Source organism: Medicago sativa, chromosome 2, assembly GCF_051527215.1.
Source record: "Medicago sativa cultivar Bolivia chromosome 2, Bolivia_mono, whole genome shotgun sequence".
NCBI classification, from domain to species: Eukaryota; Viridiplantae; Streptophyta; class Magnoliopsida; order Fabales; family Fabaceae; genus Medicago; species Medicago sativa.
Window position 1 is genome coordinate 82193015 of NC_140750.1, and position 131365 is coordinate 82324379.

General features: G+C 34.2%; 15 protein-coding genes, 1 long non-coding RNA gene, 1 other non-coding gene and 2 pseudogenes across 38 annotated transcripts; 9 read left to right on the forward strand and 10 right to left on the reverse strand.

The window, feature by feature from the left end:
- Positions 1–222: 222 nt before the first annotated feature.
- On the reverse strand, positions 223–5856 carry LOC146951494 (Phox (PX) domain-containing protein). The gene is made up of 9 exons (XM_085747475.1): positions 5469–5856; positions 5296–5394; positions 4617–4703; positions 4360–4468; positions 3583–4241; positions 2055–2219; positions 1732–1974; positions 1232–1447; positions 223–717 (listed from the first exon to the last, which is right to left on the reverse strand). The coding sequence occupies exons 1-9, from the start codon at positions 5772–5774 to the stop codon at positions 475–477; spliced, it is 2127 nt and encodes a 708-aa protein (XP_085603601.1). The 5' UTR covers positions 5775–5856; the 3' UTR covers positions 223–474.
- Positions 5857–9391: 3535 nt separating this feature from the next.
- On the forward strand, positions 9392–12796 carry LOC146951495 (zinc finger BED domain-containing protein DAYSLEEPER-like). Its single transcript, XM_085747465.1, has 2 exons — positions 9392–9584; positions 10561–12796. Exons 1-2 carry the CDS (start codon positions 9516–9518, stop codon positions 12589–12591), a joined length of 2100 nt encoding a protein of 699 aa, XP_085603591.1. The 5' UTR covers positions 9392–9515; the 3' UTR covers positions 12592–12796.
- A 1203-nt stretch (positions 12797–13999) lies between these two features.
- Positions 14000–20179, reverse strand: MMH-1 (MUTM homolog-1). Of its 2 annotated transcripts, none has more exons than XM_085747466.1 (10): positions 19899–20179; positions 19765–19816; positions 19055–19112; positions 17546–17614; positions 17344–17469; positions 17042–17092; positions 15837–15914; positions 15498–15600; positions 14698–14732; positions 14000–14614 (listed from the first exon to the last, which is right to left on the reverse strand). In XM_085747466.1, exons 1-10 carry the CDS (start codon positions 20125–20127, stop codon positions 14225–14227), a joined length of 1191 nt encoding a protein of 396 aa, XP_085603592.1. In that variant the 5' UTR covers positions 20128–20179; the 3' UTR covers positions 14000–14224. The 2 variants fall into 2 exon arrangements, with proteins under 2 accessions (XP_085603592.1, XP_085603593.1); XM_085747467.1 differs by lacking the exon at positions 15498–15600 and adding an exon at positions 15654–15753.
- Positions 20180–23261: 3082 nt separating this feature from the next.
- Positions 23262–27242, reverse strand: LOC146951497 (uncharacterized). 2 transcript variants are annotated; one of them, XM_085747478.1, is made up of 5 exons: positions 26913–27242; positions 26602–26717; positions 25844–26172; positions 24438–24462; positions 23262–23696 (listed from the first exon to the last, which is right to left on the reverse strand). In XM_085747478.1, the coding sequence occupies exons 1-5, from the start codon at positions 27043–27045 to the stop codon at positions 23544–23546; spliced, it is 756 nt and encodes a 251-aa protein (XP_085603604.1). In that variant the 5' UTR covers positions 27046–27242; the 3' UTR covers positions 23262–23543. The 2 variants fall into 2 exon arrangements, with proteins under 2 accessions (XP_085603604.1, XP_085603603.1); XM_085747477.1 differs by having other exon boundaries at positions 24429–24462.
- A 1842-nt stretch (positions 27243–29084) lies between these two features.
- LOC146951498 (NADH-ubiquinone oxidoreductase 24 kDa subunit) lies at positions 29085–33684 on the forward strand. Its single transcript, XM_085747484.1, has 10 exons — positions 29085–29177; positions 29269–29301; positions 29396–29461; positions 29830–29946; positions 31758–31835; positions 31941–32046; positions 32161–32207; positions 32873–32950; positions 33054–33119; positions 33324–33684. The coding sequence occupies exons 1-10, from the start codon at positions 29121–29123 to the stop codon at positions 33429–33431; spliced, it is 756 nt and encodes a 251-aa protein (XP_085603610.1). The 5' UTR covers positions 29085–29120; the 3' UTR covers positions 33432–33684.
- Positions 33685–33838: 154 nt separating this feature from the next.
- LOC146951499 (PWWP domain-containing protein 5-like) lies at positions 33839–38204 on the forward strand. 4 transcript variants are annotated; one of them, XM_085747483.1, is made up of 5 exons: positions 34113–34251; positions 34716–34788; positions 34909–35534; positions 35673–37458; positions 37902–38204. In XM_085747483.1, the coding sequence occupies exons 3-4, from the start codon at positions 34925–34927 to the stop codon at positions 37454–37456; spliced, it is 2394 nt and encodes a 797-aa protein (XP_085603609.1). In that variant the 5' UTR covers positions 34113–34251; positions 34716–34788; positions 34909–34924; the 3' UTR covers positions 37457–37458; positions 37902–38204. The 4 variants fall into 4 exon arrangements, with proteins under 4 accessions (XP_085603606.1, XP_085603605.1, XP_085603609.1 ...); XM_085747480.1 differs by having other exon boundaries at positions 33839–34251; positions 34909–37458; XM_085747482.1 differs by lacking the exon at positions 37902–38204 and having other exon boundaries at positions 35673–37710.
- A 749-nt stretch (positions 38205–38953) lies between these two features.
- Positions 38954–41611, forward strand: LOC146951500 (uncharacterized). The gene is made up of 7 exons (XM_085747502.1): positions 38954–39425; positions 39542–39623; positions 39731–39855; positions 40253–40349; positions 40593–40702; positions 41053–41127; positions 41312–41611. Exons 2-7 carry the CDS (start codon positions 39554–39556, stop codon positions 41360–41362), a joined length of 528 nt encoding a protein of 175 aa, XP_085603628.1. The 5' UTR covers positions 38954–39425; positions 39542–39553; the 3' UTR covers positions 41363–41611.
- Positions 41612–42025: 414 nt separating this feature from the next.
- Positions 42026–49487, reverse strand: LOC146951501 (topless-related protein 1-like). 16 transcript variants are annotated; one of them, XM_085747490.1, is made up of 26 exons: positions 49357–49487; positions 48878–48971; positions 48569–48748; positions 48337–48450; positions 48089–48247; positions 47526–47703; positions 47295–47427; positions 47042–47085; positions 46766–46931; positions 46542–46651; positions 46360–46429; positions 46176–46249; positions 45984–46079; positions 45806–45901; positions 45487–45614; positions 45134–45368; positions 44891–45052; positions 44731–44817; positions 44353–44499; positions 44003–44113; positions 43716–43895; positions 43499–43627; positions 43320–43415; positions 42957–43145; positions 42708–42874; positions 42026–42578 (listed from the first exon to the last, which is right to left on the reverse strand). In XM_085747490.1, exons 1-26 carry the CDS (start codon positions 49385–49387, stop codon positions 42374–42376), a joined length of 3381 nt encoding a protein of 1126 aa, XP_085603616.1. In that variant the 5' UTR covers positions 49388–49487; the 3' UTR covers positions 42026–42373. The 16 variants fall into 16 exon arrangements, with proteins under 16 accessions (XP_085603616.1, XP_085603615.1, XP_085603612.1 ...); XM_085747489.1 differs by having other exon boundaries at positions 42026–42581; XM_085747486.1 differs by having other exon boundaries at positions 47042–47145.
- A 2587-nt stretch (positions 49488–52074) lies between these two features.
- LOC146951502 (uncharacterized) lies at positions 52075–53322 on the reverse strand. The gene is made up of 2 exons (XR_015025509.1): positions 53100–53322; positions 52075–52296 (listed from the first exon to the last, which is right to left on the reverse strand). It is a non-coding gene; the product is annotated as an uncharacterized LOC146951502 (long non-coding RNA).
- Positions 53323–63322: 10000 nt separating this feature from the next.
- LOC146951503 (Transmembrane amino acid transporter family protein) lies at positions 63323–65605 on the forward strand. Its single transcript, XM_085747468.1, has one exon. The coding sequence runs from the start codon at positions 63590–63592 to the stop codon at positions 65051–65053; it is 1464 nt and encodes a 487-aa protein (XP_085603594.1). The 5' UTR covers positions 63323–63589; the 3' UTR covers positions 65054–65605.
- Positions 65606–66311: 706 nt separating this feature from the next.
- On the reverse strand, positions 66312–68811 carry LOC146951504 (uncharacterized; annotated as a pseudogene). Its single transcript, XR_015027922.1, has 3 exons — positions 67294–68811; positions 66649–67200; positions 66312–66532 (listed from the first exon to the last, which is right to left on the reverse strand). The product of XR_015027922.1 is annotated as an uncharacterized LOC146951504 (transcript).
- Positions 68812–77096: 8285 nt separating this feature from the next.
- Positions 77097–78448, forward strand: LOC146951505 (uncharacterized). The gene has a single exon (XM_085747503.1). The coding sequence runs from the start codon at positions 77168–77170 to the stop codon at positions 77798–77800; it is 633 nt and encodes a 210-aa protein (XP_085603629.1). The 5' UTR covers positions 77097–77167; the 3' UTR covers positions 77801–78448.
- A 2161-nt stretch (positions 78449–80609) lies between these two features.
- Positions 80610–80681, forward strand: TRNAM-CAU (transfer RNA methionine (anticodon CAU)). The gene has a single exon. It is a non-coding gene; the product is annotated as a tRNA-Met (tRNA).
- A 1105-nt stretch (positions 80682–81786) lies between these two features.
- LOC146951507 (protein NUCLEAR FUSION DEFECTIVE 4-like) lies at positions 81787–83735 on the reverse strand. Its single transcript, XM_085748744.1, has 4 exons — positions 83654–83735; positions 83445–83609; positions 83189–83339; positions 81787–82464 (listed from the first exon to the last, which is right to left on the reverse strand). The coding sequence occupies exons 1-4, from the start codon at positions 83733–83735 to the stop codon at positions 81999–82001; spliced, it is 864 nt and encodes a 287-aa protein (XP_085604870.1). The 3' UTR covers positions 81787–81998.
- Positions 83736–85321: 1586 nt separating this feature from the next.
- LOC146951508 (putative F-box protein At3g17490) lies at positions 85322–86651 on the reverse strand. The gene has a single exon (XM_085741604.1). The coding sequence runs from the start codon at positions 86649–86651 to the stop codon at positions 85899–85901; it is 753 nt and encodes a 250-aa protein (XP_085597730.1). The 3' UTR covers positions 85322–85898.
- Positions 86652–89135: 2484 nt separating this feature from the next.
- Positions 89136–90492, forward strand: LOC146951509 (uncharacterized). Its single transcript, XM_085748745.1, has 4 exons — positions 89136–89148; positions 89249–89346; positions 89513–89827; positions 89940–90492. The coding sequence occupies exons 1-4, from the start codon at positions 89136–89138 to the stop codon at positions 90192–90194; spliced, it is 681 nt and encodes a 226-aa protein (XP_085604871.1). The 3' UTR covers positions 90195–90492.
- Positions 90493–109109: 18617 nt separating this feature from the next.
- LOC146951510 (uncharacterized) lies at positions 109110–110424 on the reverse strand (annotated as a pseudogene).
- Positions 110425–114447: 4023 nt separating this feature from the next.
- LOC146951511 (putative F-box protein At3g21120) lies at positions 114448–115830 on the reverse strand. Its single transcript, XM_085741606.1, has one exon. The coding sequence runs from the start codon at positions 115814–115816 to the stop codon at positions 114563–114565; it is 1254 nt and encodes a 417-aa protein (XP_085597732.1). The 5' UTR covers positions 115817–115830; the 3' UTR covers positions 114448–114562.
- A 12038-nt stretch (positions 115831–127868) lies between these two features.
- On the forward strand, positions 127869–130977 carry LOC146951512 (protein FAR1-RELATED SEQUENCE 5-like). Its single transcript, XM_085747469.1, has 2 exons — positions 127869–128097; positions 129881–130977. The coding sequence occupies exon 2, from the start codon at positions 129888–129890 to the stop codon at positions 130833–130835; it is 948 nt and encodes a 315-aa protein (XP_085603595.1). The 5' UTR covers positions 127869–128097; positions 129881–129887; the 3' UTR covers positions 130836–130977.
- The last annotated feature ends 388 nt before the right edge of the window (positions 130978–131365 follow it).

The window sequence follows — 131365 nt, forward strand, 5'->3', positions numbered from 1 at the left end:
GTATAGTATGTACTATGCAGCAATCACACTAAGCACAGATGATTTCTCCTCTCCCCCAAGATTTCTCAAAACATGTGATTTGTCTTGATTACACATTCCGGACGTGCAAAATACACTATTTTACATGTCCAAATTGTATAGTCTGGATAAATCACTAGTTTTTTTAATAAATGTTTGGGGGAGAAGAGAAACTATCTAAATCACAATGTTTGCAACACTCAGTTGGTACAGTACGTAGCAATCATATTAATCACAATAATCAGTTTGAAGAAACAAACATCATGGTTGGCTTGCTTGCTAAATGTGATTATTGGCTTTATGATTGAGACATTATGATTCGCACAGAATTCTATTCCGGCAATTTAACTATACCCGATCATAAATATAATATTAACAGAAGCAACCTAGTAGCTCTAAAAAAAAAAAAGTAACCTAGTAACATACGGGTACATACAGTACATAGTATTGAATATGTTATCTCTCTAAGAACTTGCTTAGAAAAGTTTTTTGCAAATGGATTTCATCTTCCTCATTCTCCTCGGATTTGAGAGCACGGCGGATAACAGAATTGACTTGTTTCCTTAAACTGGCATTGTCTACAAAAATATTAGCCAGCATTTTCCTTAATTCTTCATTAGTTGTCCCAGTATCATCTGTAGTTGTATATCCTTCCGCAGCATCCACAACATTTTCTACATCTTGTGCCAAGAGCTGTGCCTGATCCCATATATTTGCAGATATAAAAAACTGTGAGTAAAGAGGACACCATATAGAAGGCTAAGGGGCAGCAAGCAGTAAAACATGGTACAACCCAAATGATAATTGCTAGGTGAAATTTCAGAATCTTGTCATAGGAAAATTGGAGTGTGTCTGGCTTTTTAATGAAAAAACTCAAATTTGACAGGACTAATGAAACACACAAATTATCATAGATTCATGCGGACAACAAAATTGAATCTAAGCCCTACATCAATTGTGTTACTCTGGAAAATCTGTCCTTTTGCATGGTTCTAGTGAAAACAGATGCCAATGAAAATAATAAATTGTTAAAAGAACAGAGTGTAATATCCAAAATAGGAGTTCTAAAATAAGTAGAATAGGGGCCGTTATAGATTGTAAAGGCAGCTTGTAAATTTGCGGACATTTAAAGTGTCCCGAGAAAGTAAAGATTAAAACTAATTCTGACGCCAAGTGCCCCGAAAAATATTTTTCGCACAAAAAAGTTTCATACCTCTGCAAGCAAGAGACCAATCCGATTATCTGATGTTGCTAACAAATCCAAAGCATCAGATGGTGAAGTATCAACATTTAGTTTATCTTCCTCTTCAACAAGAAAATTTACACTGCACTCTTGAAGCCTCTTCTGAAGGATTGCACACTCATGCAACAACTTTGCATTAGCATCATGTGAAAGCTGAATTCTTTCCTTTTCCTTCTGAAGAGTTCTCTGAATAATTTACAGTGAAACAAAAACATGAAGTTAATCGGATTTTCAAATTTTTAGGACACCTAAAAACAGAAAATCTAAACCATTTTTTCCTTTAGTAGAAGGATCAAGAATAAGAAGAAATATCAATTTGTGTGAAAAAATACATGTAAATAAGATTCTAGAAATAACTTAAACACGTAGTCAGATGGAACCAGTCAAATTACTTTCCCAGTCTAGTTTAGATAAATGTCTAAAATTATTAGTTCATAGTTGTAACATATAAGAACCAGAAAGGACCATACCTCCACATCTACTTTTTCCTCCATCAATTCGCTGAGCTGTTGCTTTAGTTCTAACTGAGAGCTTCTGAGGGATTTCACTTCCTTTATTAGCAACTTCATATCTGTCTTTGATTTCATCTCAAACTCATCATGATGTTTCTGCAAATGCTTAAGTTGTTCTCTAGCCACATCTAGCTCTTGCTGCAACATTTGCTTCTCCTGAACAACGGATGCTTTTGTAGATTCCGCTAGCAACCTTTCATCCTAAATCATTATAATTTTTCACTATAGGCCACCAAAATGTGAAAAGAGATGTTAATTGAACTTATTAAGCACAAACAGACCTCTTCAAACTTCAATTTCATTTCCGTCTCGAGGCACTTCCTCCGAAGTTCCTCCATATCCCACTGCATTTGTGTAAACCTTTCCTTTTCGGTTAAAACAGCCTGCTGCATGTTTTCTCTGCAGTTCAGTTGAGTTGTTTCAAGTTCAACTTCCAAATCTTTGACCTACAAGTAAAACATAATATTTGAACATGTGAACATATAAATTTCAATAAGATTTCATTACTTCTTTTACTTTTCCATCATTGAGATTAAACTTGTTTTGACATAATGAACATATCTGTGAACAGTAACTAGTAACATCTACAAATGAATTAGAAGAAGCGGATAACTATACTTTTATTAATGAACACCCTCCTCTCTTGCAAAAACAGATACAATCAATTATTGGAAGGTGAAAGATCTACACAGAAACTCAATTCAGTGCTGAAAATGATAAGTTTCAGCACGCAAGAGGACTTGATAGTAATTATCTAACAATTGCAGAAAAACATTTTAATGAGTAACCATTTCATATTCATAATGTGGGGCATCCTTGAACACATTCATCAGTTACCCTTTCCTCCTCGAACTTGAACATATGACAATATTATGGTTTGTACAATCTCATTTTTTTTACTAAATGCATATATTTACCTATAATACCATATTTAGCCCTTAAAATGAAAATATTTTGAACATTACAGATTCAGTTCTTAATCTTTCAGAACTAAATTTTTTCATTTTTGTCAAATGCAGAGAAAACAGGATAAGAAGCCTTATGTATAGCTGAATCCCGCATGTGATACTGTGAACTTCTTGTATGGAAAAACAGCTAAGTAGCTAACAACAACCATTTTGAAACACCTAATATACCTATGGACAATAACAAAATTTTCAACTGATCTACTCATAACATGCATAATCCTCCAAAAGCCTGAGCTAGTTCTGTACACAACAAACTTATTCAATGAACTTCAAATATAAGAACAGCAGAGCAACCTAAGAACTTCACAAGTTCGCACTATTCACTTGTTTACCATTAACTGAGCACTGACTTAGAAATTTGATCCATAATGAACCATGAAAGTCTGATCCAAAATGAACCAATACCATGAATGATACTGTGACCACTAAATGACAGTTTCATGAATTTATGTACAGTCCTGCTACAAATGAGTATCTGTATGATACATCATACAGACTACAGGGTATTAACAATTATTAAATTTGGCTTCCTGATGGTAATTTATTGAATGCGAACATCAGGTACATAATTAAATCTATGGCATTAATTTGATGTATAAAGAACTGAAAAATCATACTTTGCCAAGGAAAAACACCATACAGCTTATGCAGATTTAACTTAACTTCATTTACTGAAGCCAATAAAAGTTAGAGGCAAATGAAAATTAACAACTAACATTGGCCATTTAAAAAAAAACAGAGAGAGAGAGAGAGAGAGAGAGAGAGAGAGAGAGAGAGGCAAATGAAAACTTGTATTTCAGAATTTAGAAATAACTAAAAATCTTAAACACATATTTGATACCTTTGTCACAAGATATTGTCTTGCAGCCATTTCTTGATTCAATCTTGCTACAAGATCTTCAACATCCGTTTTTGCCGTGGCTAGTCTCTGCTTCTGGGTATTAATAATTCTGTTCAACTTGTGTCGCTCATCCAATGGAAAAGTCAATAACAAATCTGAGTTTCCAGAGGATACATGGCTCCCAGGAAGGTCATGCAAAACATCCTGAAGCAAAGTTGACACAGCTGAGCTCGACGTTAAGTCACTTCCAATGTTTTCTGTTGACGGTCTTTTGACATGAGCATTAGCTGGTGTGAAGTCGGCTCCATCTAGGCGAAGAGCTATAGTATCACCAGAATTCTCAGCGACCTTGTCTGTACTATTATCCTCATTAGTAAAGTCTTGGCTGGATGCAGCATGATCAACACTTGTTTCAGTTGGATGAATTAAGTCACGCCCCGATGTTAAGCTGTCCGCAATATGATCAGAACTTTCATATTTTTCATGCCTCGGTGTTCCCAGCTCAGAAACCTCAGAAGGGGTATCATCACCAGAAACAGATGCAGCAGATGAACCTCGAGCTTTAACATAACCATGTGAATCATCTTGGATCCTATGTGATGGTGTAGTACCACCAGACGTCTGTTCATCTGAAATAGGCTGATTCGTATCGTGAAATGCTGAAAATAACAGAAACAGAAAGACATTAAACGTATGTTGAATATCATAAAGGACTGTTGTTAGTCCTTTCTTCAGACGCAAAATGAAGAAACGTTGTTGTTCATGTAGAAAGCATACATGCTCTGGCAGCAGCTTCTAACTCAAGAAAAATTGCTGCTGGTGCACTTCTCGATACAGAAATATCGGATAACAATTTTTTCATCCAATCCTCTAATAAACGCCGTCGCTGAAGGGAAAAAAACAATTTGTCAGTTTCAAGCTTCTCATTAGTCCTTTGAAAAAATGAAAAGAAAAAAAGAAGTTACTGATGAAGCTAAAAAAATAAGCACAAAACAATCACTACAAGAAGCAAAAGATGAAAAGAGGTAATGTACCTCTTCCAAAAGAGCTTCACTTTTAATTCTCAATATCTTTTTCGGTGGTGGCGAAGGCAGGTATTTCATGGGAAATTCCTTTTTCAGCTGAAAAAAAAATACAAAAACAAGGTGAATAAACTCCTAAATAAAAAAATAAAAAACTTATACAAAACAAGAAATATGAAAGAAAAAAAAATGACTATCTAAAAATAACAGTTTAATTTTATCAAAAAAAAATAAAAAATAACAGTTTAATATTGTATCATAAAAGACATGTTTGGATAAACAACTAAACTTGTAACATATAGCATAAGCCCTTATCAACATACGTGCGTATAAGCTATTTTTATAACAAAATATAAAATAAAGTTAATCTTTTTCTATATAAGCTGTTTTGATAAGTTATCTTGGAGAGGTTATAGAAATAAGCAACAAACAGCTTATGAACGTGTCATAAACTGTTTTCATAAGTTCTCCCAAATAGTCTCACAAGTAATAATGACCCTGTTTGGATCAGCTTATAGCACAAGCACTTACCATGATAAGCGCTTATATATAAGTGTTTGTAGAAATTATGAAAATAAGGTGAAAAAGCATATGAATTCTATGTTTTTTATATAAATAAAATGTCCTAAACAGTCTTACAAAACACTTATGCAAGTGAATTGATAGTAGATTTGAATTGAAACTGACTGACTTGAGAAAACAAGTGGAGAAAATCGCTGAATCTGCGCAATATGATTCTAGTAGTGGTAATAGCTTGAGGGGATCGAACACCAACTTGAATCCTGTAAAACTATAATGATAATAACAAATTAATTGTAATGAAAAAAAAAAAGGAAAAATGAAAAAATTAGTTTAGTTTAGTACCACGACGGGATCAGAAGAAGAAGAAGAAGGAGAGGATTGAGGAACAAGAAGCCAAGAAGGAATGGTGGAAGAGAAAGTCCAAGAAGAAGAAGAGGTGTGGGGCCAGAGAGTGGCGGGACCGTTCCAATTAGGTGGTGGTGGACTCCAATCCATACCAAGAGGAAGAGGAGAAGGTGTTTGAGAAACGGCGTCGTTTCCGAGTGGACTGAGATAGTTATAATCATCATCTTCTTGTTCAGGATATGGGTAAGTAGTGTAGCTGATATCGTTCATCAAAGGTGATAAATCATATGCGTATGGATGCATTTTCCAACACTCACATCGCCGTTTTTCTTTTCTTTTCTTTTCTTATGTTTTCTTTTTCACCTTTTATATCATCATCAATCATAAATTGGCTGTGCACGGGTAGGTAATATAGGTTGAATTTTAATCATTTCTTTTATCTTGGAATGTGTGCCAGTTGAATTGCTTATTGCTAAAAAATATTTTGTAAATTAAATTAAAAAACAAAAAACAATAACGTCCTTACTAGTAAATAAAATAGGCCACATTATTTGTTTGTTGTCTCATAAAACTTATCTTAAAGTTTGGTAATCTCGAAAGTGAAGATTTACAATAATTTAGAATAGCTTCTAATTTAAAATTGATTGGAGATGTCCTAAACCACTTGCTTACAATCAACTTATACGAACACCATTGTTAAAACTCGTTTTCTATGCCAAATTATCACCTCTTTTAGACAACACACTTATGCTTTTTGTGGTTCTGAAATTCCTTGGAATAACCAAGTTGTTTTGGATGTTATGTACTCGTGGTTTTCTCCCCTCAAACACATTCATATGTTGCAACACCTTTGTTACTTGAAAATGGTCGTGTTAGTCTCACCCAAGGCTAATTTTCTCCATCGAATAATGTTGTTGTTGTGTCACATTGTTCCTATGTCAGTGACTGAGCCTAAGCCAAACTCCATATGATTTTGTTTTGCATCTACATGTTGTCATTGCTATAAGGATTCACACACCAACCAAATTGAGATTGTAGGTCGCGTCTCCACGTCATCTCATAGCTTCTTGTTCCTGCTCTTTCGGACACATCACATAGTCATAACAAACATATGTAGATTATCATGAGATAACAAATCTAGTCATTGGAAAAAAAATCGTATGTGTAAGTATGCATTTTCTCTCAAGATCAGACACTGAACTCTCACAAACAACAAACATTGAACGTTGATGTTTTCTTTCTTCACTTCTTTTCACAAATGGTGTTAGTTGGAATTTCATTTTATTTTTTTTATCCTCGATGTAAGTAGGAATTTTATTATCCAAAATATTATTCATCTTTTTTTTTTTATAATTTTAATAAATATATCAAATCAAATATTAAATAAATCAAATAACAATATATTAATAAGTACTGCTTTAATTTATTACGGAAAAAAAGTATTTTATTTAAAAAAATAAATAAAATTGGTTACAAGGCTAACATAAGAGAAAACAAAACAAAAATAAAAAAGAAAGACTATAATCTACGAAATCAAGTTTTTGCAAAGTTGGCACTTACGAGGCCTGGTAAGCTTGACGGGGAGAAGAGTGAACCATGAACTCCATGGTAGAATAAACATCAAACTTAACTAGAAAGTTAGCACACATTTTTTTCTTCATGAAGGATGTGGGCAATGGGGCAATCCATTCAAAATTGAGAAGATTTTTTATGTCTTGAATTTAGAGTAACATATTTATGAATGACATGAAGCTCACCAACAAGGATGTCAGATGTGTCTCTAATGTAACCTAAAAAACCAAAGATCCAAGACCCATAAGGTTGGCAAAAAAGGCCTCTAAGTCCAGCTATGGTGGGGTAGCCTAAACATCTACGATCAACAATAATAATGGTGTCAGTGTCACTATGGTTAGAAGGATTTCATTGAACCCAGACATCCTCAATAATAGTGGTTGGAGCACTAGAGAAGCAAGAATTGAAAGTGGATGACAGATTACGAGCTTTCATGGCAAGTCGATAAACGAAGATTGTAATATTGGAAAGACAACTATATTTATGGTTTCTCCAAGACCACCACATCCCAGCGGCGAATAAGTTGGCATTATTGAAGTGAGCTCATGCTTGAGCCAGGTAAGAGCATCTGAATTGGAGAAAAACTCAACAGAGGTGAATCATAAAGTGCACTAGAGATGAGTTTAGGATCACTTATACGTGGAAGAAGGATGTCGCATACAGGGCCGGCCTTGAGGGGGTGCAAACAGCTCAACCTAGCTGGGCCTCCCTCAAGGATGGGCCTCCAAAAAAAAAATTTGTACCCGGTAGTATACTATCCAGTAGTATACTATCCTGCAATAAAGGGGATGCAAACAGCGCATGGCTTTTGATTGTTTTGTGCAGGTTTAATTTTCCTCTTGCTTTTGGTGTTAGGTGGGGATTCCTCATGTATACGGTAATTATTTTCACCTATGGGTGTACCGCATATATACGGCACGTTGTATATATCTTTTAAAAAATATAAATAGAGCATTGCTCTTTTAAAAAAAATACGTTTTGATTTTATCACTGGCCTCTTTTCATTCCCAGAGCCGAGCCTCCGAATTCTCAGGGACGGCCCTGGTCGCATACTAGAGCAACTTGGACAAAGGTCAGAGGTAGAAACTCACTCACTTTTTCCCGGGAAGAGACAGAGTAGGGGTATAATTGTTGTAAGTCAGCCACATAAGAAACTTGATTTTTCCTGGGAGATAGAGACGCCAAATCCAAGACCAAATTCATTCACTTTCTTACACGGAGTATGACAGCAAGTGATAGCTAAAAATTTGTTCAGTACACTTTAAGGTATATGTTGTTAAAATACTACTCCCTCCGTCCCGGTTTAATTGACCTATTTTGGTTTTTCACACAGATTAAGAAAAGTGTATAAATAAAGGGGAAATTGGAATATATTGTATTGGGAATGATAAAAGTAGTATTATTTAGTGTTATATTGTATTGGGAATGATGAAAGTTGTATTGAAAATTGAAATGAGTCAGTTATTTTGGGACACTTTTTTTTAGAAAATAGGTCAGTTATTCCGGGACGGAGGGAGTACTTCATAAAAATATATTTTAACATTATATCTATATTATATATAAAGAGAATATATCGGTTTTGGTTAGCTTTTTTCTTACATATTTTACCATTCATTTAAACTATTAATTAAAAAATTAAATCCCATTAAAATAGGACTACTCTACTGCATTAAAAACTATATTATATACTAGCGAATAGACGGGCATGTGAGTGTTCGTCTTTCCGTTCTTTTTATTGCGCTAACGTTTGAAAATTATGAACGATGTTTTTTTATAATATTTTGATTTTGATTAAAAGTAAAAATATAAATGTTTTTCTTTCAAATTATAACAAATCAAACTAACCATAATTATCTATTTTAATAACACCAACAATATAGCAAAAAATCTAATCTAAATTCTTATTTTTTTAATAACACTAACAACAATCTTTATTATAGAAAAAATTGTTTAAGGGTATAACTGGGATAATGAAAAAGTAAGTATAGATATATTCATCTAGTTTGTTATATTTTTTAAAGGATAATGGAAAAAAAAAACTAGACATATATATTGGTTACTCTTAAGCCGGGATTCTTTAGATATGCAAAATGTCAGGATTCGAGCTCTGATTACGGCGTTTGATCGAACATTTAAATTTTTTTTTTTTGTGAAGGAATTTTAAACTTTTTTATTAATTGGGTTAGGCTTTGTGAACTCTTAAGTGGTTTTATTAATAAAAAATATCAAATAATATTAGATTTGATAATTGATTCGGATTGTTTCAGGGAAATATTTGAGGGGAAAATAAAACAAACATTTGAAGGAGGATTTAGTATATATAAATATAAGAACTAGGTTAAAAAAACAACATTGGAGAAAACATATAAATCTTTGAACCCTTCTTAACTGGTTTGTTTATGGGTTTTTGCTTCAGCCGCAAGGAGTGACTATTAACACCACTCACAAACATTCATATTCATACCCTTTCAAATGCAACAACCTGAATCATCTTCTTCTTCTTCTTCCCTTGTTCCTCTTCCAACCACGCCGCAACCAAAGGTTCGTTCTTTTTCTCTTCTTTTTTCGTTACTCACATCTTTGTTTCTCTCTGTTTTTGTTTCATCAATGCAATGCTGCTTTTACTTGTTGATTCATATGTGTCATGAATGAATGAATGGTTGAATTAGGTTAGGTTTTGTTACTATTCCATTCTTATATGTATTAAAAATTAAATTCCATAACATGATATTATTGAGAGAGTTGTTACCATGATTCCAACCCTAAAAAATAATTTTAAGTTTGATTTTTTATTGAAGGGTCCCTATGTACCACGGACACGTCAATGCCGATAATAATTTAAGATAAACACTAATTTCAATGTAAGTAATCACATGACAACTCGGACACCCGAAAGTATCCGTAGGGACACGACTTCGAGGGAAACCCGTGTAAAAAGATCATATCTTTTGTTGCCGACTCGAAGATTAAGGTTGTAGGGTATTCTTGGGGGTGACACACCTTCGATCAAAAGTGTTAGTGGTGAAACCTGTATAAAGAAATCATATCTTTTTTTTCTTTTCTGATGCTCATATGGGGTATAATGAGTCTTTACTCTCTATTTAATAAGGCTAGTTTAGATTAGTTTCTAATTCATGAGAGTTTTTCAATTAAATTAAGTTTATGATTCTTCACTTGTGTGGTTGTTTATAGAAAAGTCCAATGAGCGAGCTTTTGAAAAATGAAAAATTGAATGCAGATTATAATTTTTTATAAAAAAAAACAGTTAGTATGCAAAATCATGACTGTGACAACCTAGATTTGCAAATTAAATGAGAGAAGTGATTGTTTAAACAACTCACAGTATTGTGTTACGGTTATTTTAATATTTGTTTTTCCGTTAATGTCTGTCAATAAGTTTCTTGAAGTAATCAGGGTTCGAGTTCAACCGTTTTTTAAACTATGTTAGTCTACTTTTGAAGGGAAAAATTATGTTAGTCTACTGTTTCACTCTGTTTGTCTTTTTATGTTCATATAGGACTACACCTGTATTAACGCCATGGAGTTGCCTAATTCTGAAATACAACCCCATAAGCATGTGAAAAGGAAATCTTCTGTATGGGAACACTTCACTGTGGAGAACACTGATGAACCAGGATGTGTCAGGGCCCGCTGTAAAGGTTGCCAAAAATTGTTTGCTTATATAAATGGTTCTAAACAATCTGGCACTAGCCATCTCCGTAGGCACGTTTTAATATGTTCGAAAAATCAGGAGGTCAAGCATTCCAAAACTGGTGCTGATCCACATAAGAAGCGAGCTAGAGCAAAATCTTCCAAAACTGGTGTTGATCAACATAAGAGGCGAGATAGAGTAAAACCTTACTTTACTTCTATCTCATTTTCTCAGGAGCATTGCAATGATAAAATTGCCAAAATGATAATTTTACACGATTATCCACTTCATATTGTGGAACACAAAGGTTTCAATGATTTTGCGCGGGCACTTCAACCGCAGTTCAATCCACTGAGCTTAAACACTGTCCAAGGGGATTGTGTTGCCATTTACCTCAGAGAGAAGCAAAACCTTTTGAATCTTGTTGACAGGATTCCTGGACGAGTCAACCTTACCTTGGACTTGTGGACTTCAGATCAGACAACGGGCTATGTTTTTCTTCGTGGGCACTTCATCGATGGTGATTGGAACTTCCATCATCCCATTCTTAATGTTTTTGCAGTACCATTTCCTGATTTGGATGGTTCCTTAAATCAAACTATAGTGACATGCCTAAAGAGTTGGCATTTAAAGGGTCGCCTGTTTTCCGTTCTATTTGATAAACTATTTTCGAATGAGACTTTGATGGGAAATGTGAGGGATCTCCTCTCTCTTAAGAACCCTGTGATCCTCAATGGTCAATTATTAAGACAGAGTTGTTATGCTCGTGTGCTCAGTTGCCTTGCATTAGATACTCTTTGGGCAATGCAAGAAACTATTGCCAAAGTTCGAAAGTGTGTGCAATATGTGAAATCATCAAAATCGGTTGAAGAGAGGTTTTTGAAGCTTAAGCAAGTACTTCAAGTTCCTAGTAAGATGGATCTGTTGATCGATGACAACAATAAATGGGACACAGTCTACAATATGCTTGTTGCTGCCTGTGAACTCAAGGAAGTTTTTACCTGTTTTGATGCCTATGATTCCTATTACACGATGTCCCTTACCATGGATGATTGGAAGCAGATTGAAAATCTCTGTGCATGTTTGAAGTTTTTGTATGATGCTGCTAAATTTTTAACCATCCAACCGTACTCAACTGCAAACTTGTTTTTCCTCGAAGTGTCCAAACTTAAGATGCAGTTGACTGAGGCGAGCCAGGATCCTTTCTGTTGTAGTTTAATTACGTCCTTGCAAGAGAAGTTTGATCAGTATTGGAGAGAAAGCTGCTTCATCTTAGCAATTGCTGTAGCCATGGATCCAAGGTATAAAATGAACCTCGTGGAATCCACTTTTGCTAAGATATTTGGCGAGAATGCTGAGCAATGGATAAGAGCTGTTGAGGATGGTCTTCAGCAACTGTTCCTCGAATACAGTATCATGCAAGTGCTTCCTTTTACCGAAACAAATTTTGATGTAGGGTGTGAGACTATGATGAAGACTGAGGCATTTCAAGAAGTATCACTTGACGAGTCCTTTTTTCCTCCTGAAGATAGTATTTCTGATATTCAATTCTATATATCCGACTTCACTACTAACCAACAATATAAGTCAGAATTGAATGTGTATCTGGAAGAGCCTCTAGAGTCGAGTGCACAAGAATTTGATATTCTGAGCTGGTGGAGAATTAAGGGATCGAAGTGCCCTACATTGTCCAGAATGGCATCTGATATTTTGTCTATGCCGGTATCCACTCTTTCTGCAGATTCTATTTTTGACACAGAAATTAGGAAAATGGATAACTACCGGTGTTCATTAGACTCGGTGACTCTTGAGGCCCTTATTTGTACTAAGGATTGGTTCCATTGTGGATCAACACCTATTGATGTTTCACGTGCACTTGTGAAAATGGAGTATTAGATGATACAGTTTTTCTCATGTTCAGGTCTATAGCTTTTAGGTATTGAAATTTTGAAACTTATGATTAAGGTAAACTAATTTTGTGATCAACTAGTATTTTTTACCTGTTTATAATATACTCTGGTGGTTCTATTTTCATTATTTTGGCTAAAGCCCTTTTGTAATCGACATTAATGTTATACAAAATATCACATAGTTTAGGAAATATTGAATTTTGACTTGGGTTAAAATACCTCATCCAATCTTTACTTTTTGTATGGTCAGTATAAATATTTTACAGTAACCTGGACTGGAGTATCTTTTTCTGGTCACTGATGTATCTTTCAAATGTTTCCTCCTCTCCTGGGTGGAAACACTTCAACTTGCATCAGCATAAGTTGTAGAACAGTTCAAAGAATGTAGCAACATAGGTGCCATTTTTTGTGTGATGATAGCTTCCATCTTTTATCTATATTTGATTTGATTTGAAATAATAAAAATTGTTACTACGTAATGATCACTTTAACACACTATTTCCATTGTGTTGCTTTTATCCATACCAATACTGTATCTTGCTTCATTAAATGTTTGAACTGTAATCTCGTTTGTAACTTGCGTAAGCATGGCTTTAGCTCATTTTAGTGTTTTATTTTATACCCTTCGTTCTATAACTTAATTTAGCAAAATTCTCAAACTCTTTCGGTCTATTTTCTCTGAGTGTGTGTGCCTTTTTTTTTTTTAAAAGGTACAATTCGGATGTGTGAGGTGTCAAAACCGTGAAGAGAGAAAAAACCAATATAGACCGATATAGAAGTGTGAAACTGCATATACATACAATATAAAAGTCTATAATCGTAAACTCTTTGCAAAATTTTCTTTTACTAATAGAAAACTCTTTGCAAAATGAGTTAGATCTGTATATGTTTAGAGATTTAATTTAAGAGTTTTCCAAATGTAAGAGTCTTTAAAATTGTATATACATTTCTAACTTTTTAATCATATTGAGTCGGCTACGTTGACTCATTATCATTATATTCGTCAATTCTCATACTAATCATCAAACCAATTTTATGAGTCTGTTTGTTACGGGTTGTAAAAAGATTAAATAAAAAAAAACTTTTTTAAACAATATAATCACCATTAGAAGTTTTTTTTTTACGAACACTGCTAGATGTTTTCATCCATTTGTTACACATTTAATTTTTTAAAAAATGAGAACATGAAAATAGTCCAATTCTATCAAATTCTAACCAGACTCGCTTCTAGAGTCAATCAAAATAATAAGCTAATTGTCTGTTTGGAACCGCGTTTAGGATATTCTGATCCCACGATTGGAACAGACCTACTAACGGGAGCTTCAATGTAAAAATATTTTTAATTTGTTGGGAACGCCCAAGCAAGCATACACTAAACCAATGAGAATATCACATAGACCAAAGATATTTTTTAAGCCTGAAAATTATCCTGTTCAAAAGACGTTAACATTAGCATTTAGTTGCAAAAAAACTGAAGCAAAACCGACCAACAGATCATAAAACCAAAACGTTATCATGCGAATCTATGCTGCAGGAACATGATAAACCATCCTTCTGTTGTTCTAGAGCAGAGTAGGAACACAGCCATGGCCAAAAAACAATTCTAAGCCCAAAAGTTGCTACTTAGCTTTACTCCTAGTACTTCTACTACTTTGATTGCTTTGAACACGTTTCTTTGATTGCTTCTCTCCCTTAGTCTGTTTCCTATTAGTCCCCGAGCCTGGTTTCTTCTTTTCAACTTGATCGCTATCATCATCATTATCAGTACCAGCATCACCATCATTGTCATCGTCACTTTCCTCGGTCTTTTTTCTTTTTGAAGGTTTCTTAGCTTTAGCTTCTGCCTTCGTCCCCTTCTTTGATTTGAGACTTTCCAAATTCTCGTCAGCGCCGTCATTGTTATCATCATCTACACTTGTTTTCTTTGAGGCTTTCCCTCTGGGCTTGCCAGTTTCTTTTAACACTTGTGATCCACTTAGCTTTTGCAACTCTGGCACGTAAGCAGTTGTCTAAGAGCAATAACAATTGCAGATTAGAAATAAATAAAAGATGATGGCAAAAAACAATAAGAGCAATGTTCAGAATGGCATACCCTGCCACCTGCGGTGATGAAATCAATCGTTTTCCCTGCAATCACATGAAAATTATAAATGTTTGGATTTGGCACTGAAAACATATTTTCATTTGTTATTATTGGACGAAAAAAGCAGAGTGTGTTTCATATAATATGTAGGCATAGCAAAAAAACAGAGTATGTAAAAAAGAGCCAAGAAATTGATTATATTATAGATAAATATATCTTAATTTTATATATTGATCCTATAACACATCTGGTACAGATAAGAAATGAGAACATCAGCCACTTTCGGAAACCCTTTTGAAAGCATTGTGAAGATTGGCATACTTTCTTCTTAGAAATACGCATAAAAAATAGTAACAGAGCTTGACTCAACAGGAGTAACCCGTGAATTTCAAACTGGAATACTCAATTATTATTAATTATTTCATTTAATACCTTCAAAACAATCAAGGTATAATATATTACTACAACGTCACACTCTCCACAAATATTAAAACTTCGTTAGTAATGTAATCATTCCCCAATAATATGAAGGCGCTCTGGATGCTTCAATTTTAACATGAATCCAATAATAGTAAATCACACCAATCAAGAATACAAGTTTAGGGAATTGAATAACTTGTATTATTTATTTTTTACTGTTAAAAAAAAAAAAAAAAAGAATACAAGTCATTCAATTTACTACAATTTTAGGGAAATTGCGCATGAAATTAAAATATAAGCAGCTCAATACCATAGTAAAAGGGTACGATTCATGTTGCACAAAAAAATATATTAGTTTTTTATTTTTAACTCAAAGTAGGGAAGCAAACCATCAACAAAAGCTTTGCCGGGCTTCTTTTCACGGGAATGAAATATCCAATTAGTGGGATATTGACTACTATCTGCCCCAACTTCAACTGCTTTTTCGACAACCTGTAAAATAAATTTATTTGTGGATTAATAAACAGTAGAAAAGTATTCCTCACCACTTATTTTTCCAGGCTTTTTCCCCCATCGAAAATGAAATAACCACTCAAGGGGAAAACGGCTACAGTCAGCATCAACTTCAACCGCAAATTGAATAACCTACAGGTTTTAGCCTCTATACTTTTTATGGAGTCTAGACGTTCCAGAACAATAAGCAATTTAAAGGGAACCAGCATCCCTACCTCTTTAATGCACTTATATAGAGTTGAGCAGCTTTCTCCTGACAGGCTAGAAGCTATCTGCCGTGGATGAATCCTAGCCTGGAAATAAGGGAAATACAATAAGTTATAAGGCATGGAGTAAATTATCTAATTTTATCTTCTCCAACGCTAGAATGATAGTTTATTAGTCACTGACTGCAAAATAGAAGCCCAGAGCAGATACTAAATCCAGTGAAATGCTATTTCCAAAAATTTGAAGCTCCTGCCTCCTTAATTCCTAATAATAAATAATTAATAAATACAGATGCAAAAACAACCACCACCTCTAAAAACCTTTCCCGTTAAGTAGCATTGGCCTCATGAATCAAACAATGTCATAATGTTTTATCATGAATCTTGTCCGGTGACAGACCATTTGATTCCAGAATGTTCCTAATTGTTTGACCAATTGAATTATAAAAATCTAGTAAACAATAATAGTTGCTAACAGCTCATGGATTCATCTAGACCGATTTCAATTCTATATCAAAAAAGGTGGACGATTTCTCTACCCAAATAATAAGTTAAGAACACAAGTCTGAATTCAATATTCATTTTATATTCTTACAGAGCATCATTGTTCCTCAGGAAGGTGACAGCCTAACGATCAAATCTCTTAAAGAAGAAACGTGAACAATTTGGACAGTGGTTTCCCCTTTTATTATATGTATGCCATTGCCCACACACAGACACAAAATAAATCTTCATATATAAGACTAAAAGCAACTAACAAGCATCATATGTTCCAATATATTTCTTCTGAACAAAAATTATGCTTTATTTATTTATTTCCCGTTCCAACTAGATTTCAGACCATTCACAATCCTGATGACGTGAACAAGTATCTATTTGTTCAATCTGGTCAAGGATATAAAAGAAAAGAAACCAATATGGAGGACTAGATAAAACCATCATCTTGCCGATGCAATATTAATACAACCAAGTATATGATATTAGTCTATTAAAACTCAATGAAGTTCATTGATTTTCTTGAGTTCATATGTGTTCACTGTCCATTAGCCATTATATCACCATATAGTTAAATTGCTAAAAAGACCAAGTTTAGATGAGAATTAAAACTTAACAAGTTATATATAATTATAAGCTAAAAAATCTTCCATAGTTAACAAAATACATGGAAAATATCAAGGATTTAAAATCATTGAGGAAATGAAAGATCCACTTACTTGGTACAGCACTTCATCTGCAACCCAATTTCCAATGCCTGAAATATAGCTCTGCAGAGGATGGAAAGTTAGAATATCAAATTCTTACGCATTGTAAAAGTGCAACAAGAGAAAGATGTAAAAGACACAGAAATCAGAAATGTAAAGGGATTTGCTTTAAGAAAAACTACACTTAAGTTAGCGTATCAATATAAAAACAGAGAAAAAGAATGCATATGTGTAGTATCATAAATAAACAAATTAAAAATTTAAAAGACAGAAAATAAAATATTTGGGAAGTGATAAAAGTAAGCAGTTAATACTTGATCTAGTAATAAAGCCTTGATTTCAGTTTTCTTCTTGTGCAAACGCTCAGTAAACTCGTCAAGTGTCATGGGATCAAAAAGTGCATCAGGTCCAAGCTCAGATATGGGAGGCACTGATGTTGGCTATATCAAGAAAAAATACAGTTAATATCAAACTCTTATTAGTATGGATGACAATTTGCAAGTAGGGTCACAATACATCTTTGAGCAGGCGAACTCTAGCAAATCGCCTTTTGTCGGTAAAAGACAGCTCCAAACCATCGTCTAGCTGCAGCAATGTGATTTAGTCTGGTTAATACTCTTTTGAAGCTCACATAAATGACAATACTCACTAGAGAAACATATCATCAAATATCAAAGCTAACTATGCATTCGAAGAAAATTAAAAAACCAAAAGACAAATCCCCTAAGCACAGAGGCACAACTTCATACCGATTATGCTTTTATGTATGAAATGGAAAGATAAAAAAAGTCAAATGTGAGGTAACATGTATAAAGTTCAAACTGCAGGTGTTGAGAAAATCTAATGACTTCAAATTTGGAGAGCTAACTCAACCCCAAAAGTTGGCTCAAGGAATGAGGACAGGCCAAGTCTTATAAGGGGAATATTTTAACAATATCTCCAACGGGTGTGGGATCTCAACGAAATGCTTCACTACATCTACAGACTAGAATTTAGTAAAATTTTAAAACCACAGTATGTAACATGAAAGTAAATATATGTCATTACATGATGACATAACAAAACATCTTCACAAGCACTACCGCCCCAAAATAATATCCAACAAACTGGAAACAAGAATGAAACTCATCACATGACAATACAAAAAAAACTCATGACACAAGCTTTCACCATAGCTATTTTACAGCAAAAACCTAAACTTACAACCTGAATGTAATCAGAATCTTACACCCTTCTGCTTCACAGAAATATCGAAAGTTTTTCTTTCCCGTATACATGTTAAAGTGAAGAACTCCATTCGTCAATTCTAACCAAAAAAAAAAAAAACTATAACATATATTCGTCTATTTGATCTTCAAGGTATTGTATGGTCTTTGTATTCTTGTGAAATTTAATCCATCAGTTGAAGTTGCCAATGTGTTAGGTAGTAGAAGCACTTGGCTTAATCCAACAGGTTAATAACCTAGTTTGTTCTATACCTTCTAAGCAAGGGATATAAACTACATTGTGTGATCAGAGTCCTGGTGTACTATAAATAAAGGTTAGATGTCATGGAACAGTAGACAACCTCTAAAGAGCTTTTAGTGAATACATTGCATTTTCTCGCTCCAAACATGTTCACTCTCCTCATTTTCTCAATAATGTTAAAAAACTTGAACATTCAAAGTTTTGGAAAATATTCATGTTGGTGTCCTACATTTTGGACAATATCTGTGTCCTTGTAATTGACGAGAAAAGTAATGTTTTCTCGCACCATGAAATCACGTATGGATGTAGACAAATGCATATGTATAATATATAGTAGTCACAGATGGAATCTAGCCCAAGTCTAACATACAGGCTACTCGCATCTTACAACTGAATGCAGATCTTATGAGTTATGAGTCCACAGCAAATAGTCCACTTCAGTTTGTCATCATTCATCAAATAAAAAACATAGCATCGGATTCTGAGTTGTTACAAGCCCAAAGACACAAGTGGTAAAGTTCATAGCATTCTGCTCATCAAAGGAGTGACTGTTGTTACCTGAATAAAAAACTTTGAATACTTGGAAGGCCATTCATCCTCGTCATTTACAGCAGACCTGTGAAGAAGTTTATATTTACATTAACCACTGAGAGAACTTATAGGTGTCAAATCATTGCAACAAAATAACACACAGAGCTCATTGAGATTTGAGGTATGGAATATTAGCTCAAAATCAAATTAAAAACTGTACCACCCACTACGCAGAAGGAAATATAAGAAACTACCCTAATGAAAACACTTAAAGTTAATTCGCATTCTGAAGATAATTCCTGCCATAACTTTACATCTGAGTTTGGATCAAATAATTTTTTGTTACACGTGTATGCTTCAAACACAGCAAAATACCATTTGCGTATTTAAATTTACATTTTCATACTACACGGCTCAATCCAACAAAATCTTGACAAAAAAGAAACATGATATTGTAAAACTGGAAAATGCATTATAATCAGAGAGTATGTATCATCGAATTTTTTAAAACTTGAGTATAACGTGTGAAGTAGAGGTTATTAGTTAACGACTACAAAACACGCACACTGACACGTATACCAGACGCAACCCTAAAACGTCAACACTGATAATTATTTAAAAAAATATATATACAATTGAATATAATTCACATTTGGACACCGACACGCGTCAAACATCGGACGCTTTCAATCAGAAGTGTCAGTGCAACAAGCTTAACGATACTCCATTGGCCTCACCTTTTATACTTTGTTACAGCAACGCCCTTGATGTATACAACACCAGCCATACCTAACACAGTTACAAGCATAAATCGTAAGGATTATGAAGCTAGGGTTTCAGAAAGCAAGAGTGAGAGAGAGAGAGAGAGTACCGAATTGGAAAGAGGGAAACGGAGGAGAATCAAGCTGAAGCCACATATTCTTCCCCTTCCGACGAGCTGCAACAATCGTCTTCCCAACAACGGAAGCTTCGAATTCTTCGCGAGAGACACCGTCGATGACTTTGTCATCATCGGCGACGATGCATTTGGTTATCTTCTTCCCGATACAGTTCTCTTCCACCGCTCTTCTTGCCGCCTCTACCTCCGGTAGCTCCGGCATTGTGCTCTGTCGTCACTGTGATGGAATTTTCCCGCGTTTATTCTCTGTTCTTAGTTCTTACAAGCACGATATTCTATGTTGTTATACATTCAGCATGGGTTTAAATCGGGTCCGTTCATAGTGGTGTTGCTGCCGGACAAACAACGGCTGTAATTCCACCCCTATTAATTATTTTCTATTTTTTTTTCCATTGATTATTTTGTAATTTTATGGGACCAATTTAAAATAAATAATTAAGTTAAGGGACCGGATGTTCAATCAAGCCTTTAAACAAGCATAACCTCTATATTTTTTTGGGTCATGTTAACTTGTGCCCTAAGGGCACAAGTTAAGGAGCTTAAAATAGAAATTCAAAATAACTTTTATAATTAAAAGACAATTTTTTAAACTTTTAATGCATTGAATGCACAATTTTCAAGATTTTTTTTCTACATTTAGCCTTTTAACTTATGCCCCAAGGGCATAAGTTAACATTTCCCTATTTTTTTCAGCAACTCTTATACTAACCAGATCTCAAATCGTACGATGCACGAATTTTTTAGAGTTTCATATATAAGTATCAAACATGTGAGTAATCAAAAAGCGTTTAAAACTTATGTCTTATAAAATTTTAAATAAGAGGGAAGTGGATAAGTCCATATATATTAGAAGTATTTGTCCCCGTGAGTTTAGCTCAGTTGGCAGGGACATGCATTGTTATATGCAGGGACCGGGGTTCAAACCCCGGACATCCCACGTATTCAGCTTGAGAAAGGTGAATGAATTCTAGCCACTAGGCTACCTGACCAAAATAGCCACTAGGCTACCTGACCAAAATAGTCACTAGGCTACCTGACCAAAAAAAAAAGAAGTATTTGTCAAAAAAAAAGAAAAAAAAAAATATTAGAAGTACGTGTTTTAGATTGAGTGGAATATTTTTTTTTTTTACCTCTTTATAAGTTTAACCTTTGATTTTCTTGTTTTGCAGTATCTCCGAAACCTTTCTATATTTTTTGGGTTAATTAAATTTTTGGTCCCTATAAATATCTGCAGTTTTGTTATTAGTCCCTATAAAAATAAATCACACTTTTTAGTCCCAATATGTTTTTATGCTTAAACTTCTAAATATTTGAAAGATTTTTTACAAACATGTTCATAACATCATAAGAGACTCTTTTATGAAATCTTTAAGTTTTTTAACATGTAATGAATCAAATATGAATTTTTCTAAAAGCCAAAATTTCAAGATTATATTAATGAAAATTTGGAACTAATAATAAAATTTTGAGTTACTTTTTTACGGAGGAACTTTGTATAATGTTCTAAATAAGTATGTCAAAAATATGTTAAAAATTTTAAATTTTAAGCACAATTAAGAAAATTTAATTTTACAAGGACTAAAAGTATGTGTTGGTCCCTGTTAAATTAAAAATTGTTTAATTATACTTAAACTTTTATATTTTTAAATTATTTTTAACAGACATGTTAAGAACATTATAATAATCTCTTTTATAAAAAAATTAGAATTTTTTAACATGTAATGAATTAAATATAATTTTTTTAAAACGCCAAAAATTCAAGATAAAACTAATGAAAATTTGGACCTAAAAATAAAATTTTGAGCTAACTTATTGTGGCGGAACATTTTATAATATTTTAAACAAGTATGTAAAAAATCATTAAAAAATTTAAAATTTTAAGCATAATTAAACAAATTTTAAATTAACAGGGACTAAAAACACAAATGGAAAATTTTGTAGGGACTAAAAAGTGTGATTTATTTTTATAGGGACTAAAAACAAAATTGCAGATATTTATAGGGACCAAAAACTTAATTAACCCTTTTTTTTGTTTTTTTTTTTTCAAAAAACAAAACCTTTTTTCTATTTAAACGGTAAAAGCCTAGCAAGATAATTATTAATTGAAATAACTAAAATTCAAATTCATAGAGAGTAACATAAACGTGATGACAAGAAAGGATAATGTTGAAGCATGTCCAAATGTGATATCAAAAACTTGTCGTGGAAGGCATTTACACAATTCAACAAAACAATTCAAATTAAGACATTGTGACATGTTAAAAGAAAACATAAGAAGACCTTAGTATAATCTGAACTTTCATATTGGATGCAGCATGATGAACACTTGTTTTAGCTGGATGAATTAAGTCACGCCTCGATGTTAAATTGTCCACAATATGATCGGAACTTTCATATTTTTCATGCCTCGGTGTATCATCACCAGAAACAGATGCAGCAGATGAACCACGAGCTTTAACATAACCATGTGAACCATCTTGGATCCTATATGATGGTGTACCGCTAGAAACAGAAATAGAAAGACATTAAACATATGTGGAATATCACAAAGGATTGTTGTTAGTCCTTTCTTCTGACACAAAATGATGAAACGTTATGTTGTTCATGAAGAAAACATACATGCTCTAGCAGCAGCATCCTAACTCAAGAAATATTGTTGTTGGTGCACTTCTCGATACAGAAATATCGGATAACAATTTTTTAATCATATCCTCTAATAAACGTCCTCACAAAAAAAATGGTTGCAGAGGAGGAAGTTTTTGGCGGACACAAAAGCAAAGGAGGCTACAGAGGGCCACGTTATAGCGATCTGTCTGACATTTTTTTGAGGAAACCTAAGAGAAAGGATGCTAATGAAAAAGAGTAGACGTCAGGAGTACAGTCTAATGCTGAAGAGCTCGCCCCAAACAAGTGTTCGCCTAAAAAGATGAAGATTGTCAAGGATGCGGCGGGCTCGAAGGCCATTAATGATGGGGACGACGAAACATGGGAATCCTTTTGGGGTCAGAGTTTCGACCATGGAGCTTATGTTAAGGAAATTGTGAAGTTTTGCAATGATGAAGTTGACGTTAGCCGTAAAGGCGAGTACTCCTGACTTAAGGTTTTTTGCGACTCACTAGGAAAGACTCCTTTGTGAGAAGTTTTTTGCAACCCACTTAGGGAAGACTCCTGTTTGAGAAGTTTTTTGCGACCCACTTAGGGAAGACTCCTCTGTGAGAAGTTTTTTGCAACCCACTTAGGGAAGACTCTTGTGTGAGAAGTTTTTTGCGACCCACTCTGGGAAGACTATGAGAAAATTACAATGGAGATCATCTGTTGAACATATAAGCACACCAATTTGAACTGAGTCAACCATTCTTTTTAACATTAAATGAATTCTATTTATTAGGCAACAATCCCCAATTAAACGAGCCAAAAAGGTTGATTAAGCCCGAGAAATAATTAAGGGATCTATGCGCCCTCTAAGTCGTAAAACAGTGACTTCAAAACACTTGTCTCAAAATACAATCCTAAGAGTTAACATACAACTCATAACAAAACACCCACGTTTTTAACATAAAACACATAACCAAGACAACCTCTTAACTGATTTCACCACCACTTCCCCCCTAAATATCTTTACTCAGGCAATGCTCCAGCAGCTTCAGCGCCTTCATCTTGTTTTGCCATGACAGATCCCATATTTGGCTTCCTCAACTGTCGAGCGGTATTCATAAGGGCATAAACGTCATTACCATCTTTCACGTCCATGATAACTGGATCATCATCCTCCTGAATTAAAAAAAAAAAATCAACAATTATTTCGTAAGAACAAATTGAGACACAGAACAAAAACATAAATGAATCTAATCTAAGAAACCTAATATTGATGCTCATTTTATAACAATGCCCCTTAGTTGCATTCATCATTGCACCACGAGAATACTATTACTCTCTCCTCCCTCTAAAAATTCCCCTAACAATATCATTACTTTAATAACTTAACACTATTTGTTGTAGATAGATTTGTAAAGATTTAATGAAAATAGTAAAAATTATTAAGTTGATGATATTTTACAGTTTTTCAATGACAAGTCATAAAAAATATCACTTGAAATATGCTATGTGAACTTTTGTGAAAAAGAAACACTAAAATTGGTAACAGAAAATTTAGAGGTACAAAAATTTGAAGAAATTTTTTAGAGACTAAATAAAAGTTGATTCCCTCAAAAAATGAAAAAGTTGATATATTTAGAGAAAGCACAAACAAATATATATATATATATATATATATATATATATATATTTGTTGTCTAGTTGCTAGAATTCATTTTTTAGGTTCATTGAATAAAAAATGTATCTAGTCTATAATGTTGGTTGGATACATCATTTATTGGATGAACCTAAAACGTTGTTTTTTGCTTATAATAGTGACTGTAGGGTGTGTGTGTCTCTGTGTGTGTGTGTGTTTGAACCACGGATTTGGTCATCTAATAATTGTAAGAAAAAGGTTGTATAAAGAACCTCACTTACCAGCTGCATGAGAGTGCCCTTGTACCTGAACAAAACAAAGCGCAATCAAAAGACCCGTAATTATGTGAACAAGACCCAAATGAGTAGATACGCTAAATCATATAAATCTTATAGAAGACTCTTGAAGAATCAAGGTAAAGGTTATATAGACTGAATTTACAAAAAATATGCAACAGAAGAAAAGCAAATAATATTTTTGTTAGGAGTTAGCTAACATCCCCACTAGCCTTGTCCCCCTTTTCGTTGGACAAAAAACTCAATTGATATTCACATGAAATGTAAAGTAGCTGAGGGCAAAATGGTAAACTATATATTATTCCTTCTAAAACAAAGAATTATATATTCACAGCCCAAGCATCAAGCCTGTACTGTTCGTCTTGTTCTTCAATGGGAAAACTCCATGGCTGAGTAGGAGGCAGCCCATCACCCATTGTTGAAAAGATTAATAAGAGACAAAAGTCACCCTATCTGGACAAAGGTTACTCCAGCCCTGTTCACGCAGACCTGCCCCATCATTCATTTCCCAACAACTTACCTACAACAATTAAACGGTCCATTGTTTGCAGATGGGGGGAAGGCCACACAAACAGGCAATTCTACTACCACCAACGAGTGGAATGGAGAGGAAGCTATGAGTTGAAACGGAGAAAGACGGGGTGTTATAAATCGATATAAGATTCCAGCAACTCTAATATTGCCGCCAAACTGTTCAGTGGCCGGTGGGGAAGGTGGAGCGCAAGTTGAAGAAAATGTGGGTGGAATGGTTAAATGCATAAATTGTGTGGTCGTAAAATAATTACTTTGATCAAAACGACTAATAGGTACATATTAAATTTATTTCTTTATATATAGACAAGGATCTAGTTTTTCAAGAGAAAAAAGGGAATATGGCTAAAAGCCCCGTGATAAAGGGGATATTAACTTTTCCGTTTTTAATATATACAAACACATTACAGGTTGATTAAAAAAAAAAACACATTACAGGGGAAATTTGAGAACGAGTTTACAAAAAGAATAAGAAGAACGTGTTGATAATGTTTTTAAATAGGACCCAAATTGCATACGAACAGATGAAAAGATCATAAAATAATGGGAACGAAAGGGAAACAACCAAGAAAAAAGCAAAAGCTAAAATTACAATGTAAGCAAATTAGTGGGAGGGGCATATGCTGTTCTGAAATATCTTAATTACATCCAAAATGTCATGCATGAACATATTCAGGACACTAAACATGGCAAATTAAAAACCCCAATTGACAACCTTCGAGAAAATGAGGCTAAACATATGGTAAAGGGGGGGTGGAAACCATTGCTATGTATGCAAAGAAAAATATTGGGAAAATGACAAACATTCTAGTGATAAGATTAAAATAAATTGCAAAATAAGAAATAAATAAATAACTTACCAAGTACTGCTCTCTTTCATCCTGATTCTCTTAACCTTTCTGAAAATTTTGCTCTTATTAAGCACTGTGGCTTCGAAAGTTGCATGTTCCTTGTCAGCATTCATGGCTTGAAAGGTGATATGGTAAAGGATACCATTAACTAGTTGCCGAGTAACCATCTCGATATGGACGAATTGGTAGTCTGTGAGAGTTTGTGAATTATAATCCTGTATTGCTAAAGTGGCAGATTTGGTTAGGAGAAGAAACTTGGAAGGATCCTTTTTGAAATCCGGAATGGCTATAGCTTCTCCGCCAAATCTAGGCCTGGGCAAATGTTTGGCATCAAAAACCTGTGAAGAAGAAAAAAGGTTTATGATTGTGAACAGGAAAATGATCAAATGCACGACAATATTTGTCATCGAATATGCACAAATGGCTCTATAGTTGTCATTTAGCTTGTTCTCTTAACTTTGATTTGATGCAAAATGATAAATGTTGCATATTTCCTAGATTTTTCTTATGAGAAATCACAACAAGACACTGTTATGCGGTGGTCATTATCCAAATCAGTTCTGCATGTGGATTATCTATGTATTTATTTGGTGACAGTATTTTTTTAATATATATGCATAACATAAGCTATAAGGAAGTCATTAATAAAGCATATAGCCTTTGATTGAACATGTCGTGCAATTTCGTGCTTGAATCTGTCGGGCGGGCTATTTAGCAACGCTCTTGTGAACATGATAATAATTGCAATAGGAAATATGAGTACATACCTGATCATCGAAACCCAGCTTGACTAATCTAGCTGCAGGAGGCGATGGATATGGTATATCGTCAAGATTAACGTTAACAATAAAGTCGCGGTAGGATTTTCTAATTTGATTCGGATCTGATAGAAAAGTAGAGAAACAAACAATGGTTAGTAATAGTAATAATTAAATTTGTACAAGAAGCTAGCTAATTCTCTATAATGGAACACATTATCATCTTCCATTAAATTCATTCAACCATCCATTAACAATAACAAACAATATTGAGAATAGTATTAGTGAATGAATATAAATGTTAAACAAAACTCACTCACCAGGTGGTGACCTTCGAGCATATGGACGATATCTGCTGGCTTTCACCTCCGAGCAGGTAGGAGCAGCAGAAGACGAAGAAGAAGGATGATGTTGCATTTTTTGAAGTAAGTCTGAGGGTTTGTTCAATTCCATTTCGACACTCGATTTCTCAAAATCCCTAAGCCGGCCCCAATTCACAGAAAAATAGTGTATGAAAATAAATACCTTTGCTTTGACGAGAGGAACCAAACCGCAGGACAGGACGGTGAAGAACGAACGAGGGAGCGATAGAAAACGAACAAGGAACAAGAAAAAAATCAACTCGATAAACGCGGTAGATAATGAGGATTATCTAATGACGATGACGATGATGAGTATATATACATGTATCGACGTCCAATAAATGTCCTCGGTGAATTTTTTAGGGCCCGTTTATTACGGATTAAAATAAAAGTGATTTTAACATAAAATAATTTGGAGATTATATTTTAGAGATTTCATACAAAATTAGAATCTATTTTGCGTTTGTTTACCGTAATAAAAATTAATTTTTTTAAACAAATAATCTTAGTTTGTTTAGATACAACTATATAAAAGAGATTTTTTGTTACAAAATTAGTTCAATCTTTTAAACAATATTTTGGGCCCGTTTGTTACTGATTAAAATAAAAGTGATTTTTACATAAAATAATTTAGAGATTATTTTTTAGAGATTTTATGAAAAATCAAAATCTATTTTGCGTTTGTTTACCGTAATAAAAATCACTTTTTTTTAAAAATAATTTAGTTTGTTTGGATCCAGCTATATAAAAGCGATTTTTTTGTTACAAAATTAGTTCAATCTTTAGATCCATATTTTCTCTCTCCTCTAAAAAAATCTATTTTTTGAGAAGCTGCTCTCAACAGCTTCTCATTTGAAGCTGTTTTTAGATTTTTTTTAGATTCTAATTTTTTTAATAATCTGTAACAAACGGTATGCAATATTCTTAAAAGTGATTATTTTCTTAAAAAAAGTGATTTTTTCCTAAAAAAAGCTATAACAAACGGGCTCTTAATGACCTTAATATTACTATTACTAATATATTAAAATCAAAATCTATTAATATGTTTTACCAGAGTAACCTCTGTATTTTGATAAAGTAACCTTTTTTTCTGAACTTTAAGAGGTAACAATCTTTCACCGATCATATCAAATTCATAATGATTCATGGCAAGAAATTCGAAATTTTTTATTCAGCTCCCTATTTATGTAATCAATTTCCCTTCAGTTCCTATGTCGCTGAGCGAGCATTAGCAAAACTTTATATGATGTTGTTTTGCATGTACATGTTGTCATTGACATAAGGATTCCCACACCAACCCAAATGAAATTGCAGGCTGCGTTTCCACGTCATCTTATAGCTTCTTGTTTCTGCACTTTAGGATACACCACATAGTCATAACAGACATGTGTAGATTATCATGAGATAACATATCGAGCTCGAGCCCTTAAAAGAAAATATCCGCAAAGCCATCAACAAACAATAAAGGTGTAAGAGTCTGTTTGTTATATTTTTTTTTAAGAAAAAAATCACCTTTTTTAAAAAAAATAATCACTTTTAAGAGTTTTACATCCGTTTGTTACAGCTTTTAAAAAAAATTAAAATCTAAAAAAAATCTAAAAACGTCTTCAAACGAGAAGTTGTTAAGAGCAGCTTCTCAAAAAATAGATTTTTTTTAGAAGAGAGAGGAGATATGGTTTAAAAGATTAAACTAGTTTTGTAACAAAAAATCCCTTGATGTAACAAGCTTAGACATCGGACACGCTTTCAATCAAAAGTGTCAGTGCAGCAAGCTTAGCGATACTCCATTGGCCTCACCTTTTATACTTTGCTACAGCAACTACAGCAACAGCCATACCTAACACAGTTACAGGCATAAATCGTAAGGATTATGAAGCTAGGGTTTCAAAACGTTAGAGTGAGAAAGAGAGAGTGCCGAATTTGAACCCAAACAAAATGTCCAAGACTATTTTTAACACTAATACAAGTCCAAGACTAAGATTTGAACCCAAACAAAATGTCGCGCAATCTCTTCCATACACGTGTAGACTTATCATCGAACGGTCATCAAGGTGCCACATCTCTACATTCTCTTACACTACCCCCTTCTTCACTACTCTCTCTCTCTCTCTCTCTCTCTCTCTCTCTCTCGGATCCATTGTTTGGTTTCACCTTGTTCCTCCCAAAATGCTAGCACGCCTCGCCGCAAATCGTCTCAACCAGATCCGTCAAACTTTCCGTCAGGTTTTCTCTTCAATCTCTCACTTCTATTCCTTCTTCATTTTTTTCTTCAATTTTTTTGATTGTTTTTCTTCGTGTTTTCCCTTTTTTGCAGCCATCAAGGGTTTTCTCAACCGCTCTCAATTATGTAAGTGTTCTTCATATTGCCCTTTTTGATTTTCTTAGTTTTCAGTTTCAATGTTGTGATTGTTGATTGTATCAATTTTTGAATTGGGTTGCAGCACCTTGATTCTCCTGACAATAATCCCAATCTTCCATGGGAATTCAATGATGCCAACAAAGCAAAGGTAATTTTTTTATTGTTCTCAAATTCAAGAAATTTAAACTTGGAATGTGGGTATACCTCATACTCTTCATATGTGATAATTTATCAATAAGTAGCTGTAATTCAGCTCATTACCCTTTACTTCGATTATCGATTAATTGAGTTTAAGTTTAACATTTAGAGTTAAAAGCTAATTAGAGCAGAAAATATTGCATAAGAGAGTGTAGAATTTATGAATGTATGCTTTACTGATAGGTTTAATCAATAATGTTTCTATGATTTTTGGATTATTAGTTCCGTATTGATATTGTGTATGTGATCCTGTTTAGTTTATAGGATGTGTTTTTAAGATTTTAAAGCTCTAATGATTTTAATCTGTTTTAATTATAGGTTAAGGAGATTATATCTCACTATCCATCCAACTATAAGCAATCTGCAGTGATTCCTCTGCTGGATCTTGCCCAGCAGCAGCATGGAGGTTGGCTTCCTGTTTCTGCAATGGATGCGGTATGTTGAACTCATTCGTGAATATTCTTCTTATTATGTCCAGACAAGATAAGATCAGAATGATAGCTTTGTATAGAGAGCTGGGGGGTAGCATCTGTTGTAGAAAAGATTAAAGATTATTGCCTCTGGTAGTTGGGGCATGTTTGGAGAAGACCCGTGTAAATATAGCAAAGAGGTACAAAGGGTAGATTAGAATTTAGATACTGTATAACAGGTAGAAGTAAAGGAAGATCTCAGCATGTAACTATAGGCTAGACTATTTAAAGGGGTTTATACATTTGTTTTTTGGAATGACAAATGTTAGTGTTATGTTATGTGTGGGGATAGAACTCTTAACCACCTTATCACTCCACTCCTTAACTCCACCACGGTCTCACCCCGCCACCAAGCCTAACCATATATCCACTGAGTTTAGATTTGAATGGTAGATCATGGCAGCCTCATTTAAGATGGTGCCCGTCAGATTAGTCAATAGCGCGCTATAGAGGCGTAGCAACAAGAAACCGCTACGGTGGGTGTCCTAGCGGCACGGTTCCAGATAGCGCCCGCTATAGCTGCTATATTGGTTTGTAGTAGCGGATTCTGACCCGCTATATTGGATTTTAGCAGGAAAATTCCAAATTGACCTTAATTTTAAAACTATGTTATGAGACCCATGGTATTGTCTTCTATCCTATGTTTGAATTATGTTGCTTTCAGTGTATTTTATTTCTTGCAATGTGTTTGTAGTTTATTGTTGTTGGTGTGTTAATTTTTCTTCTTATCATATTATAAAACTTTTGGTATGATGTGCTACTTTTATTACAGCCACCATATTACTGTTATAGACATCAACGCTATCCAATAAACTTAAATTGCATGTGTATGTAGTTTATTGTTGTTGGTGTGTTAATTTTTCATTTTATCATATTATAAAACTTTTGGTATGCTGTGCACGCGTGTAATACTTTTATAACAGCCACCATATTTCTGTTATAGGCATCAACGCTATCCAATTAACTTAAAATGTTATAATAGATTTTTGATTTGCTTTCACAAACCACCATTTATGGCATCCATTGATTTGTGTAGCAGACCTTTCTCAATTGAAAAAGGCTTTGGTTATTATTGACGGTGATATCTAGAAGACTAACCATTCTATGTTTTAAGTCTATGCATGCATCACGGTTTGGTTATTTATGTACCCAACATTCTTTTCTTCTTTAAAAAAAAAATTAATGTACTCAACATTCTTCTATATAAATAATCACTATCATTTATGTTAAGGCCCCAATGTGAATTTAGGCTCAAATGGGCTGATGCCACATCAGCTGCCCAAGCCCACGGTGTAGGGAATTTGATTTAGGAAATATAAGAAGAGCAAGGAAGAAAATGCTGACGTGGTAGAGAGGAGGGGTTGTGGACTAGTTGTGATTAATTCTGTTATATGAATACTAAGGGGAGTGAACAGGTATCTTTGAAATCATTGGTGAGTTAGTTAGGAGCAGAGAGTATTCTTCCATGTAGCATAGCTCCGGGCAGTGTGAATGTGATTCCACTGATAGTATTTTCCATTTCAGAAATAATATTGATACATTCTCCATTATTTCCCTTTATTCAGGGACAGTGTTTTATCCATTAATTGCTTAATTTTCTGTTCTAGTTCCTATCAGATAAATTTAATTGTGGTTTGCTTGTGACTTCCTATTGCTATGGTACACCACCGAAAGTCCTAATTTTACATATTGTTTGTAAACTGAATAATAAATTTCTTAATAATGGTAGAAGCTATTTAAATCCTTTATTAACAAACAGTTTTGTGAATCATTCAGGTTGCTAAGGTTATAGAGGTTGCCCCTATTCGAGTATATGAGGTTGCAACATTTTACTCAATGTTCAATCGATCTAAGGTGAAAATCATTTCTTGCTCCGTTGCTTTTATTTCTGCTGATTCACAGTAGTATAGGGCTATAGGCCAAAACTTACTGGATCAACCGCCTGCTTTGAATTTTCAGGTTGGCAAATATCATTTATTGGTCTGTGGAACAACACCTTGTATGATACGAGGTTCACGGGAAATTGAAGCAGCTTTATTGAAACACTTGGGAGTGAAACGAAATGGTTAGTTCACCTTTACTAATTTCTCCATTTATCAATGAACCTGATTTTATTCTTGATAAATTTGAACCGTATATTTTTCATAAGAATTAGTTTTGTTTTATCTTTGATTTGCAGAAGTAACACAAGATGGTTTCTTTTCTGTTGGAGAAATGGAATGCATGGTGAGTTTTTTATGAACAGTATCTTGTTTTAATTTTGGCATGTTCCTAGTATTCAATGGTGTAGTAATGATTTGCATTGAGGCAATCATTGTATATAGGGATGAAGTCACATGAAGGACAAAATTGGACTTTCTGATGGTCATTATTTCAATAGCTTTGGACATGTTTGATATTTGATACATGGATATCTTTGATGTTTGATAGAGTGTGTAATTTCGAGTATTTTGCCGTTTTCAGTATGTGAAGTTATAATGCAGCGGGCCGAGCTGGTTGGCTTTAGTATTTGCCAGCCAGGAAGTTTAAACTGCTGCTAAAATAAGACAGGGCACAATACCAGCTCTTGACTGCATAAGTTTTCTTGGTGCAAGATAGACTGTGCCATACATTCTTTTTTAATAAAAAAAAGGTCATATGAAGTTATCCAAATAACCCCTTAGAAATTTAGCTGAAGAAAATGACCTTTATGTGACATTTGTATATAACTGAGAAAGACGAGAATCACCTATCAAACCATGGTGGTTGGTAGGTGTTTTCTTGTGACCGGTGTTTGTGTGTCCAGACCTTATTAGAGTCCTTTATGAAGTCCAAAGGAGTGCCAATGTGATGATCTTGACCACAGTTTTATTAGCAGTTGATGCATGATTGATGTTGTTGGTGTTATGCAGGGATGCTGTGTGAATGCTCCTATGATTACAGTGGCTGATTACTCTAATGGATCAGAAGGATACACTTATAATTACTATGTATGCCTCTCCTCTTTTTACTCTTTTTTTTTGGGGAGGGGTTTATTAGTGTGCTTGTACTTCTGAAGCACTCGTAATATGTCATATTGATGCTTGATTCCAGGAAGATGTGACCCCAGAGAAAGTAGTTGAGATAGTGGAAAAGCTGAGAAAGGGTGAGAAGCCACCGGTAAGAGTATTCACCATGATCTATTTCATTACTGTCAATGTTTTAGATACTCAGCAACATTGTTGAGAAAACATTCTGTTTTTATTTTATATTTTAGCTGCAAAACTGTTCCTTTTTTCAGCATATGTTTTCAAAGATCAAAACGTTTTCTGAAATCAAACAGACTCTAACCTTCTCTGAATATGATTTTCTTTTGGTATTTAGCACGGCACACAAAATCCACATCGGATTAGGAGTGCACCTGAAGGAGGGAATACTACATTGTTAAGTGAGCCCAAACCTCCTCCATGCCGTGACCTGGATGCCTGCTGAAGTGTGTATGTGATACCTTTTGCCTTCAATAATGTGAGGCTTGCACATCATCAAGCTTGCCTTAATTTGAACATTGTCAAATTATTAGATGCTCAACCAATTTTTGTATTAACCGGCCTGGATGGCTCTGTTCCATAAAACGCCACAAATCACTTGGCTTGTTTATTACTTCACTTCAATGTTATCTATGTCTTTATGTACTTTGTACATCAATTAATCATCTTAAGTGAAATGAAATTTGAGATTATGACGACATCCAATAATATAGTTAAATTGGTGAATTATGTTGATATTTTCATCCGTTTGAGCGGATCGAATGGAGTTATTTCATTCAACCATGGTTGTGCAATAGTGTACAATGTAACATATCCTGGCAGATTATTATTGAATGAAATGAGTTGTCTAAGGAGTATCAGAATTTGACAATCAAGGAAAAGTCCTCGGCAGGACCGAACACAAACTTAAGAAAACGATGTTTAAAAATTGTCTGCTTATTAGTTAGGATCACAATCAGACTCTATCTATCATCCAGCTGAACTTAGGATTATTAGATCACATTCTCATGAGAATTGCAAAATTTTCTTTCGTTTCTTATTTTTATTTTTATGGTATGATAACCAATTAATAAGGAGTTTCCTTTCAATATATTTGATTTGTCTATTGTTTTCCCAACATAAAATGATATATTGAACAAGAGGTAAAGATAAAAACTTTGAATATCTCTCGTGTTGCTAAATGCTTAACAATTCCACTGCTGTTTTTTCATGTTTGAGTTTGTACACATAAGAAGTCGACTTCATTCACCAGAAATTGTTTAACGGTGAGTATGTAATTATCATCAATCATCTATTTACTTTTTACGGGTCCCACTTAATAATAAATAGTACTGAAAAAAAAGTTTTGAAGAAATGTAATCAAACTTATTTTCTTATCCTATCATATCAGTTTATAACTAAATCTTACTAAAATTTAACGAAATAAGATTTTATTTATGTGACAATAAAAGAGGTAAAATAAGATAAGGTAAACATAATGTAATATCCAAGATTTGGATGGATTATGATATTTTATTCACTTCAATCGGGCCCAATAATTTATTTTGAGATAAAATTAGATGAAACTAATTAATATAATCTTCCACCAAATCTACATATTTACAACATCAATAAAAAGTTATTTAGCTATCAAGATTTTCTCAACAAACTATGGTACGCTTTTTTAACCCTTCTTGAAGATTTTCTCACACAGTTCATGTATTTTACGTTTCACTCTCATCTCTTACAGTTCAACTTCACCACAACAACCTCTTTCCTCTAACTCAAACAAACTAACAACAAAGTCTCTGTTTCGAAAACAGGTTTGAATTTCTCATCCTTCATATGATCTTGTTTTATTATTATAAAGGTTTTATAATTTATACAGTTCAAATATGAATTCATGAATGCATGCACATGTTTGTTTGTGTTTTGTGTTATAGGTGGTTTTCTGTTATAATGGCTATGAATTCAAATGCTGATGCTGTTTTATTTGATCATCATGAGAATGAGGTTTTGGGGTTTAACTCTATAATAAGGTCTAATGTTAAGGTTGGTGACCATTTTTCTGAAACCCTAATCACTGACGTTGGAGGAGGAACCAATGGTTCAATGGACACACTTTCTGTTTCTGAAGGGAAAGTAGGAAAATTTTCATGTGGGTTGGTGAAGAATGAAGATGAGAAAAGTGTGATTCAATGTTCTGATGGAGGTGCAATGTCCGATCAAGCTTTGGTTTTTGAATTGAATGATGGTGTTCAGGTTGAACAGGAGCGCGAGAATGTGGGGAAAGTTGCATTGAGTAATAAGGTTGAAAGAGTTGAAGACGATTTGAGTGAGCGCGAGCAACAGAACGAGGCTGAAAACGTTGCTTTATGCGCGGTTGTGGAGGATGACGGCGTTCTAAAAGCTTCTGATAGTTTTGTTACTAAAGTTGATACCGAAGATTCTCATGTCTCGGATGTTGCAACCTACCAATTACAGGATGGAATTCCATATGTGGAAGGCATGGATGTCAAAGCAGAAGAGTCTTCGAACCAAACCACGCACATCAATATCTCTGGAGCAGGTATACCACTTAATATTCAATACGATTATTGCGGTCTTGATCTTGTTGTAGATCTTAATTCTAACAAAAACACACAAGAGGATAGTGTGCCTAGGGAATCGGTGTTTTCCGATGTTAATTATCGTGTATCTGATTTAGTTTGGGGAAAGGTTTGGGGCCATCCTTGGTGGCCTGGTCAGATCTATGATCCCTCTGTTGCATCAGAGAAGGCAAGGATGCACCGTAAGGAAAATTGTTACCTGATAGCATATTTTGGTGATCAAACATTTGCTTGGAATGATGTGTCAATGATAAAGCCATTTCATAAACATTTCACCGAAATGGAGAAACAGAATGATTTGGAAAATTTCCGTCATGCTGTTGATTGTGCTTTAGAAGAGGCCTCAAGACGCGTTGAGTTTGGCCTTTCTTGTCCTTGTATGACCGGAGAAGCGTTTCCTAAGCTGGAGACACAATTAACGGCTAATGCTGCGCCATCTTTTGAACCTATGCAACTTGTCAATTTTGTCAAATCATTAGCTCAGTCACCACTTACTGAATTTGATAGACTCGAGTTTGTAAGTTCTCGTGCCCAATTGTCGGCTTTCTATCGCTCAAAAGGCTATTCTCAACTGCCTGAGTTTGCAATGCTTGATCGGTTGTTTGAGAGTGATATGGAAATTCTGCCTATAAGGGAGAAACAGCAGTGCGATGATCAAATTAATGAGCAAGATTTGATGAAAACCCATGAAGTATTCTCACAGAAGTCGCAGCACGTCTCTCAGAATATGAAGCAAACTGGCAGAAAGAAGAAACTTTTGTCAGATTTAATGTCTGAGAAGAACTCCTGGAATCTAAAGGGCGAATGTATGCCAGAAAAGAAGGCTGATGATAATTCAATTTCACGGTGTGCGAGGAAACAGAAGGCAGCTCACGGTACTAATGAATATTTCCATCATTCCCAAATTGCTGATGATAAATCAACTTCACTGTGTGGCACGAAACGGAAGGCAGCTTATGATACTTCTGACGATGATTTCCGTAGTTACCAAATTTCTGGTAATAACTCAAATTCATGGCGAGGAAGGAAACGAAAGGTAGCTTACAATGCTTTTGATGATTGTTCCAATAATTCCCAAACTGGAAACCACATCCAGTTACAGAATGTATCGGTAGATGAGATGCAGTCTCAACTATGCTTAGCTGCCAAGGATCCTGCAGGAGAAAGTTTCTCCAGTGACATGATATACTTCTTTTCAGAATTTGAAAAGTTCACCGGCCGTAAAAATTCTGTTTTTCTAGAGCATGGATTGTCTTTAGAACAAGAGCATGGTGGTGAGACTGGAGTAGTAACCTCTATAGAAGCTGCTGCTACATCTTCTATGTCAACACCGACACCAATGGAGCTTTGCAATGATTCTTATTGGACTGATAGAATAATTCAAAGCATTTCTGAAGAGGAGACACTGTTGAAAAACCAGAATGAAAGAGATGAACTTTTGCCAGCTGCTGAAATTAGCCCTGGTTTGGGTTTAATGCATCAAGAAAGCAATGGAAATCTTGGATCAGAACCTTCCAACCATGTGGAACATGTGAAGGATAGTTCTCCGACTTCTCTTACTCTGAAATTTACAAACTTGGATTCAGTTCCTACAACAACGGATCTCAACAAGATCTTTGGCCGCTTTGGGACACTAATTGAATCAAAGACTAAACTTCTCGAGAAGACTAACCGCGCCAGAGTTGTTTTTGAACGATATTGTGATGCAGAAACTGCTTTTAGCAGTGCTGGAAAGTATAGCATATTTGGACCTTCATTACAAAGTTACCGCCTCAAGATTTTACCTCGTACACCAAAGAAAGGCACAGGAAAGCGAGGTAGAAAAAGCAAAAAAGAAAAAAGTTCTGTGGATGCCGCCACAGTTGGATGCCTTGACAATTAGTGGTGAGTATATGTGAATATCGATCGTCACTCTTAGTTTTAGTATTTTGATGAGCTATTGATTTGGCTAGCAAGCTAATACAAAAAATTGAGTGGCTCACTAATTGATGATGTATATAGAAATCTTTTTGGGATAGTATCAATTCCATTTAATTATGATCATGGATATATTTTGGGATTAATATGAACAAAGTTCAAATTTTAACTTAGTATGTGACTTTGTTTGACAAGTTATATTTGTGAATACTTGTTCTGTATTCCAAGCTTTTGATTACTGCATTTTCCTAGTCACATTTTAAAAGTTTTTTTTTGTTTTTTGAAGGAACATTTTAAAAGTTATTTGAAATTGCATGTTCCCATTTCAAGCACAACATACACACAGTGACAGTACTACTAACTTCAAACCGCATTGTTGGACTTATTAAATTTTTTGGTTGTACCTATAGGTCTCCTTTCAAGAATTTGTTGCGAGAGACAATTATGTTCCATGAAGAAAATGCATTGTAATATGCAGGGGTTGGGTTTGACAATTACGTACAATGCAACATATACTAAAAAGTTATTATTACTCTAGAATGAAATATAAGTTTAAGGTGTATAAGTATTTGACAATCAAGGAAAAGTCCTCGGCATGAACGAACATAAACTTGGGAAAAAGACGTTTAAAATTGTTTGCTATTACATGGTAACTTGCTCCTTTCTCTTGCATGTAAATATCAATGTATTCAAGTATGAAAACAATTTTCTTCTATTGTCTTGTCCAGCATTTTTTTTATTCTTTGGTTATTGGATTTAACGAGCAACACCATATATATTGCGAACTATCTAAGGTATATTGGATCTTATATTTTAGGAGGGAAATTATTTTAAATAATTAATATAGAGGAGACATTCATTTTGATCCCTAAGTGTGTGAGATGCGTCTCTATAGCTTTTAAATGTATCAAAGTTGCAAATACATTTTTTATGTTTTTTATTAGTTATTTTAAGGATTAAATTGACTAGTGAAAAACATATCCAATGACTAAATTGATTGCTTAAAAACATATTCAAAAACTAAAATGAGTAATTGAAGAGACACTTGTGCATATGTTTGTAATTTCTATACATTTATGAATCGTAGCGGCGGTGCCTCACACATTCTACAACAAAAATTATTGTTTATCCAATTAATACCACTTTATGTAATGTAAACATAGTGAAAACGCATCTTAAAAAACAAAGTTTGTTTGATAATCGGTTAAAGCATACTAAAACCTACAAAACATAGATATCTTTGGTCATATTTTATTAGGTCACGTTCTCCTAAAAATTAGAGGGTTAAGACCCAAAAAACCTATTAATATGGTTGACGTAAAAATTATACAACTGCAATTACAGAATTAGAGTTTGAAAAAAATATTCCTTTCCGATTTTTTTTTTATGATGACCAATTAGCAAAGATTGTCATTTCGACTTATTTGATTTATATATATGTTTTCCCAACTTAAAATAATCCATTAAACATGAGATAATGATAATTTTTTTAACTATCTCCCTTGTGTTGCTAAATGCTTAACAATTTCATTAAAGTTCTTTTATGTTTGAGTTTTTTTTTTTTTGTTTACCCTCCCGGTTCTGGAGAGAAATGAGATATTTGGAGTATAACTAAAAAATAAATAAAATATGACTAATAATTATTCCATCATTTTATAGTTGATTTAATTATTTGATTTGATTAGATTAAATTAGTGAAATTATTGGTATTTATTACTCAGGAGGATTAAATAAAGTTGACATGAAAGTGTCCGTCGAAGAGAAGAGTATAGGGCAGTAATAAGTACGTTTGGAGATAGTCGATGATGACTAAGCAATCCACCTGTATATATATATATATATATTCGCAGCCAAAAAGTCCCTTCCTTCCTAAGGACACTGCACTCACCTTTGAATCCAACTATCTCAATTCTCATCTCCTCATATCATATCAGGTTTTTCTTCTCATCATAATTAATTTTACAATTTTTTATTTTATTTTATTCCCTCCTACTCTAATTTCAATTCTTCTTTTTAATTATTCATTTATGCACTCAATATGATGTAACAGTGAATTGAATTGATGGGGAGTGCATCATCTATGCTAACTCAATATGATATTGAGGAAGTTCAACAACACTGCAATCATTTATGTATGTCCTGTGGTCCTTCCTTATCTTTTTTTTTTTCTTCTTCTTCTTCTTCTTCTAGTTATTATTGTAATTATAAGATAATTAAGATCTAATATTATTTGATTCAGTTTCTCAACAGGAAATAGTGTGTTTGTATGAACGCTTTTGTCAACTTGACAGAAATGCTAAAGGCTTTATTTCATCTGATGAGTTCTTGTCAATTCCTGAGTTTGTTATGAATCCACTTTCTCAGGTATCATATCAAATATTACTTACTCTCTTTATTTTTTTTATCTTTTGTTATACAAGTAGCTTATGTATAAGCACTTATATGATAAGTGATTATGACCCCGACTCAATTAAATAAATGTGTTGGACAAGTTAACTTACTCTATGCTCATTTAATGATACCACTCTATGCTTTGATTGCTTAATGTTATGAGAAGATGTCCACTATATGTAGGGCTAGGATAGTAAATGTATTTACTATTTTATACAGGAAATCAAGAAAATTAGAAACACTTGACTACTATCCTTAATAAGTCTGAAATTATGTATTTTTGCTTAATATGTGCTTAATTAATTACTCCCTCCGTCTCTAAAAAACAGTACTTTACTTTATATATGATTGTTTGTGTACTTATTTGCAGAGGTTACTCAAGATGGTTGATGGTTTGAATTTTAAAGACTTTGTGGCCTTTTTATCTGCATTTAGTACAAAAGCTGGTACACACCAAAAAGTTGAACGTACGTTTTTGTTTTATCTACTATTCCATTGCTTCAGATTTTATTCTTTATTAGTGTTTGGATGGATGAATTAGCTGCTTTCAGAATCCTAAATAATTTAGATAATCATAAATTAGAAGATTTCAGGATTGTTAACAGTAGCAATATAGTTAATTAAATACTAGTTAAGAACTGTTCATTTATGTGAATTGTTCAGGCCTTTAATTAGGGGTACTTATAGTTACTTGTTTATCACTACTACAGTTATTTTCAAAGTATATGATTCGGATCGTAATGGAAAGGTGTCTTTCAAAGACATATTGGAAGTTCTAAAAGATTTGTCTGGTTCATACATGTCTGATGATCAAAGAGAGGTATCACCAAATAACTATATGCTTCTGTACAAAGTTTAGTAATGAAATAGTTTTACTTTGAGTTAATACATAGCAAAGTAAGTTTCCATTAAGGTGCATCAATTGTTACAGCTTTCACATCCCTATGTTGAGTTTGATATACTAAAAGCTAAGTTTAATATAATCTAACAATAGCTTTTGTATGATCAAGTTTGTTTCTGCTGTTTGTATTACCTATATACGAATATTTCATTTCCATTAAATAAAAGCCAATAAAAAACTTTTTTCCACACACACCTTTTCAGTTGTGCTGTATTGGTATATGCAGACTTAAACTTATGTAATTTTGTTACTGTTCTTTGATTTCTCAGGAAGTCTTGGGCCAGGTTCTGAAAGAAGCAGGATACTCAAAAGACTGCTACTTGACATTGGATGATTTCATTAAGGTCTCTACATTTTCTTATATATCTCTTTTGGAAAATCTTTTTTTTTTTTTTTTTGAAGAAACTCTTTTGGAAAATCTTAAATGATTGCTCTTGTGTTAGCAGACTCAATTTCTGTCTGTTCTTTCTAATTGTAATTTTGGATATCATTTGATTTTTATTTTTTTTATATTTAAATTTGTCACAGGTTCTTGGCCATTCTGGAGTAAAAATGGATGTTGAAGTTCCTGTTGATTAAAATTTGCTTGTAGTTTACCCTGTTCTCTTGAAGGATGAAATTGTAAACTGTATTCATGGCATTTTTGTGTAATAGTTCATGTGGAAATGAGAAGTGCACACATACAGTTGTTCCCTTTTTTCTTGGGATTCTTGTAAAACAGTTTTCTTCCTGCCACTATCCCCATTGGAGCTGATTTGGTAGCTTTTTAGTTTGATTAAGGCTTTTGCATTCCTGGACATATTTTATAACCTTGTTTGGTTCCCTGAATTCAAACTTGAGTCAGTTCTTTCTATTTGAAACTTCCAATTTAGTGGAACAAGCTGAAATGATTTCAATGCTGGTTATGCCAATCAACCAAAGTTCACATGAACATTTCTCAATTCTATTTTGCAAATTGAGTTACCTTGAAATCGAAAAATTACCAAGTTTACAGGTTTGCTGGTGAAACTGGAAAATTCATTGCTGAACAATGGACCCAATACTCTAACAAAATGTGTAGATTCAACTAATAATGAAAATTTGAAAATAAATATTTTCCAAATGATTTAACTGAGAATGTCTTCTTTAAGCTTCCAATGGCTAAAGACTGTATCAACTTTAAAAATCAGTTTATATCTAATTGCTATTTCTTGAATTTTTTAAGGTGCAGCATTATCTATCCACATGTCATGAATCACAAACTGCAAAAGTTTAATAATTTACATATAAATGTGGGCAAGACAGCCATAGTACATGCAGACTAAATAAAACTAAATGCTAGATAGGAAGAAGTTAAGATAAACCAATCTAAATAAACATCCAGGAAAAGGTACGAAGTACCCTAAGAACTTCTACATCAGTATCATTAAATTCATTAAATTTACATAAGTTGGTCTTGGTTTTCGGTTGCACTGCATTTTCTAGAGTAGCTGAATCGACTGATTTGGTGAGTGCCCTGCATTTTAAGTATATTATATATACCTAGTTCTTGTGATGGCCAGCAAGTAAAAGTTTGTAAAAGAAACTTGTCATCGGATGGAACTAGATCGATCATCTTTGGACTTCATCAGAAGAAGCACCAACCGAATTAGCTACCGCATTGCTTGCTGAGCCATTCTCAATAGGTGGAGGCACACCCCACTTGCCTTCAGACTCAAGGGGCTCAAACACATGAACTATGCCATCTGACAGTCCAACAGCAAACTGATTTGGTTCGTGTGGATGTGCAGCAATTACGAGCGGTTGAATGTTAGAACTGCTACGTAAACAACAACATAGTTAGTATTCAACAAGAAGTAATACATAAAGGATTTTAAGATTTTGATATAAAACAAACAAATTCTAAACTGAGAAAACGTTAATAACTTGAAACAGGTGTCATTACCTGACATTTGCGGAAAGATAAGCAGAAGGATTGATACGGCATCGCAATCGAAGGTTTGAAGCACTGAACACACAGATTGTTGCATCTAAAAAGCTGGCAAATATCAAGTTGCTGTCACATGAGAAAGTTGCATGTGATATTGGTGCAGCAGCATCTCGCGGGAACCACTGCAATCCAAGCATCATACATCAGACAAAAGATAGATAAATTATTTGCAGCCAACATAAAACTGAAATTGAATGAACCAACCTGCTTTAAACATTCCAGTTTTGTTGCTTCATAAATGGCAAGCTGAGTTTCATGTACCACCAAGAAGCGGAACTGATCCTGATGAAATTGTACCCGTGTATCTGCCTGTGCAGGTGGAGTCCTCCCAGCAGGAAATTGCAAGAATCTATTCTTCTGCTTCTCCCACCCATCAGTATTCCATACAAAAATCTGTACAATAGTAATAGAAATAATATTACTATCCATATGATTATGAAAGCAATTTGCAATGCCAACAGCATACTCAAAAGGCATCATTAATTGATGAAAATAGTCAAAGATTGAAAACTAGATCCTTAGATGCAATTTAATACCAAAGGCAAATTTACACTTGATAATTATTACCTGACCATCTGCCCCAGATGAAACTAGCACATTCAGTACATGAGAAAATGCAAGACCAGTTATTCTTTTAGTATGGCCTTTGAGTTTACTTTTAACCTGCAAAGAAAAAAAATTGTGTATAAACAACAATTACTCAAATCACAAGCAGCAAATATCCATAGACAACAATGCAATGGTACCTCATCTACGCGGACATTATATATCTGAATGGAAGAATCATCCATGCCTATAGCAATAATATTGTTATCTTGAGGATGGAAAGCCAGAAAGGTTGCCGCAGGTGGTGGTGGCATGAACGTTGTCATTGTCTGCATTTGGCCAAAGAAGATTGAAGTTGGTTAGTTACAAACCAAATCCACACTTGAATTTGAATAGTGACTTAGGCCAACAGCTCACCTTAAAAGTCATCATATTGAACAGAGAAATCTTCCCACCCGATGCCGACATTACGTAAGAATCATTTTTGGAAAGAGCAAAGCATGGGACTGCATCCTCAGTATTGTTATCATTAACGTCATTAGTCATCAGGATGCCACTTGAAGGTTGCCACAACTGAGGTGGCACACTAGCAGTGGCCTGCAGGAACATAATATAAACATTAGAAAACAATATTGTTTCTATTCCAATTTTGTGATTAGGGAACAATAGTAGTGAGGCATAAGTTTCCTCACATATTATCATACCTTGCCGGATGAATTGCGATCATTTCGTTGCCACTTCCAGAGAAGATGAATGGCATTTGAAGCTAATGCCAGAATAGCATTACCTGAATTAGTATATATCAACCTCGATATCTGTCATAACAATGATGGAGATGATCAGAATACACACATTTCATGCAGTTACAATAATCGAAGGCATACATAAACAAGGAGATATACACACATATTACTTATACCTAGCCCTTTTTGCTGTCCAATTAAATCTCAGTTCGTTGAGTGCTTTAGAATAGAAAAAAAGTAATGGAAAGTGTGTTTGATATAAAGCCATATGAATGTTTAAAATGAACCAAATTAGTAAGTAAATAACATACCTTTGTGACTCTTGCATTCTCAGGTAGCTTCAAGGATCTACAATGAGACGGTTCATTGATTTCAGTGAGCTTCCATATCTTTGACTTGTCATTGGATTCTTCACTTATTCTAGGTTTAATATCACCTAAGTTCCGGGCATCCCCATTCTAATGAGTTGAAAACGACAAACAGTTAATTGACGGTAATATCAAAGAGTAATTATAACAAATACATTATAACATTCACAGTGGGAAGTTCATTCAATCCTCTTCTCCAAGATACATCATCTCACAACGAAGTTGCATAATGAGAAACAGAATAAAACTATTAAGATAAAGCTAAAATTAGCATTCAAGTAAATAACAAATCCTTCTGATAAAAATGCAAGATAAACAAACCATTCCAGTAATAGCTGCCACAGACGAGGCTCTCTCAAGTGCAGCACTAGTTGCAGCAGTAGCAACTGACATGGGATTTATTATAGGCTGCCACAAATGGCATATGTCAGAAATATTAGGTTTTATTGATAAGAGGCCAGGAAAAGATCTACAAGTCTACCTTTGTCATGGTTTCTGGTGTTCTTGATGCATCATATGAGGAATTCTCTAACGAGCGCAACAAACGAACACCATCTCCATTGGCCAAGATTTTAATTCCATTCTCATTTGCAGAGACAGCTAAAAGAGATCCTTCCTTATTGAAACGGATGCGTGGGCTTGCCTATAATTCAGATAAGGTACTAATCAGCAACTACAATTTCAAGAGACCGGAATTATATTTCTAATAAAACAATTAAGTTACCGGGAGACCCCCATCAGCATCAACAGTTGTCAAAAGCTGGATATTGTCCATATCCCAAAATTTAATGGAGAAATCATCACCAGCAGCCAGATACCGATTTTTGGTCGTATCAAATTGTACAACACCCAAAGATCGCTTCCGAAATCCTTGGTATGTCCTTTTCACAGCTCCTTCACTTTCATTCCATTCAACAATAGAGGATTCCCCATCCTTGCTAGTCCCACATGAAAAGAGCCTATAATATATTCACACAAAAATGTTTGAACAAAAAGCGATCAAAATAGATATTATAATTTATAATTAACAATAAAATAAGATTAAGAACACAAGTAGCCATGGTTCAGAATATGGACCTTGTACCATCAGCACTATAAGCCATGGTTGTACACCACCGACCAGGAGCATCATAATCAACACGAGATCCCAAATTGTCATACAACCATGCTTTTATCTTTCCATCTAATGCCGTTGAAAAGATGAACTGGAACATTAAAAACAGAAAGTATCAGCAAGAAAGCTAACTATAAACATATTCAAAGGATTTTATTTGAGGCACTTTAAGAAAACTGAGCTAACGGAATGAAGCCAACATTTTCCAGAACTAAACTAATAGAGTTATATTAGGAATCATTGCAACATTATTTTATCAAAAGTACCAAAGCCAACAAATACCTGAATGTTTTCTTTATAATGTGGGCAGACAGAATAAACGGGAGCCTCATGACCTTCAAAAGTGTACTGTTTTATACCGGTTGCAGCATCCCACACCTTCGTTACATTAGATGGCTTAGTTAGCAACATATGGTATCTCAAATTCAGAAAAAACAAGTTTGTTCTTTGATAAAGATACCTTAATAGTTTTATCATCACCACAGGTGATCACGCATAACTGCTTATTTGGGTGAGAAAATGCTAGATCATTTACTCCGCCAACATGGGCATCAATCTAGAAATGGAGTTCATAGGCCAGCAATTACAAGTATGTATAAATAAAAACCTAAAGTAAGCAAAAATAAATCTTCATATATGTATGTGTGCATACCTCCAAGTGCTGTCGTACTTCATCCCCACCATGGTAAGAGTATATCTGAACAATGTGCCTTGAATAAGCAACTCCTGTTTATCAAACAAGCTCAACCATTAGAAATCAGTTATGTTGATCTCTTAACGTATAAATTAACAGATCTATATATCAAACTTGAAGAATTTAAAAACACTAAACTAACCGAACAAAGCCCCGTCTGGACTCCAAGTCACACGGTTGACAGAAACAGCTGGATCTTTGACAAGAGCAGCCTGAAATGGTCATGATTATTTTTTATTTTCAGTTAGTGCCGAATTACAAGATTCAAGGTTTGGTACAATTGTTCATCAAGAACATCAATGGGTATAGCCAAGAAAGGACAACCTGAAATGGCATTGAACAAGCACTCAGATCCCAAACTTTGAAGTTCCTTAAGACCAACCGTTCCCTAGAGCCCAATTCCCATAAACCAATGTCTGCCACATTTGTACCAACTGAAACATTCCATCGAGGGAGAAGATCAGTCAATTGACAGCAAAAATGGTAAATAAATGCAATTGAAACAAGTCAAAAAAACACAATTGAAAGGGATTGCAAGAGAAGCTGACCAAGAAGTAAAGTCTGTTGAACTGGATGGAAGTCCATGCTCATAGGAGAAGAGCCTTGATTTAGAGTTCGCAAGACTGTCTTTGGCAAGTCATCTGGTGAATTAAAAGCCTGGCCATGACCATGACCCGGAAACGTCGCTGACAAAACATTAACAGGTAGATTTCCCTGCACAAAATGACGCAAGATCAAAAGCAGAAAAATGATAAGCAAAAACTCACATGGGCTTGAATTCCGCGATCATGCATGATGTTTCCATAAATGATATAGCAGATTACCTCATCAGACATTCCTATTGGTCTTGTTCTCTTAGAAATGTGATCTGAATCCCCAGATGGGTAGTCAACAGAAGGATTAGGTGTCCTAGGATGCTTCAAAGCAGCTTAAGAAGGCAATAAAATGGCATAGATTAAAGATTATAACAATGAACATAGCCTACGTAATCATAGTGCCATTAGGCATGAAGAAGTAGAGTTAACAGAAAACAAGCATGAAGAAGTAGAGTTAACAGAAAGCAAAAGAATATGGTACCGGGCATTGAAGGTCCACCAACACCAAGACCTATAGCTCCTCCTCCAGAAACTGATGGATGTGCCACGGTAGTAGGATTTGACATCCAACCAGCCAGCGGCATTGGCACAGGTGCTGGAGTTGGCTGAAAAGGCTATAGACATGAAGAGAAAACAGTTCAATACCAAAGTAAGAATCAAAAGATAACATGTTATGCAATTCCTTTTAAACCAAATCAGTTTAGTGGCCCACCCCATGTGCACCAAGAGGAGGAAACCCTCCAACCTTTGGCAAGGATCCTAGTAGCGGCATATTAGCAGGTGATGGAGCCCGTGCACCATTTGGTTGTCCACAAGAGTGATCCACAAAAAGAGTTTTTATATCTGGATTTGGCCGTGGATTCTTACAAAGTTGATGCTGCCAATTCAAGCTGTAATTTAATTTCAAAATGAAAGAAAATCAGTTTGCATAACTTTACCAAAAACAAATGCAGCAGCTCTACTATATAACAATGGTCCATCATTTAGCTGAAAAGATGCATTTATGCAGACACTGTAAACATTCTATGACCAAAGTTACAACACGAGACAAATTTGCGGGGAGAGTCCTAACTCCTATCACCAATTAAAAGTAAAATAAGAGTTCAGCGATTGGAGAACACTAACACAATGATTGCTTACCGTATGAGCTACTTCAGTTAAGATACTAAAAGCAAATCGATGGCCATAGTTTACAAGAAAGTTATTATGTACAAAGAACAAGTTCGTTTTCTATAATGATTGATAAGTCAGTATCTCATACATCAGAAGAATTACCTTTGATTGATGAGAGTTCGCAACCTTGAGTTCTTAAGGTTGGGAAATTGCAATTTGTCGCGAAATAAGGGATTTGCCTCAATCAACTTTTTGAGTTCAACCAACATGATTGCTCTCGCAGACTTCGTATCACCATACTTGGACAATTGTTCATTTTCCCTATAATATAATTAAAAAAACAGAATAAGTTGTCAGCATCATACAAAAGTTCCACGCTTAAGTAAAAAAAAAAAAAATCATCTTCATACCTAAAATTCTCCAGTGTTAAAAGCTGTGTGATCTCCTTGAACAACTCTTCATTAAATGTAGAAAACACTTTCAAATCCTTCACTAGTATTTCGACACCTTTGGACCGATCATGCCTACAAAAATCAAACAAAAAAAACAGCCAAAAATCAGTGGTTATACTAGAAGTGCTAGCAACACTCGCTTGTTTGGTAGTGTCTGGAAAATATAAAAGTGAAATCATAGCGAGCATACTTGTCCAATGCCTCGAGATACTTCTGCTTCCTTATCTCGAAAAATATCTTCATAGAATACCTATTATCATCAACTTTAGTGAAACCAGAGAGGTACTTCTCAACCTCATCCCAATTCCCATTATGCACTTCATCTTCAAAGTACTTCATGTTGAAGTAAAACCCTGATTCCTGTTCAAGCCTATTATTTTACAAAAACACATAATCAATTAATTTGCAAAAAATAAACATTAATATTACTACTAATAGTAATAATCATAATAATTAAAAATATTAATAATAAACAGTAAAATGGGAAAAAAGGACTGACTTATGAACAGCCTCTTTGAACTTTTCCTCCTCAAGAAACTGCAAGATCAAGAACACCAACTCCCTACTGAGAGATGACATGGCAACCCCTTTGTCTTGGATCAGATGAAAATCAAAATGAGCAAAGACTAAACTAGATCTGCGAAAAATAATCAAATAATTTAACTGGCAAAAGCACTTATGGAAGAAAAAACTTCCATAACACCAAAAAAAAAATCAACAAAAACACAACAATTCATCATGCAATAAAAACACTGAAACCCTAAAAAAAAGTAGAAAAAAAACCCAAAAAAATTAAGCATAAAAAATGATCAAAGGTATATGAAAAAAAGCAGCTTTAACCCCTTAAAAAGAATCCAAGATGCAAAATAGAGAAAAAAGCTTAAAACTTTAATCACTTAAAAGAAAAGCTTCAAAGTTTAAAAGTAAGAGATTCTGCAAAAAAGAGAAATGGTTTTGAAGAAGCTTCTTTCTTCTCACCTTGAAATCCTAAGGTAAAAGCTTCAAACATGGAGAAGGAAAACAACAACCACTTCACAAGACCAAGACCAAACACAACACAACAAGAACAACTTTCTCTCTCCTAAATCTCTCTCTCTCTCTCTCTCTATAGCATATATCTATAGGTGTGTGAATTTTATATTAGGAGGAGACAGAGAAATGAGTATAAGCTGGTTGACTTATCAATAAGTAGTTTTACTTATTGTGATAAATTATGAGATAAGTAAATTGGCTTATATGTGGGGTCCATTGGTCTTAATAGTGTTTGTTTGGGCTTGGTTTTTGATGAATATTACGAAGTGTGCCATTGAGAGAGAAAGATAACGTGATGCAGTTTGTGATAGTGATACGAGATGAGATAAGATACGAGATGAAGTGAATATATCGGGTGAAATGTGTGTGAGTTATTGTTGATGTCACTGTCAGTGTCAGAATAGATGTGTGTGTGGGTACATTTCCCAATTCTCCGACGGAGGGACCCATCAAATACTAGTACTATACTAGTGCTGTCCCTGTGCTACTTTCTTTTCCTTTTCTTTCAAGTAATTTCCATCCTTTATTCATTTTTTTATAGCTATTTTAGTCTCTGATTCTTCAACTCGTTGTCATAAAGATCTCTGACTCATGATTAAATACAAGAAATTTCTGACTCTGCACTTTCGTTATCACTTTAGTCATCGACGTTAAATAATTTTGTTAAGTGATGGTCACAGTAAAATAACTTATTATCACATCATCACTTAACATAATTACTTAACGTCAGTGACTAAAGTGATAACGGAAGTGCATAGTCATAAACTTCTTTCTATTTAATCCTGCATCACGAATCTTTATGATAGCGAGGTGCAAAATCAGGGATTAAATTGACTGTTTGCTCATTTTTTTAACTCTCTTAATTTTAAGGGTTAAATATGTTTTTAGTCCCTATAAAATTAAGACATTTTAAGTTTAGTCCTTACTTAATTTTAATACTTATTTTAGTCCCTACGAAAAAAATATGCACTCAATATTAGTCCCTGCTCAATTCAAATTTATTTAATTTATGCTTAAACTCTCAAGTTTTTGAACATTTTTTTGTAGACGTGTTAATAACATTACTAAAAGTTCCTCCGCAAAAAATTATCGCAAAATTTGATTTTTTACGCCCAAATTTTATTACTTTTATCTCTAACTTGTGTAGTTTTAAAAAATTCATATTTAATTCGTTTCATGTTAAATTCTAAATTTTAGTAAAATGAACCTTTCATAGTGTTATAAATTTGTCTAAAAAAAATCGTTCAACAATTTAAGAGTTTAAAGATAATTAAACAAACTTTGTTTTAGCAGAGACTAAAATTAGAAGTAACTAGTGTGTATACCCGTGTTTCACACGGGGAGAATTCTTTTTGAATTAGAATAAAAATAAAATATTTTATACCTCATTTTAAATTAATATTGCCATAAGATTCTAGAGTATGATGCACATGTAGAAAAGAAAGAGAAAAAAAAAAGTGAAACTTGAATATTTAATTTCCATGTTTACAATATAATTATAGGATCATTCCGATGTTTCTAAAAAAGGAATCATCCATCAAATGAAATGGATTAACATTAGCATTATCATTCTGATTTAGAGCAATGCTATATCTCTAGAAAAATAACATCAAGAATTTTTCAAGAATAAAGAATAGTCAATCACAATGCACTATTTGCCACAATTCAAGGAGGTGTGGCTGGAAAATAGGAAGTGGACAAATTAATCATCCAATTAAAATTTGTCAACTGTGTCTTGAAAAATTCTTGAAGCTATTTTTCTTGAGAAGTAGCATTTTCCTTCTGATTTTGATTAACCCTCAACTGTACAAAGTAGATAGTCCAAGCAACATGACATTCCCATTAGATGGCAAAACAATATATGCACTCCCGTGAAATCTTATCATAGCAAAACAAATAGAGTCATTGAATACATTACATGCATCGACCCAAAGACATATACTTGTTTATTATATTTAAATCTAAAATTTGAATCAAATATATTTACAATTTTTTTTATACTATTAGTTTTTGCCTTGGATTATCATTATTGCGCTAAAGAGTTGTCTATGATGAATGCGTACAGAGCATATATATATATTTTTTTAATAATTGCAATAAAAAACAAAACATTTATGTAAGAGGAAAGTTATTACTGAATTAGTGTTAAAAATTTTGCTAAAAAAAAAGTAGTGTTAAAATTATGTCAAAAATAAATAAATAATAATAATTAGTAGTTTTAACTCAAAGGGCTAACTTCCCTAAAAAAAAAAAAAAAAAAAACTCAAAGGGCTAACTCGCATATATTGGCCGGCATGACATATATTTCCTCATCTCTTAAACAACAATGTGTGGGCCAATCAAAAACATGTGAATCAAAGTTATCTTGATTATGAATCAAGTGTATTGCACCGAGTTTTTATTGGTGTTTTTGATAAATTAACAGCATCTTAAAAAAACTCAGAAATAAATGAGTGACCAAAAAACGATAAATTGAATTTTATTAAGTTAAGTATTTCGTGATTATAAATTCACTTCTCAAGATAAATAAATATGTTATTTGGTGTCCCTACCAATTGAACTAAACTCGAGAAAACAACAATAATTTGAATCTAATTATAAGCAAGAAAAAAAACATAATTTGAATTTAAAAAATTACAAAATATAAAATTGGACTGAAGTAAGTAACTTCCAAAAAATAGTTAACTATATAAGTTTACACGATTACAAAAGAGTTGTAACTTTCAAACTCAATTAAGCTATGTCTACTGATTTACAAATTGTTGAAAATTTCTCTATACTCAACTTGTGTCAATATACATAGGTTTCCATTATCATACAGAATAAGAATCTTCAATCCTTTATTTGACTTTAGGCCTTGAAATGCTAGCCACATAAACCGTAATCCTGTAAACAAACAAACAATTGTCTATTTATTCATAAACCGTGATTGTTTAAACAATTCGAACTATATGAAAAAAGTTTAAATAAAATAACAACTCTAGGCAAAGAAACCCACTACTAACATGTATCACTAAAAAGAAAAGATAAATCTTTTAGAAGTATGATTCCAAATGTCAATTTTACAACATGTACAATATAATTAGCAACCTAGATGTTTGGCTTATAATTTGTAAACTTTGTCTCATTCTCAATTAAAAATTTCCGGTACATATAAGAAAATATGGTAAATAATTAAATAAGTCATAAAAATAAGCATTAAGAAGTCATGAGAGAGAGGGAGGGAGAATTGTCATTTTGGAAACAATATACTTGAGTTGACGATAAAATGATACAAAGATATTAAAAATAAAGATAAAATGACACAGTATAAATTCCATTAGACTTGATCAAAGCCAAATACAAAAAATGCAAAACTCTTGGCAAGAACTCTTGACAAAACCTTATTTGAAAGATTTGAGGCATGAAGATAGTCCTGATCAATAAATCTCATTCATATTCCATTGTTCATCGATATATTAATGTAGAAAAAATGATGAGAAAAAATCTATATGAAAAGAAAAACATATCTACACCAAATGTTACCTATGTTACGATAAAATGTTGATCTGATTATAACATATCTCTGTGGAGGAGAAAATATGGTAAAAGAAAGAGAAAAAATATGAAGGAAAAACCTCAAACATCACACAATCACACATATGTTTAGTAAAAAAAAACAAAAAGGAGGAATTAGGAAAAATTCATACCAGAATGAGAAACAAAATATATGAAGGAATAAAATCATTCACACCATATGCAAGGAATTAGGGTTTTGATGAATGAATCTCCTTCATTTCAATATTTGAGAAGCAAAACTTGATATATGAAATGAAGCAATTGAATTTCCAAAGGAAGAGGAAGAAATAGCATGGACAAAGAAGAAGAAGAAATAGAAGGATCAGAAAATTGTGTTAGAGGTGAAGAAGTGGCAGAATGAAGAGTGATTGTTATTGTTATTAGTAGCATCTACCAACACACAAATAAGTACTCCCTCCGGTCACATTTATAAACAAAAAACCACTTTTTAGGTTCATTGAATACTTAATGTATTTGGTATATATTATAGACCAGATACATTGGGTGTTGAATGAACCTAGAAAGTGGTTTTTTGTTTATAAATGTGACCAGAGGGAGTAGTAAATCAAGAATGGCTTTAAGAAGAGATCTTTGGGAATTGCTAGGGAAAAAATGGCTTTAAGAAGAATGCAACACTTGGAAAAATAACATTGAAATTAAATTGCATGTGAAGGGACACGTTAATTGAGTATAAGTTTGAAAGGCAGCTTTAGTAATTACAACTAATAGAAATACTCGGTTCAGTGTTCTATGGAAAATTGAAGGTTTTGTTTAATTTTATTCTTTGGAAATTAAAAATAGGCTTTAAGAAGAATGCAACACTTGGAAAAATAACATTGAAATTAAATTGCATGTGAAGGGACACGTTAATTGAGTATAAGTTTGAAAGGCAACTTTAGTAATTACAACTAATAGAAATACTCGGTTCAGTGTTCTATGGAAAATTGAAGGTTTTGTTTAATTTTATTCTTTGGAAATTAAAAATAATAACACAGAGTGCTACTTTCAAAAGAATAAAATTAGAGCAAATAGTCACTTTAGTCCCTGACTTTGCACCTCGCTGTCATATAGGTCTCTGACTCAGGATTAAATACAAGCAAGTCCCTGACTCTACACTTCCGTTATCACTTTAGTCCCTGTCGTTAAAAAAAATCTGTTAAGTGATGATGTGGCACGCTGACAAGGAGTTTGACGTGTCACAGGGATTAAAGTGAAAGTAAAAAATTGTCACTTTGGTCCCTGAATCGAAAATCAATATCCTCAATTTACTGTTAGATCCCTGACTGTGTATACTTACTGTAGGTCCCTGAATCGAAAATCAATATCCTCAATTTATTGTTAGGTCCCTGAGTGTGTGTACTTACTATCAGTTAGGTCCCTGACATTAAACACGAAATTTCACTAAGATCCTTGGCAAATTGTTAGTTTAACATGCTACTTACTCAACACTAAGGTATTTGTGCTAAATATCAAATTATTATAACACTTATAAAAATGATTCCATAGTTTAATAACAAATTAATGTTTCCATAATATAACTATTAAGTCATTAATGTCAACCATAGAGTAGTTAAAAGATTGCACCATATCAGGGACCAAAGTGACCATTTTTTTACTTTCACTTTAGTCCCTGTGACACGTCATATTCCTTGTCAGCGTGCCACATCATCACTTAACAGATTTTTTTAACGGCAGGGACTAAAGTGATAACGGAAGTGTAGAGTCAGGGACTTGTTTGTATTTAATCCTGAGTCAGGGACCTATGTGACAGCGAGGTGCAGAGCCAGGGACTAAAGTGACTATTTGCTCAATAAAATTATTTTGAAAAAATAAAAAATAAAGAAATACAAAAGTTTCCTTATTAAGAATAGTTTAGAAAAAAGTATAAAGGAAGGATTCTCTTAGAAGATGACAAATGGCAAACTTGCCAAAATACTAAGCTTTTATTATTATCTATAAAAAAAATTTATAGGGACTAAAAAAATTATTAAAATTAAGTAAGGACTAAACTTAAAAGTTCTCAATTTTATAGAGACCAAACACATATTTAACCCTATTTTTAATTGAATGTCTCTCCTAATTTGAAATTCGATTAAAATGTAAAACGAATTTGATTATGAATCAAATTTAGATTATTCTTTTTTAGTTGAATGAGGTAAATTGTTTGATTTCTCATGATACGATTTAATCATGATACGGAATGAGTTGCTTATATTTTTATAGCACGTAAAATTAATTCAATGCTAACTTGTACCTTTAGGGCATATATTAAGGATTCCATAAACAATCGTTAATAACGTAAAAGATCAATATGCGAACAAACTCACAATATCTAAGTTAATAACATACAACAGTTCTTGGATCGGATACTGAGTTTTAAAAAAATAAAATAAATAACATACAAGGAAAAATGATTACATATAATATGATAAAATTAAAGTGACCGAAATACTCATGTCACCGGATCTGCAATGTTAATGTGCAAACTATTGATTGAATAACTGATCTTTTAATATGAATCAAATGAACATTGCAAGAAGACGGGAAATCAAATAATGTCGCACAAGATGACGAACAACACAGTACTACATTTAGACGATGAAATCATGAAGAAAAAAAAACTTATATCTATGTAAAAATTACTTATTTCGATTGAAGAAATCAAGATGAAGGGGTGATTTTGGGTAAAAAAATTGACTCAAAATCATCCCTTCAATAAAGATAATGAAAGTGATCATGATAACCTATTAAAATACAACACATGTAATTTATTACAAACTTCCTATGATATTTATGTACTTGTTTTGAGAGGAATTATTACTTTCTTTTTTTTTTTATCAAAGAGAGGAGGAGGAGTTATTTCTAATTTAATTAACAATTTAATAAAAGAGAGAGAATATCACCCAAAAAAAAGAGTGAAAGAAACAACAAGAAGCAAATAACACATTTGTGTAAGATTTTAACTGACATATGTGCTAAACTTTGTCCCACATCGGGGAGTTTAATAACAGCATAGTGGAAGAGTAGTTATAAAAGAGAAGTGCATTTGTTCATCAAAATAGCTTGCGCTACAGTTGTTTTGATTTTAAAGTACTACTACTTTTTCCTTAGTAGTAGTCTTAAGACAAACATGGTCTATAGTTTTTTTTTAGTTCAATCTTTGTATACTTTTTTAAATAAATTAAAAGGTCAAAATATAAATTTTTGACAAACAAAAAAAACTTTTGAATTATATTACTCAAGCAACGAGTTGAACCTAACGAGCCGAACCGAACTGTTCGTGAACTTTAAACGAGTCGAACTCGAGCTGAAAAAAGAGTTCGTGTCGAACTCGAGTCGAGTTTCGAGCCGAGCAAATTCTTATCGAGTCGAGTCGAGCTCAGACAGGTTCGGTTCGACTCGACTCATTTCCAGCCCTAATTGGCAGTAAACATGAATTTAAGTCATGCAGCTTTGTCTGTTCCTCCTCTTGGCTGCTTCTAAAAGATTAGTCTCGTGATGAACGAAATTGTCATGTACTACTAATTAATTTAGAGATGAAAAATGTTAAATCTGTCACTAAATCGGCCATTATTAGCAACTAGTGGTTGAGCGACATTTCACAAATCATAAGTTTTTGGTAGTTCTTTTGTGGTTTTCATTTGAAGTTTAAGGCATATGCAATCCTGCATTTATAGAGATTTGTGGTTCGGTTTTAGAGTATCTATAATGAAGACATCCATTTTTTAATACTTAAATGAGAATCATGTGTACAACATCATTTATTTATAATTTTTTAATAATAGTATCTAATAAGTACTAAATTCCTCCAACCCAGCATTTCAAACAAATTTCTTAAATGAGATTCACTAATCAACTATCAATAAGTTTATATCATTACATTTCAATTTTTTTAATATTAAAAGAGTGTGAATCCTGCTTAAATTTGTAAGTCTTAAGTGAGACCTCATGTCTTATAAGACTCCAAAAAAGTTTCTCTCCAATGAAGGTATCTAATAGGCACCGGATCTTAAATGTTGAAGACCTCCCATTGGAGATGGTTTTAGGTCTCTAGCTAAATCTTTGAAGCTCATTTTTATATTTTTTGAGCTAGATTAATTAACGTGGTAGTTTGTGACAATAAAATTCACTCACAATACTTGTTTTTGTGTTTGGAAGGAGTAACATAAATATTTTATTTTCAACACTCACATATATGGGACTTATTGATTTCATTTAATAAAAAGATGTGATTGCGTTTTAGGTTTAATTCATGTTGGTTTCATCATATTGTATGAGACCTACGTTAATTTCATTCAATAAAAAAAGGCGTTAATTTGAAGGAGGAAGTAAAATATAATTACATTGAAGGGTTGTTGTATTGATTTTTTTTAGTCAACCTTAATTAGTTAAGAGGTTTTGCTTGTTCTTTTTTGCCTAGATTGCTCCAATCTAGAATCCTTATTGGATTGGTCAACTCCAAGAATCCATTGCCACATGATGCTCATTCACTAAACTGGTGAGGCATATTCAGATTATGGCCCTATGGAACTCTCAGGTTGGTTCATTCATACATGGAGAGAAGGTAATAGATGTGATTGTTGGTTAGCAAACTACAACATTAGTTCATCAAACTATAAGCTATCAAATTTGAAGCATTCTTAGAGAGCTTAATCAACTTATTTTTATGATTTAGCTAGGGTTGATATGCCTCCACATGTTCGTTCACGTAGTTTTTTTGTCGTTTTTTCTCCTTTCATCAACCTTCTTTATTCAACAAAAAAAAGTATGTTAATATTTAGGAAAAGAGAAATGATATTTGTATAATTATTTTTTGACAACTATTATGACAACTTTCTCTATCATAATCACATTATGCTTTTACTTTCTTTCTCTATTGCTTTGATTTTTGTGTCAATACCTCATTTTCTTTGTAAATTTATGGTTGTACCAAAAGTCGTTAAAAAATAGTTTTTCAAATAGCACAACTCTTAGGAAAATTACTACAACTATATCAAATTCTTCCCTTCAATCTTTCTCTCATCACACACTTAAATTTAATTTCTCAAATCCAAATATAACAATAATACTTAATTATTCACAAAAATATTTTCATTCAGAAGCAACGTTTGAAATTCATGAAGGCTAATCAGCGTCCTACGGGATGATTGAATCAAAGTTACGTCATGTGAACCCTTAGATCTGTTCATTGGATAGAGATTGGGAACCCAAACCAATTCCAGGAGTTGTTGTCATCTGAATATAATCACTCCTAAAAAAAGTCATGAATATCATTCATCTTCGGTTATGGTTCACATAGTCAAGAAATATAACTTAAAGACAACATTACAAAATGACTATAACTTAAAGGCTAAGATAACAAACATAAGTAACATATTAATGAACAAATTTGTGAAGGAAGAAGAAAGACCAATTTAAAATAAGGTCAAACTTAAAGGACTGTATTTGACTATTTTTAGTAACACTAAAAAGTGAATGTTGATGTTGAGTGTCACAAAAATCTATAATGTGGGCCCCCTAAAATAGTCCACATCAAGAATGCCTAAAATAATACTATGACAGAAGGGAGGACCTCATTGAAGTGCCTTCCCCCACCACATTACTCCATATATGTGTTGCTTATTTTCTTCCTACCAAAGAAAGCAACAAAATAATTGCCCTTGTGTTATACATTTATTGTTACCGAACTATTTTCGATGTATCATCATATATTAAAGATGTCAGACAGTTGGGTACTACATAGAAATGGGACACATCCATGGTACTGTGAATGGAAAGAAATGTAAGGTAATGAAAATGGCAAAGGAAAGCTTAGAGATTCTTATAATTTTTGAAGAAACATGTGGAAAGTGGTAAGATGCAGAGTCCACAAAGGTCAACACTAACTCATAGTTTGAGTAACATATTTGTTATTTCACAAATAATAGGATGTTTAAAAGCAAAGGATAAAGGTTTTATGGATACGTTTGTTTGAATTGTTGTACACGAATCGTACCACTATTGTATGAATCTGAGATATCGATGCGTGTTGAATTTGAGAATACGTCTAATCTTAAATGTGTCTGTATTTTATAAAGTACATTTGATTAACATTTTGATAGAAAACATACACAAATGACAAATCAACTATACAATTAAACAACTTCGTTGCTATTTGTGGAATTCTTCATTGTACATATGTACTAACCATCATATACTTTTCAATGTTATATTGTTTTTAGGTAAACCTAAATTACCTTTGAAAAATTATGTGTAAATTAATCACAACCGATTAAAATCAAGCACATGTACTCCAACAACTTTGTAAATCATAGAGTTCTAAAAAAAAAGTTTTTGGAATACATGTAGCTTATTTTAATTGATTGGAGATAACATACACACAATTTTCCAAATACAGCCTAAAATTTACCTTGTTTTTATCATTTAACTTTTTATAATTTTAGTAGAAAATGTCTTTCATAGTAAGCAATGCATTTTGTAAAAACAAAAAAGAAGCAAGCATCTTGAGATATTCCTTTTTCTTTTCCAGTATGATAAAAAAATATGATGACATGGTCCATTAAGCAACAATGAGGAATGACTTAGACAAGGTGGTAGGAGTTAAAGAGGGTCGTGGAATATGGGTTGAGGGACCCATAATTTTTTTCCTCAAACAAGTAGGTAACGTTGAGTTTGGGTATGAAAAGAGCACTGCCTCTATGTTGTGTCGTAGCTAGGAGTACCTCTATCTATGAATTGGAGTTTACTTCCTCAACTCTTGCTTCTTGAGGTGCATATCTACACTTCCTTGCATTTTGAGTTCTTAATTTGTGAGTGGCTTTTAAAAGGAAAGGAAAGGAAAGAAAAAAGTGTTAAAAAGAGAAAATGAGTATAAATAAATATAAATGGGATATGGTATTTTATAATTGTTTTATAACCGTGAAAGTGGATAAAGACAAATTCTTTTCTTTCTTTTGAAGGAAAATTCTTTTCTTTCTTATTTCATGATAAAATGTTGAGTATGACTCATATATTTAGATAAAAAAGAGGGCTAAGGGTTGAGGAATTAAGCTTCGTTTGTTTTAAAAAAAATCTCACTTTTTTCACTTGTTACAAAAGCAAACTCATAAATTGTTACAAGGTTGAAGAAAATGTCGCAATGAGAGAAAGATGTCATGAAGATTTCCTTTTACGGTGGAGATGAAGGAGACTTTAAAAAGAACAATTCAATTTTTCATAAACAATAATAACTTTTGTTCTTTAAAAAAAACCATAAATACTTTTTGAGTGAAGACCGTCTTCATAATTTTCCTTTCATCCAATTTAGTTGCCGACAAAAAGTAATACGAATTTGTCTTTGGTATAAATATTGGGGTTTAATATGGATATTATATGTCAAAAATTTTTTTTTATGAAATATTAATTGTAAATATATTTACCAAATTATTGAGTCAATTTTTACTGACCAAATCATTATATTTTAGTATCATTTCTTTTCTTTCATACAATATTAATTGCAAATATATTGTATTTTTTAATCATCGTATATTTTTGTCTCATGTTAACTCATGTACTTCTTGTCAAAAAAAAAAAAACTCATGTACTTGTTTTAATAGTATGCAAATATTTATAGTATTTGAAAAAAAAGCAATTTTTTTCTAAAATTTTTAAAATAATTTTCATAAATTTTTTTAAAATGTCATTTGGATTTCAAGATCGTAACCACTACAAAGTGCAAATAAATACAACATCTTTATCTTTAAAGAGAAAAGACCCAATGCCAAAAGCCATAGAAAAGGTCGTATTTCTAGCAGCCTTTTGATGGCCACGCGTCATCCTAATATTGGCTAGTCAAAATTCAATCCGTCTATTTTTTAAATTTTCAAATGCTTCTTGTCAAAAAAAAAAAAAAAATTCAAATGCTTGGTCATGGAATTGAGTGAAAATTAATCTGATGTCACATGGATGGATCGGATGATAGTTGAATTGGGTATCATGTCATCTCTATGTAGTACTTTATTTTACCATATTTTATTTTAAGTAATCTCATTAAATAAAAATTATTTTAATTAATCTAATTAAATAAAAATTGAGTAAAGATTCACGGTTCTTCACAGTTTTGTTTGACTGAATTTAGTCTTTGACATAAATATAAAATGATTTTTTGACATATAATATCCAAAAAAATAATTATCTATCCGAAAACTCACCACAAATAATCACAAAAAACAATAGTATTTTTTCGACGCAATATAAAATAAGAATGTAATGAGTGTTCGCCTGCTTTTTGGCTGTATCACTTCACTTTTATTCTTGGTATTCATATGTAATTAATATTTTTATTCACTATCATTTCACTTTTATGCTTGAGCGACTAGGATTATGATTAATTTATTTCATTTTAGTTTCTTCACAAAAAAAAAATTATAAAAAGTATAAACACTCAAATTTGGAATTTTATTTTTATTTATTTTTTGTACGTATTTACTTTCCTGAGTATTGTTTTGCATATTAATTAATGATATTTTATTAATATTTAAAATTTAAATAAAAGTAAATGTGAATGACAAAAATTAATATTGTGAAAGAATTCAGGGAACCATTTATTAATATTTGAAATTTTAAACCCACTTGGGTTGGCCTGGTGGTATTGACTTGGGACCTGAGACTGTGCTCCTCCTCGAGGTCTCAGTTCGATTCCCTTTGGTGTCAATTTGGGTGGGCTAACTTAGCTTCTTAAAAAAAAAATATTTGAAATTTAAATAAAAAAATGTGAATGAAAAAATTAACGTGTGAAATAATTCATGGGACCATTGAAGTAATAAAATGGATGAGTTGCTTCAAAATGATGTGATATTGTGGAGTCCACTCAAGTAGTAAAGGATGAGTTGCACTATTGAAGAAGATCTAAATATCTTTGTTAACACTCGTTGGGTTACTCTTGAGGTATGTACGGATCTCGATGAACTCTGAGAGTCTAACTCATCTAAACTTTTATTATAAAAAAATAAAATACAATAACCAAAATTTAACCCAATAGAGGTCGTGTTTGATTGATTTCAATCATAACATTAAAAAAACCAAAATAACTTAATTGATTTAGGTTCAATTTTCATTTTTATGGAGTCATTGATTTATCTGGTACATCCATAGTTTTAACCATAATTTTTGAGTGAATATTTTTTGAAAAATGATGTTATTATCCCAAACGAAATTCCACGATTGACGTGACTGTTACTTAGATATATTTTTATACCATCACCCATTCTTTATTCTACTAAACATGAAAGTTACATCCATCCAACTTATACCACCTCAACGTTCATTGGTTTAACAAAGATACATCCTCGTATTAAATAACAATCTTGATATCATTTTATCATTAATAATCAAACTCGAAACTCTAAAACATATTTTACGCATCAACCACTTGCATTAGAAATAGTTGTGAGTGAAGATTCGATTGATCTATTGACTATCTTTTTGTTTGTTGCCTTACATCCCAAGGGTTGAGTTAAAGAAAGATCCGTAATGGATGGGACTCCAACTTTGTTGTTTGAAGGTTAAGCATAAGCTCCCCTGAACTTGGATTTTTCTATAACTAAACTGCCTCACGTTCAGCTTATGTTGGGTTTCTCCAACAAAACATCAATATAATTCACCATACACAAACTCTTATTCTGCCAGCAATACACGTCTTTTTTACCAACAATATCTCAACACGTCATCTTATATTTATATAATAAATAAATAATATTAATATTTTTTGGTCAACTAGTAAATTTAATTTTTTGTCTATTATGTATTTCTTAAGTATGGAAAGTATGGAAATTTCCTCTCAAAATAAGTGTGGAAATTTAATATTATAGAAAAATTAAATAAAATTACCAATGAGAAAAAGCCTAAATGTTTTTCATCTTTTATCAAGTACTCGTTTTGGTTACCTTATATCTAATACCAGTTTTAAATATTTTTCATCATAATTTTACCTAAACTAAATCGCCACACTAGGATGAGGGGATAACGTCATGATTCAAGCACGACACATGCTCAAAGAACCAATACAAACGTACTTACATTTATCAAGATCTAGAGGAAATAGCGGAGATCAAACTTGAAACCTCTCGAATTTAAAACTTGTTTTTTTTTTACCACTTTATCAAACTTTTGGAGTTGAAAATTAAAGGGTAAATAATCATTTTTATGATTAAATGTGTAACGATTAATTACAATAGCCTCTTAATGTATTATATTGTTAATGATAAAATAAAAAATATATTTTAAGGAAAAAAATAAATAAAAGAGAAAACAAATTGATAAGTGGCAAGTGGTGAGTAAAAGTAAAATAAAAAGAGTAGGAGACATAGGATTAACGAAACTCCAAGGAACATAAACATAAAACATAAACAAAACAACCTTTCTCTCCCCGAAAAATTGCCGTACCGTACGTTTCTCCATGTTATGAATGTTTTGTGATTTTCAGCGAGATTGATTGATTATACTCATCCAAATCCAATTGACCCAGAAATCTAGGTTTACTCTTCAATCTGTAAGTTTTTCTCTCTTTTCCTTCCTTCCTTCCTTCCTTCAAGATCTACACATTTTTCTTTGTTTTGGATCTACCAAACAAAACATAACAATAATGTCTCATAAGAATGATTCTAATTACACTTCAATACCTGTTAGTTCTTCATCATATTTAGAATTACAGCCACAGAATGATTCATCAAAATCTTTTCAAAGATTATCTTTTGATGAGGGTGGTGGGTTTTTAGGATCTAAGGTTGATGATGATGAGGAGGATGATTTTGAAATTGATATTGATAATTATCCTCTTGTTGTTGGTCCTATTCCAAATCACGGGTCTGGTGTACCTGGTGCTGTGTTTAATTTGACTACTACTATTATTGGGGCAGGAATTATGGCTCTTCCTGCTACCACGAAAGTTCTTGGTGTTGTTTTAGGGATTGTCTTGATTATTTTGATGGGGATTTTGTCGGAAATTAGTGTCGAATTGTTGGTGAGGTTTTCCGTTATGTGTAAAGCGTCATCTTATGGTGAGGTTGTTCAACATGCTATGGGTAGGCCTGCTAGGATTTTATCTGAGATTTGCATTATTTTGAACAATGCCGGTGTTTTAATTGTTTATTTGATTATAATGGGGGATGTTATGTCCGGTTCGGTTCATCATTTAGGGGTTTTTGATCAGTTGATGGGGAATGGGGTTTGGGATCAGAGGAAGCTTGTGATTCTTGTTGTTATGGTGGTTTTTCTTGCGCCACTTTGTTCGCTTGATAAGATTGATTCGTTGAGCTTGACTTCAGCTGCATCGGTGGCTCTTGCTATCTTGTTTGTTGTTGTCGCTTTCACTGTTGCTTTTATTAAGCTTGTTGAAGGAAAGATTGATGCTCCTAGGATGGTTCCTGATTTTAGCTCGAAAAAGGCTATCTTGGATTTGCTTGTTGTGATTCCAATCATGACAAATGCATATGTTTGTCATTTTAATGTGCAGCCGATATACAACGAGCTTGAAGGTAGGTCACCGCAGAAGATGAACCGAGTAGGAAGGGTCACTACAATTTTGTGCATCATGGTTTATGCTGCAACGGCACTGTCCGGTTACCTATTATTCGGGGATGATACTGAGTCTGATGTTTTGACTAATTTTGATAAGGATCTTGGAATCCGGTTTAGTTCGGCCTTGAACTATATCGTTCGAGTCGGCTACATTCTCCATTTGATACTTGTTTTCCCTGTTATTCATTTCTCACTACGCCAAACAGTGGATACTTTGGTATTTGAGGGATCACCTCCTTTATCAGAAAGTAGGAAGAGATCGCTAGGGCTGACTGCAATTCTGTTGGTTCTCATATATATCGGATGTACCATGATTCCAAACATCTGGACAGCTTTTAAGTTCACAGGTGCAACAACGGCTGTTTCGTTAGGTTTCATATTTCCACCTCTTGTTGCAATAAGATTAAGTCATCAGGGAGATTTGAGCCGCGTAGAACGGATTTTGTCATGGTTAATGTTGGTATTGGCTGTGACTGTTAGCATTGTAGGAGTTGTCGGCAATGTCTATAGCATGGAGAGTAAGTCTTAGTAACACTTTGTATTGGTTAATGGTTGCTTTTCATAGGAATCAGGTTGGAACAAGTACAAGGCATAGGAAGGTGATTTGTTCATTGGCTCTGCTGCATGTGACTCGAGCAGCAAAAGATGGCAATGTGAGGAGGATCATTCTTTAATGCAGGATAAACATTTTTTCTGTTCTGCCGCGGCCATGATGATTACGGTATGAGATGCACATGATGCTTCAAATTACCTTGAATTTGAGAATTGATGATCAGAGTGTGAAAGCAATTTTTGTGGCTGATTTGTTTGCCACAGACATAGCTACCTATACAGTTCTGTCAATTCATGATGACAGTTCTATTATTTTTTTGTCATTAGTTTTACAGTAAAATGATGTTACCACTCTTAGTAACAGATTCTTACAACTGCTTAAATGAGATTTGTTTCATTTTCAGCAGAAAAGATGTAGTTGGTTTACATATACCAATTATTTATTTTTATGAACATTTCACTTTCACAATATTCATATACTAGAAACACTTGAGCTTAATTTTAAATGGTTGATTGTTCAATGGTTCAACTTTGTATCTGCTCTTTCAACACAAGCTGATCCTTGATTTTATTACTAATGTTTGGTCGAAATTTCGAACTCATTTTCCACACAATTTCTAGGCAATTTCGAAATTGAAGTTCCAGAATGAATATAAAAGATTAATCACAATACATAGTTAAAGATGCTATGGTAGAGAAGGAAAGAAATAGATTAATCATAATACATAGTTACAACATGAATCTAACTCCCAGAGCTTCTAATTGTGTGATCAAATAGAAGAGCCTAACTTGTCAAGTTTCTTTCATTTTTTTTTTGTTTTAATTGTTTTTTTAAATTACAATTTGAACCGTGTAACCGTGTAAAAGATAACAAGTTCAAGCATTTAAAAGTTAAATTAAAACACAGTAAATAAAAGATAGCCCAGAAAGAAAGAAAAAAGATAACCTTGTTAACTGTATCATGTGTTTTCATTCTTTACATTATGAGTTTTCCTTCCTTTACAGTTGTTTCAGTAGCCCAAACATTATAAAGTGAAAGTGATTATACTTTTTTTGAACAATTTCAAGCCTTCCAGATACATCTGATGTAATATTATAAGTCAATAGAACTATGGTAAGGGTAAAGTTAGTCTAAATATTATAAAGTGAAAGTGATTATACTTTTTTTGAACATCGAAGACGAAGATGTTTATAAATAAGAATACAAGGAGTACTCAAACTCATATCCCGAGCGATAAAGGAAGTCAATGTTTACAGTCGTAAAGTATTCTAATCTTGTTAGCAAGCCTCTATTACCACATTTATTTACATTAGGTTATTGTAGTACAGCAGTACCCCTCATTGCTTTTACCACAAGAATACGATGTTCAATCTCCCTGTTAAGCCGATCCTCAGATTCTGAAATGCACTGTAGGACAAATTCCAGTATAGAAATTTCTTGATCTCTGGCCTTAACCTGAATTCATGTTCAAAGTAATTTATTTATAAATATCAATTCATGCAGGCAGCATGGGTATGTTTGAAAATGGAATGTTTCATAAAATAGGATTTAATTCAGAAAAACAAAAGAACCTTGATTTCAACGGAGTCGGTTTCCATGCAAGTGCTCTTCACAAATCAGTTTGGCATTCTGGACGTGTTTATGCAAGAGATCAACTTTATGTGCAAAACCGAGGGTCCGAAAAAGCTCCATAGCTATCTTGTGCTGAACAACAAATGAAAAAAGCTCCAAAACTTCACCTTCATCGAAAGAAGTAACCAATCCATAAATTGACAAAAGCAGTAGAAAACCAAGAACCACCAAAGAATTTTCAGTATTTCCTTTTATTTTAGCTTTGAAATTATGTGCTAGCTTCAATGCTTGTTCTCTTACACGAGATTTAATAATTGGTGACATTCCCATCAGTGTTTCTAGCAGATAGATGCGCCAATCGTCAATAACCAAATCATTGTCATCCTTCTTACTCAGTGGCATACTAGGGTTCTGTATTATATCCAAAACAAGTTTTGCAGGATTTGATGATTCTCGCAGAGTAACTAAAATTTCATTTTGCTCACTTGGGAGCAATTGCAAACTTGTTCCACCAATGGTACGGCTTAATTGATCATCCATGTTAGATGTAACTACATATTTAGATAACAAATATTTAAGCTCCCTCATATACATTTTTGACAGTGTGTGTGTGTGTGTGTGAGATATTAATGCTTTAAACTTACCCATCTTTGATTCATGATTCTTGACTTGTGCTTCAAGCTGCTTCTCTTTTGATTTGAAGGCCTCAACTTGGCTTTCAAAACGCTTCTTTTCTGATTCGAGCTCCTTAGCCCGACCTTCGAGTTCCTCCTCCTTTGATTTAATGCCCTTCATTCGGCTCTCAAACTTCTCCTTTTCTGATTCAAGCTCCTTCACCCGGTTTTCAAACTCCTTCTTTTCTGATTCAAGCTCGCTGATACGACCTTTAAGCTTAATTCTTGATTCCAACTCCTTTACCACTCCTTCAACGTGGTTCTCATTTGACTCAAGCTTCTCCTCCCGTCCTTGATATTGCATCAACCTGGACTCAAATTCCTTTATTAGAGCACAAACTTTACTCTTTACTTCCATTACGTTTAGTAACTTCTTCCTTTCCGACTGTAACTTTGCTGCTTGTATGCCAACTGATTTCTTCATAGCATCAAGGTCTTTCTCTTTGGCCTTAAGTTCCATAGTACATTCATCAATTTTTTGGGAAAGAGCCCTGAGTTGCTCTTCCTTCCTTTCACGATCCTTATCAATGACTTGACGAAGTTCAATTTCTTTAGAAATGTTACTCTTGACTTGATCAAGTTCCATCTCTTTTACTGCGAGCTCTTTCTTGCGCTCTCCAATCAAGCCCTCCATTGCTACAATTTCCATGACACATTCTTTATATTTTCCCTGCATTCTGTGGTGAATTTCGTTAATTTTTCTAACACAACTAACTTGCGTCTTCTTATTTCGAAGCTCTTTGTCGCACTCCTCGATATCTCTCTTGATGGACTGCAGTATCTCCTCTTCTACTTGCTTCTTCATTTTGCATTCCTCAAATGATTTTTTTATCAAATCAATTTCTTTGTCCAGTGAGGAAAATAATTTATCGGCAGTATCATCTTGATCTTCGTCATGATCATCATATGGTGACACCTTAGATTTCTTAACAGAATTGCGCAAGGAATTTCTGTTGTTCGATAGCCTCTTCCTCTTCTTAATAGGAAGTTCACGGTTACATGTTCCCAAAGAAACTTGATTCCTCACATCTGAATGCAATGTATTATTTGAACATGAAGTGAGCCTCTTAATCGGCATTGCAGAAGTACGCCTTTTCTTAAGAGGAACAGCACAGTTACATGTTCCCAAATTTGACATCCGGGATAACCTTTCTGACAAAGGTTCATCATCATCATCATCATCATCATCATCATCATCATAATCAGCGTCATCACAAGAAACTGGATTCCATACGTCCAATTGCAATATATTATTCGAACATGAAGGGAGCAGTATAAAATTAAAGTTCCCATCATCACCAACAGTACTACAATTTGTCTTATCAGAAGCCTCAACATCCATGGTTCAACTGTGGAAGAAAAAGAAGATTTGAAAAAAATTATAGGTCAAACTCAATCAATCATCATGTAATAGACAACATTAAACATAAACAACAATTAAGAACAATGACAGCACAGTAAACAAGGATTGTTTCAACATATATAATACAAAAGCATGAATGAAAATAAAAAACATGTCTCCTCAAAAAGAGAAAGAAAAAAAAGCATGAAGCGGGGGTTTACTAATTAGTTCCAGTTGAGAATGATACTCACAAAACATCATGGTTGATGCTTCTAACAGTTAACTAACAGAAGTGAAAAACATGCAAGACAGAAAGAAAAACATGAAGGAAGAGTTTGTTTGTTTCATGTTACGTTTTGTCACACAAAACAGACAGGTTACGTTTTGTCACACAAATCTAATTGAAAAAAAACATAGAACTAACTTAACAATATATTGAAGTAAATAATTTCTCTCAAAAAAAATATATTGAAGTAAATAACAATAAAGGAAACAAACTTATACTTTTTCCTTTTACATATTTTTTCATTAGCTCTATTTCTCCTCTCCTTGTTGCAAAATTCCTACAATAATGCTATTTTTTTTTTGGTGGTGTACAAGAATGCTATTTATTCATGTTAATATGTTATATATGTTTTATAAGTTAACGTTTATCTATAATTTCATAAATTAGAATTTTGATTAAGTCTGTGAGGATAGTTTAGTTGATAGAAACATTGTATTACATTTTCTTCGAAATGAAATATAAACAAAAAAGATAGTTGAAAAGTTAAAGTATGTAGACTAAATTTTTAACCACATATTTACCTTTCAACGATCACTATTGTTTATATATTTTGTTCTAGTCACAAGACTACTTATTCCCTTAAGCCTCTATTTTTGTAACTACGAATTAGGGTTCTTCATTCAAGAAACAATTTTCTACACGCATCTAAATTATTAGAAAAATACTTTATGTACACCCCTTACGGGTCTATACACCTTAGGACAAAAAGAAAAAAAGAGTGATGCATATGCGTGATAATTTGGTGATGTGATACTGTGATAGAATGAGAGAGATAGAAAAAATAAAAAAAAGACGTTGCATAAATGTAGAAAAATAAATGATGTTTATTTATCATTGTTGAAATTATTATGTACCAATTAGAGATATAATCAAACTAGATTTATATTCTTTAAATACTTATCTCAATAAAATCACTTTTATTTATTTTGAAAATATGTTTTAGTAATAGGGTACTCTAAACCCAATATAGCACCGAAGAGATTAAAATCATCCCATAAAATCAAATATAACCTCTTTCTTTTTCTTTTAGAATAGAGAGAGCCGAAGCCCAAGAATTCTCATATAATTAGATACTATACATTCGGTTCTTTTTTAAGTGTCATTTTGCGGATTTAAGGTTTTTGTTTAACTATCGTTTTAGTATTTTAAGAGTACGATTTGTCAATTATACCCTTTGTTAATTACTCTTATATTTTTCAATAAAACTAATTAATGTTATATATTTGAAAACATGAGTGCTATATGGCACGAGACGAATGCCCCACGAGCGGAAATAGTGGAATTCAGGTTATGGAAAGCAAAACATGGGGGAGAGAGAATCCAATTAGTTAATGCATAGATAAAGATCCTAGGGTGGTAATTCTTTCGTTGAATCTCGTGCATTGTTATCTTCAAATTTAAACAAAATTTTGTTACCTATAATAATGGATCCATGAAGAGTTAAAACTCTATAAATAAGATGGGTCGTAATTGTTAAAAATTTCAAGTGTAAAGTAAAAGAATAAATCTGAGAGAAAAAAAAGACTCCATGAATATTCAAAAGGAAGAAAAGAGTGGAAGACTCATTGAAAAGCTCACTGGGATACTCGTTGAAAATTATTTGTTATGAGAGAGAAAGTGTGCAAAAAAATAGGAATTTGTTGCAGAAAGAGATAGTAATTAACAATTGTTTGTTACAAGAGAAAAATAATATATTAAGTTTATTTAAAAGGGAAAGTGTGAGCAAAAAAATAAGAATTTATTGGTGGATTAAAATGAGGGTATAATAAAATGTGTAAAAATACACTTCGCTAATTTGGTGCTAATATTCCAAAACGACACTCCAAAACGACACTTAAAAAGAAACGGAGGGAGTAATTTTTTTTATGGGTGGACCATCAATATATTCCTAAGGGCTCGAATGCCCTCTAGAAAGGCTTAGGCGTCCTTTAGAAGGGCTTATGAAGCCTAGGAGCACCCTTCCAAAGGCGCCAACTCAACTAGTATCTAGAGCTTAGTAAATGACTTAAGGCCCAACTTGCTTGGGGCTTAAGTCACGCAAAAACAAGTCCATAAAGGGCTATAACCCCTCTTGGGATCATTCTCAAGGCTTCACTTAAACAGACTAAACCCTAGTTTCTAATATTGTACTTACTGCAAGCAGAGTTGGCGCCGTCTGTGGGAACCTCGGTAAAACTAACCTAGGCCACACCCTTGGATCGTAAATGCGATTTAGAGAACAAAGCCACCATCCCTAAATCGCACCCTTCATCGCGATTTAGGGTAAAACCGCAATCCTCGATCTCAACAGTCCACTTTTCGTCTCTTCATCATGACGATGATCGAATCCTTTGATCACAACGCCATCGAGGCGATGAAGCTTTAAATCGCACAACTTCAGGAAAGAAACGAAGCCCTTCAGGCTTCCATGGAAACTGTCCAGTAACAACATCACGAGAAGGGTCGCAACACGAAAATTTGGACGACCCAAATCCTCAACCGCTTTCAGCAGAGATATGGAACACACCCGTCCCAGAAAATTTCAAATCGCCGTCCCTCCGATCCTTCGATGGCAAGAGTGACCCCGTGGAGCACATTACAACATTCAACACCCGTATTGCTGTGGTCGGAACCGCCGACTCCCTCAAGTGCAAACTCATGGCGGGAACTTTTTGCAATGCCGCCTTACGGTGGTATATGAACGTCCCACACTTCTCTATTTGTGGGACGCCAGGACATGACCAGAAAGCTTATTCACCAATTCTCCTCTAACAGACATCGTAAGGTTTACTCCACTAGCTTGTTTAATGTCAGCCACCTCCTCGTAGCGCCTCCTCCTTACGATGCCTGCTATCGAAGAATTGGTGAATGAGCTTTTTGGTCATGTCCTGGTATCCGACAATAGAGAAGCTTATAAGGTTTCTCGCAATGAAGGGTGCGATTTAGGGATGGTGGTTTTGTTCTCTGAATCGCGTTTACGATCCAAATGTGTGGCCTAGGTTAGTTTTACCGAGGTTCCCATTGACGGCGCCAAATGTACTTGTAGTAATTACAATTAGAAACTAGGGTTTAGTCTGTTTAAGTGATGCCTTGAGAATGATCCCAAGACTAGTATTATAGCCCTTTATGGGCTTGTTTTCGCGTGACTTAAGCCCCAAGTATGTTGGGCCTTAAGTCATTTTACTAAGCTCTAGATATTTCTAGAAGCTAGTTGAGGCGGCGCCTCTAAAAGAACGCGCTTAGATCTCAGGAGCCCTTCTAAAGGGCGCCTAAGTCTTTCTAGAGAGCATTCGAGCCCTTATTGACGGTGCAATGGGATATATCAAACAAAATTAGATACTAGTCTAATACAGATACTAATTTTTTTTATGGGATATCAAACAAAAATTGAAACAAACAGAAAAACTGCAGTTTATTATCATTCATTTTATTTTTTTATAAAAAATACATCAACGAAAAAAAATACCTTGATGAAATTGACAGCAACAATAAGTGAGATAAAAGATTCTATTTTCCCTAAAAAAAAAGTGGGATAAAAGATTAACATCGACAAATTAAAAAAAACATTACACCAAAAACGTATGATTTGTAAAATATAAATCTCATTAAAAGGATTCTGAGAGTTAAGGTATTTTCTTTGAACTAGGGCAACAAACACTCACCTTAAATTTTTTAGTTAAAAAAGAATACCAAAGATAAAAGTACAATTACATAAACCTAAAACATATGATGTGTGACAAAGATGAATTTTTGTTCTGATGCAGGTTATCTTTACATTTAAGATTTTTCGCTGTTAGGAGTTATGCTTGTGTTTTGTTTGGTTTGGTGCCTCTACAATGAGGTAGAGATATACCCGTAAAGATTCATGTTTTTAAGGGGGTATAGATGTCATGTGATGAGAAACACTTGTATGGACCAGGACCAAGAATTTTGGTTTGGTCACACACACAAGTTTTTTCCTTCTCTCTCTTCTCTTCTCTCTTCTCCATTTTCTCTCTCTTCTCTCTTCTCTCTCTTCTCTTTTTTCTCTTTGTGTGACCAAAGAGAACTTGTGTGGACCAGGACCACACAAGATTTTCTCGTCATGTTATTACTTATTAGTCATGGGTGGGTGATTACTTATCTTTTTTCCCTACGGGTATGTAATCTTGGAGTGTTATGTCACTGTGTCAGGGTATATCAGCCATATATGTTGGTGCCTGTGGTCTCATGGAACTAATCGTGTTTCTAATTAACAAAAATAAAACTCCAACCCAAAACATAACTACCAACAAAACATATAAATCTGAAATTGCAAATACATCTAGAGAAAAGAAAAGTTGTAACCAAAAAAAAAAAAAAAAAGAGAAAAGAAAAGTAACGTACCAGGTTATTTTTCTTTCGACAAAAAAATTGACCGTGCTTACACAACTTTTTCTATATGGTTCTTGTCCTTTCTATTGTTCTCTTAGACCTTTATTTATAGCGATGAATTAGGGTTTTACTTTAATAAAGATAGAGATAATCAAATCAGATTTTTTATTCTTTTAAAATCTTATATTAACGAAACAAATCAAGTTTATTATATTTCTAAATATTTTCAATTATAGATACTCTATTTAACCAATATACCATAAACAGTTGAAGAGATTTAATTAGCTCATAAATACTATATTTGTTTCTAATATATTCTTGGTGATGACGGTCCATGCTGTCTAAGCTATATATTTTTCAGGGGAAATTAATATGTCTAAGCTATATATTTTTTAGGGGAAATTAGTATATATTTATTTTTTTTCTAAATAAACCCATATATTCTAATATATATATATATATGTATGTGGAGGACATATATGTGTGTGTGTGTGTGTGTGTGTATATATATATATATATATATATATATATATATATATATATATATATATGTGGGGGGCTGTTAACTTGCACCCACCTAAAAACACTAAGGTGCAAGTTAACAAACTGCACCTTCTAGTTATTTACCAAAACACCCATGTTTTTTTATTATAAACAAATATTATTTATGCTATTTACAAAAATGTCCTTTTAATTAAAATAAAGTTGGGAAATGTTAACTTGTGCCCTCAAGGCACAAGTTAATGATTCAAATATAGAAAAAACTTATTGGAATGTGTGCATTGCATTTAATATTTAACTTTTTAATCATTTAAATGCACAAAATTTTATAGGAAGTTTCTTCTTTTAGGTTTCTTAACATGTGCCCTAAGGGCACAAGTTAACACTATCCAATAAAGTTTAATAGAGACAAAAGGGTGTTTTAGTAAAGTACAAGTAGGTGCAGCTTGTTAACTTGCACCTTAGTGTTTTTAGGTGGGTGCAAGTTAACAGCCCCCACTGTTAACTTGCACCCACCTAAAAACACTAAGGTGCAAGTTAACAAGCTGCATCTACTAGTTATTTACCAAAACACCCATGTTTTTCTATTATAAACAAATATTATTTATGCTATTTACAAAAATGTCCTTTTAATTAAAATAAAGTTTAATAGAGACAAAATGGTGTTTTAAATTGATTCAAGTTCTTTTCTTTAGTTTAATGTTTGAACCGAAACCTCAAAATCCAATCATAGCATAGGCTAAACAAAATGAGATATTATATATAATTGAGATATTGTATATATCAAAGGGATAGTGATGTTCTTTGGTGTGAGAAAAAAAATCACTTCATCTGTTCTATACTAATTTTTTTTTTTTTGAAATTATTCATGTCATAGAAATTCAAGATATAATTAATATTTTGGATCCTAAAGAAAATCAATATTTTGGTGAAAGGTCCTTAAAAAAAATATTTTGGCGAATTTCTGGTATACTAGAATTTGATTCAATATGTACCAATCGTCCAATCATTAAATATTCTGTCAACTTTTCATTTTTAATTATTTTGAAATAAATTTAAAATCTTAAACTATTCTTGTCTATAGGGTACTGATTACCAACCAAACTAGAGAGTACTAAATAATTCTCTCAATTATGACATTATTTGAAAATATAATATTTGAGAGTCTACTCAACAAAAATGAGTTAAAAAAATTGGGACTAATTAATCTTCACTTACAAATTAAGAGTGTAATAGAGGAATATGCAACTGAATTTAGGGACAGTGTCGTTAATGGTATTCTGGAGTAGCACCATTTTCCCTTGAAACTTGCATATAAAAATGCTAACAAGTGTTTCAACAAAGACATTGTTTAAGAAACTAAAAAAAAGTAATTTTTGTATAGAAAAATAATGTAATTATTACTTTGATAATGAACAGATTTGTAATATATTTTGAAGACAAATTTGCTATTGTAAATTATTTAAACAATGTTTTTTGACATTTGTTAGCATGCATGGTTAAATTAAATATATAGAAGAAGATCCAATCTCATCATAATCACATGGCAACAGTGCTATGATATTATATTTGTGCTCGCGAACCTGCATGGATCCAAATTTGCTATGATATTTTATTTTCGTGAAGGCATAATTAAGACACAAGACCATAACTATTCGAAGATAACAACGGAAAGTGTTTGAGCCGTTTGTGAAACGTTGGGACAAACTTGTTTGTCTGATTTGTCATAGAGCCAACACAAGTTTTGGATTACTTTTTGTTCTTATTTTCACCTGCAATTTTACTTTGGAGAAATAAACATTAAATGTAGGATATGATTTTTTTACTTCTTTAAGAAACAATGGAACAAATTAAAAAGCATCTCACATGGCAACCGACACTGGTATCTGAAAGTAATATAATTTCACTGGCCAAAGTATTTATCATGTTGTGGGACCTTAATTGCTTGTTGTAACTGTTTCACGTATTAGGTAATTACGGTCTAACGAGTAACGACTATGATGTAGAGTAGTTTGACCAATTTTACATGGTTACTGTTTCATTTACGACGGGACGATCTACGTTAATGCATTAACGACACAAAATCTATTTTGCAGTTTGTGATGTTAAATCCTCTAATATTGAAACCATTATATTCTAATTAGATCAATAACCTTGCATTGACATGCCATTGATCCACACTGTATTTATTAGGCTAGGTTAGGTCCATTTAAAAGTACCTTTGGATTTAATTGTTTTTCCATTCATCTACGCTTCCTTTTTGGATACCTTTATAGGATTCAATTATAAGTCGTACAAAGTTAATTAGTGAATTTATAACTTATATAAGTGTTGTACATTGCAATGGCAGAGGATTAATGTGACAAATAATGGAAGAACAGTCATATTTAATTCATAAGTTTGCTATGCCTTGCATTCAGTTCAACACAAGTCCCAATCACAATATTTAATGTTAGGATTACCTGAATTTTTTTTCTTCAAAATATCAAAGTTGAAAATTCTCATTTGGTGCTTTCATCTCAACAACTACTACTACTACATACACTACCAAAAGAGTGGTAGGTTCCCACAAAACGCTACATAGACGGCACAACGTTGTCCACATGAAATTTCCATCACATTTTGGAGGAAATTAACATGTTATGTTACTTCAACATGGGTCACATTACATGGACCTTCCCTTCCCCTTCTAGACCTATTCTTGCTTTTTCTTTAGTCACTCTCAATCCCAATACGGCAGAAACTATATAGAATGTGTAAGTTAATACTCCCTCCGTCCCATAATACTTGACACAGTTGACCTTATTACGCATGCCAATACATAACTTTGAACTTAAATATCTTGAATAATATATTAAAAAAAATTATGAAAATTTGATATTTTGAAAATACTCATCGAGACGAATATAACGACATCTTACATAATATTATTTATCTTTGTATATTTGTAGAAAAATACGGTCAAAGTATATTAGGTCAAAATTGCACATTTTCAAATGGGTCATCTATTTCGGGACGGAGGGAGTAATATTGACCGTGCAATCTTACAGTTTGTAGACTCAGTCTTCACTTCAGATTTAGATTGTCAGCATTCATGCATGATACTATAATATATTTACCATATCCAAGATAAAAATAAAACAATATGATATCATAGTCTATTCATTTTGTTACAAAAAGCATATGACAAAAATTTAACAAGTCTAAAGTCTAAACTACTCCTCACACTTACACTTAATTTTATATTTGTTTTTACCACCCAACCCTTTTTTATATCTATAAATTCATAGATATAAGTCTTGAAGTAAGGTCAAACATAGTATTAACAATACAAAGTATCAAAGTTCACACTACTTCACACATATTCCATTAACTCAACAGCCATGGATTGGTTTTCATGGCTATCAAAAACCAACCTTGAGCCATCTCTTGTATATGAGTATGGCCTTGTCTTTGCACAAAACGAGCTTGAAGAAGAAGACATGTTTTACTTCAACCATGAGTTTCTACAAAGCATGGGAATCTCCATAGCCAAACACAGATTAGAAATTCTCAAGCTTGCTAAAAAAGACAAGAGAAAAAGTCCACACACAGTTGCAAAATTTGTAGCTGCAATCAAAAGGACAAAGAAGTACTTAGCTAACTATGTTAGGACTTTGACTCATACTGAAGAATCAGCACTTATGGTGATGCCAACTAGGCCTAATGGTGGATTTGGGAGAAGATGGAAGAGTGCTATAATGAAGAGGAACACACAATTTGTGGTGTCTAAGCAAGAGAAAATGTTTCTCACAAATGGAAGGTCTTCTTCCATGCCAAAAACAGTAGCTCCTGCTTTGTCTGGTGATCTTGATGGTTTTTCTAGTCCTGTTGTGTATCATTTCCAAAAGGAGCAAAAGATGGATGGAGATGATGGTGGTGATGGTAATAATGATAATCATGATGATGGTTATTGGTCTGCTGCTGTTGAAGAGATTAAGTGGGATACCATGTTTAAGGATCTAAAGCCAAACTAAAAGTTTTCTCGGATTTGGATTCTCTCCTTTCAAATACTCTCTACATCGAACCTGAATCCTCTACGGCTGCAGCCAATTTCCATTACATCCTCTCCGGTATCTCTTTGCCTCACTTAGTTCCTGTTGTTCTCTCTGTGTTAACACTCTTTGTTCTTTTGTGCTTGAGAGGAAGGAGTGGAAGTAGAGGATCCAGTTTCTGTTTTGAGTGCTTCCTCAAGAGAGATTTTCGATGAACCGCGAATTCTCTGCAGGCTCTCCAGAAAAACATCGGTTGTTGGATTAATTGAACGAAATTTCAGTCGTTAACTCAGTCTCTTCACCCAAATATCGGTCGTTGGATTTATTGAACTGTTTCTCAACCATTTGATGAGTTCAATGGTTTAATAGTTAGAAGAATTCAACTGCTAAATACAGTCAGGGAAGCTGCAGAGGACCGTCTTTACTTTAATTACATGTTTATGTCTTGATAGAGGAAAACTACATCTTAGAGTCATATGTTCTTGGCAGTGAAGTATTGAGGTAGATATTTAGTTTTGTAGCAATAAGTATATAATTTGAGTTGAGTTTGAGTCTGCTTGACTTGAGTTTATGCATTGTACTAAGTCTTATGTAGTGACAGTACATATTTACACAGTATATTTGATGTTATCTTGGTGTTTATGTCACTGAATAATTGAGCTCTTTTTACTAATCATCAAATTATGATATTTACTTCATTAAGCTAGAAAGACCCTAGGGAAACAACTTTCAAACCACAGAACAAAGTAATCAATCTCGGTCATTGATTTGCAATCAGACGGTTCAGATCACACATTCACTTAATCTATTTTTAACGATCTAGACCATTGATTTAAATTGGACAGTCGATGTAAACCCTTTGATTATTATTTGTAGTATGAAGCAGAAAAATGAAATTTAATAACTAAATTAAGCACTACAAAACAAGCTTCAAGAAAACGACGAAAATTGACGTCTTTGGTTGGTATTAATAATTATATCTCTTAAATGGATTATATTTGATAAATTATTGTGGAATCTACATGATTTTTAGGTAGCAAGCAAACTTGTGAATAGAGATCTCTACATTTTTTATTGGAGGCTTCAAATGATGAGACACCAAGACAGAGTTGGTTGGTTGTATGTTGAATTTCCAAAAGATATTCATTTATTGGAGGTGTACCAATGATTGTATACAACATTCAGAAAGAATTTTTTTTTTTACCTTATTTCAAATTGTATACAACTTTCAGAAAGAAAGAAAAAGGAAAAGGTGAAGGAAAAACAACTTGGGAATACTGTAAAGCATTAGCAGTAATTTATTTCAAATTACATCATAATATCATGGTATACATATACATATCATAAACTTATAGTTAAATATTGGGGCTCATAAAGCCAGAAGTACGCTTACAGTAGTCTCTAAATACTCTCATAGAATAATGGCTGCATAAATTTGGCAAGTTTTGTACATAGCAGACAATTTTGTCCAATCTCATTGATATGAAGTATGCGACAAACGAAATGAACCGCCAGCATAGAGCATTTGATATACCAGTCTTATTCTAACTGTCAAAACCATACTCTGGTACCAATTTCACATACACCAGCCAAAATCACAAAAGTGATTCTGAAGCAATCTGCAGCATAACATGTGAAGTTTCCTTGCAAGGAAAACATAAAAAAGCAAACCAATTGGATTTCCTAGCACCATGAAGCTTCTAATTATACCAAAATACTTCAAACCAAATAGCTCAGAAACAGTTGGAACCATTATAAATACTGTACTCCATACCACATCCCAAGTAATGCTGGTGCAGTATAAAGAGTTCCATCTAGAGCTGAAGCATAAAGCAAAAATGTTATGATCATAATTACTTATGTACTTGTCATGATGATACATAACCTCATCAATATATGCTCTTACCAAGTATATATGGGAAGCGAAGCTATGAAGTACAAACACTAACACCAGACATGACACATACGAACAGCGTGACAAAAAATCTATAATGGGAAGTCCTTGTACAATTAAAATATTGTTTCCGTTAAATATGACTCATTCGTTACAAGCAGGAAGATGCTCGAGCATTACGGAGCGAGGCTGCCCTTTGGGCTTGGCCCATTCATTTATTGGCATATGACTATAAGGGTCCTTACTCCTTCACATGACCTTATCAACTTAGAACCGACACTTAACATTAAAAATGTATTTGATGTACACATCACAGACACATGTAGTGACATTCAATTTCTTTCATTTATAAATTATTGTCAGTGTCGACGTATAAGTGTCATGTCTGATATGCCATCATGTGCTTCATTGGATTTATCAGATTCCCTATAGTTAGGAGAATCACGTAGTCAAGGGACCACAGCTATTGGATGACTAGTATGCTGAATCCACCAAATCAATTTTAAAACAAAACTAGTGATCAGAAGAACTTCATTCAGCCGAAACTCATGTGGTTAATGACTTAACGACACCAAAAGATAAATAGTTTGATAGAACCCAATTTTAACCTAAGTGGTGGAATAATATTTTTGTCGGAATTTACTTACTCATGGAGTCATGGTCGAACTCCGGAGTTTCAAGGTCCCTTCTCCGAGAACCAGAGGGTTAACACCGACAAAAATAACACTTCATTCAACAGCCGAGATCAAACACTGCAAAGAATTTAATTACAAAAATAACTCCATAAAACAATTAAAATGATTAACAGTTCCCAGCAAAACAATGGGGGCTAAAAAGTAGAGACAAGACGGAAACCTATAGGTATTTGTAATATTTATTTGAATAGATAAACAACAAATCAGAGTGGCGCAGCGGAAGCGTGGTGGGCCCATAACCCACAGGTCCCTGGATCGAAACCAGGCTCTGATAAAATTTTGTTTTGATTTTTAACCTAGAATTGGAAGAAGGATTTTGTGGTGTTAAAAAAGAATTTATTTTTAATTCTAGGTGTTGGAGAACATTCAATTGTGTTCTCAAAATAGTAGCTATGTTTGGTGATTTTTGGCACTTGGGTTTGGATGTTTTTGAGTGAGAGTTCTTGGTGATGGGTTTGGTTATGAGTTCCTTTCAAATTTCATATGTGGTTGGGCTAAATATTAGTGTTATGGAAAATAACGGTTTGTTCAAATTTCACTATGCCAGCGGGCTTTAATCGAATGGACTCCCAACAGATAATTAAATATTAACAAATGAAGCACTGTCACAGACATGGATTCCGGATACTTCAGCACCGGTAAAACTTTGAAAAAATGGATTAGTTGAAAGTAATCACATGTGTCAGTGTTGTGTTTGTGTTCAACCCAGACACGTTTCAGACACTAGAATGCCTTGCATCTGCAGCCAAACATCCACTGTTGGATTTATTGAACTGCCTTTCAATCATTTGATTAATTCAACTGCTGAATATTGTTAGGGAGGTTGCAGAGGATCTATTGGCTGAACATGCCTCCTTTACTTCATTGAGCCTTTTCACTGAATCATCAAATTATTATGTTTACTTCATTTAGCTAGAAAGTTCCTTGGGATAGATATATACATGATGCCTATATGCTTAAGGCAGTGTCTGCAAAATCTGAGACTGGCTTACTGCATAATCAGCTTCGTTTGTAGCATCACATGATATTTTTTTTGAGTTAATTTAGAACTTGTAGGACTTATAATATATGTGAAACTCGTAAGAATCATAAATACCAAATCCAAAGGAGTTTGTTGGCAAGTTAATTCACAAGTGAGGAGTCTTCTTTATGAGTAATATGGCAAATTCAATTAGTTTAAGAATTGAACAGTGAGCTGCATATATGGATATGCAGTCAAAATTTTGATGTTGATGGAATTATGCTGCATACCATGAGATAAAATTTTGGCTCATTTCAATTTGTATACAATTTTCAGGAAAAAAAGACAAGTGGAAAATTTGTATACAATAATGTAAAGCACTATAAGTAATTTCAAACTACAATATTATATTATGGTATGGCATATATAAATCATAGGCTTCTATTTACATATTGGTATGTGTATGTTCATTGAGCTACATCCAAAAAACTCTTGATCATATTCTCGGAGTCACAAAAAGAACAAAAAATTACTGTGTCTAAGGCTCAGAACTTTTTAGCAGTAGTACATAAAAGCCATAAATATGCTTAGAGTAGTCTTTATATCCTCATTGAACAATTTTACACAATCTCATTGATTTGAAGTTTGAGACAGACGAAATGAACCGCCGGCATACAGCATTTGGTATACAGGTCTTATTCTAAGTGTCAAAATTATACTCAAAATGGTACCAATTCCACATACACCAGCCAAAACAAGAAAAGTGATTCTAAAACAATTTGCACTGTAGCAGGCGGAGTTTCCTTGCTTCGCCGCTTCAGTATCATACAAATTTTCAGCAAGGAAAACTGAAAAAAGAAGGGCACCAATTGGATTTCCTAGCATCATGAAGCTACTAATTACACCAAAGTGCTTCAAACCAAAAAGCTCAGAAACAGTTGGGACCATTATAGAATATTGAACTCCGTAGCACATCCCAAGTAAAGCTGTTGCAGCATAAAGAGTGCCATATAGAGCTGAAGCATAGAGCAAAAAGGCTATGATCATTATTACTTGTATAATTGTCATCCAAAATGTTCTAGGCAGTGTTTTCAACCTGTCATGATGATAACCTAATGAGTATATGCTCACACCAAGTATATAAGATACTAACAAACATCACAAGTCCATTAAAATTATGTTAATAAGCTACCATCATTCATAACAACTTCATGATAAGTGCAAAATAAAGAGAGTATTGTGTTTGAAGCTATGAAACAAAGACACCGACATCAGACATGAAACGTATATGAACATTGCAACAAAAATATTATAACTGGAAGTCCTTGCGAGTAATGTTTCTGTTTGAGTATATGAATCATATTCACTAATAAGTGGGTATGCGCTCGAGTGTAACATAGCAAGTTTTCCCTTTGGGCTTGGCACATTTATTTGGTGGGTTACAACTAGGAGGGTTGGCGGAGTGGGGGCGAAGCCCCTCTACGGTAGTTCGGGGGTAAAATTGTAAGTTGGACTATGGTATTTAAATAAAGATTTGTACTATGTAATCCTAAGCATTGCATAATAGGAAACTACAACAGTTGCTCTATTGTTGAAGACATATGTACAACTGGCTGAACTCTTGGATCAATCATTGTGTTCTTGTGTGTTTATTTATTTTCTTACTTTAGAGCCATATTTGATATTCTAAGCAAGGAGGATAGAGCTACTATTCATACAAGCTCAGTGCAGAGTTGGGAAGTAGCTGCTTAAAAATCAAAACTATTTGATGTTATTTGAAGTCATAAATTGTATAGTCTATTACTTGTTAAATAAGATACCTAACAAAGTGTTCAGAAACAGCACCAGCGCCTAGACGACCGATAAAATTGCAAAAGCTGAAGACTGAGAGCAATATGGTTGTATCTTCTACACCGAAAGAAGCTCCTATTTGAGCCAAATTATTGAGAACAGTTACTCCTGAGCCAACCCCTAAAGAATAAGCAAACCAAAGTAGCCAAAAATCAGCTTTAACTAAATATATTTAATTTCTTTGAAAAACAAAATATATTTCAAATGAGGATGAAGCATAGCTACCAGAACATAGGACAAGTTGGAAACAAAGGACAGAACCAACAAGAAGCAAAGCCCAAGGAGGGAATTTGTTGCAGGCAATACCAGGTAGCAGACCAAAGTTTTCTCCAACATCATTGGCCACTCCAAGAATAGTCACTTGTTGTTGATTGAGACCCAACACATTTTTGAGAGCAGATGAGTAGAGTGGAATGGAAAGTTGTATGCATTACCAGCAGCTATTTGAATCCAAACTGCAGCAGCTAGACCCACCCATGGTGGTCTGCTACCACCTTTAAGAACAAGATTCGACATTTTCCTATCAAAGTTATCTTGGCTTTGGCCGAATAGACCAAATGAGCTATGAAGCATAAACACAGGCACCAGACACAATAAATAGAATTGGCGTTGATTGTTGAAGGGGGCAGTAATCCATGAATGCAATGCTTGTAGATCACTGAACCTATGACTATGCTAAGTTTTTTAAATAGAATTGGTGTAATCTGAAATTTCAAGTCTTGAAAGTGTTTTGCCTTTTCCATTTTAGGCTAAGTTTTTCTAGTTTGAATGTCATCATCATCATGCCAATGCTTTCAGTATAACCAAACAGTCCAAACCTAACCTTCCAGTCACTAACCTATGACTTTGAATGACATCTCATTTGTCCGGTCTTTGCGTCTTTTTTTTTAATAATAGAAAGTTTAGGTGATTTAGATCTCGAAGTTTAGCTAACACAGTAGACTTAAAGAGCAATAAAAGAGATATGAGTAACTTTCTTACCAATTAGACCAATCGTCTCTGCTATGTGTACTAAAGCTTGCTACATACAAGTTTTAAAAACATGGGTGTTCAGGTGTCATTTTTTACAAGGATTTAATTGACATGCACCAACACGTTAGAAAAAATTATATAGTTAATCGATTACATTCATTGAATTGTTAAAAACATTTGACTTTAAACAAATCTATCTTAAACGTTAGAGGAGTATGACTTAATGCTTCTTAGGAGTATAACTTACTGGCACCAAATTGATTACATTCATTGAATTGTTAAAAAGGAAATGCTTGTTATAGCGAAAACTAATTTCACGAACCTTCGTGACATGTTAAAACACTGACCCTTTTATTTTTGGCAATCGCATGTATGATAAGTGTGAGCCATATTTTTTTTATTGTTGTCATTGCAATTTCCAATTCGTGATACATTCGCGAGAATATTCATCGTGATATATAGCATTACCATTGTTAAAAGCATTTGACTTTAAACAAATCTATCTGAAAATTTGTTTATATTCAAGAGGTAAAAATGTACTCCCTCCGGTCACTATTATAAGCAAAATTTCACCTTTTAGATACATTGAATAATAAATGTATCTAGACTTTATTATAGACTAAATACATTAATTATTCAATGTATCTAAAAAGTCAAATTTTGCTTATAATAGTGACCGGAGAGAGTACATGTAAATGATATCACTCTGTAGAAGAATTCAATTGAAGGATTTGTCTATTTTATCTAATTGTGTACAAGATCACTCTGAAATTTCACCATCTTGATTCATGAACCATAGAATATAAAAGTAAAATAATAAAGCACAAACTTAATCATAGTGGCATAGATATTTGAAGCATAACAAATTGAAATTGAATTTCAAACAAATATATGTTACTTATTCAATTATAATGTTCTCCTCATATAAGTTATTTCTACATAAAATTGGAGACAGTTCAATAAAAGGCAAATTAAAAGAGAATGAACTTTGAATATTAAAATTGATAAGGCAACAGTATTCCTTTTTTCTAAGCAAATAACGAAGTACTACACAAAATAACTTTGAAGCAATAATATTCATAATTATTAAATACTTTCTTAATTTCTCATTAATATTTATGATCTGAGGGATTTACAAACCACTTTATATTATACAAAAGTAAAATTCTAATAAACACAATCCTAAAATTCCTAGGTGCAAACACGAAAAACGAATTACTTATTTATTCCACCAATCGAGAGAAGACTTTTCTTGTAAATTGCAATATTATAAGAATGTGCTTTTTTAACACCAACTTCTTCGGCCTTCTGGGTACCTAAATTGAAAGAAACTAGTCGGTCATCTTTTTTCTGGAAAAATATATCACCATTTTTTCCTGGACCGATAAAATACTTAATGTCGGACAGTGGTCCAACAACAAAGAGTTTAGTCCACGATTCCTTCACACCAAGTTCGCCCAAAATTGATATGTGAAAAATAGGTGTATTTGAATAATACCATGAGATTGAAGAAAGGGATCTATTAAGCACCACCAATCGTCTTTCCACCAAGCCAAGATAAAAATCTGTATCTATGTCAGATTGTACGTCTATGGGTATAGGTGTTGTAACAAACATCTCATTGCTAAAGTCACATGAAACTAAAATATGTTCATCGCGATTTTCACTTTCATACCACCAATGAGACATTCCATCAATGTTCAAAAGTCAATATGAACCACTTTCATCATGATTAGGCATATTGATATCAAGTTTACTCCAAGAGTTACACCTTAGGCTATAAATCTCCCATTCAGGTTCATAAGATATTTCATTCCATGGAACATCTTCGGGTTGCATATCGAGACGTTCAAGTTCTTGGTCACTCATTGTAGTAAATTGCATGTACCTAATAATTTTAAAGTCATCTTTGATATGGTCATAACCAAACCCATGAGGATCTTTTGATGCCAGCACCCGATAAGGTGGTACAGCCTCGAGAGAGCTGGTAGGAATGACTTTGTATTCATTGGTAGTTGGGTTCCACAATACAAGTGGATATCCCATAAGGCAAATAGTTCCAGTAACAGGGTCACAACCATAATAATCACTAGTATTAAAATCAAAGAAAGAGTTTTCCTCTTGAATTGGATTTGGAAAGTCTAATTTTACTTGATTCTCATACCTATCACCAGAAAGCAAATAGGAAGAGCAATGAATAGAAAACTCAGGACCATAATAATCAGAGGGGACAATCTCACATTCAACCTCGTATAAGAGGACAGATGTATCATTGTAATCAGAGTGAGGAATTGATAAAAAATTAGTGCGGAAACAAGAGTTTTCAAATAAGAGAGCCCATGGCTTACATACGCATTCAAATCGTTTAAAAGATTTTAATGGAAGTTTTGACAGAATAGAGAATACAAGATCGTTGGGTATGTGATTCCTAACCTTTTTTTCACTTACAGATTTGGTCATCTTCAAAAATATTGTAGCAAAAGTGCTGATGAATTCAATTGTAGTTGGATTTTTTTTGCGACCTGTATTTAAACAAAAGAATACTTAATCGAGAAGTAAATGCATTGTAATTTTTTTTACACCAAAAAAATATTTATATTTTATTTATAGACATATTTAATCACTTTATGTAACATCCCAGACTGCTTTCAAGATTGCCGACTAACCCCACAAACCAACATGAGTCTTTTCAGCATGCTTTGTCCTCACTCACATGACCTACCGGGTAACACCCACAACGTGGCTTTCGATATCCCATCAGTTGGATACGAAAGGTTCCCGCCAGTTGGAACGGGCACTATCCGTAAGGATGACCCCACGTTAATAAGAGGAACCGAATCACATCGGAATGAGAGGGATCCGGAGGCCGTGTAGGTATGGGACTACATGGTTGAAGGAAGGCTTATAAGAATTGTTAGGTACTACCCATATCAACAAGATGCATCTTCTTTTCGGTAGCCCATTCCATAAGAACTCCACAGTTAAGCGTGCTTGGCTTGGAGTAGTACTAGGATGGGTGACCTACCGGGAAGTTTCCCGGTAAGCATGTGAGTGAGGACAAAGCATGCTGAAAAGACTCGTGTTGGTTTGTGGGGTTAGTCGGCAATCCTAAAAGCAGTCTGGGACGTTACTAAATGGTATCAGAGCAGACCTCTCCCAGTACGGTGTGGTTCGGGGACGAACCAGGCGGAAGCTGGTGGGCATCTAACACCCACAACGTGGCTTTCGATATCCGGTCAGTTGGATACGAAAGGTTCCCGCCAGTTGGAACGGGCACTATCCTTAAGGATGACCCCACGTTAATAAGAGGAACCGAATCACATCGGAATGAGAGGGATCCGGAGGCCGTGTAGGTATGGGACTACATGGTTGAAGGAAGGCTTATAAGAATTGTTAGGTACTACCCATATCAACAAGATGCATCTTCTTTTCGGTAGCCCATTCCATAAGAACTCCACAGTTAAGCGTGCTTGGCTTGGAGTAGTACTAGGATGAGTGACCTACCGGGAAGTTTCCCGGTAAGCATGTGAGTGAGGACAAAGCATGCTGAAAAGGTAAGCATGTGAGTGAGGACAAAGCATGCTGAAAAGACTCGTGTTGGTTTGTGGGGTTAGTCGGCAATCCTGAAAGCAGTCTGGGACGTTACACTTTAATACTTAAATAAGAAATAATATTAATTCCGTAAAATTCCGTAAAAAACAATAAGCAATTTTAGACCCAAAATAAAAAGAAATAACATTAATTTGATCAACAAAATAATATAACTAGCATTTATAATTCGGATTCTGTATTCCTCTTTTATCTCATCATCGTGACCAATTTATTGATTTTTTGTTCATTTTATATTACATTAATAATAATAATAATATGAATTGTTTACATTTTTTATGAGAGGATGAAATTTTCGCAATTAAAATTGGATATATTTTAATGGACATCGATTGACTATATACAAAATGTAAAATTTAAAGTCATTTTGCAGTTTCATCGCCTTGTAAAAAAAAATATCATTACTTTTCATATAAGTATTCTTTGTTTTTTAAAGTCTATTTCAGTTAAATCTTACTTACTAAAGCTTGTCAGGTCAAGCTAACCTTAACCTTAACCCTAAAGTTAACGTTTTTCCGCTCATTCTAAAGCATTTATGTCGAAGCTTGACCTCCTCACCTTTAATACACACCATAAAGTCATTTCATTACAGGTTGTAGTAACTGCCATTTATAACACGATTGCATATTATTTTAATTTTTGAAATAGAATAACACACGATTGCTGTATTAATTGTCATCCCAAATTAGACCTGTGAATTACATACAAAATTGTATAATGGAAATAAAATAAGACACAATCAATTGTATATTGATTAGCATTAAAACCACACGATTGAAAATTTCTTTTAAAAACAAATGAGGCCACACAGTTGCATATAAAAAAAACAGCACCTTTTGCATATTAAAAGAAAACCACACAGTTTGCATAATGGAAATAAAATAACACACAATCAATTGTACATTAACTAGCATTATTGTATAATGGAAATAAAATAACACACAATCAATTGTATATTAACTAAAACCACATGGTTGAAAATTTCTTTAAAAAAAAAAGGGAGGCCACACGGTTGCATATAAAAAAAACAGCACCTTTTGCCTATTAAAAGAAAACCACACGGTTTGCATAATGGAAATAAAATAACACTCAATCAATTGTACATTAATTAACATTATTGTATAATGGAAATAAAATAACATCCAATCAATTGTAAATTAACTAGCATTAAAACCACAAGGTTGAAATTTTCTTAAAAAAAAAAACGGCCACACGGTTGCATATTAAAAAAAACAGCACCGTTTGCAAGTTAAAAAAAACCACACGGTTTGCATATTAAAATCAGTCTATAAAATCAGCCTCATTTCTCCTTCCATTATTCTATCGTTGATTCCAATGGAGGGTCGTGGTATTGAAACTCTGCTGTCCAGGTGCTACGATTATTTTTCTCACAATTACGACGTGTTTTAATATCTTTTCCTATTTTTTAAACCTTTATGATGTTGCAGGTCCTTTGCTCAAAAATCCAGCTTCATCCTTTGAAAGTGCTGTCAACAAGTATTGTGTGAAGTTTATGACGTACATAGTCGAGTATGATGTTGAAGAGGTGAAGATGATTTTGTCTGACATGTTTCATATTTTTTTGTTATCTGTAATGGTTCTAATCGTTTTTTTTTTGTTGCATCAGGGGGGGCTGTTATGCTACCGAACATGTTCACGAACGACTTTGTGGACCAAGTTCAACGATTTGCGACTTTGATTGATGCAAAGAGCAATCAATTCGAGGTGGGTCTGTGTTTTTCTCCAAGGGATGGAAATCCTTGCGTGATTTTTATGGGATCAGCTTGGGTGCTTGGGTTTCTCTTATATTTGTGGATCAAATGAAGTTCGTGATTAAACTGAAAGATAGGTTTGGCAAAGTGATTAAGCCTCCCAAATTTGATCCTCCTATGCATTTTATGATTGACAAAACAAATGTCAAGACAACTTTTGATCCTAATCTCCCCCATTTCACTCCTTTGATTTCTTATCATCACAATGTCAACAACTTTCATATAGAGTGTGTGAAGAAGTTAAGTGAATTTGATGTATCCAAGGGTTTTTTTGTATGGAAAATGTTTGTTGTGAGAATATTTATATTTACCAACGCCTGTCTTTTTTTGTTAGGTTGTTGACATGTTGATTTATTTTTCGTGTTAGGTGCTGATTTATGAAGGAGAAGTTGCACAGATGATGGATATCGGAACTACTTCTATCAAGTTGGTGGATGATTGGGGAAATGGCTGGGATTGCGTGTTGATTTTTGGATTTACTCCATACCAACACGCCATGATTGGTGGGCAGTGGAAGCGTTTTGTGGATGCTCGCAGACTTCGAGAAGGGGTTCAGATCAAACTTGGTGTGTCAATGGCTGGAGAGAATGATACAATCTATTTAACTGTCATTGCTGGTTAGGATTGGAGGGTGCGGATGGTTTATTTTTGATGGAATTTTCCAGTTTATTTTTATGTTTTCCCTTTCTGTTTTTTTCCTTTGCGTTTTCTTTTTATGGAATGTAGTATGCTTCATCTTTTATGATTTCTTTTTGTTTTGTCAATCAAAAACTATGATGCTTTAGTTCTTGACTATCATTGTGACGAAGTATCATCTTGCCTTCTTATATACGCTAATTTAAATTAAAGAGATCTTTTCATATTTTACCTTGCATCCTTCTCTCATTGTTGTTATATATATTACAATAAAAACCTTACCAAGTAATTTCAGATTCACATGAATTCGGAAATATTTAGGACGTTGCATATCTCTATGGTATGATTATAGAATATTTTTCAATGAATTATATATTAACAGTCATTAATAACATACAGTCGCAAATTTTCTTAAGGAAAAAAAAACACGGTTGCAAATTAAAATAATATGGTTCAAGTCAAATTGAAATGGCATCATATTTAATGTTCTACATTAATTTTGCACGTTCAGTATCTTTCTGATATGATTATAGAATATTTTTCAATCAATTATATATTAACTGTCATTAATAACACACAGTTGCAAATTCATTTAAAAAAAACGGTTGCAAATTAAAATAATATGGTTCAAGTTAAATTGGGATGACACCATATTTTAAGGTTCTCCGTATATTTTGCACGTTGAGTATCTTTCTGGTATGATTGTAGAATATTTTTTAATCAACTATATATCAACTATATATTAACTAGCATTAATGACACACGGTTGAAAATTTTTTTAAGAAAAAAAGCAGCGCTGTTTTATCTTGGTTTTCGGGTGTCAAACATTGATTACGTTTGAACCTTTTAAACCGGTGATATCTCATTTTTCTTGGGAAGGGAAAAAGTAAGCAAAACCCTTGAGAATCGAGGTCCGGGAGTTGTTTTCGCTACGGGAAGGTGTTAGGCACCCATAACGACTATAGTATCCTATAGGAACCGTCTTTGATTTCTACGCGCGCGCTTTATTTTTAAATGCTATTTTGAAATGTTATTTACACCTAGAATTTACCAAATGAAGAATTGGAGGGAGAAGAATGTTTTTGGATTTTTGTTTTAGTTGAATTGAAGGAATTTGGTTCCTTGCCTACGTACCCGTTTAAGGGATCAAATCCACCGTAGTTCTCTTCCAAAAATGTTTTTGTTTTCGTTGGTTGATTTTAAGTTTGAAAATTGGAGTTTGAAGAATAGAAAGAGGCCTCAAGGGCATGAGATTATGAAATCGTGAAGTTGAATTAGTTATTTGCAAAATGTGGTCTAAACATGATTATTTTTCATTGAAATTTGATTAAGAAAATGAAAAAGGAAAATTCAATGGGATTTTGATCCCAAGGTTTATTTTGAAAATGATTTGAATGAAGTTTGTTCAAGTTTTTTGGAAAATGATTTTTCTAAGTATAAAGCCTAAACATTCATCTAAACATACAATCCTAAACATACATCTAAACATGCATATTTTAGCTATATACCTAAAGTGGTGTGTGTGCATGTGTCGGTGCTTGTGTCGGTGTACATTATTAGAGTCCATTGTCCTTATTACATCATGCCCTAGATACATTCTATGGTCTTGCAAGAAAAGTAAATGACATGAAAGTAAAGTACAAAGGAAAATCCTAAGTGTTACATTCTAAGTATTAATATGGGAATTAAAGTGCAAGAAATGAAACTATAATGGAAAAATGAAGTATGCTTGTGGAGATGCATGAAACATGAAACAAAATGGTTAGTGGCATAAGGAATAATAAAGATTGAAATAGATGCAAGTGAAATAGCATAGGAAAGTAATGAAACTTGACAAAAAGTAACAAAATCTTAGCACACAAAAGTGGTAAAATGTGCCTAAACTTTGTCATAAAATTCACACAAACATAAGGCCTATAATTTTCATACCATGACAATCTTCAAAGAGTTTTATTTCAGCTATGACATGAATATTATAAGACAATATTAAACCAAGAATTATGACACATTTTAAGCACATTTCACACTTTATTTCCACAAACAATTGTTTACATGGCTTGTAAAACAAGTAACTATCCACAACACATTAACATTCAGTAGAAAACACATTAAACGCAGATATAAGCTCATCACAAATTCACATATCATAAAACAATAGCATGTGCCAAGAATTAGAATCAAGATCATGCCAAAATCTCACAAAAAATTAGCAAAAAGTGACACAAAATCACAAGAAAGTTCCACATATATTTTTACCAACTTTTTAACATGCCAAAATGTCATAAGAAACAACTTTCAAATATCAAAAATAATTGCAAGAGAGTTCACAAATTTTTGGAAGTTTTTAACAAGATTTTTTTAACAAAAAATGAAAAAAAAGAATTTAACAAAGAACAAATTATTTCCTCATAGCTTTGATCAATGCTTAACGTGTGAACACATCAAGATTCATCAAAAATATCAAGAAAATCATTGGACAATTTTTAGGAATTTTTTTAAAGGCTTTTGGCATCACAGGGGTGTAATTAGCAAGAAATTAACTAAAACGTACAGAAAAGGGGGGTGTAAACAGCATACTGGAAAAAAGAAGGCATTTTGGGCTGCAGGATGGGACCAAGGAAAGTTGGACCGGTTCAGGAACGGGTCGGTTCAACCGAACCGGTCCAACAAGAATAGCATACTAGCAGCGCTGCTGCTCTTCTCTTCTCCTTTCATTCATTCTTCTTTTTTTTTACCAAAAACATGTTCATGCTCAAAGTTCCCACAACACATAGATCCAAACATTCAAATTCAGCACTTTTGAAACACAAGTTCTTGAATGAAAATCACAACAAGGCAAGGATTAACATGGTTACCTCTTACACAAATTGGAGAATACTTCTTGCTTGCTTATTCCTCCTTCTTGTTCGATCTCCCTTTGATTTGAATGGTTCCTTTGCTCTTTTCGATCCCAGCCTTGCTTCCTTCCCTCTTCACGTTTTGTTCCTCTTCGAAAATGGCTTATGTGTTGATGTTCTTGATTTGTTCTTGTTGCGCCATTCTTTCTTCTTCTTTTCTCACTTCAATTTCGGTTTTGGAATGGATGTGATGGTGATGATGATGATTGTGATTGTGTTGAGGGTTGAATGCAGATTTTGAAGATGTTGTTGATGCCAAAAGATGAATCCAGAATTGAAATGATGAAGGTTGTTGTTAGTTGTTGAAGGTTTGGTTATGGAGAATTGGTGAAGGTTGAAGATGAAGTTGTAATGATTTTGTGGTTGTTTATGGTGGTTATGGAGGTTAGAGGAGTTAGTTAGGGTGGAGGAGAAAGTTTGTTGTGGTGGTTTGAAAGTTGGTTATGGTGGTGGAGTGGTGGAGAAAAAGTGGTTATGGTGGTGGTGATGAGTGGCCACGTGATGGAGAAGAAAAGAGGGAAAGAGGAAAAAATTGTTTTGTGATTTTTGTGGAATTTTGTAAAAAATGATTGATTATGAAATTTTGACTATGGGTTTGACTTATATAGGTGATGTGGTAAGCCTTGGGCCAATTGGAATGAGACATGTGGCACTAGACTTGTAACAAACTCTTAAGGACCAATAGCATTTGGACACATGGCACTTGGACTCTAACAAACTTAAAAAGGGATTAAAATGTAAATAATAAAAGTGCGAGGACTAAAATGAAAAATTAAAACGAAAATTGAATTGAAAAAGTAAATTGGAAATTAACGTAAAGCGAGACGATTAAAACAACAAAGCAGATTAAAATGAAACAGAAATATTATGTGAAATGACCAAAATGCCCCTAGGGGCTTAAAACGACTAAAAATGACTCAGATGAAATTTTAAAGTGGATTTTTAACAGGAAATTAAAGCAAGAACTTATACAAGACCCAGAGACAATTTTTAGAATTTAAACAGGGTTTTAACACATGAAAAGACTAAAATGCCCCTAGGGGCAAAACTGACTAAAAATGACTTCAAACGCAATTTTTAAAATGGATTTTGACATAGAATTGAAATGAAGACTTATTCAAACTATTTGAAAGGACTCAAACAAATTTTTAAAAGATTTAAAGAAATTTTGACATAGGAAATGACTAAAATGCCCCTAGGGGCTAAACTGACTAAAAAATGACTCAACTGATATTTTTGAAATGAATTTTGACATGAGATTGAAACAAGGACCTATACAAACCAATTTAAAAGACTCAAACAATTTTCAAGGATTAAAATGAGTTGAATGCAGGAAATGACTAAAATACCCTTTTATGTGAATTTTGCAAATAACATTGAAATAAAATGCAGAGAAAGATGCAATTGATCAGAGACAGTTCAAATGACTTATAATGCAAGAAAAGAAGAATTGAATAAGTATTTTTAGGTCCAAAATTAGGGTATAACAGCTGCCCCTATTTAAGTTTCTTTGTCCGGAGAGTCAAGAGACGAAGTCTTGGATTTGACGGGACGAAGATACTTAAATATTAACATTTGCACTGCTTTTGGACATAAAAATACGTTTTCAGGTTTTCAGAAATATGAATGCCATGCAACACTTCGATTATGAATGCCAGACAAACAACTGGAGTCCATGGAACATGTCATGTCACTGGGGATTCAGATGGACATTGACAGGGTGGACAAACCAGGGGATAGAAAAAGGGTACAAGCTGTTCTTTGGATCGAACTAGCCACTTGACCGGGGAATACAAAGCAAGAGATAGGTGCAAGCTGTTCTTGGGATCGAACTGGGCACTTGACCGGAAACATAGACATATAGGCAGATACAAGCTGTTCTTTGGATCGAACTTGACACTTGATTGAAAATACAAACAGATAGGTAGGCACAAACTGTTCTTTGGATCGAACTGGCTGTTTGGCTGGAGATATAGACAAAAGGGTAGATACGAACTGTTCTTTGGATCGAACTTGCCGTTGGATTGTCACCACATCATGTGGGAAGGTGCAAACTGTTCTTTTAGATCGAACTTGCCGTTTGACCGATAACAAAGCATAAGCTGGGTACAAACTGTTCTTTTAGATCGAACTTGCCGTTTGACCGATAACAAAGCATAAGCTGGGTACAAACTGTTCTTTTAGATCGAACTTGTCGTTTGTCCGGAAGCATAGGTATATAAGCAGGTACAAGTGGTTCTTTTTTGGATCGAACCTGGCACTTGACCAGTAACAAGATACAAATTGAAAGTCTGGTTTAACAAGATACCAATTGAGGGTAAATTGTCATTGACTTGATTTGAAAATAGACATGACCATTTTTGTTGGCCCAAGAGTAAATTGAGAGTGGATTAGCATGGATTTGAATTGGAAGTTGACATTGAAAGAGAGATTGCGAATTGAGATTGATCAGAAACATAGACATAGACATTGGATTGGAGATTTGAAATTGACATTGAGATTGAATTGGAATTGAATTGAAAATTGAAATTGACATTGACATTGACATTGACATGGGATTGACATTGGAGGTTGAGTTTGAAATTGAAATTGAGATTGCTTCGAATTTGAATTGAATTGAAATTGAGATTGGAAATTGCTTTGAATTGACATTGAATCAAAATTGAGATTGCTTCGAATTTGACATTGAATTGCTTCGAATTTGACATTGAATTGAAATTGAGATTGGAAATTGCTTTGAATTGACATTGAATTGGCATTGGAATTGAGAATTGAAATTGCATCGAATTTGACAGTTGAAATGATTAGAAATTGAGATTGGAGAGTTGAGATTGCATCGAATTTGACAGTTGAAATTGAATTGAATTTGACAGTTGGAATTGAGTTTGACAGTTGCAATTTGGAAATGCAATATGTATGTATGATATGACAAGATTATTGAATGTATGAGCACATAAAATGCATGATTATGCATGTATGAATGCTTGAAATGCATGATTGGCTTGTAGTTTGACAGAGAAGTTTCGCACAGGCAGACAAAACATTGGAAAATTGGGCACGTAATGGCTCGTGCTGCAACATATTCATAGGGGAAAACCTCTTTGGAGAGACCGTCGTTGAGAGACGTATCGAAACCATGGCTGAGGGCAATACAACTTGTTAAAGGAAATAGCCTTGGAAAGTTCTTGGATACAGGTCGCCGCTGCTAGGCGTGTCAGTGCTAGGTAAACATTGGATGTTCGCACCTGTGGTCAATGCTTTTCATATCATTTTCATTCTTTCATTTTTCAATCCCTATTTTTGCCTGAACCGCCCTTTCGGGTTTTCGATTCACCGGGGAATAAGATTCTTTTCATTGCCCCATTTTTGCCTGAATTGCCTTCATAGGTTGTCAATCAGCGGGGTGCTCATTTTTGCCTAAGCCGCCCTTTCGGGTTTTCAACTTAGCGAGCTTTTCATTTTCATTTTGTCAATTTTTTTCATTTTCATTCTGTTTTTTCATTCTTGCCATTGACCACAGATCATCCCGGGGAGTAACCTGCTCGTAACATCTATTGAAATGGACATTGACATTCATTTATTCATGCATGTTTCATTGAAATGTACCCTATTGCTCAGGTTTGCTTTCAAAATAGACATAAAAAGATTTTTCAATTTTCAAAAATGTTTGTTTCAGACATTGACATTATCAAATAGAAAGGAAATATTTTGTATACAACATTGAAAATAGAAAGAGAGTAGAGTTTCAAACAAAAGCACAGGCTCAAATTGATGTAGAAGAGTGAAAGTCAGCCAAAGGCATAACTCCACGGATTTACAAAGCTTGGAAAATGGTAATTTTATTGGTTGGTGATACATTGAACACGATGACCGCTACGTTTCATAGAAATTTTGAATTCACAAATACGGAAGCCTCTGATGAAGACGATCATTGACAGTTGCGGATGCCCCAAGGGGTGATGGTGATTTGCCAGATATAGTTATTTGTCTTTTATTGTCAACCTCATTTTTGCATGAACCGCCCTTTCGGGTTTTCGGCTCATCGAGGCGCTCATTCTTGCCTGAGTTGCGTACAATCTCAGCGAGCTTTTCATATCATTTTTTTTGCCCCTAACTTTTGCCTGGATCGCCCTTTCGGGTTTTTGATCCACCGGGAAGCGCATTTTTGCCTAGGCCGCCCTTTCGGGTTTTCGACCTACCACGCTGTTCTTTTCTTTTTAGACAAAGTATTTCTTGACTATATCGGCATTAACAGGATTTGGGAGTTCAACACCATCTATGGGTGTAAGAATCAAAGCACCACCAGAGAAAGCCTTCTTGACAGCATAAGGACCTTCGTAGTTAGGTATCCACTTGCCCCTTGGGTCGGGTTGCTGACTTATTCTTCTTTTCAATACAAGTTCGCCTTCCTTGAATTCTCGAGGTCGGACTTTCTTGTCAAAAGCATTCTTCATTCGCACTTGATACAATTGTCCATGAGCCATAGCATCCATACGCTTCTCTTCAATCAGATTCAATTGGTCATACCGACTTTGACACCATTCAGCCTCAGTTAATTTTGCTTCCATGATCACTCGAAGAGATGGAATCTCCACTTCCAGAGAGAGAACTGCTTCCATGCCATATACCAAAGAGAAAGGAGTTGCCCCGGTTGAACTACGCACTGTAGTACAATAACCATGCAAGGCGAACGGTAGCATTTCATGCCAGTCTTTGTAAGTAGTGACCATCTTCTGAACAATCTTCTTGATGTTCTTGTTAGCGGCCTCAACTGCACCATTCATCTGAGGTCTATAAGGAGAAGAGTTGTGATGTTCAATTTTGAATTCTTCACATAAAGCTTGCATCATGCTATTGTTCAGATTGGAACCATTGTCAGTGATGATCTTGTTGGGAACACCATATCGACAGATGATGTTATTCTTGATAAACTTCACTACCACTTGCTTGGTCACATTTGCATAGGAGGCAGCTTCAACCCACTTGGTGAAGTAGTCAATTGCCACTAGAATGAAACGATGTCCATTGGAAGCCTTTGGTTCAATTCTTCCGATCATGTCAATGCCCCACATAGAGAAAGACCATGGGGAAGATATAACATTGAGAGCGTGTGGAGGCACATGAATCTTGTCAGCATAGATTTGACATTTGTGACATCTCTTAGCATGTTTGTGGCAATCACGCTCCATAGTTATCCAGTAATAGCCGGCTCTTAGCAGTTTCCTTGACATGGTGTGACCCGAAGCATGGGTCCCAAAGGTACCGTCATGTACATCATGCATCAATTTCTCAGCTTCTTGCTTATCAACACATCTCAACAAGACCATGTCATAGTTCCTCTTGTATAGGATTTCTCCGTCCAGAAGGAATCTACTAGCCCATCTTCTCAAAGTCTTTTTATCCCTGTTGGAAGCACCAGGTGGATATTCATGATTCTGCAAGAATTGTTTGATGTTGTAATACCAAGGCTTTTCATTATTCACATCTTTATCAGCTTGATCTGGCATATTTTCAATAGTAAACACATGAGCGGGTCTATTAAGACGCTGCACCTTGATCACGGGCACATCATTCCAATGATTGACACGAAACATAGAAGACAAAGTAGCAAGAGCGTCAGCCATCTGGTTTTCATCCCGAGGGATGTGGTGTAGTTCAACCTTTGTAAAGTATGTCAACAGACGTCTTACATAGTCACGGTAAGGGATCAACTTCTCATGATGAGTCTCCCACTCACCCTTTATCTGATTAATAACAAGTGCAGAATCTTCATAGATGTCAAGGTGCTTGATTCTCAGGTCAATGGCTTCTTTAATGCCCAAGATGCATGCTTCATATTCAGCTATGTTGTTCGTGCATTCAAAAGTTATTCGAGCGGTGAAAGGAATGTGGTGCCCCCGTGGAGTTACAATGATGGCCCCAATTCCTTTACCATAAGCATTAATAGCACCATCAAACACCAATCCCCACTTGCTGTTGAGATCCGGCCCTTCATTGATCAGTGGTTCTTCACAGTCTTTTGCTTTCAAATACATAATCTCTTCATCAGGGAAATCAAACTTAATCGGCTGGTAATCATCAAGAGGCTGACAAGCAAGATGCTCAGCAAGGATACCCCCTTTGATTGCTTTCTGAGCTTTGTACACAATATCATATTCAGACAACAACATTTGCCAACGCGCAATCTTTCCAGTAACAGCAGGCTTTTCAAAGATGTATTTGATTGGATCCATTCGGGATATCAACCAAGTTGTATGATTCACCATGTAATGACGCAGGCGTTTGGCAGCCCAGGCTAAAGCACAACAAGTCTTTTCAAGCATTGTATAGCAAGTCTCACAGTCGGTGAACTTCTTGCTCAGATAGTAGATGGCATGTTCTTTCTTACCAGTCTCATCTTGTTGACCGAGGACACAACCCACAGAATCATCTAACACTGACAGATACATGATCAAAGGCTTTCCTTCCACTGGCGGGACAAGGATAGGTGGTTCCAACAGGTATTCTTTAATGCTATTAAAAGCTCCCTGACATTCATCATTCCATACAACAGGCTTATTCTTTCTGAGCAATTTGAAAATTGGTCCGCAGGTAGTAGTCATGTGAGATATAAATCTTGAAATATAATTCAGACGTCCGAGGAAACCTCTGACTTGCTTCTCAGTTTGAGGGGCCGGCATCTCTCTGATGGCTCGGACTTTGTCAGGATCAACTTCAATGCCTCTTTGGCTGACAATGAAGCCTAGCAACTTTCCTGATCTTACACCAAATGTGCATTTGTTAGGATTCAAACGCAGCTTGTACTTTCTTAGTCTTTCAAACATCTTTTTCAAATACACAACATGCTGCTCTTCATCACTTGACTTCACAATCATATCATCAACATATACTTCAATCTCTTTGTCAATCATATCATGAAACAGGGTGGTCATACCTCTTTGATAGGTTGCACCAGCATTTATCAAGCCGAACGGCATCACTTTATAACAGAATGTTCCCCACGGAGTGATGAAGGACGTCTTTTCTCTATCTTCAGGTGACATTCGTATCTGGTTATAGCCAGAGAAACCATCCATAAAAGAGAACATTTTGGATTGAGCAGTACTGTCAACAAGTACATCAATATGAGGCAATGGGAAGTTATCTTTTGGACTGGCTTTGTTCAGATCTCTGTAATCAACACACATTCGAACTTTCCCATCTTTCTTTGGCACCGGTACGATGTTGGCAATCCACTCAGGATATTCAACTGTCATGAGGAAACCCGCATCAATTTGCTTTTGTACTTCAGCCTTGATCTTAAGAGCCATGTCTGGACGAGACCTTCTCAATTTCTGTTTGACAGGAGGACATTCAGGTCTTGTCGGTATCCGATGTTCCACAATCTTGGGATCTAGACCCGGCATATCTTCATAGGAGCATGCAAAGACATCTGGATAATCATGGAGAAGCTGAGTAATCTTCTTTTTCACTTCTGGCTCAAGTGCTGCACCAATCTTGATCTCTCGCTTGTTTTCCTCAGTACCCAGGTTGATGAGCTCGATCTCTTCCTGGTGAGGCTGAATGGCTCTTCTCTCTTGTTTGAGCAGTCGAGTGATCTCATACGGTATCTCTTCGTCATCTTCCTCATCTTCAGCTTCATATACAGGGAATTCAAAATTTGGAGGAACCATAGGGTCACTGTGTTCAACGGGTTTATTGTGGTTCAATCTGCATAATATGATTGGGATGATTTTTAGAAAAAAAATTTTCATGCAGATTTTTGAAATTAATAAGAAAATAACAAATGTTTTGGTTTTTTCTGGCATTACCATTATTTCCAAGAAAAAGGCACTAAAAAGTAAAAAAAACAAAGAGTCGTGAAAAAGACGACAACTTTTATTGATAACGGCAATGCCGAAACAAACATGCCCTTACAATGATATCACTTTCGCCTTGGGCAGAGCGAAAGGATTGTTATTTTGAAAACAAAAAAAACATGAGCAAAAAGACACATTACATGGAAGCATGCATGACTAAAGGAACATCAATGGCTTCCCAATTTCTCACAGTGCCTCCTGGTACAACAAATGTGGGCACACAACTACTTTCAGCAGTATCTTCAGCAATAGCATTGATAAACCCAGCACTGTAGAAAGTTCCTGTTGAAACGCCTGAAGTTGGGGAGAATCCAAGGCCCTCTTTACGCTTGTTCTCCAAAATCTGAATCGCTTTGCCCCAGCCGGCAGCTTGCCCTTCTCGAACAGCCTTCTGGGCGTCTTTCAGTGAAGCCATGCTAGCACTAGCTCTTCGGGGTTCTGCACCTTCAACAGTCAAGCCTTGAAATGACGTCCCTTCAGCGGACCCTGCTTCAACACAAGAGAAAGATGACACTTGGCTAACCAGATATGCTTCTTCACCATGTACAGTGACAATCTTACCATTCCTCACAAACTTGAGCTTTTGGTGCAGAGTAGAAGTTACTGCCCCAGCGTCGTGAATACACGGTCTTCCGAGGAGACAACTGTAAGAAGCATTGATGTCCATGACCTGAAAAGTAATTTGAAATGTCTCGGGACCAATGGTAATCGGTAGATCTACTTCCCCAAGAACATCTTTGCGAGATCCGTCGAAAGCCTTAACCAGATAGCTACTACCCCTCAGAGAAATTCCATGATGACTCAATTGTCTTAGTGTAGATTCAGGCATTACGTTTAAAGATGATCCGGTGTCCACCAACACATTGGATATCATGTCAGACTTGCAGTGTACTGAGATATGCAGAGCCAAGTTGTGGTGTTTTCCTGCTTCGGGGAGTTCATCATCACTAAATCCCAAGTTGTTGCAAGCAGTAATGTTACCCACTATTCCATCGAACTGATCCACAGAGACTACATGATCAACATAAGCTTGTTCCAGTACTTTCATCAACACTTTCCTGTGAGCTTCTGAACTCATAAGCAGAGACAAGATGGATATCGTTGACGGAGTTTGCAGCAGCTGGTCAACAATCTTATAATCGCTCTTCTTGATGAACCTCAAAATCTCGTCCAGATTAGACTCTTCAATGGGCTGGCCCGAGGGGCTGGCATTCTATTCCTCAAGGTTAGCCATGTTTCTTCTCTTGTACAATCTTGTCTGATAAACTCTATCTGGTTGGTAAACCTCGCGAGCACGAGCCACTTTTCAGACTGCGGCGGACAAAACCAGGAGACAATGAGCACGGGAAGCCATTTGTGACCGATGAATGATGCATATGATGCATGATATGCAAATGCGAAAAGACTCTTTTTTTTGTCAGAGGACTTGTCAAAGTGGTTGTGAACATCATGGAGAAACACGGTTTTATTTGAAGATCTTGAGCAAAACTAGAAGTTTAGTTGAGATGGTATCACTTGGTGTTCACATCCGTGATGTCCAAAAGATGACTTGTCTAAGTCCTCCGATAAATGCATGGGAAAAAAGTTTATGCATGTATGCATGTATGCATGAATGCATGATTATGTTCAGGTTCGGAGAAAACATGGTGGGTTGAAGTTCAAAGTCAAGGAGTCATGGGTGGACACGGCGTCCGGTGAATCTAGGGCTTTAGGAGATAGTAACCGGGTTCTAAAAAGGTTCCCAAGTTGCAACCTCTCCGACGTATATCGTGGTGTCACGAGACAACACTCGCTCCATGATTATCCGTGGAAGGTCTAACTTGAGTGTAGTATCGCGTGACGACTAAAACTCGAGACAACACTCGGTTTAGCCTCCGCACTACGTCCTACGAAATGGCCATGGATGGGTTTGGTTATCTACGGTTCATAGCGTCATAGAACAATTAGAAGTAAAGTGCCTAAACGCAACAACACGCGCCGACAACATCACCCCCAAAATGCCTCAGCTATGTGGGATTGATCGCATAATCCAAAACACGAGGCAACCCCCGGAATGAATTGTCGATTATATCCCTCCTAAATCCTAAGTTCACTCAGCCCGGGTGCAGGACTTTTGATATTCTCACCCCACACGTTTGCAAGAAATTAAACATTTATTCACATAGGAAAGCAAGTAAAAGAAACAAGTAAAAAGAGCGCAAGCGTGGAAATAAAGACTAGGCGTAACTCTCGAATTCCCCAGTGAATTCGCCAGCTGTTTTATCTTGGTTTTCGGGTGTCAAACATTGATTACGTTTGAACCTTTTAAACCGGTGATATCTCATTTTTTCTTGGGAAGGGAAAAAGTAAGCAAAACCCTTGAGAATCGAGGTCCGGGAGTTGTTTTCGCTACGGGAAGGTGTTAGGCACCCATAACGACTATAGTATCCTATAGGAACCGTCTTTGATTTCTACGCGCGCGCTTTATTTTTAAATGCTATTTTGAAATGTTATTTACACCTAGAATTTGCCAAATGAAGAATTGGAGGGAGAAGAATGTTTTTGGATTTTTGTTTTAGTTGAATTGAAGGAATTTGGTTCCTTGCCTACGTACCCGTTTAAGGGATCAAATCCACCGTAGTTCTCTTCCAAAAATGTTTTTGTTTTCGTTGGTTGATTTTAAGTTTGAAAATTGGAGTTTGAAGAATAGAAAGAGGCCTCAAGGGCATGAGATTATGAAATCGTGAAGTTGAATTAGTTATTTGCAAAATGTGGTCTAAACATGATTATTTTTCATTGAAATTTGATTAAGAAAATGAAAAAGGAAAATTCAATGGGATTTTGATCCCAAGGTTTATTTTGAAAATGATTTGAATGAAGTTTGTTCAAGTTTTTTGGAAAATGATTTTTCTAAGTATAAAGCCTAAACATTCATCTAAACATACAATCCTAAACATACATCTAAACATGCATATTTTAGCTATATACCTAAAGTGGTGTGTGTGCATGTGTCGGTGCTTGTGTCGGTGTACATTATTAGAGTCCATTGTCCTTATTACATCATGCCCTAGATACATTCTATGGTCTTGCAAGAAAAGTAAATGACATGAAAGTAAAGTACAAAGGAAAATCCTAAGTGTTACATTCTAAGTATTAATATGGGAATTAAAGTGCAAGAAATGAAACTATAATGGAAAAATGAAGTATGCTTGTGGAGATGCATGAAACATGAAACAAAATGGTTAGTGGCATAAGGAATAATAAAGATTGAAATAGATGCAAGTGAAATAGCATAGGAAAGTAATGAAACTTGACAAAAAGTAACAAAATCTTAGCACACAAAAGTGGTAAAATGTGCCTAAACTTTGTCATAAAATTCACACAAACATAAGGCCTATAATTTTCATACCATGACAATCTTCAAAGAGTTTTATTTCAGCTATGACATGAATATTATAAGACAATATTAAACCAAGAATTATGACACATTTTAAGCACATTTCACACTTTATTTCCACAAACAATTGTTTACATGGCTTGTAAAACAAGTAACTATCCACAACACATTAACATTCAGTAGAAAACACATTAAACGCAGATATAAGCTCATCACAAATTCACATATCATAAAACAATAGCATGTGCCAAGAATTAGAATCAAGATCATGCCAAAATCTCACAAAAAATTAGCAAAAAGTGACACAAAATCACAAGAAAGTTCCACATATATTTTTACCAACTTTTTAACATGCCAAAATGTCATAAGAAACAACTTTCAAATATCAAAAATAATTGCAAGAGAGTTCACAAATTTTTGGAAGTTTTTAACAAGATTTTTTTAACAAAAAATGAAAAAAAAAGAATTTAACAAAGAACAAATTATTTCCTCATAGCTTTGATCAATGCTTAACGTGTGAACACATCAAGATTCATAAAAAATATCAAGAAAATCATTGGACAATTTTTAGGAATTTTTTTAAAGGCTTTTGGCATCACAGGGGTGTAATTAGCAAGAAATTAACTAAAACGTACAGAAAAGGAGGGTGTAAACAGCATACTGGAAAAAAGAAGGCATTTTGGGCTGCAGGATGGGACCAAGGAAAGTTGGACCGGTTCAGGAACGGGTCGGTTCAACCGAACCGGTCCAACAAGAATAGCATACTAGCAGCGCTGCTGCTCTTCTCTTCTCCTTTCATTCATTCTTCTTTTTTTTTACCAAAAACATGTTCATGCTCAAAGTTCCCACAACACATAGATCCAAACATTCAAATTCAGCACTTTTGAAACACAAGTTCTTGAATGAAAATCACAACAAGGCAAGGATTAACATGGTTACCTCTTACACAAATTGGAGAATACTTCTTGCTTGCTTATTCCTCCTTCTTGTTCGATCTCCTTTTGATTTGAATGGTTCCTTTGCTCTTTTCGATCCCAGCCTTGCTTCCTTCCCTCTTCACGTTTTGTTCCTCTTCGAAAATGGCTTATGTGTTGCTGTTCTTGATTTGTTCTTGTTGCGCCATTCTTTCTTCTTCTTTTCTCACTTCAATTTCGGTTTTGGAATGGATGTGATGGTGATGATGATGATTGTGATTGTGTTGAGGGTTGAATGCAGATTTTGAAGATGTTGTTGATGCCAAAAGATGAATCCAGAATTGAAATGATGAAGGTTGTTGTTAGTTGTTGAAGGTTTGGTTATGGAGAATTGGTGAAGGTTGAAGATGAAGTTGTAATGATTTTGTGGTTGTTTATGGTGGTTATGGAGGTTAGAGGAGTTAGTTAGGGTGGAGGAGAAAGTTTGTTGTGGTGGTTTGAAAGTTGGTTATGGTGGTGGAGTGGTGGAGAAAAAGTGGTTATGGTGGTGGTGATGAGTGGCCACGTGATGGAGAAGAAAAGAGGGAAAGAGGAAAAAATTGTTTTGTGATTTTTGTGGAATTTTGTAAAAAATGATTGATTATGAAATTTTGACTATGGGTTTGACTTATATAGGTGATGTGGTAAGCCTTGGGCCAATTGGAATGAGACATGTGGCACTAGACTTGTAACAAACTCTTAAGGACCAATAGCATTTGGACACATGGCACTTGGACTCTAACAAACTTAAAAAGGGATTAAAATGTAAATAATAAAAGTGCGAGGACTAAAATGAAAAATTAAAACGAAAATTGAATTGAAAAAGTAAATTGGAAATTAACGTAAAGCGAGACGATTAAAACAACAAAGCAGATTAAAATGAAACAGAAATATTATGTGAAATGACCAAAATGCCCCTAGGGGCTTAAAACGACTAAAAATGACTCAGATGAAATTTTAAAGTGGATTTTTAACAGGAAATTAAAGCAAGAACTTATACAAGACCCAGAGACAATTTTTAGAATTTAAACAGGGTTTTAACACATGAAAAGACTAAAATGCCCCTAGGGGCAAAACTGACTAAAAATGACTTCAAACGCAATTTTTAAAATGGATTTTGACATAGAATTGAAATGAAGACTTATTCAAACTATTTGAAAGGACTCAAACAAATTTTTAAAAGATTTAAAGAAATTTTGACATAGGAAATGACTAAAATGCCCCTAGGGGCTAAACTGACTAAAAAATGACTCAACTGATATTTTTGAAATGAATTTTGACATGAGATTGAAACAAGGACCTATACAAACCAATTTAAAAGACTCAAACAATTTTCAAGGATTAAAATGAGTTGAATGCAGGAAATGACTAAAATACCCTTTTATGTGAATTTTGCAAATAACATTGAAATAAAATGCAGAGAAAGATGCAATTGATCAGAGACAGTTCAAATGACTTATAATGCAAGAAAAGAAGAATTGAATAAGTATTTTTAGGTCCAAAATTAGGGTATAACAAGCGCCTGTCTTTTTAATTTAAGGAGATCTTTTTAGATTTTACCATGCATTATTTTCTCAATGTCGTTATATATTTTAGGAACAAAGCTTTAGCAAGTATTTTGAGATTCACGTGAATTCCGAAATATTTTAGGAGCACGTAATTTTTATAATGATTAACGTTGAGAAAATAATGATACCACCATAAAAAAATTTGACCTCGGCACTATAACACAATTTTCGTCTTTTTTTTACAAGGAACATAATTTAAAGTATATTACTGTTTAAAACACATATTTAAGCATAAAATAATTTCGAAATAGGTTATCTTTTGAAACAATTCTCCCACCACAAAAAATATTTTGAGTTGCACTATAACACCTTTTCATTTGAATTTAATCACATTGATTTGCAGTAGCTAACATAGGTGATAAAGTTTTTATTCCAAGAATATCTTTGATACTGTCTGATACTAGAATTCCTTTCAAGTTTCAACGAAAGCAATTTTAGCTTACCGTTTCTTTTGCAATGACAATAAACAAAAGCCAAGGTCAATCTTTGAAACATGTTGGCGTATATTTGCCATCGCCTATCTTCTCTCATGGTCAATTGTACGTGGCGTTGTCAATGGTTATTTCAAAAGAATGTTTGAAGATATTAATATCTGATGATGATGGTGAAGACACTGATGTAACTTCTAATGTAGTTTATCACAAAGTTTTTTGCAATGTATCCTAAATTGTGTACTTGGAAGGATTGACTGAAATTAAACTTCTTCTTTGCTAATTATTTATGCCTGACAATTTTCCCTAGGTTGTGTACTTTCTATTATTTAACAGAATTTTCTACTCTCTATGTTTTACGATTTATTGTTATAATTATTATGACTTATTCTGCTATGGTATAATATTGGCTTAGGTAACATTGTGAGTTTCTATATAAAAATAAGACCCGTGCGTCAGCACGGGTCATGGTTCTAGTTTCTTATACAAATCACTTGCTCAATTAGGTTATGTAATAGTATTTCATAATTTCATACTTTTGAAGACCAATTGCTAGCAAGTCACTTTTTCGATATATGTTCAAAAAGGAAAATAGAAGCATTTACAAGAAAGTAAAAGCCCTTTAAACAAAACTTAAAAAATTAGAAACTTTGCTTTTATTAGGGGGGAAGCTTTAGTTAAACAAAATTTTTCTTGTTCAAAAAAAAGTTAAACAAAATTTTGTATAAGAGGAAAATTAATACTACCATCTATGTTCAAAACATAAAAACAAGACTAAAATACAAAATAAAATAGAAATACAATACAAAAAAGAAGTTCAATTACCACCTTTTGATTTTTTTAACAATGAAAGTTAAGTAGATGAAGCAAAAACAATATGATGCCACTCTCTAGTCTCTATGACGATGAAGTTAGATTGTGGGGAACGTAAAATCACAAAAATGATGCTCACATTAGCTGTCGGTCCTTGAGAAGATGATGATTTAATTTTCCCAGATGACTTTGTTATAATTGACAAGAAGGAGGATTATGATGTTCCTTGATAATCATTATAAATGTTGGTTATTACTTAGCAATTATCCCCCATATCTTATGAGAAATTGAATGATTGCATGACCTATTCCATATGATTAGTGGCTATTTAGGAAATTAGATTTAATTGTTTTTTTTAGGGAGGAAATTAGATTTAATTGTTAGTTAGTCATTTTGATATAGTAATACTCGTTTTGGTTGTTTAATGGAACAGGTTGAAGATTTTCTCTAGAGATCCAAGAAGATATAGCGTGGAAGAGGAGGTTGAAGATGTATGAAGATGAAGCGTTGTGAGCATGTATGGAGATGCATCGTTGTGAATCGACCCGTACAGTTGTAAGTTTGTATGAACTCTTCCATATCATCTTAAGTATGTTTTCTTGACCGAAGACTCCTCAAACCCAGCTGCTATCATCAGCAATTATGTAACCAAATTGGAAGAAGAAAAACTTATGAGGGTTTTAAGAGAAAACAAAGGTGCACTTAGTTGGACAAAACAAACTAGCATTTATAATTCGGATTTGATATTCCTCTTTTATATCATCATTTGACCAATTTATTGTTTTTTTTTTTCATTTTATATTAGATTTTTTTTGACAAATTTTATATTAGATTTTAATAATATGATTTTTTTTACATTTTTTTAGAGGATGAATTTTTTACACTTAAAATTAGATATATTTTAATGGACATGGATTGAATATTTCGAATATCCTTATATAGAATGTAAAATTTAATGTCAGTTTACAGTTTCGTCTTCTTGTCATTTGTCAGAAAAAATATAATTACTTCTCAATTTTTTTTAAGAATAAAAAATGGAATATATTAACAACGGAGATGGTTCCTCTAGAGCACAAGGTGTACTAAAGAGGCCACCCCAAAAAAGAAACTATCAATGTATAATTACAAAAACAAGGGTTAGTCGATACCCAAACAATGTAACGGGTCCGACCACCAACTAAGAGTGTCATAAACAAAGTTGGCATTGTTGGCTTTTAGCCACCAAAATGAAGTATGTTTAACCTTTTCCATAAGTTCTATCATGGTATTTTGGACATTCTTGAAAATTCTGTTGTTTCGTTCATTCCAAACTATCCACACACATAAGAGCCAAAGAAGCTGCATAAAAGAACGTCGCTTCCGAAGCATTCCAAAAGAGTTAGTAAACTAAAAAAAATGATCATGAAGATTAAGCGGATCAACTTCTGAAATGCCAATCCAATTCCTTATATGTTGCCATAATGAACCAAAAGTTTCACAATGGAGAAACAAGTGAGTTGCCGTTTCATCGCACCCACACCCCGCCACGCACCTTATGACCGCAGGTTGAAGGATGCCACGTCTTAAAATATTGATTTTAGTTGGCAGCCTATCTCGAAGCAATCTCCAGGCAAGAATAGACACCTTCAACGAAACCTGCTCGTGCCAAACGATCTCTCTCGTTACATCAATTCAAGGGGCAGCCTGGTGAGTAAGAATCTGATAAGCGTCGCACACTGTATAGCCCCCCACAATATCAGGGATCCACCGCCACCTGTCAATAACATCACTTTGCACAACAAAAGAGTAAGTAAATGGTGACACTCGCCTAACAACTCCTCCTCCCACGCCCACAACTGTCTCATCCATCTCCACGCATCCCCCTACATCCCAACCAAGAGTGAACATATCCGCCACCGTACTCAGCTTATTTAAGGCTAAGCCAAATAAACGGTCAAAGCGCCCACACAACGGAGTATCACCTAACCATCTATCATGCCAAAATAAGGTAGTCGATCCATCTCCTACCCTCCTCTCCACCCTATCAGCGAACCAACCCCCACCGTCTACACCAATTTCGTCCCTAATCTTTGTTATCTCCCTCCACCAAATAGAAACACTCCGACCCCCAACCTCCTAGCCTCCTCACCGTATCTCGCCACCAGGACCCTATACCATAACCCGCCTCTATCCACTAACATCCTCCAACACCACTTTCCTAACAAAGCAAGATTAAATTCCCTCAACTGCCTCACCCTTAAACCCCCATACTTCTTTCGAGAACAAACATAGCTCCAAGCAATCCAGGAAATTTTCCTGTTATCCTATCTCCCACCCCAAAAGAAATTTTTAAAAATAGATTCAATGGAATAGATTATACCTGAGTCCTGACGGAGCTTTGAAAAAGGAAAGAGCGTAGACAGGCAGAGAGGTTAGGACATACTTGATCAAAACCAACCGGCCACCAAAAGAGAGAAAACGACTTTGCCAACCCATCAATCTAGATTTAATGGTATTCAAATCAGGGTCCCAAAATGCTAGTCTTCTAGGGTCACCACCAATCGACATGCCAAGATATAAGAAAGGAACCTTACTGACCTTACAGTGCAAAATAGACGCCGCCTCATTTAACTAAGAATCCGTTATATTAATTCCAACCAATAAACTTTTATGGAAGTTCACTTTCAAACTTGACATCACCGCAAACAAGGATACAACCGCCCGTAAAGCTCTTATGTTGGCCCAACTTTTAGCACCTAATAGCAACGTGTCGTCGACAAACTGGAGGTGGGAAATCACCGTGGCATTTACGTGGCCCACCCCGTAACCAGTGAATAAATTGTTCTCAACCATCGATGTCATCACAACATTTAATCCCTCAGCCGCCAACAAGTACAAAAAAGATGACAGAGGATCTCCTTGTCCCAGACCCCTTTTTAAAGGAAACTCTTCAGTAGGGCTGCCATTAACTAGAACTGAAGCAGTAGCTGTCGACGCACACTCTTTAATCCACTTTCTCCACAAAACCGGAAACCCCATTTTTCTCATAATTGCATACAGATAACCCCAATCTACTGAATCATATGCTTTCTCAAAATCAACTTTAAAAAGCATCAATTCCTTCATTGTTTTTCGTGCCTCATCCACCACCTCATTAGCAATTAGAATCCCATCAAGGATCTGTCTATCTTTCACAAAAGTTGTCCGAGTCTCTGAAATCAAACTCCTCATAACCAATTTCAGTCGATTTGCTAACAGTTTCGACAATATTTTATACGAACACCCCACCAACGAGATAGGTCGAAAATCATTTAAACGCTGCGGGTTATCCACATTTGGAATCAAGGCTATGAAAGTATTATTAATACCTTTTGTTAACTTGCCGTTCCTGTGAAAATCATTAATGAACCGCATGATATCCCCTTGCACAACTTCACAAAACTCTTTGATAAAACCAAAATGCACACCATCTGGTCCGAGACTTTTATAATTATCACAATCCCAAATTGCGTTCTCAATTAAGTATTCTTTGTTTTTTAACGTCTATCTTAATTAAATTTCTTATACAAATCACTTGCTCAATTTGGTTAAGAAATAGTATTTCATAATTTCGTAATTTTGAAGACCAATAGCTAGCAAGCCACTTTTCGATATATGTTCAAAAAGGAAAATAGAAGCATTTAAAAGAAAGTAAAATCCCTTTAAAATTAAAAAATTAGAAGTTTTTGTTGTTTTTAAGGGGAAGCTCTTGTTACACAAAATTTTGTATAAGAGGAAAAATTAATACTACATGAGTACTATCTATGTTCAAGAGGTGTGAGTGACTTTGTAATATCAAGAACAAAGTTAATACTACTGTCACTGCTGTTAATAATAGTTTCGATCTTTCTTAACTGGGTCCAAGATTGTTGTGTTTACATATCATGCAGCTTTGAAGTATTTGCTTACAAAGGGGGATTCTAAACCATGATTGGTTAGATGGTTATTGTTGCAAGAGTTTGACTTAGATATTAAGGATAAGAATGGTGTGGAGAATGTTGTAGCTGATCATCTCTCAAGATTGGAGAAATCAAAGGCTACAAAGAAGAAGAAAACTATATTAGCTGAGTTTTCTGATGAATGGTTGTTTGTTGTGGCCGAGAGGTCATGGTGGTCTGCTACCAGCTTCGCCATTTTTCTATCAAAGTTGAAGTTTTGTGTCTCTTTTTAAACTACCTTAGCTTTGGCCTAATAGACCAAGTGAGCTATGTTGTTTTGTTGAAAAATGGAGAAAACAACTGCATTATGAGGCACAAATGCGGACACCAGACACAATAAATAGATTTGGCGTTGATCGTTGAAGGGGCAAGGTAATCCTTGAATGCATCGCTTGTAGATAACAAGAAGTTAGTGTATACTGAAATTTCAAGTCTTGAAAGTGTTTTGTTGTTTCCATTTTAGGCTTAGTTTTTCTACCTTGCACGTTATCATCATCATGCCTATACTTTCAAAGTTTCATCATGTGATAAATTCTTATTTATCTGTCAGTATTACCAAACAGTCAAATCTAACTTCCCAATCACTAACCTTGTGACTTTTGAATGACATCTCATTTGTTTGGTCTTTGCGTTTTTTTTTTTTTTTAATAATTGAAAGTTTAGGTGATTTGGATCATGAGGTTTAGGCTTTGTTTGGGAGTTTGGAGGGGAAGGGAGGGGAGGGCTTTGCGGGGTTGGAAATATATAGAAAAATGGACAAAAAAATTCACATTTTTTGAAAGAACAGTTTTTTAGAGAATGATAAATTAATACTTATGATTAATATACTTTTAATTTTAAGAATATTATAACAACATAGATTGAATTTGAAAAATTCATATAAACCCTCCATAACCCCCCAAAACCCTCCCCCGATGCAATTTTTGAGTTCCCCCAAATGAGGGGGATTTTTTATTATGAGTAAAAAATTAACCTCCAAAGCCCTCTCCTCCCAATGTCTTCTATTTCTTCCACTTGCTCCTTCCTTTCTTTCCAAAACCCTCCCCTCCCCTCCAAACTCCCAAACAAAGCCTTAGCCAACAGAGTAGGCTTAAAAATCGATAAAAGAGATATGAGTAACTTTCTTATTACCAATTAGACCAACCTCCGTTGATTTCTCTTTGCGTTTCTGTTGTGGTACTAAAGCTTGCCACATACAACTTTTAAAAAACATGCGTGTTCAGGTGCCATTTTTTACAAGGATTTAATTGACATGCGCCAACACGCTAGAAAATAATTATATAGTTAATCGATTATATTCATTAAACTGTTAAAAACATTTGACTTTAAACAAATCTATCTTAAACGTTAGAGGAGTATAACCTAATGCTTCTCAAGAGTATAACTTAATGGCGCCAAAACATTCACTGAATTATTAAAAGGGAAATGTTTGTTATAGCGAAAACTAATTTCACGAATCTTCTCAACATGTTAAGACACCGACCCTTCGAATTTTGGTAACCGCATGTATGGTAAATGGGAGTCATATTTTTGTTGTTGTTGTTGTCATTGCCATTTCCAATTCCTGATTTATTCGCAAGAGTATTCACCATGATATATAGCATTACCATTGTTAAAAACATTTGACTTTAAACAAATCTCTGTGAAACTTTGTTTATTTTTAAGGCCAGAGGAGTATAACTTAATGCTTCTCAAATATTGAACATATATACTTATCTCCATTGAGTAAACAAAATTAAGAGTAACCATAGTCATTATCAAAAACTTTTTACCTCTGACTGACAGATTCGTGAAACTAAAACTACATATGGAAAATAAAATGTTACTCACCAATGCTACAAATGCATGCTGGAAACAGAATGACAACCTTAAAAATGTACAAGTGATCTAAAGAACAACTCAAGTCAATAGATGACGTACTGGAGACTCATCATTTTCAAACATTGAGCAGAAGCACATGCACAAGTATTCCATTAAACAACTAGACTACGAACACAAAATAAGTTTGGCATTGATAACTAAATTGAAGGATTTGTGTATTTTATCTAATTGTTTTGTAAAATCACTCTGAAATTTCACCAGCTTGATTCATGAACCATAGAATATAAAAGAAAGTAATTAAAGCACAAACTTAATCATAGTAGCATAGATATTTGAAGCATAGCAAATTGAAATTCAAACAAATATATGTTGCTCATTCAATTATAATGTTCTCCTCATATAAGTTATTTCTACATAAAATTGGAGACAGTTCAATAAAAGGCAAATTAAAAGATAATGAAGCAAAAAGTAGAGTGCCAAAAGATCACAGGGTAAACTTGACATCCTAATTAGATAAATAAATAACGAAGTACACAAAATAATTTTGAAGCAATAATGTTCATAATTATCAAATATTTTCTTAATTTCTCATTAATATTTATGATCTGAGGTGCAATCATAAAAGTAAAATTCTAATAAACACAATCATAAAATTCTAAGGTGGAAACACGAAAAACGAATTACTTATTTTTTCCACCAATCGAGAGAAGACTTTTCTTGTAAATTGCAATATCATAAGAATGTCCTCCTTTAACACCAACTTCTTCGGCCTTCTGGGTACCTAAATTGAAAGAGACTGGTTGGCCATCTTTTCTTTGAAAAAATATATCACCATTTTTTCCCGCTCCAATAAAACACTTAATATAGGGCAGTGGTCCAACAACGAAGAGTTTAGTCCACGATTCCTTCACACCAAGTTCACCTAAAATTGATATGTGAAAAATAGGTGTATCTGAATAATACCATGAGATTGAAGAAATGGATCTATTAAGCACCACCAATCGTCTTTGCACCAAGCCAAGATAAAAATTTGTATCTATGTCAGATTGTATGTCTATGGGTATAGGTGTTGTAACAAACATCTCTTTGCTCAAGTCAAATGAAACTAAGAAATGTTCATCACGATTTTCACTTTCATACCACCAATGAGACATTCCATCAATGTTCAATGGTTCATATGAACCACTTTCACAATGATTAGGCATATTGATATCAAATTTACTCCAAGAGTTACATCTTAGGCTATAAATCTCCCATTCAGGTTCATAAGATATTTCATTCCATGGCACATTTTCGGGCCGCATATCGAGACGTTCAAGTTGTTGGTTACTTATTGTAGTAAATCTCATGTACCTAATAATTTTAAAGTCATCTTTCATATGGTCATAACCAAACCCATGAACATTATTTGATGCCAGCTCTCGATAAGGTGGTACAGACTCAAGAGAGCTGGGAGGAATGCTTTTGTATTCATTGGTAGTTGGGTTCCACAATACTAGTGAATATCCTTGTGTAAGGCAAATAGTTCCAGTAATAGGGTCACAACCATAATAACTACAGGTATTAAAATCAAAGAAAGAGTTTTCTTCTTGAAATGGATTTGGAAAGTCTAATTTTACTTGATTCTCATACCTATCACCAGAAAGCAAATAGGAAGAGCAATGATTAGAAAAATCATGATCATAATAATCACGATCATGGGCGACAACCTCATATACAACCTCATATAAGAGGACAGATGTATCATTGTAATCAGAGTGAGGAATTGATATAAAATTAGTGCGGAAACAAGAGTTTTCAAATAAGAGAGCCCATGGTTTACACACACATTCAAATCGCTTAGAAGATTTTAAAGGAAGTTTTGAGAGAATACAGATTGCAAGATCATTGGGTATGTGATTCCTAACCTTTTTTTCACTTACAGATTTGGCCATCTCCAAAAAAGTTCTAGCAAAAGTGATGATGAATTCAATTGTAGTTGGATTTGTGACCCTCGGTGAGTGAAAGTGACTTTCCACTTAGCTGTGGTTTTAAACAAAAGAATACTTAACTGAGAAGTAAATGGAATGTAATTTTTCCCTAAAAAAAAGGATTGAAATTTTTATTACAGAAAAAAAAATTATATTTTATTTATAAACATATTTAATCACTTTAATACTTAAATAATAAATAATATTGATTATTGATTATTTAAAAAATAAGTAATTTTAGACCCAAAATAAAAAGAAGTAACATTAATTTGATCAACAAAACAATAACTAGCATTTATGATTAGGATTCTGTGTTCCTCTTTTATCTCATCATTTGACCAATTTATTGATTTTTTGGGATTAGGATTCTCTCCATTGAAAATTCTTTTAAGTTTTCTCATGTGGAATCTCAACCATCAATCATGAGAGAAAAAATGAGAATTAAATCTCATGTGGAATCTCAACCATCAATCATGAGAGAAAAAATGAGAATTAAATCATAATGAAAAATGGTTGTTATATTTTAATGGTGGAGATTGAAAATGGAGAAAACTTGAGAAAAATTTCAATGGAGAGAATCCAAATCTGATTTTTTTTTTCATTTTATTTATATTAGATTTTAATTATATGAATTTTTGACACTTTTTATGAGAGGATGAAATTTTCACACAAAATTATATATATTTTAATGGACATCGATTGAATATCTTTGTACATAATGTAAAATTTAAAGTGATTTTGCAGTTTCATCGGCTCCTAAAAAAAATATCATTACTTTTTAATTAAGTATTCTTTGTTTTTTAAAGTCTATCTCAGTTAAATTTCGTATAGAGATCACTTGCTCAATTAGTTTAAGTAATAGGGGGCGTTTGTTTCAAGTCATATTTGGAGATTCCTGAGGAAAGATATATTCCTATGTTTGTTTATATTTTTAAAATTTTATTCGAGATTTCCTCAAAAAAAAAAAATATTCGAGAATAGAAGTTTTCTGAGAATGTTGTTTTGTTCCTAAGGAAATTGGGAGGAATAAAGTTCCAATGAAGGTGTGAATAAAATCATTAATTATCTATAAATATCGCTTTATCAGTCATCTGAACATTTCCAGGAATATTTTAAATAATAACCAAACACATTTTCTCAGTAAACCCGGGAATAAAATTATCATCCTTATATATTCCCAGAAAAATTATTCCCAAGATTGTATTTTGTAAACTTGAAACAAACTCCCCCATGGTATTTCATAATTTCGTAATTTCGAAGACCAATTACTAGCAAGTTACTTTTCGGTATCTGTTCAAAGAGAAGAGATATTTTGACTCCAAAAGTAAATCTAAAGAGTTACACCACATCTCCATCATTCATATCATATTGATCTAATGGACAAGATTTTAGTCTTATCAATTATCATGTGACCTCATTTTCCTTATCTATTCTCACAATATTTATGATTTCTTTCTTTCTTTCTTTTTTTTTGCAATAATTTACGGTTACCATTTATTATTACTCGATCAATATTCATGGTTTGAATATTCTATGTGCAGTTTTTTTTTTTTGAACCATAGAATATTATGGAGTATAATATATGGTACGAATAGTATAGTTTTTTTTTTTCCTTTTCCGAAGGGATGATGAATCAAAAGATGATGCTATCCTCTAATTTCATAAGCTTCTACAAAGAGCTCTTTTGACAATTGCAAACATGAAAAATATCCAAATATGATTCTAGATCTCAAAAAATAAAAAATTAACTCAGTTCTAAACATCTACCTTTTCTCTTAATTTTTTGCAAAAAGAAAAAGCAACAACTTTTTTTTTTGAAAGGAAAAATCAAGAACTATCACACTCTAGTACCATGACGAACAATTGTGATTTTTGTTTTTACTAATCATTAATTGTGTTTATCAACATAAATATTGAATGAGTGAAGAAAAGGAAACAATAGATATGGTGAAAATGGTCAAGAAAGATGAGGCCACATGATAATTGATAAGATTAAAATCTAGTCCATTAGATCAATATGATATAAATGGTGGAGATGTGGAGTAACTCTTTAGACTTACCCTTGGAGTCAAAATATCCCTCTTCATATTCAAAAAGGAAAATAGAGAAGCATTTTTTTTGTCGTGGTCAAGGTTCGAACCCCGGACCCCGGACCTTGCATATATTATGCATTGTCCCTACCAACTGAGCTAAGCTCACGAGGACGGAAAATAGAAGCATTTAAAAGAAAGTAAAAGTCCTTTAAACAAAATTTTTTTAAAAAAATCAGCTTTTGTTTTTTCAGGGGCTTTGGAACACTATCGTTCGAGATTCCTGCTGCGTTCTCTCCACTTCAAGAGGGCGCACGTCATCGTGCGCAACATCGACAACCAATTCCAAAACGAGGATAGCTGACTGAGGTAACACGTCCTGAGGAATTGCATCTGAAACATTCTGTAAGGTAATGCTAAAAGAGTTGTTCGAAACATCCTTATGAGGAGTAATGTTTTGAATTGTAGACAGTTCTTGTGTATATATGATACTAGCTGAAGTTGAAGGGGCTACAACCGTAACATATTGCATGGTACCTAAGGTAGAAGCACCTCTATCACTACGGTGCTGCCGAAGAGGAGCTTTCTTAGTAAGTGGTTCAGTCGCCATAGGTTTCTTGCCATGGTCAGTCACCTTAGTTGCCTCCAGGTGCAACCACTTGCAAGTCGAAATGTTATGTCCAATGACAGTACAGTGATGGCAAAAGAGCGGCCTCCTCTCATATTGTACTTCAAATTTTTAGAAGTATCTTGCTTCCGTGCTTGATCAGTGGAAGTCTCTTTCAGTTGTGATTGTGCATAACAAGTCTCTTGCTTGTGTGCTTGAGAGTTTGGAAGTCTCTTGAAAGAGTCCTTGAGCAATTGTAATCTAGTGAGCTTATAGGTTTTGGAAGTGCAAGTGAACTCAACTACTATCTATCTATCTATCTCTATCTCTATCTCTCTCTCTCTCTCTCTCTCTCTCTCTCTCTCTCTCTCTCTCTCTCATCTTTGTGTTTAATTTATCCGCTGCAAGCAGTGGCAGATCTTGAGTAAATTTGTTGGGGGTGCCAAACCACTATGAAGTATGTATTAGACGGTTTCACAAAGTAGAAAAAATTATTACCTAACCAAGTGGTTTAAATTGTTTGATAGCAGCAAGGGGGTGCAGATTCGAATCCCTACGAACACTTTTTTTGAATAAAATATGTGAAAATACAAGAGAAATATGTAAAAAGAAGATGGCGTGAGTGTCGAACTCACGACAATTGGAAGATTTTATGACTAACTTTCCACTGCAACAACCGAAAACTGATGGACATAATACGCTTTATATAGCATATATTGAAAACCTAGGGGATATCATGGCTCCCATGGGTCTATACCAAGATACACCACTGGCTGCAAGCAGGCTCTGAGTCAAACTCTGAACTCATCAGACTATGACAAGTTTTGAAACACTTAAAATTTTTTTTGAAAAAGTCAACACAATTCAACCCCCTCTCCTCTCTCTTGTGTTTTCCTCACCTTCAGTTAAATCAAGCAATGAGGAAGGACCATTTTCCTCTTCCATTAATGGACCAGATGTTGGAAAGATTAGTGAGTCAGACATACTATTGTTTTCTGGATGGATACTCATGGTACAATCAAATAGTTGTGACTCCCGTTGATCGAGAGAAGCAACTTTTACTTGTCCTTTTTGGATGTTCTCCTATTGGAGGATGCCTTTTGGGTCGTTTAATTCTCTTGCAATATTTAAAAGGTGCATGTCTTCTATCTTCTCTAACATGATTGAGATGGACATCAAGGTATTTATTGGTGATTTTTCTGTTTTTGGTAAAACTTATGATAGTTGTCTTGATCATTTAGATGAAGTTCTTAAAAGATGTGTCCAAGCAAATTTAGTTTTAAATTGAGAAAAATGTCATTTTATGATGATAAGAAGAATAATTTTGGGACACAAAATCTCCGAGAAAGACATTTAAGTTGATCAAGCAAAAATTGAGGTCATAGAAAAATTACCACCTACCATCGGTGTCAAGGGAATGAGGAGTTTTCTAGGACATGCTATTTTTATCGAAGGTTCAGAAAAGATTTCTCCAAAATTGCAAAACCTTTACGAAACTGATGAGTCATAAATTAGTCTATTTTAATGCTTTATTTAGTTTAGTTTTATTTAGATTTGATTTTATTTTATTGCATATTTATTTCCTTTTTGAATATTTTACTTTAAATTGTTTTTTATTTTATTTTAGGAACGAATATATGGTGGAAGGTGTCTTGGAGCAAAAGAAAGAGGACTGGAGCAAATACAGTACAAGAATACGAAGATACGAGACAAAAATATGTCTCTACCAAGTCAGAAGCTTGGCACGGCCCGTGCCAACATGTGGCACGGCCGTGCCACCCTCCAGGATACTCTTTTGCTGCTTTTCTTCAAGTCCAAGTTACCCTGTTGTAGTTTTACTGCTTTGCCCTTATAGTTGCTTAGATTTTAAGTCAATTGTAAAGCTATAAATAGAGTAGCACTCCATCATAAACATTCATCTTTTGTTCTTGGAATAAAAGTTCACTTTTATATTATTGTTCTTTTACTTTATTGCTTTCTCTCTTCTTCCCCCATGTCTACAATGAACGTTAATGAGTAGACTTCTTTGTCTTGGGATTGTTGGATAAGTCTAATGACGTAATCCGGATCAAGCCAAGCCTTAAACCTTAATTATATGTTACCTTAATTCCTAATCTAAATTCACCGTTTTAACATGAATTAATTATTATCAAACTGTGGAAGCGAACGCGGAGGGTTTGATAATGGTTAATTCATCATCACATATATCAATTCATAAAGCGAACGCGGAGCTTTGATATCCGAACAAGTGAATTTAGACAAGGTTTGCGAAACATGAGAATAGTCTAGCAAACCTTGGGACACATAAAGTTTCGATCTTCAAGGGTCCCAAAGGCAATCACCCATGAGAATAGGTGTGGTTGTTAGAGGGATACACTCACTGACTTCGAGAGAAGCTGTGATATGCTAAAGAGAAACTTGTCCTTAGAAATTAAGATTAACGCATAATTATAAGTTTAAGGCTTGCTTGTGAAAAGATTCGTTATTATGATGAACCAAGGATCCCAAGGCTCTTTATTATTTACCTTCAGAAATCAAACCTCCTTTTTACTAAACTTTCTTCTCCTCTAATCATTCTTTAAAGGTTAATTAAGTTGAATAACTCCCTAGCGGAACGATACTCTTTCTTACTACTATTACTTCGATAGGCCGTGCACTTGCGGTTTGGCCCTATCAAGTTTTTGGCGCCGTTGCCGGGGAGTTTTTGTAATTTGATTAACTTTTTAATAGTGGTTAGACCAAAAAAAAATCTTTATTTTATTCTATTTTATTTTATTTTCTTTTTATATTTGTTTCAAAATATATATATATATATATATTTATAAAAAGTAAAAAAAAATATCTTTCCCTCTCTCTCTCTCTTTTAATTAATTAATTTATTTTTTCTATCTTTTAACTGTTTTGATTTCAGGCATGGCCCAAAACTACTATCAATGGACTTCTACCCCTGTTTTACCTCCTTCAAGAGTTTATGGAATATTTGGTCATACGGGTGTTGAATGTCAACTAGGTAGTGTTGTTAGAAATCCTGAGCAAGTTGCTCAATTTAACCAAGGGTTTAGGAATAGTCAATTTATTTTTCAAGACCCTCAAATTTTTTTTGGACAACAAACAACACCACCTGTTTTTATCAACCAAGGAGTCTTTCAAAAATCCGACTTGGAACTTTTGATAGAAAATTTTGAATTAGATAACATCAGGCATAACCAAGAGTTTAAAGTCAAAGCTGGAATTTTGAATGACTCTCTCAATAGAGTGGATTCTCTTTTTACTCACAACAAAGTGTTTGAGGCTCAAATCCCTCAAATAGCCCAACAAGTAACCTCTTCCCCACAACCCTCCGGAGTCTTCCCGAGTCAAACTGAAACCAACCACAAAGGCCCGATAAATTCTATTACACTTAGGGATGATAAGAAATTAGAGGACCCTGTTGTAGAAACCAAGACAATTGAGGTTGGGGTAGAGAGTGAAAAACCAAACAATGAGAAAGTTGTAGTAGAGAGTGAAAAGCTTAACATACCACCACCATATAATCCAAACACTCCTTTACCACAAGGGTTTGATGAGTCCAAGTTAGATGAGCAGTTTAGGAAATTGATTGAAATAATTCAAGATAAATTGCCATCTAAACTTAAGGATCCAGAGCGTTATTCCATACCATGTGTCATAGGATCAGAGAAAATAGAAAGAGCCATGTGTGACTTGGGAGATAGTGTAAGTTTGCTGCCATTGTCCCTTCGCGAAAGAATGGGTATAGGATAGAAAAACCTATTGACCGTCAAGCTAATGACACTAAAAGAGCGCTTCGTGGGAGGCAACCCACGCATTTAATTGCTTTTGTTTTATTTTTCTTTGTTTTAAGTGTTTTGTAGGTAATTGTCCGAGTGTAATTCGAAGAAATTGAAAAATTTTGAAGTCCCCTTGACCAGAAAGGTGGCACGGCCGTGCCAGGTTTTCAAGCAAAAATTTGGTGATGAAGTCAGAATGTTGACACGGCCCGTGCCAAGGTTGGCACGACCGTGCCCGATCTCTAGTGTAGTATAACCCCATTTTTTCTATTCTTCTCCATCCATTCTCAAACACAAACCTCTATCTACCTTCAAACTTCTCTCTAAAACCTCCATACCCATCCATCTTCAAACCTTCATATCTTCATCAAAACTCCATCAAACCAATTCAATTCTTCCACAATTCAATCACAAACTCCACCCAAACCACAAACCACCAATCAAAAACAACTTCCATCCACTCAAACACATAATTCACCAAAACCCTAATCTTTCAAAACCTAACCCAAACACCACAAATTCTCAACAAATCTCCATAACTAAACCCATAAACCTTACTTACACATCAACCCCAACCCTAAACCAATCCTTTCCACCAAATCTTTCCAAACCCTAAACCTTCAAAACCAATACATACAAGGGTCAATGGCTTCAAGAAGAAGTGGTAAGGAACCAGCAAGATCTCAAGGAGGTCCTCCCCTAAAGAAACAAACACAAGTCAAGAATCATGGAATTCAGTTCAAAGACAACAAACAGAGGGACATGTATAAAATTCTTACTTCTAAAACACTACATCCCTCTAGATGTCCTGATTCATATGATTTGAATGTGCTAGGGCTTAAAGATGATGTTTTTAGCTTAATAGGAAGGCTAGGTTGGACTGATATGCTAACACCTATGAGGGGTTATGAGAATTTCACTTATGAATTTTTAAGCTCAATTGTTTTTACCAAAGATACGTTGAATTTTGATAACCCCAATCATAGAGTTGTTTTCCGATTAATGAATGTTGATTATAATATGTCTCTTCAGCACTTTTGTGATGCCTTAGGTTTTGCTAATGAGGGATATATTCATGATCATTGGGATGATAGTCTAAAACCGGATAACTATGACCCAACTGCCTTTTGGGAGCGTATCACCGGCCTCACATCTTTTGTCTCTAGGTCCAACAAAGCTAGCAGCATTCACAACCCAGTCCTTAGGTACCTTCAGAGGGTCATGGCTTGCACTATTTGGGGTAGAACCGAGCTAGGAAACACTAGAACCGATGAGTTGTTCATGTTATGGGCAATGCTCTACAACCACCCTGTCAACGCTTGTTTCTACTTGATTGATTACCTAGACTTTGTAGGTACTAGACAGCCGGTAAGGGAGACATAGTGGTGGGTGGCATCATTGCATACATAGCTAGGTGTTTTGGGGTGAGTGAGGATGAGGGGATCAAACCAATTGAGGGGAACAATAGGCTCAATAGGGAAACCCTCATTTCTATGAATTTCATTAAACATCGTCCGCCACGCCATTACCAACTCAAGCTAAATGTGCCAATCATGTTTTTACTTCCTAACCCACCTCGGACTACCACCGAGGTGGAAGAAATTTGGTTGTATGTTGATGATGTGCAGGTTCTTGAAGAGCAAGATGATGAAGGAGACGGTACTAACTTGCACCTTGACATGGGAGAGGGTGCTAACTTACACCATGAGGAGGAACACCATGGCCATGAAGCCGGTGAACTTAATGAAAATCAAAGATGGGCATGGATTTACAATGAAGTTGAAAGAGTGAGCACCGAGCAACAAAGGCAAGGTGTTGAAATTACCGGACTAAGGAACGATGTTCAAAGGGGCAACCGCTTGTCGGAAGAAAATAATGAGATGCTCCGCCGGATGATGCAACACCTACAACTCCAAGGTCCTTCTTATGGACCTCAATAGACATTGTGAGCTTTCCTCTTCCTCTCTTCCCTTCTCTCTTCTCTCTTTCTCCTACTTTCTTCTTCTTCTACTTCTTCTTCTCTTTTAATTTCTTTTTCTTTTGAATCATTGAGGACAATGCTTCCCCTAAGTGTGTTGGGGGGGGGGGGGGCTAATAAAGTGTCTAGAGTCGTAGTGTTCCCAAACTCCATTGAACTTTATTCTTTTGTTTTGTTTTTATAGTGAAAGGCATGACTAGTAGCTTGTTTTCAATATAAAAAATGGCATAAATTTTTTGTTTTGTCTCTTCTTTAAAGGTTGTTTCTTGTACATGAAAGTAGTTTCTTATGTTCCTTGTGTTCTTGCTATACCCATGTCTTGTTTTATTGTGAAAATTCTCCAATGAGAAAAGCACCTTGTTGCAATCTTTGAGCAAATGTATGAATATGTATTTTAAGGAACACGTTCTATCTTTAGTGTTAACTTAGACCCTTTAAAGTCTTAAGAGTAAAAGTAGTATAAGTTTGTGTGGGAAATTAATCAATTGTGCCTTATTGTTATATTCTTAAATTGTTAAAGTTAAATGGGGCGGGAGAATGGCACCAACATGCAGGGGAAATGACAATCCCTAACTTCCTAATTGTGGTGGTGACTCCCTAATTTGAACTTAAAGTGAAACAAATTCATCAATGCTAGGGGGAAAGGACAATTACATCCAAAAAGACTTCCTACACGGAGATGAAATAAAATAAAATTTTGCAGCACTGCTTAGGGTGATTTTGAATCTAGGGGGAAAGGACAATTACATCCGAGAAGACTTCCTATGAGGATAGATAGCCCCTAAGCATCTGCAGCCCCTTGTGTTTAATTGTTAATCTAATCTAATTTAATTTTAACTTAAATTCCCATCACTCTTATATGAAATGAAGAAAGGACTTTTCTCGGTTACTTTAGCACTAAGGATAGAACCTGTTCCTCATAATATCTGTCTTATACAGGAGCAAGAAAAGGGTTGGACTGCACACACACACTCACTTGAGACTTGATGTTGGGTTGAATAGGTTCTTGAGGAATGTTTGAAATTTTGATTAGTGTACTTGAAACAAAACCTTCAATGAGACTTGTGTTTTCAATTGCATTGCCAAAATTAATCATTTTAGTTGCTGCTATGTCTATTGCCTTTTGCTTGAGGACAAGCAAAGATTCAAGTGTGGGGGAGTTTGATGAGTCATAAATTAGTCTATTTTAATGCTCTATTTAGTTTAGTTTTATTTAGATTTGATTTTATTTTATTGCATATTTATTTCCTTTTTGAATATTTTACTTTAAATTGCTTTTTATTTTATTTTAGGAACGAATATATGGTGGAAGGTGTCTTGGAGCAAAAGAAAGAGGACTGGAGCAAATACAGTACAAGAATACGAAGATACGAGACAAAAATATGTCTCTACCAAGTCATAAGCTTGGCACGTCCCGTGCCAACATGTGGCACGGCCGTGCCACCCTCCAGGATACTCTTTTGCTGCTTTTCTTCAAGCCCAAGTTACTCTGTTGTAGTTTTACTGCTTTGCCCTTATAGTTGCTTAGATTTTAAGTCAATTGTAAAGATATAAATAGAGTAGCACTCCATCATAAACATTCATCTTTTGTTCTTGGAATAAAAGTTCACTTTTATATTATTGTTCTTTTACTTTATTGCTTTCTCTCTTCTTCCCCCATGTCTACAATGAACGTTAGTGAGTAGACATCTTTGTCTTGGGATTGTTGGATAAGTCTAATGACGTAATCCAGATCAAGCCAAGCCTTAAACCCTAATTATATGTTACCTTAATTTCTAATCTAAATTCACCGTTTTAACATGAATTAATTATTATCAAACTGTGGAAGCGAACGCGGGGGGCTTGATAATGGTTAATTCATCATCACAGATATCAATTCATAAAGCGAACGCGGAGCTTTGATATCCGAACAAGTGAATTTAGACAAGGTTTGCGAAATATGAGAATAGTCTAGCAAACCTTGGGACATATAAAGTTTCGATCTTCAAGGGTCCCAAAGGCAATCACCCATGAGAATAGGTGTGGTTGTTGGAGGGATACACTCACTGACTTCGAGAGAAGCTGTGATATGCTAAAGAGAAACTTGTCCTTAGAAATTAAGATTAACGCATAATTATAAGTTTAAGGCTTGCTTGTGAAAAGATTCGTTATTATGATGAACCAAGGATCCCAAGGGTCTTTGTTATTATTATTATTTACCTTCAGAAATCAAACCTCCTTTTTACTAAACTTTCTTCTCCTCTAATCATTCTTTAAAGGTTAATTAAGTTGAACAACTCCCTAGCGGAACGATACTCTTTCTTACTACTATTACTTCGATAGGCTGTGCACTTGCGGTTTGGCCCTATCAGAAACCTCTTGATAAGAGAAACTGATTTTGTTTTGTTATGCTGAATGTTTATATTCTTTTTCAATCATTAAGGATAAGTTGGTCACCAAGCCCTTAATCATTGCCCCAAATTGAGATTTACCATTTGAACATGTGTGATGCGAATGACTATGCGGTTAGAGTAGTGGTTGACCAATGTTATGAAAAAAAAATTCATGCAATATATTATGCGAGCAAGGTCTTCAATGAGAAACAAGGAAATTATTCTACCGTTGAGAAGGAATTGCTTGGGGTGGTATTTGCCTTGGAAAATTTTTGATCTTAATTTGGTCCAAGGTTATTGTGTTTCAAAACATGCAACTTTGAAGTGCTTGCTTACAAAGGGGGATTCTAAACTCCGGTATTGATACTATTGCAACAAGAGTTTGACTTAGAGATTAAGGATAAGAAAAGTGTGGATAATGTTGGGGTGGCACTTTGGTGACATTAATGTCACGGTGACATTAAATCTGAACCACACATTGCCATTGCCATTGCATCTGGGCCACACAACACATCTAATGTCACCCAATGTGTGGCCCAGATTTAATGTCACACAAGTATTTCCCATAATGTTGTAGCTTGACCATCAATGAAGACCGGAGAAATCATGGGTAAAAAAAAAAAAAGGAGAAAGCTATAGTTGCCAGTGGCATTGTCAGGACAAGGAGTCAGGTGGTCTGAACTTTTGAAATTTAATTAATAATATTATAATACTATATATAAATTAACATGTTCAAAAAATCACATTATACTTAATTTACTTCATCAGTCTCATTTTAATTGTCGCTTTTGGGTTGTGCGCGATTCTTAAGAAAATGATTAATTTGTTGATCTCAATGGTAATATTAGTATCACTTACTAATACCCTGTTATTAATTAGTATAATTAATTGATTAGTTAAGTGAAATTAAATTCAATAAATAATGATATATATTAATGAAAAATAATAATAACCGTTGTATTGATATTTTAACATAAATATCAAGGAAAATTCTACGGTGAAGTCGTTAAAATGACTTTTCTGGTGAAGTCATTAGAATAGCCAATCATAATGCATTTGTGTATTTAATGCATGCCACATCAAATTTTACTACGCATCCTACGTTTGCTCATATGGTGCACCACTATATTTTTACATATTGCAATTGTGTCCTTGATTAAATCAAAATTAAACATTTTTTTTATTATTTTTTACTTTTTATTCTTAAAACTTGTAGTGTTTCAGATTCAGCTTATACATACATATCTTCACCATCGTATTAAACTTATAGATACGACCAATTCATGCATCTTCACCATCGCACAGATTCAGCTTCATCAAAATTCCAGATTTCTTCCTCCCTTTCTCTCCAAAATTTCAGATCGATATCTTCCTCCCTTTCTCTGTGGCGCACGCTTGTTTTTTTAATCTCTATCTAGTTTGTGCGACCACCGCCATCCTCCGTCCGCCACCTGGCTCTCCAAGCCTCAGGTTCGTTTTCTAACACTCGACAGAACAATCTGAATGAACGAATCTCCTTTTTTTTAATTAGGGTTTTTTGTTTTTGGATTCTTTTATATGAATCTAATAGTGTTTAATTGGTTGATTGATTATGAAATTGGGATTATGAGTAATATAATAGGGTTGTGAAACCATTGTTAGGGTTTTGATGTGTCCAAAATTTAGGATTTTGTGATTATCCATCCAATTGGAGATTATTTTTGTGGTCCGAAATTGTTACTAATTTTGTGTGGCCGATCGGAAGTGAATAAATATATGTGTTTTGAGTTCCAAAAGACATTACTTTTTTGTCATGTTTGAATCCGAACTGTAGCTTTCTGTTTATGAATTAATTAGTCAAAGCCTTTTTTGTTGCTTTTACAATTATTTTGAGATATCAAAACACTAGCAGTAATCCATAAGCAGCAAGTTCTATAATGCTTTTACAATGATTTTGAGATATCAAAAATCTATAATGCAAGTTCTGCAGCATGTACTCTTTTAGGTAAAAAGTGAACCCTTGCATTGCCCATTTTAATTGATTTTGATTTTGCAGACGTTATGCTAGAATCACGGTGACTCATTTTAATTGATTTTGCAGAAGTTATAAGTGTATTTTTTGAAAAATCACGATGGATCACCATGATTGTGACACACCACAATGATACCAAACATACATACACTTAAGAGAATCTCTTAAAAGGAGGGGAAAATATAGAATTTTCTTGTTTTGTTATTATTCATAAGCCTTCCCTGTTATTCTTGTTTTGTTCTTGTCCCACACTCATACCCTTTTCTTCTTGTTATTATTCATAAGCCCTCCCTGTTATTCTTCCTTGTTCAATACATCATTCTTTTGAAACTTTTACCTTGTTGCTTCTCATTGTCGAATGTTTCTTTTAAGTCAGTTTTTTTCTTCTAATTTGTCGTTATTTGTGTTTTTTTTAGATTATTTTGTTGTTCTTAGTACAACTTACACTACTGTGCAATCTTTTGTTATTATTATTAGTAACAGGTTATTATTATAGCTATTATTAGTCATGTGATCCTCTCAAATCTTATAAGTCCATAAAGTCTATTGAAATCTTTGCAAATCTGTTATAAATCCATTAAAATCTTGAGCTCAAAACCCTGATTGTAAAAAGTCATTTAAAAAAGTAGTTTAAAATCCTATAAAATCAATATAATCTCACAAAGTCTTTTAAAATCTGCAGGATTTTGTTTGCCAAAATAATCTTTTAAAATCTCAATCAAATACACACCCCCTTAGATTACATTCTTGAAACTGAAAATACTAAGATACATACTCTTCAATTGAGAGCTCCGATTAGACTAGACTACTCTTAATGCCAACCTCATTTTGGGACATTTGAGATAATTACTACTTACATAGACATAGACATAGGAAGGGGAGGGGGTGGATTAAACATTTCCAAGAGAGGATGGGAGTGATTCATTTGTGATTGAGGAGGAGGATGCATCAATATTGTTCTTCTTCTCAGCCATGAAATCATAGAAAACAACCACTTTTGAACTTGAAGCTGAGTTCTTCTTCACCTCACCAAAGTTGCTGCCACTGCTTGGCTTCACTCCTTTCACCGTCTCTTCTCCATTTTTAGCACCACCTCTCCTCTTTAGAAATATGAAGAAACTAGAAAGCATGTTATTATGATTAAGTATATAATTATAGATTATTTAGCATTCTTTATGTTTTTGTTGTTATCTAAGTTGGTCAAAGTTGGTTTTGGTTGCAATAATATATTGGCTATTTTAGGGTTGTCATGGAACACCACAAAGACTGTTTGGACTCCGATTCCAGTGAAGAAGAATACACAGATGATTTAATAGATGATGAAGAACATCATAGTTCGTCTGATGCTGAAGATGATGTTGATGGTAATGCTGATGATGATGTTCATGATGAATCAGTTCAACAAGAGGGTTCAATCAGCGATGCATTAGCAAGTGACAGGTTTGTGAATGTAAATTCCATTGCCTCTGATGAAATTCTTAAACTTGAATTTGGTACTGTTGATGAAGCGTATGAATTTTATTATCGTTATGGAAAATGCAAAGGTTTTTCCATTAGGAAAGGTGATGTTAGGCGCAATAGTAGTGGAATAATTACAATGAGGCAGTTTGTGTGCAACAAGAATGGGTTAAGAGACAAGAAGCACTTATCTAGGAATGATAGGAAAAGAGATCATAGACGTATCACCCGAACAAATTGCGAAGCAAGGCTTCGTGTGCATTACAAAGCTAAACAAGGGAGATATGTAGTGTCTAGTTTTGTAGAGGGGCATAACCATGAAGTAACCCCACGTAAATTTACACACTTGCACCCACTGTATCGTAAAATTTCTGAAGCAGATAGGGCCCAACTTGATGCTCTTCAATCACATGGAATCAAAACCTGTCATATAATGGGATATATGGTTGCTCAGAAGGGTGGATATACTGATGTAGGTTTTACTAAGAAAGATCTGTATAACTATTTTGATAAAAAGATGCGCGATGTCATTAAAGACGGTGATGTTGCTGCTGCTCTAAAGTATCTTAATGTGAAGTCTTCCACCGATCCAATGTTATATGCTGAATACGATGTCAACAATGATGGAAGAATGAAAAGACTGTTTTGGGCTGATGGGAGTAGTAGGTCTGATTATTTTTGTTTTGGCAACAAATATCAATGCTTAACACAAAATCTTCTTTCAATGTTGAACTCTTAGCGGTTATCATTGCCATAGACATTGCTATATCAAGGAATTGGATAAATCTCTAGCTTGAAACAGATTCCCAGCTGATTACCTTGGCATTCAAGAAAGCAGACATGGTACCTTGGCATTCAAGTGGCTCAACTGTCTAGCTAACATTAGTAGTATGAATTTTTTGATCACTCATGTTTATAGAGAGGGGAACTAGTATGCCTAATGTTGGATTAGGACTGTCTACATTTGCTTGGTTCCCCTCCCTTCGAGACTCTATTAGACAAGTAGAAATAGGCTTGGTTTGCCTAACTACAGGTTTACCTTTTTTTGAATGGGTCTTGATATAGTTCCCCTTTTCTTTGTATGCTTCCTTTTTGATTTTAATCAAGTGAAGTAATGCTCTTTGCATTACTTTTGGTTAAAAAAAAAAAATCATCATCATCATTTGCACATACACAATTACTGATAACAAATACGTACTAGGCAAAAATCATGTAAAGGTGAGTGCTAATTAACTGTTCATGTGTTTCTTATGTCCATTGTTTCGTAAC

Bases quoted from the DNA above. Each gene is read 5' to 3' on its own strand.
- LOC146951505 (XM_085747503.1), top strand. From the start codon at position 77,168: ATGGATTGGTTTTCATGGCTATCAAAAACCAACCTTGAGCCATCTCTT.
- LOC146951511 (XM_085741606.1), bottom strand. From the start codon at position 115,816: ATGGCCAAATCTGTAAGTGAAAAAAAGGTTAGGAATCACATACCCAAT.
- LOC146951507 (XM_085748744.1), bottom strand. From the start codon at position 83,735: ATGTCGAATCTTGTTCTTAAAGGTGGTAGCAGACCACCATGGGTGGGT. The intron at 83,610-83,653 runs GTAATGCATACA...CATCTGCTCTCA, and splicing joins TTGGATTCAAATAGCTGCTG to AAAATGTGTTGGGTCTCAAT. The intron at 82,465-83,188 runs GTATCTTATTTA...TCATCATGACAG, and splicing joins GTTTCTGAACACTTTGTTAG to GTTGAAAACACTGCCTAGAA.
- LOC146951499 (XM_085747480.1), top strand. From the start codon at position 34,925: ATGGCTATGAATTCAAATGCTGATGCTGTTTTATTTGATCATCATGAG.
- LOC146951509 (XM_085748745.1), top strand. The intron at 89,347-89,512 runs GTGAAGATGATT...TGATGCAAAGAG, and splicing joins TCGAGTATGATGTTGAAGAG to CAATCAATTCGAGGTGGGTC. The intron at 89,828-89,939 runs GTATCCAAGGGT...TTTTCGTGTTAG, and splicing joins AGAAGTTAAGTGAATTTGAT to GTGCTGATTTATGAAGGAGA.
- LOC146951512 (XM_085747469.1), top strand. From the start codon at position 129,888: ATGGAACACCACAAAGACTGTTTGGACTCCGATTCCAGTGAAGAAGAA.
- LOC146951500 (XM_085747502.1), top strand. From the start codon at position 39,554: ATGGGGAGTGCATCATCTATGCTAACTCAATATGATATTGAGGAAGTT. The intron at 40,350-40,592 runs GTACGTTTTTGT...TCACTACTACAG, and splicing joins TACACACCAAAAAGTTGAAC to TTATTTTCAAAGTATATGAT. The intron at 40,703-41,052 runs GTATCACCAAAT...TTGATTTCTCAG, and splicing joins TGTCTGATGATCAAAGAGAG to GAAGTCTTGGGCCAGGTTCT.
- LOC146951498 (XM_085747484.1), top strand. From the start codon at position 29,121: ATGCTAGCACGCCTCGCCGCAAATCGTCTCAACCAGATCCGTCAAACT. The intron at 29,462-29,829 runs GTAATTTTTTTA...TTTTAATTATAG, and splicing joins ATGATGCCAACAAAGCAAAG to GTTAAGGAGATTATATCTCA. The intron at 29,947-31,757 runs GTATGTTGAACT...TGAATCATTCAG, and splicing joins CTGTTTCTGCAATGGATGCG to GTTGCTAAGGTTATAGAGGT.
- LOC146951494 (XM_085747475.1), bottom strand. From the start codon at position 5,774: ATGCATCCATACGCATATGATTTATCACCTTTGATGAACGATATCAGC. The intron at 4,242-4,359 runs GTATGCTTTCTA...TGTTATTTTCAG, and splicing joins AGAAGCTGCTGCCAGAGCAT to CATTTCACGATACGAATCAG. The intron at 718-1,231 runs GTATGAAACTTT...ATATGGGATCAG, and splicing joins TTGGTCTCTTGCTTGCAGAG to GCACAGCTCTTGGCACAAGA.
- LOC146951501 (XM_085747485.1), bottom strand. From the start codon at position 49,387: ATGTTTGAAGCTTTTACCTTAGGATTTCAAG. The intron at 48,972-49,356 runs GTGAGAAGAAAG...ATCTGATCCAAG, and splicing joins TTTTACCTTAGGATTTCAAG to ACAAAGGGGTTGCCATGTCA. The intron at 43,416-43,498 runs GTACCATTGCAT...TTTTCTTTGCAG, and splicing joins ATAATGTCCGCGTAGATGAG to GTTAAAAGTAAACTCAAAGG.
- LOC146951503 (XM_085747468.1), top strand. From the start codon at position 63,590: ATGTCTCATAAGAATGATTCTAATTACACTTCAATACCTGTTAGTTCT.
- LOC146951495 (XM_085747465.1), top strand. From the start codon at position 9,516: ATGCAACAACCTGAATCATCTTCTTCTTCTTCTTCCCTTGTTCCTCTT. The intron at 9,585-10,560 runs GTTCGTTCTTTT...ATGTTCATATAG, and splicing joins CAACCACGCCGCAACCAAAG to GACTACACCTGTATTAACGC.
- MMH-1 (XM_085747466.1), bottom strand. From the start codon at position 20,127: ATGCCGGAGCTACCGGAGGTAGAGGCGGCAAGAAGAGCGGTGGAAGAG. The intron at 19,817-19,898 runs GTACTCTCTCTC...TAACTGTGTTAG, and splicing joins GTTTCCCTCTTTCCAATTCG to GTATGGCTGGTGTTGTATAC. The intron at 17,470-17,545 runs GTATTGTGACCC...TTCTTGATATAG, and splicing joins GAGTTCGCCTGCTCAAAGAT to CCAACATCAGTGCCTCCCAT.
- LOC146951497 (XM_085747477.1), bottom strand. From the start codon at position 27,045: ATGGAATTGAACAAACCCTCAGACTTACTTCAAAAAATGCAACATCAT. The intron at 26,718-26,912 runs GTGAGTGAGTTT...CTTTTCTATCAG, and splicing joins TGCTCGAAGGTCACCACCTG to ATCCGAATCAAATTAGAAAA. The intron at 24,463-25,843 runs GTAAGTTATTTA...TGTTTTGTTCAG, and splicing joins ATGAAAGAGAGCAGTACTTG to GTACAAGGGCACTCTCATGC.
- LOC146951508 (XM_085741604.1), bottom strand. From the start codon at position 86,651: ATGACCAAATCTGTAAGTGAAAAAAAGGTTAGGAATCACATACCCAAC.